Source organism: Natrix helvetica (genome assembly GCF_964273705.1).
Source record: "Natrix helvetica genome assembly, chromosome: 3".
NCBI lineage: Eukaryota > Metazoa > Chordata > Lepidosauria > Squamata > Natricidae > Natrix > Natrix helvetica.
In genome coordinates, this window is record NC_138549.1 from 928,478 (window position 1) to 1,071,288 (window position 142,811).

At 44.7% G+C, this 142,811-nt stretch overlaps 3 protein-coding genes and 1 long non-coding RNA gene across 13 annotated transcripts; 2 read left to right on the top strand and 2 right to left on the bottom strand.

The window, feature by feature from the left end:
- Positions 1–6,175: 6,175 nt before the first annotated feature.
- FGFR3 (fibroblast growth factor receptor 3) lies at positions 6,176–75,009 on the top strand. 9 transcript variants are annotated; one of them, XM_081946747.1, is made up of 17 exons: positions 6,176–6,474; positions 33,678–33,941; positions 46,527–46,637; positions 51,344–51,513; positions 54,462–54,585; positions 56,030–56,220; positions 57,775–57,925; positions 60,191–60,384; positions 63,145–63,290; positions 63,388–63,509; positions 64,387–64,497; positions 65,767–65,957; positions 68,502–68,624; positions 70,693–70,763; positions 71,134–71,271; positions 72,477–72,582; positions 73,637–75,009. In XM_081946747.1, the coding sequence occupies exons 1-17, from the start codon at positions 6,303–6,305 to the stop codon at positions 73,796–73,798; spliced, it is 2,547 nt and encodes an 848-aa protein (XP_081802873.1). In that variant the 5' UTR covers positions 6,176–6,302; the 3' UTR covers positions 73,799–75,009. The 9 variants fall into 9 exon arrangements, with proteins under 9 accessions (XP_081802873.1, XP_081802874.1, XP_081802875.1 ...); XM_081946748.1 differs by having other exon boundaries at positions 60,191–60,378; positions 63,142–63,290; XM_081946749.1 differs by having other exon boundaries at positions 60,191–60,378.
- A 2,487-nt stretch (positions 75,010–77,496) lies between these two features.
- LOC309388948 lies at positions 77,497–79,084 on the bottom strand. The gene is made up of 3 exons (XR_014174870.1): positions 78,964–79,084; positions 77,876–77,944; positions 77,497–77,754 (listed from the first exon to the last, which is right to left on the bottom strand). It is a non-coding gene; the product is annotated as an uncharacterized lncRNA (long non-coding RNA).
- Positions 79,085–88,078: 8,994 nt separating this feature from the next.
- On the bottom strand, positions 88,079–107,353 carry TACC3 (transforming acidic coiled-coil containing protein 3). 2 transcript variants are annotated; one of them, XM_081947617.1, is made up of 16 exons: positions 107,111–107,353; positions 105,121–105,283; positions 104,247–104,377; positions 102,230–102,973; positions 101,382–101,466; positions 100,833–101,004; positions 100,271–100,317; positions 100,019–100,152; positions 98,676–98,760; positions 97,853–98,020; positions 92,190–92,266; positions 91,230–91,273; positions 90,109–90,269; positions 89,201–89,307; positions 88,983–89,103; positions 88,079–88,535 (listed from the first exon to the last, which is right to left on the bottom strand). In XM_081947617.1, the coding sequence occupies exons 1-16, from the start codon at positions 107,344–107,346 to the stop codon at positions 88,473–88,475; spliced, it is 2,538 nt and encodes an 845-aa protein (XP_081803743.1). In that variant the 5' UTR covers positions 107,347–107,353; the 3' UTR covers positions 88,079–88,472. The 2 variants fall into 2 exon arrangements, with proteins under 2 accessions (XP_081803743.1, XP_081803742.1); XM_081947616.1 differs by having other exon boundaries at positions 102,230–102,976.
- Positions 107,354–111,866: 4,513 nt separating this feature from the next.
- SLBP (stem-loop histone mRNA binding protein) lies at positions 111,867–119,639 on the top strand. The gene is made up of 8 exons (XM_081947604.1): positions 111,867–112,116; positions 114,006–114,131; positions 114,465–114,569; positions 114,946–115,005; positions 115,274–115,405; positions 116,056–116,205; positions 117,329–117,392; positions 118,603–119,639. Exons 1-8 carry the CDS (start codon positions 112,070–112,072, stop codon positions 118,639–118,641), a joined length of 723 nt encoding a protein of 240 aa, XP_081803730.1. The 5' UTR covers positions 111,867–112,069; the 3' UTR covers positions 118,642–119,639.
- Positions 119,640–142,811: the final 23,172 nt, after the last annotated feature.

Consider the following 142,811-nt stretch of genomic DNA (forward strand, 5'->3'; position numbering starts at 1 on the left):
AGGAGCTTCTTCAGTTCTGACTGGATGGTGGAGGATGGAAGGATTGATACTCCATGCAGACAGCTGGTCCTTTGCATCCTTTGAGAGGGTCGTTGAGGCCACTTGGAGGTTTCTCCGGGTCCTCGGGGTCACTTGAGTGGTGGATGTGAGGAGCCTTCTTGGGCCGTGTTGTGGAGCTGGGCTTTCCCCTTCCCTCTTGAAGAGACCGGCAGGAGGCTGGGGGGTGGGGGCTGAGCCTGTGTCGTCTGCATCTCAGACTGAAGCGCAAGTGGTTCCTGGGGTCTGCAATGTTTTCTGGGAATCCGTTCACACTCACAGACCATCCGAAGGGTTAAGCTAAATGTCTACGGAGATTCTCCATCATCCAACCCATGCTTGTCCCAAATTTCCCCACAATCATTTTGCTCCACCCCCCCCCCCAAATCTCTGGTAGGTGATAGCATTAGTAGGTCCCACTATGAGTAGAGACTGGGGGGGGGGAACGTGGTGCAGAGACACCTCGGCCACTGGGCCGCTCCATTTTAGTTGGGAGGGGAGGTTGAGTTGGCACTATTCCCATTCTCTTTCTCATGCTGCCATGGTGCAATGAAGACAAGGAGAGGCAGGAAGTTTGGATGGTCAACTGGACAGCCACCAATTGATTTTTTTCACATCCATGACCAGAAGACAGAGACTGTGCCCCACCACCCTAAAAAGTCTGGGCCACTGTGTGCTTTAGGTGGCTTCCTCTGGATGTAGGCAAGGTATCTCCAAACGAGGGCTCCTTGGTGCTCTCTGAGCCTACTTGAATCCTTACAGATGTTTCATGACCCAAGTAGGCAACATAGTCACTGATGAGGTTACCTAGCTGGGTCATGAAACCTGCATGAAAACCACCAAGCTCAGAGAGCACCAAGGACCCCACAGTCCTCCTCCTCCTCCTCCTCCTCCTCGCAAACCCCACTCCTTTGCAGCACTGATGATGCTACCTAGTTTGCAAGAAAACAACCAAGCTCAGAAAATACCATGGACCCCCCAGTCCTCCTCCACCACCACCACCACCTCCTCTCCCCCCTCCCCCTCTGCACAAACCCCACTCTCTAGCACTGAAGATGTTTCCCTAGTTGGGTCAAAAAACATCTGCAAGAAAACAACCAAGCTCAGAGAGCACCAAGGGGCCCTCATTTCTGACGATGCTACCTGGTTGGATCATGAGATGTCTGCTAGAAAACCACCAAGCTCAAAGAGGCCCCGTCGTGTCTACCTCTATGTCCCGTAAACCCATGCTGGGCTTCCTGCTTGGGCAGGCGGCTACTGCGGTGGCTTAGAATTTTAGTTAATTACAGTTCTGCAGCCCAAGGAGCAAAGGAAGGGGACAAAGAGACAGGCGTTGGCTGTTTGGGGTGCTTGAAACCACCTGCCCCCCCCCAAAGGAGCAAAGGAAATCCTCATTTGCAGGATGAGCCCCGACTGGCTCTGCCCAGCGGGGTCCCCCCAAGCGCCATTGAGGGCAGCGACGGATGCTTATCCCAGCTGGAGCTTTTTCCTTCTGCTGTTTCAGCTGGGACTTCAGACACCCCAAGGGGGGACTTTATCGGGCCTCCCCCTCCCCACCCTTTGAATGAAGGTGTGATATGGCTCCTCCATCCCAGCCTCCTGCTCTTTAACCCACCCAGAATTACACAAGGGCACCCACCGGCCGGCTGCCCCCGCTCTCCTTTCTGGGCTGGGTCTTAGCAGGGGGACACCAAGACCCCAGAATCGTTTTTTTCCTGGGTGGGGGTGGGGGAATGGCTTCTTGGCGGAGGCCATAATCGACTTTTGGAAGTTATGTTTTCGTACAAGAAGATTAACCTTTGGATGTGTTTGTTCCGCTCGGCCGGCGACGTTTTCTCCCACTTAATCCCGCCGGCTGATACCTGAGCTGGAAAACTGCAACCCCCGGTAAGGATGCTCAGCTAGTAGCTGGGACTTGCATAAAAAGTCTGCACAGAGAGAACCCTTCGATCAGCCATCTGTCTGTGGGCGCTGGGGACGGGCTGGGCCCCTTCTTCCCACTCTTGAGGGAGAAGCCCTTTTCCCTGCCCCAACCCTGGAAGGTCTCTGTTGGGCTGAGGGTGAGGGTGAGGGTCAGGCTGGCATCAGAGCGGTGCAACTCCCCAACTCCAAAGCAGAAGTGGGTTGATCCCGTTTTGTGACCTTCTGGAAAGCCATTCACTTAACAACCGTGTTATTGACTTAACAACTGCAGTGATTCACTTAACAACTGTGGCGAGGAAGGTTGTAAAAAGGTTAACAACAGGTGTTTTGGCCTCCATTATGGTCGTAAGTCAAGGATTACCTGTCCGTGTAAATCAACAGTCAAAGGAAGCGTCTGAGCCTCAAAAGGGAAATTTTAAGGCCGCTTAATGAGAGAGAGGTGCTGCATTAAGACAAAGATGGAGGGCAGGCTACAAACATCACCAGAAAACATTTCTCCTTAATCTTATTTTGTGCCAACATTGGCTACAATCTCCTGATTCGTTCTCCATTCAAGCCACTTCAGAAGAATGTTAGGCAGCTGCATTAAAAAAGATCAAAGTATGCATTGCGCACAATACTCGTGAAACTTAAATCGTTAAGTAGTACTTTAGCTAATCACTTAATACATTATTGAATTATTTCACCCAGGAGATGGAGGCTGCCTGATCAGAGAATATCTCCTCCTCCGTTCCATTCCTTCTAGCACTGATGATGTTACCTAGATGGGTAATGAAATGTCTGCAAGAAAACAAATCATGTTTAGAGAGCACCAAGGATGGCTTCCTCCTCCCAACCCCCTTCCCCTTCTGAAACTGATGATGCCACCTAGTTTAGTGGTGAAAAGTCTGCTCGGAAGGAACCAAACTCAGAGAGCACCAAGCAACCGTTGTGATTCTGAACCATGGCTGAACAGGCGGCCGTAAGTTGAGGATTGCCTATATAGCAAAAGCTTCTCTTGCGTCATATCTCTGCATTCATCTACTGTTTCCATCAGAAAAGAAGGACCGCAACAAGTGTCAGGGAGGTGTTGATTTTTTTGAAATGTGAGCGATAAATAAAAATAAAATTTTGAAAGATTCCAGAACTCTGGAACTCTCCATTGTAAACCTCAGGTAGGCAAACAGAAAACAAAACTCAGAACAACAGGTTTGTATTCCCAAGAAAACGCATTATTTACCCATTTCAGCCCAAATGACGCTGGGGCAGGAAGGACGCAGCCTCTGGCTAAGAGCGTCACGGGGCAGCCCACAGACGGCCGCTTGTTCCAAAGGTCCTTGTTTACTTCTGCCCATTAGAGAAAGTTTTTGATTCCCAATATAACTTCCTATTAAATGTTCTCTTTCATTAGGAAACACAACATCTACTATAGGCTTCCAAAGGACATTTTCTCTCTTTTTTTTATCCCCCCCAAAAAGGATTCATTTATTCGATCTTCAACTTTTGCCCCGTGCTTTGCAATCATCCTTGGGACTGTTGGATTATTCATGAAAAACAAATTAGCCCTTGGTTGTGTTTGCTCTGCCTGTAAAACATTCGTTTACTTTCCTGCACAGCGACATCCACACACAGACAAAAAAATTAAAAACCACCAAGGAACAGCAAGGGTTACTATGCAGGAGAGTTTTAAAAGGCCATATGGAATCAGATCGTATCATAAAGCTCCATGAAGCGGTATATAAGTCTGCCCTTCCTTCCTTCCTTCCTTCCTTCCTTCCTTCCTTCCTTCCTCCATATCTATTTATCTATCATCTATCTATCATCTATCTATCATCTATCTATCTATCTATCTATCTATCTATCTATCTATCTATCTATCTATCTATCATCTATCTATCTATCTATCATCTATCATCTATCATCTATCATCTATCATCTATCTATATCTATCTATCTATCTATCTATCTATCATCTATCTATCTATCTATCATCTATCAATCTATCTATCTATCTATCTATCTATCTATCATCATCTATCATCTATCTATCAACTATCTATCTATCATCTATCTATCTATCATCTATCTATCATCTATATCTATCTATCTATCATCTATCTATCTATCTATCTATCTATCTATCATCTATCTATCTATCATCTATCTATCTATCTATCTATCTATCTATCTATCTATCTATCTATCATCTATCTATCTATCTATCATCTATCTATCTATCATCTATCTATCTACCTACCTCCATGCATTCAAGAATCCACATTCCACACATCCATCTATGCTCCTTCCTTCCTTCCTTCCTTCCTTCCTTCCTTCCTTCCCTCCCTCCCTCCCTCCCTCCCTCCCTCCCTCCCTCCCTTCCATTGCAGGCAAATTCAGTCCTTTGACAGCAGTTCGTTTCTGACAGGCTCAAGGTGGACTCAACTTTCCATCCTTCTGAGGTCGGTAACATTGTTTTTTATAGAGAAACAAATCCCTTTAGCAGGGATTCTGCTACCTGTGGGCATTTTTCTCAATCCCTGGTTTGCCCCTTGCCATCCCCCCCCCTCAATAAAGGAGAAACATTTGTCTCTTCCCTCTGACGGTCATTCCAGTCAGGAAGGTCAGAGGCTTCTGTTTTAAGATTAAATTCTGATAATCACTTCAGAAATCCACATTCCAGGAATATCTCCAGCAAGGCAGCTTCCCAAGGCCTCCCCTGGAATTCCTGATCCGAGGTCTTTTCCTACATGAATTCGCTCTAAGAAGAGGACCTTATTTCAGCCTCCTTGCAACTGCAGGGAAAGAGGGGAGAAGGGAGGCATTAAAAGCTGCTGAACCTTTCCATTCGGACCCCCTTCCCAGCCCCCCACCCAAGAGAAGCCCCAAAGCCCTGGGGAAACAAGATCACCTTTTTTTAAAAATAAAAAAGGATCTGCCCCAAAGGCAAATTCCTCGTGTGTCCAAGAAAGAATTCTAGTCCAAAAAAATAAAACTCCCAGCTTTCCCTCCTTGTTTAAACTCCTGGACTGGGAGCCTTTTATCCCCCCAGGGCTCCTCTTTCTCCGGAGTTTGCAAAGTTTTCTCTGGCAAGACAGGCCTCCCCCACCTCCCAAAAGGGGTTTCTCTGGGCTGCTTTTGAGACAGAGGAGAGACCCAATTTTGGGGCACAAAGGACCCCACCCTGCTCAGCCTCTTCTCCCGTCACAGCTGGGGCTCCGAAAGAGGGAGCCCATCCCAAAGAGGGACTCCCTGGTTAGAAGAATGGGACAGGTTTTCATTGGGGGGGGGCTGTTTCTCCCCAAATGGCCTGGCAGCCTCAGTCACTTTAGCTACTTATCAAGAAGGAAGGCATGGAGGCAGCTTTGGGGCCCTAAAGAAGCCAGGAGGAAGTCACCAAGGGTTGAGCTTGAGGACAGGGACACAGTCACCTGCCAACCGACTCCTTTTACCTGCATGGTGCCTCCCCCCACAGGTCTTTGGCCATGGGGTGGGCTTCTCTTGGACCCCATCCAAAAATGTGGGCGGAAATGTTGGATTGTTCTGATGGAGACTGCCTGCAGAGGGATGGGACATGCAGGACAACAGAGTTGGAAGGGACCTTGGAGGTCATCCAGTCCAACCTCCTGCTCAAGCAGGAGACTCTCTACCATTCCGGGCACATGTCCAGCCATGGTGGGAGGGAGGTTTCGGGGGGAGGGGATGGCTTGGGATGGATCCCACCAAGAGATGCCCCAAGGATTGGGGGGCTTTTACTGGCTTTGACAGGCGGAGGGGCAGCCAACCTCTTGCCCCCCTAGTGTCCCCCCCTCCGAGACCGCGCTCTGCCTGTGAAGGTGCGTCTAGCCCGGACCAGCCCAGCCGAACTCTGCCGCCCTTTTCCTAGCGGAGGGAGGCTGAAACCAGCCAGCAGCCCTCGGGTAGAACCGGCTGTCCAGCCCCCCCCCCATCTTCCTCCTCCTCCTCCTCCTCCCGCGGATGCTCCGCCCCGCAACTGCCCGCCGGCGCCCCGGCCGAGAGGCTGGCCTGCTCTCCGCTGCTGGGGGCCGCCCGCTGCCCCCTCCGGGCAAGACAGAGCGACGGACGGACCGCAGCAGCCCCGCCGGCGCTCTCCTCGCCCAGCCGCTTGGCCGGGAGGCGCGGGAGGCGGGGCCCGGGGGCGGGGCGGGGGGCGGGGGGCGGGGGGCGGGGCGGGGGCGTCCCGCCTACCTCGCGGGATCGCTGTGCGGGCAGGAGCGGAGCGGAGCCCAGGCGAGAAGGGCGAGCGGAGCGGCGCTTCGGTCGGGGCGCTGGGACGGGACGGCGGCGCGCGGGAGGCTGTGAGCGCCGGCCGGGGCGCGGGCGGAGGGCCAGCATGCACCTGGAGGATGGCTGAGGCCGGCCGGCCGAGCGCTTCCCCCGCGGGCCGGAGCGGAGGCGGCATGCGGGCACTTCGGGCCGCCCTGCGCTGCCTGCTCTTGCTGGCCGCCGTGCGCGGACGCCCGGCCCCCGCCTTGCCCGGGGACGGCCTGGCCGCCAGGGGAGCCCGGCAGCCCGCAGGTAAGCAGCCCCCGGGGGACGGTTGCCCCGCTGCCCTTCCCGAGGGAGCCCGCAAGGAGCCACCGCCTGGTGGCCGGGAAGGAGCCCGAGCGCCTCCCGGAGAAAGTTGGCGCTGGGCGAAGGGCCCGGGGGGGGGGGGGAGAGGCTCTCCCACTCGGGGCTCCTCCCGGACCCCGCGAAGGTCGGCCTGGCTGGTCGGGGACCCGCGCCCGGGCTCTGCTCCGGCTCCCTCCGGCCGAGGCGTTTGGCTGCGCGCTCTTGCCGGACACCTTCGCTGGAGAGACGGCGGGGAGCTCCGCGCTAAAAACCACCTGTATGGTCCGATCCTCCGCTGCAGAAAGAGCGACCCCCCCTTTGATAAATGGTCCCCCTGGGGCAGCGTTTGGGCTCCTTGCGAAGTGCTGCTGGGGGCACCGCAGTCGCCGGTTCTCCTTTGGGAGTCCGCCGGGTGACCGATTGGCAGAGGAGGAGTCGTATTTCCTCCGGGTATTGCGGGATTCAAACCCTGAGCAAATATTAGCCTGCCCAGCTCAGTCGCCTCTGCGCCGGAGTAGCAACCCAATGTGTGTCTCCTGCTCTGAAACTGGGAGCCGTGGCAGCCACCGGTTGGGTCTGAAAAGGGCTTTTTGTACTTGTGCAAAGTGAAAGGGTTTCACGGGGAAGCCGGCTGTCCTTCTCTTGTGGCGTCTTCCCCTTCAGAGGAGGCAGAAAAGAAGAGCTAAAGTTCGGTTTTAATTCTTGGGCTATTCAAAGCCTAGGAAAGGGGAACATTTGGGTGCTTTAAATTCCCCCACTGCCTTTGCTTGCCATAAAAGCAAGTGATAAATTAAAGCAATGGGAAACTCCAGATGGAAACCCATCAAAAGTTTCTTATGTTGAAAGAGACTTAAGGCCTTAGCCCTGGGTGAGCATCCTAGCAGTTGCATTTAATGTTCAGGGGAGAGTTATTGTCCTAAGGACTAGCGCTGGAATACCTCATTTTTGCCATGTAAAAATAAAAGAGTCCAGCTGAGTTTGCCTGCTTCTCCTGACAGTCATATTCAGCTTTTCAATTCGGTCTTTGAGAGAGAGAGAGAAAGATTCCAAGAGTTGCTCCTTGCATTACTTTAGATCTTTTAACTGTACATGTCTGAAACTAACTAAAGACGCTACCCAAGGAACACCAATATTTGGTTTCGCTGCTGTGTTGTGTGTAAACAAGCACAACTTATTTAGAAGAAAATGCGGTCAAAGCAGATACACAAAAGACCAATTTGTTGGGTGTGAGTAGGTACGGTCCCACCAAAATAAACAACAACAATTAGACTTAATTCCCCAAGACAAAACACTCTTAATTTGAGTGAATGTTGACGGCAGTTATCCCCAGCACCGGTGGATTTCATTAATCAGGCTGGCCAAACGTTTTAGGGTAGTGAAACTGGGCATCCAAGAGGCCATAAATGCTATAAATATACGAGGCATGATGTAAATCTTAGCTTTGTGAAAACCTTCTGCGGAACAGCTTGGACAAAGGAGACAGTTCAGCCCCAGACAGAGCACAAATGTTTACTTTTTCATCAGGACATTGGAGAGAAAGAGAGAAAGGCAAACAGGGCCTTTTCCAGGATGAAACAGGGGCCGGTCATTGGTCCATTCCGAAGGCGGGTTGGTTCAGCAGCTTTGCATTTCGCTGTCCAAGGCCTTATTTTGCAAAAAAAAAAAAAAGAAGAAGTTGGGAAGGTTACAACAGCTCCTGCCCTGTGCAGCCACTCAGCCGCACTGAAAGGAGCAATTCTGCAGGAATTTGCTCATAGGAGTACTAGCCATTAGTAAAGGTGGTGCAGATTCTAGCATCTTCCAGGGAGGGATTCCGCCGTGAGCGAGAAGGAGAGGCAGATGGCCGGGCCGTCCTTGAATATGGTCCAAACCGAAGCCTTTGGGGGCCTCCTCCGTGCGGAGCGTCTCCCCTCCTGCTCCTTTTCTCCCGGCTGCAGCAAAGACCATGTCAGTTTTATTTTTGTGAATGAAAGTAGAGAGGCAGGACAGAATTGGCCGTGTAGGTCATTCATGAGAGTGGCAGCGATGATTAGGGAGGTCACTGAACTCCTTTGCAGGCGGGAACATGTGGCCACTCTATTCAGCCGCCACAGAATAGACACGGAGATAAAAAAGCATTCAAATTTGCATTCGCATTCAGATAAAGATATAACTCGCTACGGTTGGTGCATGACAAGTAGCAGGCTAACTGCCTCACTGCAGACAGAGCCAGGGGGACTGGGAAGAGACCCACAAGGGGCTGAGTTCCAGTGGTGGCCCACTACGCTTGTTTTTAAAAAACCCCTAAGAAAAATTACTCTGCTTAGCATGGAATGGATCTCCCCCCCCCTCCATATTTACAGCTCTAAAACCGAAGGGCTGCTCGAGACAACTTGTTGCTAATGTGCAGTTGTAAACAAAAGATACCAGGGCACCAAAGAGAACGGATGATACTCGCCTGCACAGAGAGAAATTGTTTGCATCTTGTATTTATTTTAGCTGGGGATAATTGTGCCTACTTCCCAGGCTCTCTCTGGCTGGATTATACGACTTTGAAAAGCAATTAAAAATAGTATTTGCTCTTTTAAAATGTACAGCGCAATAATACAAAGTAACATTTCACAAGGGTTACAGCCAAAGAGAAAGAAATGGGGAAGAAGAATGAGAAATGGCTTAAACCAGAGAGGTTTGAGCAGAATTTGGATAGTAGCTTTTCATTTGTGGCTAACTGCAGTTCTTAAATCTAAAGCTCTAGTGATGAACTAATTAGGACTTGTTTGAAATAATGTCCGCCTGTTTAAATCACGGGCAAATCCACACGAGGTACATGGGAGGCACGGAGCATCTCCGAATCCAGCCGAGCTTCCTTAAGAGGCCTTTGCTTCTAATGAGTTTAGTTCATTTGTAAGGTTAGTCGACGTCTGGCAAATCTGAATAACAAAGTTAGAGGGGACCTTGGAGGTCTTCTAGTCCAACCCCTTGCTCAGGCAGGAAAGCCTGTGCCATTTTAGACAAATGGCTGTCCAGTCTCTTCTTAAAAGCCTTCAGTGATGGAGCACCCACAACTTCTGGAGGCAAGTTGTCAACGTGGTTAACTTCTGGTTAATTGTTCTGTCAAGAGATTTCTCCTTAGTTCCAGGTTGCTTCTCTCCTTGATTGGTTTCCATCCGTTGCTTCTTGTCCTGCCTTCTGGTGCTTTGGAGAATAGGCAGAGCCCCCTCCTCTTTCTGGCAGCCCCTGGTTCAAAATCACAAGTTTTGAATACGGATCCAGCAGGATAAATACTATGGCGGAGTGTGGCTCAAACCTTGATCAGTAGAATTGCTTTTGGTTTTGTGGGGGAACCGTCTTGGTGTGGGAGGTTACCTTTTGTAGGTAACTTCCATGCAGGATTTTTATAATGCTGTCATTCTGATCTGACATTGTCCCGGGGGGGGGGAGGGGGGTTGTGTGTGTTCTCTTCGCTCCCGATGCGTTCACGTGTCCTTTTAGTTTTTCTGCTTAGGAATCAGTGCGGAATGTTCCCTGACCTCCTCATGTGCGTTTTGTTAATGAGAACAATTGATCTGTAGTATAAACAAGAAAATTGTGATGACTGCTAAGGTTTTATTTATCTTGCTTGGCATCGCTTTCTTGTTTTAAACAGGATTATCCTGGCATTGTGATCAGGATCGTACCAGTTTTGAATCATGCTGCTGCGAAACGTGTGGCCCACAAGATTTCTTACCTTGCCAATTCTAATTGGGTTTTTTTGGGTGGGTGAGAAAAGTCTTCTTTCTTTTTCAAAACAACAACAATAACAACAACATTCAAGCCATTTCTATTTCTATTTCTGGTTCTCAGTGTTTCCCAGTCTGTAGTAGAAATAATCTTGTCATTCACGGGGAATGGAAAGAAAATATTTGGAACACATTTGGTATCATTTCATTAGTTGCAGTTCAGTTTCCTTCGCAGGAGTCCTTGTTCAATGAAACATTCTTTTGTTCGAAATAGTGGCACTTTTGTGCGACACAAATGTGAAATGGTGCGTTTTCAAACCCTTCAGCAGTTAGAATGTGGGAATCCAAGTATGAATCAGTGCCTGGTGTGGTTAAGAAAAAGTGTGGACTCCTTAGTGCTGTTTGAGTTTGACGGTTTTCTTGCAGACGTTTCATTACCCAACTAGGTAACGTCATCAGGGATCAACTCTTGAGTGTAAATGGCTTGTGTGAAGGTTCATGAAAGCCTCCGGTGATGAGACCTTGGTTCTTATGGGGAAAAAGGCTGAGAACTAGTAGGCTCTTCATTTCAGTCTCTGCCCCAGCTGTTGGGAGGATGTGGGACACTCCAGTGATTTAGAGCAGGAGTCTCCAACCTGGGCAACTTTTAAGACTTCTGGACTTCAACTCCCAGAATTCCTCAGCCAGCTTCGGGATGAAAAAGGGGGAAGCTTGCAGCATGACTGCCCAGGACGGATTTCGTAAGGTGGGTGAAGGACTGGATTCCGAAAGTATCTCTGCAAAGCAGATTAGAAGGCCCCAGGGCCAAGGTGGTGAACCAAAGTGGCACATGGAGCTGTTTCGCCTGGCATGCGCAGTGTCGGCCGTTCTTCTTGCGCAGGTGCCGGTGCCAGCCAGCCGTCCTTTGTGCTTGCGTCAGGGCTGGAAACCGGAAGAGCTGGACTTCCATTCTCCGGGGTGAGCATGTGCGCCGGCCAGCTGATTGGTGCATGCACATGCGTGGCAGCAACTGGAAGTTAATTTTTTTGGGGGGGGGCATGCCCCCTGGGCAACTCCTCTTCCTGATGGCGGCCCAGGCGAGCGCACACAAAGTGTTCCCTTTTCGACACTCAGTGCCCAAAAGGTTCCCCAGAGCTTGAAAGTTGTAAAAGGCTCAGAAACAGCAGAGCTGGAAAAAAGGAAAAGTTTAAAACAATTGATCGGGGGGGAAAAAAACAAGACTCTGTGTGTATTACGAAAATGTTTTTGAAAAAAGCTTCCCCTCACACACGCACACCCCAGGTTCATTGAAGATGCTGCTGCTGCTTTCCTGAGCTGCCCTTGGGAATTGTACATCAGGGTCAAGAGAACCCCCCAAAGGGAGAGAGAAGAGCAAAGAGAGGAAGGAAGGCTGAGCTCTTAGCTTAAAAGGCCTCTTGTGTTAGGACGGCAGTTGGGCATTTATTAGCTTTGGCCTCGTTTTATGACTGTAGGGGAGACTGCCCATCATTTTGTGTTATGATAGTCTTTACGACAGGTCACCCGTGTGAGTGATGCGGCTTTAAAACCTTTCTTTGCGCCAGTCATTAAGTAAACATTGCAGTTGTGAACGTGGAGGTCATTAAGCAAGTACGGCGATCGTTAACCAAATGCAATGGTTTGCTAGGGGTGGAAAATGGAAAGTAAATGTCCGTTTTCAGCAAAAGTGTCAGAAAATGCAGTCATGTGATTTCAGGATGCTGCAACCAGCTGTAAATGTTGCCAAAGGTTCAACACGTGGTCATGTGACTGTAATCATGTGACCACATGTTGGGCACTTAGCATCGGAAATGGGTCGTAAGTACCTGCAGGGAGATCCGTCACTAAGCAAGCAGTTGTAAGCCAAGGACTGGCTGTATATTAGGTTTCTCCATGTGTTCCAGTAGAAATCATATTAGAAAACAACTCTTATGAATTGTCTTATTGCACATTTGGTTTTTTGGCATCTTTGTAGAAAACTTTTAAAGTTGGTCACAGTTTGTTGCTCTTCAGCATGAAAAACTGGACTTCCCAGTTTGCTTCCTCAGTTTCTTCCCCTTCTTTTTGCACTTCTTTTAGACTATAAAATCGTGCACCGTACTTTTTATTGACTTCATGTAATGTTAGCAAATGTAACCGCAAATAGTGCCTTTGAGTTATATCTGATAAATGATATTTAATCTCTTCACACAGAGTAGGTTAAAAATTCACCTTCATCATCTATCGCTTGGTCCAAATTTTCAGTGTTGAGTTGGCTTAACCAGCACCTCAAAAAAGGCCATAAAATTGTGTCAGTCATGTGGTTAGGTTTTATTACACTCATACTATAAAGCGAGGACTACTTGTAGCTGAAGATTTTACTACTGGTAGGATAGTCATGGCACATGGTTCCACCTCTGTAATGAATAGTATTGGATGAGGAGGCACCTTCTCAAACAACATCTGATCTCAGTTTGATTTCTAGCTTAGCTACTTATGGTGAAGAATAGAGTAGAGTAGAGTAGAACAGAACAGAACATTTTATTAGCCAAGTGTGATTGGACACACAAGGAATTTGTGTCTCTGGTGCATAGCTCCAGGCATCTGTCTGGGTAACTGGAGTCCCTGTTGGTCAGCCCTTCTTCTCAATCCTTCTTCTCTGACTTCTCAACCTCTGTAATTTTAAGATGTGTGGACTGACTTCAAGCGCCCTGCTAGGCACTCTGGGCAACTTTATTCAAATTTCCTGCCCCTTGGATGCCATTGGATCCTAAAAGAAGCCATATCTGAGGTCTGATCTGGTCTAATTTTATGGAGTTGCTTTCAGTTGTGGCTTAAGAATGTGAGCAAGATGCATGGAAGGATTTGCCCAACCATTTAATTTAACCCGACCCTAGTATTTAATCCTGAAAAGTGCCCTATTATTTCTTCTTAATGAAAGGCAATATATAAAACCAGGGAACAAAATCATACGATGCAGCTAGGAGTCCCAACAGCTTTGAGGATGGAATAGTGGAAAATATGTCCTCTTATTCTTAACTCGACATCCAACTCTTTCCATGAGGGAATTTGTCCTGGTTTTCGCCCCAAATCCTGGACGTTTGGTCGGCTGCAGGAATGACTTCAGGATCCGTTGTATGTTAGATCAGGCACCAAGATTCAATTCCATCTGAACCGATAACGGTTTTAATCAGAGGCCTTGGTAAGGACACGTCAAAAGGCCTGCAGTTTTCCCCTCGCCTGTCAGAATAGGAAGAAAGGGGAAATAGTCCATAGTAACCTTGCAATGCTTTGCGTGGTTATTTCAGGAGTTTCCTTCACGGCTTTTAGGTAATATTTCCCATTTTATAGCAAGGGAAGACATTGTCACCTTCTTTGATTACCTGCCAAGGAGCCAATAAATCACTTGTAATGAACTAATGCAAAAAAAAAAAAAGAGAGATGCTTTTCCAGTCAAAAAGAATTCCAAGGCTGGGAAAGGAACTTATCAGCTTTTGGTTTCTGAGCTGGCAAACTTGTGGGTGTAACACACACACCTTGTGTGGCACAACACAAAGAAAAAAAAACCCGAGAAGAGATTGTGTAGCTGGTGTTGTTGTTTCTCTGTGTATAAAACACAAGGATAGTAAGAGTACCAATACAGGCGGACTTCAACTTAACAACAGCTCATTTAGTGACCGTTCAAAGTGACAACGGTGCAGAAGAAAGTGACTTACGACCATTTTGCACACTTATGACCGTTGTGGAAGCCCTGTGGTGACATGATCAAAATCTGGAGGCTTTGCCACAGACTCGTATTTTTGAGAGTTTTTTTTTAAAAGGGTACGGCAGGAGTCAGCCAGGGGGATCACCGAGGTGCCTTTGGTGTCCGTGAAAGGAATTTTTTCGGGCGGTATTACCTTATTCGTGGGAGGCAATCAGGGGAGGCTCCTTTCTTGTCCCTTCCGCCATTTATCTGCTCATGGGAATTGAGCCCCCAACCTCAGTGGTGTGCAGCCCAGCCCTAACCATGGGAGCCACCGCGGCCCCTCGACAGTTGCAGGGCCCGGGGTCACATGATTACTTTTGGCGCCCTTCTGACAAGCAAAGTCAACGAAGACCCCAGATTCACTTCACAGCCGTGTTACTAATTTAACAACCACAGGGATTCGCTTAACAACTGTTGCACAAAATGAGGCAACAGATATTTCACTTAGCCACAAATATTTTGGGCTCAATTGTGCTCGTAGGTTGAGGAATACCGTTATCAATTTAAGGATAAGCGTCTTATCTGGGTCTCACGTGTACAGAGGCAAATATCGGACAGAGCCAGACGGAGACGAAGAGTGGAAGGGAAACAGAAAATGACGGGGAAAGTGGCTTGTGAGTAATTCCATAGGAGACAAAGGCGGTTTGCTGACGTGTTGAGAGAGATCCTGCCTGCTCCGCTGGGGCTGTGTTGAAAGCAAACTTGGCAACAGAGGTCCTCTCCTTCTCCACGGCTTGGATTCGGTGGAGCTGAATGTCAGCCACCAACTGAGAAACTCCCCCCCCCCATTTAAATGTATTCCTCTCTGACGGGGGATATACTCTTCTATGGTGCCAAGAAAGGAACGTTCTTCAAACCCACTTTGTATTTTGGTCTTCGTGATTGACACTCGGCGAAGGCTGTTGTTGAAAAGCCTTCGCTGTTGGGTGCTTCTCAAACGTTCTCAACTTTAGCAACTTAAGAGCTTTAACTCTGCAAGACGAAACGGGAAGAAGATCATTCAAGAGAGAAGCAACCTTGCGCCAAGGAGGAATTTCCTGATAGTCGGAACAATCGATCAGTGGAACTAGCTGCCTCCTGAAGTTGTGGGCGCTCCATGACTGGAGGTTTTTAAGAAGAGCCTGGACAGCTACTTGTCCTGAATGGCATAGGGGGCCTCCTGCCTGCGCATGGGGTTGGACTAGAAGGCCTCCGAGGTCCCTGCCAACCCCATGTTCTAAGATGTATGGACATCAGCTTAGGCCGGCTGGAGAATTTTGAGAGCTAAAGTCTCTCTTAAAAGTTGACACGGCTGAGAATCAGAATTATAAACCATAATGTACCTCCAGGGTAGTATCTCCAACGTAGCTGTCCCCGTAATGGCAATGCATTTTATGTACTCCCTTGGCTACAAATCATTTACGCAAATAGAAAGGCAAGCTCTTAAGTGCAACATAAAGAGCTCTGGCGTTTGATTTCAGACTCTCTACTCCACTGAATAGAGGCAGCATATTACAATACCTGCTGCAGAATTGTTTGGGTTTACTCTGGAGAAATAACCTAGATAAATACCAGGGCAGATCATCTCACACAATATTGCCCAGAAATAAATACCTTGGTCAATAGCAACCTTGGAAACCTGCTCTCTGGGTTGTTGTGCTGTTTTGTGTTTTGCATTCAGGCAAATGCTGAGAAGGAAATGGAGAGGAAGAAATTAATTAATTCTGCCTGAATTAAGTTCTGGTAGAAGAATGAGAGATGGAAAGAGTGCAACCTTCTCCCGTGGCTCTCTAAGAGGCCGTGGTTATTGATACATCGGCTACCACTTATGCCCATGTCCTTTCTTTCCCCCAGCTTTGTTCAGGGAAAGCTCAAGGCTCCACTTCAGGTTTCCCTAGATATTGCCATCCCCTCTTAGTTGGAGGAGCGAGTTGATTCAGTCTCTTTCAGTCTGAATCAACCTTTTGAAGTGTTGCACAGATACAAATCTTTGTTCTGAGCATTGTGTTCGAGCCGCAGTGGATTTAATCATCTGATTTTGATTGTCACTCAGTAAACTGTTGGTATCTCTAGTAGGTTTGGCCATTGGAGGTGATGAAACATAGTATGAGATTTTCTTGATAACTTACCTGTGTTGAGTATATGCCTACTTGATGATCTGGCTGCAGCCTATTGACCTTCCTTGGTTCCCTACCTATTTTATGTTTCTTCAGACTAATGTTTGTCTCCCTCCCCTTTCTACAGTAGATAACGGGGGCAACTTTGTTCAAAGGTTCAGGTTGAAAGTTCAGGGGGCATTTGCTCTGCTTTGGTAAATTTCACTGTAATTTAGCAGTGGGAATCCAAGCTGCCTCCCGTGCTTGTTCAAATCGTTTCCCCAAACTGCAACTCCCGCTTGCAAGGAGGGTGAGAACATTTCTAGCCACGGTTGACGTGGGCAAGGGCAGGTCCTTAGGAGAAACTGGCAAAGCTTCCAGAAGCCGATGGAGACTCTGTTCTGAAGCCTTTCACTGCAGTGTGTTTGCAAAGAAGAAGTAGTTCCTTCAAGAGAGCAGGTCAAGGACTCTCGGCTCTGCCAATTTGGCCCCATGGCAACCAGGAAGGAGAGGAAGCTTCCCCAGAAAAGGTGTGGGCTTGGAGTGGGGGGGGGGATTCAGGAGAGCTCTGAGGAATAATAGTCAGCATAGGACTTAAAGGAAGTGAAAGGGAGGAGTAGAGGTCACAAAACGTAGTTCAGGTACGAGAGACCTCACTTTATTTGGTTGCCTTAATTCCCTCTTTCTTTTCACCCATTTCCCCCCACCTCCCTCCTCCTGCTTGGGGAGTGGGCCTTTGGGAGAGTGCCTCCAGAAGCTACGCTTGTAAGAAGGATGTATTTAGTTGTTTTAGGAATACAGAGATTTAGGTGATGCTAATCCATTCTTAACACTTAAAAAACACCTACAAGATGAAGGGGACTTTAAGCTCTTGTGAAACATGATGCAGAGTCTGGAAATAAGAAATTGGGCTTAGAAAAATATTTTTTTGGGGGGGGGGGGGGGATGGTCAATCCTTTCACAGTACTGAAAACAGAAATATAGCTCCAGTGTCCTGTAATCCACTCAGATGGATCGAAGTGTACAGATAGTTTTCAATGTATAACTGGCTGTTTAAGGATATTTGGTTGCTTAGAGACGATTCAAAGTTATGACGGACTTCCCCATAACTTGAGGAAGTCCGTCATATGACCCAGATGGGGAATTTTGATGACCGTTTAATGATCAGTATAACTTATGACTAATTCTGGGCTCACGGTTGTACGTTGAGGGCTACCAAGAACCTGGGCCCCCAACCAATTTTCCTCTTGGCCTCTGTAGAGTGAATGTGACCCCTCTTCAAATGACATTGGTTCAATCTGGGTCAGATTTTGTCTCAAAGCTAAGCGTAACGATCGGATATGACTGATTATGGGTTTGTTGTTATAATCCAGGCATAAAGGTAGAGGAAGAATACATAAATATAATGCCAAGCCATGTTCCTGGGCTTTTATGAACCTCACCTTACACAGATGCAAAATTCTCATTCCCAGAGATCCCCAGTCTTTTTCCCCATGTCACTTTACTGATCATCGCCCACCGCTGGATACCATGCAAAAGATGCCTAAAATCCTCGATCAGAATTTAGGCAGGGCCCCGGCAGTTCTGTTTATGGTTTTGTTCTTCCAGAGAAAACGTTGGAGACTCAGAATTTGAGAAAACCGGGCCGTTTTAATGCCCCTGTTGTGGTGCATCTCACCTCCTTTTGAACCTCTTGCTTTCTCTCTGCAGAGTTGCTTGCACTGTGTTTTGTGACTGCCTCGGTGTGGAGCTGTGGCCGCAGGGAGCGAGTTTGATATTCAATGTAATTGACTGTTGCAAGGTTGCCTTTGGTCACCAGGACAGCAAAGAGGAATGTGGGAGAAGGGAAGAGCTAAACCTTGGGCAAACTTAGTTGTTTAAGGAGGAAAGTCACCTGATTGAACCTGCCTGCTTTCTCTCCCTCCCTCTGGAGGGAAGGGAAGGAAGGGGGTTTTCTTTCCTGCAGGTTTAACCCAGGCACGTCCTCCCTTTACGACCAGTTGCTTAGCAATCATACGACAGATCTACTTGGGGTTCTGATGGTTGGGCCCAAACCCAGCCCGACCCCTGCAGACGCAGGGCGTCCCTTGGTCACTCAGCAACATTTGAACAAAAGTTACTGCCATTTGCAGCACCCACATCAAAACCCGGCATTTATTTCCATTTTTTATTTTATTTTATAAAACGGCCCCACGGAGAGCCACAGCCTCGCTTAACAACTGCAGCGTTTGCTTAACAACCACTGCAAAAAAAGAGAAAAGGTTGTAAAATCGGGTCAGTCCCGTGGGTGCCTTGATTTACGACTGTCATGAGTTATGGGCAGGCTCCATAAGGGTCGTAATTCAAGGACACTGGCTGTGGAGGCCCAAACCAGTTCTTCAAAAGTCAAGAGACGACGTCCACTTAACTTGGCTTTCTGGCCTTGTGAAATTGTGCTTTGTATGGAAAAAGTGGGGGACCCTTAAGAGAACCGGTGACGGCCTTCACAGCTATTGGATCCCATTGCCCTTTTTCTCTATGATTCAGGGGTTTTTCTACCTCCTGCTTTTTCAGGAGAGAAGAAATGAGGTGAGGGTAGAAGAAGAACAGGACTCCTTCCTCTTGTACAGCACAGGCAGTCCTCAAGTTACAACCACAATTGAGCCCAAAGGGGGTAGATTTCTGCCACCATCACTACTGGCTCGGTGCCCGAAAACCTTTGCTCTGTGTATGTTTGCACTAAACCCAGCCTGTGCATGCGCTCAACATTAAAAAAGGGGGAGAAAAGATAACATTTTTTCAATGAAGATTGTTCTGGGCATGTGCAGAAGAGGAAATGAAGAACCTGGGGCTGCCAAGGATAGAACCGGTACGGTCACGTATCTGCCAGAGTTACTACCTATTGGGCCGAACCGTACCGTACTGGTAGGAACTCACCTCTGGCGGCTATGTGGAATATTTGTTAACTGAGTTTTGCCCCATTTTACCATTTTTCTTGCCATGGTTGTTAAGTGAACCATTGCATTTGTTAAGATAGCAACACCGTTGTTAAGTGGACCTGGCTTTCCCATTGACTTTGCTTGCAAAAGGGACACGGCAACCGTCATAAGTAGGAATCAGTTGCCAATCTGATGAATTTTGATCATGAGAACATGGGGAAGCCTGCAGTGGTCGTAAGTGTGGATCCTGCAGCGGTCATGAGCCCCTATTTTCCATGCCGTTGTAACTTCGAACAGTGGTTGAACAAGCTGTTGTAAGTCAAGGACTACTTGTGAAAGGCTGCCTGGGTCTAGCCTTAGGGAGGCGCTCTGCTCCTTTGGGATTTGGGAGGGGGGAGCGGAGATTCCCTTTTTATCAGCTCTTTCTGTACAGGAAAAACTCTGCAAACTTGTCAGGCGTATAATCCACGTTTCATTTTAAAGGCCCTTTTCATCTCCTGCCCCCATGACGGCGCTGGGCAGGTAGCTGCAGGGATTTTGAACCATCCAGTCTCTGAATGCAGCAGCGCAAGCGGGATGGCCAACGCATTAGACCAGGGGTCTCCAAACTTGGGAACTTTAAGACTTGTGGACTTCAACTCCCAAAATTCTCCGGCCATCATAACTTTCTCTCTCTCTCTCACACGGGGGTGTGTGTGTGACGTAGCTACTACGCTCTGCTTTCTTCCCTGCTGCTCGGCCTGAAGTCTTGGGCAGGGAGGGAGGGAGGGAGACGCTTTGGCTTGGCCACAGAATGCCACCAGATGGCACCAACTGACCTCTGCAATTCTAATAAAAAGATTGTAAAACTCCTAAAACTGGAATGATGGACATTCCCCACAAGTGCATTCAGTTTTGGTCTCTACGGTCTAAAACAGATGTGGAGACTCTGGAAAGAGTGCAGAGAAGAGCAACAAAGAGGATGAGGGGAATATGAAGAACGGTCGCAGGAACTGGGTATGTTTAGCTTAAGAGAAAGAAGGACTAGGGGAGACATGATAGCAGTCTTCCAATATCTCAGGGGTTGCCACAAAGAAGAGGGAGTCAAACTATTCTCCAAGGCACCTGAGGGTAGAACAAGAAGCAAAGGGTGGAAACTAATCAAGGAGAGAAGCAACTCAGAACTAAGGAGAAATTTCCTGACCGTTAGAACAATGAATCAGTGGAACAGAAGTTGCCTCCAGAAGTTGTGAATGCTCCAACACTGGAAGTCTTTAAGAAGATGTTGGATAGCCATTTGTCTGAAACGGTATAAGGTCTCCTGTCTAGGCAGGGGGTTGGACTAGAAGACCTCCAAGGTCCCTTCCAACTCCGTTATTCTCTTCTAAGTTCTCTTGCATTTTTAAAAACCAGTCAAGGATTCCTTGGTGCTCTCTGAGCTTTTCTTATAGATGTTTCAAGCTCAGAGAACACCCAGGACCTCTCATGGCAACCCTGCGCTACAAATATTCTCCTTGTTTTGGTCAGCAGTTTTTCCAGAGGGATGTTCACAATGTGATGTGAAGTCACACGATGATGCTGAAGGCTTGAAAAAGCTCCTGATATCTCTGGGAAGATGCATGTCCACCAAGCATTAGTTACTGCTGTCTCCTTCTGTCCTTCCCAACCTCCAGGTCTTCTCATGGAGTCCTCTCTTCTGATCAGGCAGCCAAAGTATTTCAGCTTCACCTTCTGTCCTACAGAAATTGTTGATTCAGGATCGACTGACAGGATCTCCTCGCCTCATGAGCAGGGGTCCCCAAACTTGGCAACTTTAAGACTTGTGGATTTCAACTCCCAATTCTGGGAGTTGAATTCCACAAGTCTCTTAAAGTTGCCAAGTTTGAAGACCTCTGCTCAAAAGTCTTCTCCAGAACCCCAATTCGAAAGCCTCGTGCTTTGCCTCTCCGCCTTCCTCATGGTCCACCTCTCACAGCCATACATGACTACGGAGAAATCCATAGCTTTCACTATTAGTCAAAATGATAAGATGAGAACAGCAGAAACGAGAAAGATTTACTCCGGTTTGGATTGAAACGAATATTCCCAAAAGTCGGATAGAAGTACTTCTCATTGCAATCACAGAAAATGAATAGGAGGCCTCTTGGCTCTTATGCCGGGGTTGCAAATGGATTGGAGGGTTGACTGGCTTGGCTTGGAGAAGATTCCTATTCCCCACCCTCCCACCCCTCTGCTAAAAAATAAAATACAGGAAACCTTCCCCCCCCCCCCCCGCCTTTTAAAATCAAATGCCTCCTTGTCTCACACGCTATTTCGGCTTCCTTATGCCATATAGGTGGTCTTGGCTTAACATCAAGGATAACATAGTGGTCAGCTGCTCCAAAGGATCTGCTAGGAAAGAGGTCCTTGAGGTGGTAGTAATGTGTCCGAGGTCTGTTCTGACCCTCGCATTCAAATGCAGGAAATACGGGGGTTCTTTCTAAAAAGCAGCAAGATTTCTACGAAGAAGGCCATGTCGTCCGTTGGCTCTCCAATAAAGAGGACTCTCTTTAACCAGTGTTTCAATATCTCAGGGGTTACCACCAAGAAGAGGGAGTCAAGCTATTCTCCAAAGCACCTCAAAGCAGGACAAGAACCAACGGATGGAAATTAATCAAGGAGAGAAGCAACCTAGGAATAAGGAGAAATTTCCTGACAGATAGAACAATTAATCAGTGGGACAACTTGCCTCCGAAAGTTATGAATGCTCCAACACTGGAGATTTTTAAGAAGATGTTGGATAACCATTTGTATGAAATGCTATAAGGTTTCCTGCCTAAACAGGGGGTTGGACTAGAAGATCTCCAAGGTCCCTTCCCACTCTGTTATTCTATTCTATTCTAACCAGCATTTTCATACCAAGAAGCACGGGGAAGATTAAACCCTCCCAAATACAATTGTTTGTCTCCTTTTCCAAAGCTTTGCCCCCTTGGTGGCTTCTGGTCCTGCTGACCGCGGAGCCCAATTTCCAATGTGACATTAGAAAGTTGGGTTTGATGTGACGGTCCTTCCTCACTTTTGGAAAGTTAGTTAGTCTTCAAGAAAATCCACAACTTTCAATATTCAGAGCAGCTCAGATAAACATTTGCGCTAACTTCAAAATGTCTCTCTCCTATTTTAATATTTGCCTGTAGGGGAGATTTATAGCTTGACCGTTGGGTTCATTTCCTTCCCCCCCCCCCCCGGACTTTAGATACTTATCCACTACTAGATTTCTGCATGTGGGTTGTGGGAATGGAGCCTGGCTTACAGCCGTTGGGTTTCTGGGCTTGAGGAAGAAGGAATCCAGGGAGTCTTACCACAGTTCATTTACTGACTGAACTTACAGCAGCACTGAAAAAAGTGACTTACGACTATTTTTCACGCTTATGACCGTTGCAGCATCTCCGTGATCACATGCTCAAAATTCAGACGCTTGGTAGCTGGTTCACATTTATGACGGTCGCAGAGTCCCGGGGTGACGTGATCCCCTTTTGTGACCTTCTGGCAAAGTCAAAAGGGAAGCCAGATTCACTTAACGACCGTGTTACTAACTTAACAATTGCAGGGCTTCACTGCGGCAAGAAAGGTCATCAAAATGGCCTTTGCTCCTCCTTTAACAAACTCCTTAAACAAGCGTTTCACTTAGCAATGGAAGTTTGGGGCTCAGTTGTGGTCGTACATTGAGGACTACCTGTACAGAGATTGGTTTCCCATGTTATAGCCCAGGGGTCTCCAAACTTGGCCACTTTCAAACTCCCAGCATGGCTGAGGAATTCTGGGCGTTGAAGTCCACAAGTCTTAACAGTTGCTAAGCTTGGAGACCCCTTGAACGGCAGCACGAAATGAGTTTGACAAAGGCCCTTGAAACTCCATGCTGCAGCTACAGGGCAGGAAATGGAATTCTCAGCAGTTTCCACACTTGGAGGCAAGAAGGAAGGACTCAAAACACCGTTTTAATTAGCCCCGAAATAGGAGGCCCTTGTATTCCGGTGAATGGAATGTGTTGCGTCCCGCATCTTTACCTACCCCACAAAGGACAAGGCTGGGACGTTGTGTACTTTCAGCAGAGGCTCCCCAAAACAGGCAGCCATGGGGGGGGGCGGGAGGAGGAGGAGAGGAGTTGGGCTGTGGTGGGAATTGGGAATTTCTTCTCAGAGGTTGAGTTTGCTTTAAGAACACCCAAAAGAACGGCCCTGCCGGAGGTTTTATTGGTCTCCCTCCTGAGTCTTGAGAAACAGGGATTTCTTTTTTTTGAAAAAAATAATATTTCCAGCAAATAATGACCACTGTATTACAGTTAGCAAATCCGTAAACCTTGCAAAGGACTAAAAGGAAAAGGATCCGTGTGAGAAGATGTGTGACATTTGATGTATGACGAAACTGAATAGTTAGAGAATGGAATGGGATTCGTTCTCTTGGTGCAAAAGAGGCTGGACTAGAACTGGGATGGGGAACCTATGGCACACCTGCCACAGGTGGCATGCACAGCCCTCTCTCTGGGGACGTGAGCCTCAGCTCCCCCGTGCATGCGCTTCCCTCCAGCCAGCTGGTTTTCGGGTCTCTGCCGTACATGTGGGAGATGCAAGGGGTCGTCTGTGCATGCACAGAGGGTGGGGGGCATTGCGTTATGGGTGTGGGCAAACGTCGCGAGGACAAAAGGTTTAACTGTCATTAGACTAGAAGACCCTCAACGCCCCTCCCAACTCCGTTACCCTGTTATCTCTGTGATGAATGAAAAGCTTTTAACTATGTGGCTGAAGCTGTTTGTTACGAGAAACTCTTTTCTCCCCCATTTTGTGTTCATGACGAAGACGGTGACTAACAGAGAGACGTTGGTGAAGCAGCAACAAAGATCAGAAGGATTAAAGTGACTTTCACCGGGGAGCCTGAGAAAGAACACGTCTGTGGAAATCCATCCCATATATTTGTGTGAAGTGCTCATGGATGAGTTCTGGGCCTCTTCGCGTTTTCCCTCTGGGTTCCTACTTGAATAGCTAGAAAACACCGTGCCTGGTAGGGAGGCATCAGGCAGGTTTCATCTGAGCATTTCTACAAGGGTGAAGTCCGGCCCATGAAATAGATGCTTTTCTCCAATCTAGACATGGACTGAAAGTCTAAGGGCAATTTAATTTTGGAGGAGGAGGAGGTGGTGTAGAAGGAAATCATCCTTGGTGTTCTCTGAACTTGATTTGTCTTCTGGCAGATGTTTCATTACCCAGCTAGGTAACATCATCAGTGTCAGAAGAGAATGGAGAGGAGGAAGAGGAGGAGGAGGAAGTCATCCTTGGTGCTCTCTAAGTTTGGTTGTTTTCTTGCAGGCGATTCACGTGACATCATCAGTGCTAGTTAGTGCTAGTACTAGTTGGATTTCTTTTTTTTCCATTCAAGGTTTTTTATTTTTTAATACAAATTATCCATATTGTAGGAACTATAGGAGTCGTCCAGGTCTTTTCTTTTCCATCTTCTCAATTACATGGCCCTTTTTACATCATAATTTTGTTTTCACTTTCAGCCAAATTATTCTCTTCCATTATTTTTCATCTTTATAGTTATTTTTTCTTAATACATAAACAATATCTTCAATTCCCCATACAAAGCTACACCAAATTTTCATTTCTTATTTTCTCCATTGGTATATTTTGCTATAAACAGCATACACCCTCTAATTCAATTTAAGCCTAAAGAACATTTCTAGTACTAGTTGGATTTCTTAGTGTTATTTCCTTGGAAACATAAATTGCAAGTACCTCAGGCTCTCATCTTAAACCAGAAATACTTTTATTATTGAAAATTATCTTCAATCAAAGAATTAAGTCAACCAGCAATAGCTAAGCTGAATGTACATAAAAATGTAGCATTTTTAATTGAGTGCTGAAAAGTGCATCTAATGGTAGAATCCCCCTTTTGTGCAATTAGAAGGGCATTGAGGTAGCACATGGGCACAGAAAGCCGTTATGTGGACATTGGCACGTTGTAACCGCTTGAGTGGAAAGCCGAAATCTCATGGAAAAAAGGATTTTTGGAAGCGTGAGAGCTACGGGCACACTTAACCGGTCTCTGTTTCTCAACGGCTGGGTTTTAATCACAGTTCTTGAGTTTATGGCCCAATGTCTTATTCAACCAGCTTATAATTCTTTGGGTTGTGCAAAGCAACTGAATTACTTCATTAACTTTACTTCGGTTAACCACGAATTATTGTGTTGGGTGAACAAAGCCATTGAAATTGAAATGCCATTGCTGGTAAACAGATGCTGAATCATCACAAGATGGGGAGTAACCAAGATTTTCGTTACTCAAATTTTAGGTAGCTTTCTTTTCTTTCTTTTTCTCTCTCTTCCTTCCTTCCTTTCTCTCTTTCTTTTTCTTCTTTCTCTTTTTCCCTCTCTTTTTCCCTCTTGTCTCTCTCCTTCCTTCCTTCCTTCCTTCCTTCCTTCCTTCCTTCCTCAAACCTTGGAATGTATGAATTTTAACTCACCTTGAAATGATTTATCTCTCTGACTTTTGATAGCACCAAGCTTTGGACTTTGTAGTTGTTTGCCCAGAGATTATCATTGAGAGTTCAAGGCAAAATGTAAACAAGACATTTCTTAAAAGACAGGAAATTGGGAAATTGGGGTTGTTGAAATTGGGATGGAGCAGAAAAGTAATAGAAAGAAAGGATCAGAAGAGATGGTGGTCTAAGAAATAATTGAAGGTGTTGCTTACCATTGAGGTAAACTCCACAAAAAGGCATACTTGCAAACAAAACATGGATATACCTATACCAGCTAGGATTCAAGGATAATTATAGAGTCCGGAATAATGAATACAAAGGACTCAGCTCTATAGCTGTACATGAGATGACCTGCACTAAGGAATGAAAGCAGAGGTCTGTGGAATTCAGATTCAGAATGGGAAAGGTGCTACAGATCCAATGTTGGTCTATTCCCAAAAGTCTCATCTTTTCTTTGTCAAGTTGTCCACTTCTGAAGAAAGAAGGAAGACACCCAAAGTCAGTTCCCAACATCCCCTTCCTGGATCAAGATGTGGTCATTAGGAGTCCTCACTCCTGAACAAACCGGATTCTCCAGATGTCTTATTCTCTTGGACTTTTGAGACATTTCTCTTGAGACAAACGGATATATAAATTTGATAAATAAATACATACATATACAATTCGCTATGTCTATGGAGATTCTCAATCATTCAGGTCATGGTTGTCCCAAAGGTGCTTTTCCCCCAAAAGACAACTGGACTTTCTTGGGGTTTTTTTTTCCTTCAAAAATATTTCGCTTCTCTTCCAAAAAGAACTGTGGAAGCTTCTTGGATGAGAAGTGAAACATTTTCAAAGAAAAAACCCCAAGAAAATCCAATTGCCTTTTGGAATAAAAGCACCTTTGAAAGCCTCAGGGCTTCGGTTCATTGTGGTCTTCTGAATTGGAAGTGTAATTTCTGCACTATTGAGATTGTCCTCCCACCTGGATGACAGATTCTAGAAGGGAATAAAAGGAGAACATTTTGATAGTCAAGATTTATGGGCCCCTCTGAAGCTTTTCAGCATATGTACTAGGGTGAATGGGTGCAATTCTCCAGAGATTTCACTCAAGGTGTCAACACCAACCAGCTTATCAGTGCACTGATGTTCTTTCTTATGAACTGATGCTCATCTTCTTCAGAAGGAGATTTGCATGGAAATCAAAGGACTTATTATCATAAAGAAGTTATGCTGCGTTCAGAGAAACCTCTTAGTCCTTGGCATCGAAACCTGTTCATATTTTAAATCTTCCCCCTTTGCTTCCATCTCATTTTTATTATGTTCTGCTGTTGATTTTGGGTTCGTTCATTCTTGTGCCTAGGCAAGTATAAAAACACCGTTATGTACTCAAGCGACAATGAGATTACATGTTTTTGGAATGAATGGGAGTGATGGAAAGCTGGAAAAAAGAAAACCAGGCCAAGTTTATGGAGGGCTTTTATGCTTCTTAAAAGTTCTTTTTCACTTGCTGTGGAAAAAAAAACACTGCAGGCTATCTGGGCCCTGCAACCAATGCTGATTTTCAGTCGTTGTGCACTGGAGAGTAAACTTCACACTGAAACTAGGACGGTTGTAGTTGGAATGACAATTAATGTGCACTGAGCATAATCCCAGTTGGAAGCTGGGTTTTGAATGGCGTTAAGCCCCCTGGCTCTTTCTCTCTCCTGGCCCCCTTTTCCTGGTTTGGCCCTAGATGTTGTCTCTGGACGGTGGTGGCTTCCGTTTTAATTAGCTTGCCAAGCAAAAGTTTGGTCATTGTGTCCTTTGTTGAATGATCCAAAGGTTGTTCTTGTTTTTTTCCCCCCAATGAAGCTTTTTGGGGGGGCTGTAGCATCCTGCGTTTTCATCTTGAGATGTTGGAGGCCAGCTGTCCGTTTTAAGGGAAGATTTAATCTGCGGGGGCCACAAAAGGGCAGGGAGACCCATAAGAACGGAGAACATTTATCTGCAGAGTTGCTAGTTGAAGGGGGGAAGAAGAAAAAAACCCTTTTGCAAAGTGGCAGAGCGAGCAAGCATGTTAATCACATTTTGAGGAGTGAAAAATTGAGGAGGGATGGTAGGCGCTAAATCTTGTCTCCAACCATTGTGCGAGGCTTCCAGTGCTGGCTTTGGAAACTGAGTTTAAGAACAACAGTGCCTTTCACTGCCCACTATCACCTCTGCTTTTTATTCTGACGCTAGAAAGCCTTCTGATACGAATTAGAAAAAAACAGGAAATAAGAGGAACCAAAACTAAAAAGGAAGAATACAAAATACAGGCCTTTGCAGATGACCTAGTATTTATCATAGAAGATCCATTAGAAACAGGGAACAGGTTAATGCAAGAACTAGAAAAATATGGAGATGTGGCAGGACTAAAAATTAATAGAGAAAAGACTAAAATAATAACCAAAAATTTGAAGGAAAAACAGAACAAAGAATTAGAAAAAACAATAGGACTCCAGGTAGTAAAGAAAGTCAAATATTTAGGAATATGGCTAACTGCAAAGTGCTCAACCATAAAAGAAAATAATTACACTAAATTAGTGCAACAAATAAAAAAAGACCTAGAATTATGGGGGAAACTACAACTATCGCTATTAGGGAAAATAGCAACTATAAAAATGAACATACTACCAAGAGTCCTATATCTATTTCAAACGATTCCCATAAAACTAGAGAAAACTTTTTTTACTGAATTGAATAAAATAATACTAAAATTCATCTGGCAAGGGAAAAAAGCTAGGATAAAACTGAAAGCATTACAGGACGATAGAAGCAGAGGTGGTATGGGACTACCTGACTGGGAACTCTACTACAATGCAGCAGCACTAATTTGGATTAAAGATTGGATAAATCTAAAAAACAAAAGAATATTAGCAATAGAAGGCCACGACCTACAAACAGGATGGCACTTTTTCTTATGGGAAGAGAGTAAAAAGAAGCAAAAATATTTCCATAGACATTACATTAGAGAAGCATTAATTCAAGTCTGGAATAAAATTAAAGCAAAACACTATATGAAAATACCGGCATGGCTTTCCACCATGGAAGCCATGATACACCCCAATATGCTAGATTTATCAAAAATGGTTAGATATAGTGAAATATTAGATAACCAGGGGAATTTGAAAACGAACCAAGAACTAAAAGAGAATAATATCAATATAGATTGGTGGCCATACCTCCAAATACAATCAAGATATAAAAAAGATATAAAAGAATATGGAATATATACGGAATTGCAACAAATAGACAAAATCTTAACTGGCCCAGAAAACAAATTTATAACGAAAATGTATAAATATTTGTTAGAAATAAACTTAGAAGAAGATGTAAAGGATGTATGATAGCATGGGCCAAAAATTTTGGTTATAACATAGATCTAGCGGATTGGGAAAAAATTTGGAATATAAATTATAAATTAACGAGATCAGCGACACTGAAAGATAATATATATAAAATGTTTTATCGTTGGCACCTACCACCAACAAGATTAGCAAAAATGTACCCAACACTGAAATCGATATGCTGGAAATGTAAAAAAGAAGAAGGGACCTACTACCACATGTGGTGGACATGCCCGGAATCGCAAAAATACTGGAAAAGAATCTGGAAGTGGGCACAAGAAATTACGGGGGAACAAGTAAAGTATAAACCCGAAACCCTTTTATTAGGAATAATTAAAGGGAACTATACAAAAAAAATTAAATATTTACTAACACATATATTAACTATAGCTAGAATTGCCTTCGCCCAATGCTGGAAGCAAAACAATACACCACCAGACGAATTAGTGATAAAAAAAACTTTGGAGTGCGCAGAGATGGACAAACTAACTCAAAAATTACAGGACAAAAGACTTCCGGTTCCAGCGGCTACGGCGACAGGCAAGCCTTTGCCTGCTCCCGCTCTCCCGGTGGGCTTCCCCCGTTTCTGGGGGGGCACAGGACGCCCCGGAGAGGTGTCCTGCCGAGGGAACGGCTCGCGGAGGGCCCTGGCGTCGGCGGCGGCTGGCGGGGGCTTCTCCGCTTCGTTCTAGGCACCGGGGAGCAGTCTCGGAGGGCGCCCGTGTGCGCGCGCCTCGCCCCATGCCGATCGGAGAACGCGCTCTTGAATGAAGCAGCGGCAATGTGGTGAGAGGCTTCCCTTCTCCATTCCCTCTATCTTGAATTTATGGACCTTTCAGCATTTTTTTAAAAAAAAGTTAAACTTTCGGATTTCTGCTAGAGGTGCGGCTAGAGGGAGGGGGATTTCCCCCCCTCCCTTGGACAAGCGGCTTGAGAAGATTTTGCTTTCGCCCTCAGGGGAAGGAGGAGGGGGGAGAGCCAACTAATGATGCCCCACCCTCATAAAAGTGACTTTCATTGGACTTAGCTCCAGAACTTATGGGTGAACTGAGAACTTTCTGAACTTTTAAAATTTTATTATGCCTCTGAGCCCAAAGCTGGCAGGGCAAGATGGCACACTTCCGTTGTCTTCATGAACTGTGAAACCTGACTCCACCTTTAAAATTCAGGCTTCCGGTCTTTGTCTCCGAGTCACCCAGAGGAATCTCTTGTGGATTGTTCTTTTCTGAACTCTTTGGGGAAAAAACTTTCATCTATTGCTAGACTGACTAAAGAAATCCCCATCTGTTTGGATCCTCTGCCTTCTGGATTCGCCTGCCTGCTCTACTTCTCCAGCTGCCCAGTCTCTACTTTGACTGATTTCCTTGCTTTAAAAACCATGTCTCCAAAAAGACCACCTCCTGGAAAGCCTGGATTTGCTACTTCTGCCCCAACGTCTGCAACGTCTAGCCCAGCTACACAGTCAAAGATAACAGAACTGATGCAACCCAAGACTACAGAGATAGACTTTCAACAAATGCTTCAACAAATTCTACAGGGCCAGGAGGAAATTAAGAAACAGTTAAGGGAAATGAAAGATGAAATTAAACAGAACCAAGCCCAAATCTTTAAGAACTCACAGAGACTGGACCTTGTGGAGGGTGGGGTGGCGGAGGCGAGGGGGGGGGGTAGAGGCTTTACAGAAGGGGAACAAAGAACTTGACATCCAACAAATGAAAATAGAGTTTGAGAGAATGTCCTTTTATCATAGATTTCAAAATGTAATAGAAGCAGATGGGGAAAACATAAGGGACATTATGACTAATATTTTAGCTGAATACATACACAAAGATAAACAGCAGATGGAATGGGAGATAGACCTAGCCTATAGAGTGAATTCAGCATATGCCAGAACACATAATGTACCCAGGGAGGTTCACATTAAATTCCTTAGGAAAACCACAAGAGATGAAATTCTGGGTGTACAAAGGGGGCAAACATTGACATACTGTGACAGGGAGATAACCATTCTAAAGCAGATTCCCAAAAAAATTAGGGAAAAAAGGAAAAGCTATTCGCAATTGGCGAATAAATTATACCAGAAGGGGGTGTGGTTTAGATGGTTGATGCCTGAAGGTATGCTGATATTCTGGGAGGAGACAAGAATTAGAATTAATACACCCATAGAGGCACAGGCCTTTATGGAAAAAAATAAAGCCAACCTAGAAAAAACAGAAGACACTACAACGGTCATACAGGACACGGGAGGGGCCGGAGCTCTGCCAGCGGGGGGTGAAGGGTCAACACCAAGAAAGCTCAGATCACAAAAATAAATAAGAAAATCACAATGTTATAAACAGACCGAAAGTAAAAATGAATTTATAACTAGACTATATATTATAATTATATAAATTGATTGAAAATTATTCTTTCTAGAATTAATATGCTGATTTTTTATGATCATGTATTAAGATTTGATATTTTGATGTAACCTAGGAGTTTGGAGGGAGGGGGCGTCTGCCACACTTGCAACTGCCAAAATTTGTAATTCCACCTACCCTTTTCCACATAAATGTTTTTAAAAAAACCAATAAAACTTTTTTTGAAAAAAAAAAAAAAATTACAGGACAAAGAAGAATCGGAATACTACGAAATTTGGAATAAGTGGTATGAATGGTTGGATAATAAGAAAAACATTTAAGCCGAAAACAATATACATAAATAAACATAAAACTGTATATAAAAATAGGTAAATATGTTAAATATCATAAAAATGTATAGATAAAATGACATAAGGATTGTAATATATGGTAAAGAGAGGAAAACATACATAGATACGACGATGTAACATTGTACAAACTGTTGATATAAAGAGTGTAATATGTGATAAAAAGACAAAAACAATAAAAAATTATTCAAAAAAAAAAAAAAGAACAACAGTGCCTTTCTAAGCTCAGACCGTGGCCGGCCACACAAATGTGCCCCTTTAGCACTTTTGGGAACTGTCATGTCATGCCACTAACAGGCCCAATGTGAGAGAAAAACTTCCAACGGATGTTTTAAAAGTAATATCTGTTCTGGCCCGTTGCTTTCTGTGCCAGGTTTTAATGGCATCCGCAAACATTTGGATTCTTCCATGCATTTTGCCCACGGGCCTCAGGTGTGGGGAAGAATGGCAGCAGACTTCACTCTTGGCCGTACTTTTCCATGAGTGTCTGCAATTGGTCCACTCACCTGGACGCACCTAGAAGGTAGGTCTCCCAACACCCCCTTCCCCTCCCTCCTCACAGGCCGTGGATTGCTTGGAAGAGGGGCTCTTGAGGAGAACTTGAGAGAAGGCGCCGCGTGGTATAAAACCTCTCAGGTCTCTTGACAAAGCACCCACGAAATTGTAAGGGTTCACATCTGTCGTCTGGCCAACCTCCTGATATAAAGTCCCAGAGATGCTTTTTCAAGAGGCACCTGCACTTTCTGCTCCCCATGGACATCTACTAATAGGAGGTGTGCAGAGGACATGCGAAATGCTCCAGGAGCCAAAACTGGAACGGTGATTGTGTTGCTCTGGCTTAAGTCTGATCCAATCTAATTTGTTGTTTGTTGAGTTAGTATGGAAGATTAGCCCAGGAAAATACGCAGCTTTCTTCTTATTATTATTTTTCCAGAGAAATGCGGTAGGTTTGCAGGCAACCTGTAATCTCCTGGGAGGAGAATTTTATTATCCTCAGTGCAGAGATGTTCAAATGGGTTGAGTATTGTTCTTCCACTGTTTCACTTTCACTGAAACTGGGGTAAGGACTACCTATCTTGAAAAACCTAATGTAGAAAGCAGGATCCAAGTGTGTCCAGAGGTAGAATTTCAGGAAGTGATGAATGAAAAACAAAAAAACGAGATGTCACACTTGTAATTAAACAGTGATACTATTAGCATATTGCCATTGGGATGTTAGGCAGGGATCTTTCTCAACCTTACATTACCCTACAACATATTAGCCTGGTAACTGTGAAATTCTTGATCAGTTTGGTAGATTTCTGGAATGCATGCAAGAGAGGCCCTGATGGGGAGAGAAGACGTTCCTGTGTACCTGAGAATCACGTTCCTTATGCTGCAAATGTTCCACAGATCAATCCTGGGATGGAAAGGCCATGTATAGAATAGAGGAGAGGAAATAGCAAGCAGAGGAATGAGGAAGGGGACGATGGAGCCGATTTTAGGAACAGGTTGGGAAGATGGAGGGAAGGTGCACTGTGTACAGGTTTGGCTAATAAGAGCTTTAAAAATCCAGATAAGGCTTGAAGTGAGAAGCAAAATGAGCAGATGCAAGGGTAACAGAGTAGCAGAATTGGAAGGGACCTTGGAGGTCTTCTAGTCCAGCCCCCTGCTCAGGCAGGCGAACCATATACCATTTCTGACAAATGACTGTCCAGTCTCTTCTTAAAAGCCTCCAGTGATGGAGCACCCATAACTTCTGGAGGCAACTTCTGTTCCACTGGTTGATTGTTCTAAAAAAGCAATCAAAGATTTCTTGGACACCAGTAGCTAGCGATAAAGAAAATTGTGAAAAGTCATTTGGAGAGAACCTCGCCTACACACTGATCTTTATCCCGTGACATGATTAGAACATCCTGGAGACTACCCTGGAGAATACCTATTCAATTTCTTTTTAACTTTCGGGATGTGTGCTTTTTAATGTTGTACGCCGCCCTGAGTCCTTTGGGAGAAGGGCGGCATATAAATCCAATAAATTAAAATTAAATTAAATTAAATTAAACCTACCTGTGCGGTTCCTAAGAATCAACATGGACATGATGGTACATAATCGGTCAATGTTCTTATGGTGGTACACAATCAATGCTACTGTATAATCTGATTTAATGTATCTCAACGGCTCAAGAACCTGATTATCTTTTTCTTAAAATATCTTTCTTGCAGATGATTTAAGAAGTGAAACAGGTTTCCTCGAAGAGTTGGTGGTTGGAAGTGGCGATACAGTTGAACTTCAGTGCAATACTCCGGACTCACCTGTATCTCTCCTCTGGTATAAAGAGGGCGTTGGGATTTCGCTTACCAACCGGACTCACATTGGTCAAAAACTATTGAGGATTATAAATGTGTCCTACAATGATTCAGGCCGATACAGCTGCAAGAAGAGGCATTCGGTGGAAATGCTCAGGAACTTCACGGTCCGAGTTACAGGTGAGTCAGTAGCAATGAAGGAGAATATTTGCAACTCAAGGTTGAAATGAGGGCCCCTTGGTGCTCTCTGAGCTTGGTGGTTTTCTTGCAGATGTTTTATGACCCAGCTAGGGAACATTGTCAATGTTAGAAGAGGGGGAAGGAAGGGAGGAGGAGAAAGAAGACTGTTGCGTCCTTGGTGCTCTCTGAGCTTGCTTGTTTTCCTGAAGATGTTTCATTACCCAACTAGGTAACATCATCAGTACTAGAAGGGAAGTGGGATTACAGGGAGGAGGAGGAGGAGGAGGAGGAGGAGGAGGAGGAGGAGGAGGAGGAGGAGGACAACTGTGAGGTCCTTGGTGCTCTCTGAGCTTGGTGGTTTTCTTGCAGATGTTTCATGACCCAAACTAGGTAACATCATCACTAGCTAGCAACATCAGCATTGATGAAGTTACCTAGTTTGGGTCATGAAACATCTGCAAGAAAACCGCCCTCAGGTGAGTCACTCATGTCAGTCTTATGTCCCCTTAGTTGTGCCATTGGAGGGCCACCAATGTTTGAATTCCACCTCAGGTCCTAGTCAACGTTTGCCTTCCATAAGGGATCCCTGGTGACTCTTAGAATGGCTCTCCATATCCGGAGCCAGAGGAGGAACATTCAATCGGATCTTTGATGGCCTTTCAATGGAACATTTGGATTCCCTCCTCTTCCAACTTGCTATTGAAGCAACCTGTCTTTCCCTGCCAGGGTGGTCTATATGAAAGACCGCTCAGTCTTTCTAGCTAATTAACATTTCACATGTCCCGTGCCGGAGTGCCTGCCTTCACCCTGGCAAGATTCAGGACTCTGCCATCTACGTTTAGGAGAGGAGAGACAATAACATCTGAATACAGGATCCGTTGTGGCTGTGCCAGCTGGAGATATGGAGCCCGTTGTGCCTGTTCTGTTGTGATGCCCTTTTTCTGTAGCTTCACACACAGATTTAATAGCCTCCTCAATGCTAAATTATCCTGGCAGGTTTGATGGAGGGAAAGTTTGCCTCTTATTGGCGGAAGATTATTCTCTGGAGAGAAATGCACAATTGGTATTGCTTTACAGGGAGAAGCGTTGAAGGCTTCCAAGTCGTTAAATATTTACACTTGTTCAATCCGGCTGCATCACAGTTCAGATTAACCAGTTCCCTTCCCTCTTTGTGAATTTTAATCCTTTCATTGTTTCACTTTGTGTATGGCGCTTCTTGCTGCTAAGCCTGGGTTCCTTTTGACAGCCAGGTTTTGACAGTAAATAGAGGTTATTGCCATTCCTTATGTTTGTGTTCGCACAAGTTGATCCTACTTAAAGGCTTGTTTTGGAAGAGTTTTACCCCAGCGATGTGAGTTGGTACTTTGGTCAAACTCTGCTTTGATCGAAAGGATTAATATACAGATTTCTTGCACGCTCTCGGATAAAGTCGGTTCTTTCTTTGGGTGACGGTAGAGTGTACGTTTTTTTAATCGATTGAATGCTTTTTAGTAAGTAAAGGAGCAAAGACAAACGGGCAGGATTGGAACTGAATTACATCAATTTCATTTTAGTTTGTATTTATTGATTAGATTTTTAACCCATGCCTCCTCCAAAAATTCACAAGAGTAGCCTTGCTTCCTCCTCATTTCTCTTTGTGAGACGGGTTGGGTCTGAGGAAGAATGGCCTCTGGTGGGCTTCAAGGCTGTGGGCATAATTTGGGTGGGGTCTCCCGTCTGTTAGTGCAACAAATGCACCCTGTACCACATGGGTTAATGTAATTCTCCTTTGCATCTGCATTAATATTTCAGCATATTAAAAAGCAGCATTCAAGAGCCACTTTTGGAAATGGGAGCACACTCTGCACTTGGAGTTTCACATTATGCACCCTTGAATTCTAAGCTGAAATGAGTTAAATTTAAACTTATGTTCATGCAGGTTGTGGAATGCACTCCGTACCATGTAGGGAGGGCAAAAGGGAATCAGGGTGGTTGTCTGAACATGTCATTCGAATCCTCTTTTTTTATTCCCATTGCAACCCAGCAGGGATCATAAAAATATCCCACATGAGAACATGCAAACCATTACCAAACATTCTCCGAGACCCCCTAAATTTGTACATACAAACCGGTTATTTTGTTACCTAATTTTAAGACTGTAGAATTCATAATATTTCAAACATTCTTTCATTTGTTTACCAGGGCAGGGCATTTTAATAGTTGTTCTGGAGGTCATGTAAATAATTACAGGGTGGTTTATTAATTTTATTAACTTGTCCATAACCTGATGCAAATAATTTAAATAAGAAAAGTTTGAGTCTAATTGCCAAGAAACAGTGTGAATCAAACTCTTTTTTTAAATTCTGCACATTTTTAAAAAGCTTCTTCAAAATCTACATGATGCAAAGTAAGATAAGAAAGTCATGTTACCCTCCCCAAAATATTTACCTGCTATTTTAAGTAGATGACCCCATAATGAAAGCTCTTCATGGTAAGAGGGTCAACATTATATATTTCTATTAGTGTTTCTGCTTATAACTTATATTTGCATAATTGGGCAAGTATTGAGGCTGATCACCAACCCAGCAAATTCTCCAGTACATCTTAGGAATTCAGCCTGATTAGATTAAAACTTGAGTTTTCTTTATTCCATACACTCATTTTTCTCTAAACTGATTGAAAATACTCCTGTGAAATGAAAGGAGGGTATTTCACACTGTCAATTCCCCCAGAAGCTAAATTCAGTCTCATCACATTTTTTTTCTTTCCCCAAACACTTAGAAGGTACCTGGATCATCGGAATACTTCTTCGTTCAATTGCATTAAAATGGAATAAAGTCACGCTACAGGGTTTCCTACCTAAGCAGGGGGTTGGACTAGAAGACCTCCAAGGTCCCTTCCAACTCTGTTATTCTATTCTATTCAAATTTAACAGCCAGGAATGAGTTCTAAGAATTTGCATTCCAAGTGAAAACAAAAGACTGAAAAAAGAAACAAAACTTTTAATATACATAACTAAGAAAATCATTGCTACCATCCAGTGACATGAATCCGAATGGACTCCAAATGAAAAAATATCAGGATAGTACATGGACTTTAAAGGGAGAATAACTAAGCCTTGTAGTTCAAAAAAACCCTTCGTGCATTCTTTCATAGATGTGGGGTTGTTTAATTTCCCATTCTCTTATCTTCTTATCCTTTAGAAAACGGCATAGCATCTTGTAAAAAGAGACTCCCTTGAATGTAAGATTTATGAATTGAGGTAGGCCAAAGTTAAGCCCAAGTGAAGCCACGTCCACTGCTCTTTCTCTGCCTTAAACCGCATTCGGCAGGCGACATGAGGCTATTGAATGGAACAGTGCTCCTCTGTTTATGAATGAAGACATGAGGCAGAAAGGATGAACAGGCACAGATACACTTCAGTTCCTTATTTAGACAAACGATTGGGCCCCGCATTGCATGTTCAGGCCAAGAGGGATTGGATCCGGAGCAACCAGTAGCTTAATATATTTGGTAAATGGGGCGAGACAAACCAGGAGCCAAAACCCATTGTTGCCGCTGAATGGAGAAGATTTATACAATCTGAAGAGAAAGCAGAAATATGTGTCTCTATTTGCAACCCCACCATTTCTTCAGAGCCCAAAGTCCCTTAAGCTGGCTGCAGTTTCTCAAAGGGCCGGCTGCTTAAAGAAGGAGAGGCAGCATCAGGAGGGTGGAAGTCTTAGCAGGTGAGGTCAGGACTGTAGCCTCAACCTTGACTAGTGTCAAAGCCCAACTTGGTTGTTGTAGGCAGCCAAACCGCCGTTGTGGACACATCTAGGATCCCCCTTAGCCATCTCACACCTAGGCTCCAAAATGCCCCTCCCTTGCTTATTCAGGAAACAGATTATCTGCTGGGTCTGGCTGGATGTAAGCCCCTGTAGTAGCAGAGGTGAGGTTTTATGGTGGATCACCCAAGTTTACGTTCATCTAGCCAACGTTGCAGCTGGGCTGGAATTGGTGCTTCATAATCACAGAGCTGGAAGGGGCCTCGGAGGTCTTCTAGTCCAACCCCTGCTCAAGCAGGAAGCCCTATACCACCTCAGAGAAATGTTTCCTTTCTAAACATTTAAAACATCTTGTAGAAAGTCGGAAGGAAACGAAGGAGGACATTTGCAAGCAGGCTGCTTCCCCTTGGCCTGAGTATTGCCCTCAGAGCTGGACTGAGGAAGGTTGGCTGCCCTGGAGAATCCCTCAATTTGCCACTGGTACCAATAGCTTTACATTTGCATAATCTTCTTTTAATGAATCTCCTTGGCTTCGTTAAATAGGTTGGTATAAATGATTTTGGATCCTTGAAAAGTCATAGCTGAACAAGCAGCTTTGGGACTGTAAATAAAAGCTCCCGCACATTTCATTGAAGAGGCTGCTTCAAAGCAGGGTTGGGCATGGAAACATACAATCATATCCCCCCACCCCCCAAAATCATGTTTTACTGATGCACCCTGTATCTCACGTAATGTTTGAAGGATCAAATCAATATTTAACACATAGTAGTTGTTTAACGTGGAGTTAAGGACCCCCTTGGTTTAATTTTCAACTTTTAAAACTCCTCCATCTGAGTCCCTGGGGGCATTTAAAAAGGAGGGGTGAGCCCTGTCTCAGAACACCCGTTGTCCATCCATCCCTAATCTCCAGGAAAGAAAGAGAGATGGAGAGCAGGTTAATAATGGGGTCATTTTAGGAGTCACAACTGCCCAACTGATGTCCCACAATTATTTTACAGCCCTGCGCAACATACACCTGAACCCCCCCCCCCCCGCATCGCCTACATTTTGATGCCCTACATGTGTTTCCCAGCTGGGATGACTTCTACTCGTGCAGACTTTACTTCCCAGAATTCCACACTCGGGGTGGCCAGTGCTGAGAACTCTGGGAGTTGAAGTCCAGCCAGCTGGAACTTCCACGGGTTGGGAACCCTTGGCGTATACCAAGGCAACCTGGTTCATAAATTAATCCTGCCCACCCAGGATGAGGAGGTTTCCCATGGGGACTTATGGCCCTATGGGTTGAAGGCTTCGGCTTCTTTGGTCCTAACTCATGGGTTCACACATCCGTCAACAGAAACCTCAGGGGAGTCTGCCTTCCCTCTTCTTTGCACATTGCTCCATGCCAAAACTACATTGAGTCGCTCATGATCTGCCTAACTCCAGCAAAAGTAAACAGGAATCGGAAGATAAGCATCAGGGACAGAACAAAGACACTGAATCCGAGTGGGACAATCCCAGGATCTTAGAGGTGGGAGATAGCAGGAATGCCTCCCATAATATGTACTCAAATCTTGATTTAATTACTTTATCAGCTCCGTGGGGGAAGGGCTCTTTGTTTTCACAGATTTCTCCATCTTCTTGAGAAATTCTCTCAGTTGAGAGAATGAGTGACGTCCCAAAATCTACTGAATTTTGTTTTTCCAAATCTTTAGGGCAGCCGTATTCAGAATAACAGAATAAGAGCTTGAAGGGACCTTGGAGGTCTTCTAGTCCAACCCCCTGTTCAAGCAGGAGATCCATTTCAGACAAATGGTTGTCCGATTTCTCCTTAAAAGCCTCCAGTGAAGGAGGACTCAACAGTTCTGGAGGCCAACCATTTCACTGATTAATTATTCTAACTGTTGAGAAATTTCTCTTTTGCTCTAGCTTGGGTCTCTCTTTAATGATCTTACACCCGTTAGTCGCTTAATTAAAATTATTTTGTCTTACACAACTGCCACTGTAATTCTTCCAAAGCATTTCGCAGCAAAATTGTACCGTAATTCAAAAGGAACCACAGGAAGGACTGATGAGAAGGTTTGCAGATCTGGATTCTGGAACCACCGTAGACTCCTCTCTTTCCTCTTGAAACATGATCTCTACGGAGAGGAAACCTCTCTGGTGCAGGCAAATCAAACATTACACTACACGGGGGGGGGGGGGGGAGGGAACTTATAGTTCCAGGGAAAAGAACAGAATATTGAAAGTTGCCCTATCTAGGTTACCAAATCTCCTTTTTTGGTAGCATCAGGGTCCAAAGCTGGGAGTTCCCCAGGACTTTAAGTACACCTTAATGAAGCTTCAGTTGCTTCAGCGTCTAAATTACTCCTTTCAAACTGAGAAAAATAATGCTTAATTAAAAAATGCTCCGTGGAAGCCTTTTTACTGTGTATGACTTAATGCAACCGTGACCGTGGAGAGAGAGAGAGAGAGAGAGAGAGAGAGAGAGAGAGAGAGGGAGGGAGGGAGGGAGGGAGGGAGGGAGGGAGGGAGAGAGAGAGAGAGAGAGAGAGAGAGAGAAAAGAAAGACTATATAATATATTGCTGGCACACCCTTCCTAGGAACGCTGAGGTTTCTTAAGAAAGATTTCCAAAGCCTCTGTAAGCAAACAGACTCGCATGTTCTCCATAGGCAGCTGTAGAAAAAGAGTTTCAGGGGACAATACAGATTGAAATCCGTCCAGAGGGTTGGATGGAGCATCCTGGCCTTCCACTTGCAGGGAATTCTAATGGTTTTCTTCATGAAAAGAATGTTTGTGCTGAACACGGACAAAAAAAACCTCCACCCTATTTCAAACGACTTTAGCTTATTCCACATTTGGAAAGCCAAATGACTACAATATGCTAACCAAAGGGAAAGTCTCTCACTGGACAACTTGGGCCTTAGAATGCTTATAATTTTGACTTAATTTTTACTGTGCCTCCTTTGATTCTATTCTTTTGTAGGTTGGTCTCCTAAGCTGGGAGAGGCAGGTGGGGGTCTCCCATTGTGCAGCCAGTCTTCTGAGAAGAAGGTGAAAAGAGGATATTTAGGGGAATTAAAAAATAAAAATGAAATTGGTGTAGAAAGAACGTGGTGGGCTGATTTGAACCCCGAATGGAAGCATTTCAGTCTAATCTTGCTTCAAAAGCAAAGGTGCCCTCTAAGACACAGGCCAGGGAAGGCCAGAACATAACATAGAGGGTTGGAAGGGACCTTGGAGGTCTTCTAGTCCAGTGGTTCTTAACCTGGGTGATATGATATCGTCCCCCCCAGGGGGAGATTTCATTTTTCAGGGGGGCAGTGAAACGAAAAGGGGTGATGCGGGGGCAAAGGAACAGAAGGGGTGCGATATGGGGGTGATGGAGCGAGAAGTTTTGGGGACACTTTTGAGACTTTTTTCATACAGTGAACCACTGCATATCTGTCATACAAAAACATCAGATCGCTCGCTATTAGTGGATTGAACTGTGTTTTAAAATGTTTCTCCAGCTAACTTCAGTACAGAACGCCGTACATATGTGAATATGCATTGCTCATCTTCATGCACGTTCGCAGCAGCCTCTATCACTCTACCCATACAGTGGCGCACCATTGGCCAGAATGAGCAGTGATGGAGTAGCGAGCGCTTCTTTCGAAACATCGCAGTCTGAGTGGCTGTCCCCCGTGATGTCAGCTGTAATGTCAACATAAATGTTGATACTAGGTTTATCGACGTCCTCGTGTGTTTTATAGTGTTCCAGTGCAGTTGAAAATTTAATTTGCAGTTAGCGCCTTTCATTTCGAAGACCTCTCAACATGGCCGAGAAGAGGAAGTGTCGCCAATATTCAACGGAATACTTAAAATTGGGTTTCATTCCGTCTCCTTCCAACGTACAGCTTCCGTTTTGTCTTCTTTGTGAGAAAACATTTTCAAATGAAGCGATGAAGCCTTCCCGACTGAAAGACCATTTGGTAAGAATTCATTCGGATAAAGCCGACAAACCGCTATCGTTTTTCCAATCCTTAAAGGCCAAGTTTGAGGGTCGCAGCACTGTTGAGAGGTTATTTCGAAAATCGTCACTCAACGCCGACAAGGGGCTCACTTGTTCCTATGAAGTATCTTCGTTGAGAGCAAAATGTGGCAAACCTCACACTATCGGAGAAACGCTGATTTTACCAGCAGTGAAACAGATTGTTGCCACCATGTTGGGGCCCAGCGCAAGCCCTTTCACGCAATCGATTCCTTTGAGCAATGACACCGTATCAAAAAGAATTGATGAAACGGCTGCTGATGTGGAAGAAAAGCTTATTGACACCTTGAAAAGTACAGAATTCGTGATGCAGATTGATGAGCCAACGATTCGTGAAAATGAAGCCTTGTTATTGGCTTATGTCCGTTTCATCAACGGGAATGAAGAGATCGGGGAAGAACTGTTATTTGCTTGAAATTTAGCCACCGACACAAAAGGTTCTTCGATATTTAAAAGGGTTGAAGAGTTTTTTAATGGGAAAACATCCCTTTGACAAATGTCGTGGCCTGTGCAACCGACGGAGCTGCATCCAGGGTTGGACGATATCGCGGATTTCAAGCTCATCTAAAATCGGTTGTACCTGGAGTTATGACTGTCCATTGCGTCGTTCATAGGCAGCACCTTGTCTCAAAAAATTTGAGTGGCCGTTTGCACGAGTCTATTCGTTACGTCATTAACGCTGTGAATAAAATTAAGTCAAATGCTTTGAACAACCAACTTTTTCACAAGCTTTGTGAAGAAAATGATGAGGAGTTTGAACATCTCCTTTTGCACACCGAAGTAAGGTGGCTTTCAAAAGGAAAGTGTTTGCGGTGATTCCATGAACTTTTTGACACAGTTGTCGAATTTCTTGAATCCATTGATCCAAGTCTAAACAGTTCTCTTAAACTTTGACGTCTGGATGTAGCTTAACTCGCCGATGTTTTTGACAAGCTGAATGAAGTGAACGTAAAGCTGCAAGGAGATAAAATCAATTTTCTTAAGGCCAAAGGAGTCATCTGCTCATTTATTTCCAAACTGGACCTCCTTGCAAGCAATATGAGTCGCCAGGAGCTGCATCAGTTCCCAAGCCTTGGTAATGAACGTCAACTCCAAGCAGAAGATGTGGACGTTTTTTGCTGCCTTTTGAAGCAACTAAAAGAAGATATGGAAACCAGATTCTATGATCTGATAAATCTGGAAGTGCCCACTTGGGTGCTAAATCCTTTCACAGCAAACTTTGCACAACTTCATCCCAAACTGCAAGAGCCACTGACGGATCTGAAATATGACTGTGAAGCCCAATCACATTTTCAGAGTTAGGCTGCGAAGCTTTTTGGGTGAAAATGAGGAACACTTACCCAATATTGTGGGAGGAAGTTAAGTTGCTTCTTTTAGCCTTTCCTTCCACTTACTTAGTGGAGAGGGGCTTCAGCGCCATCCAACGGATCCTTTCTAAGTCAAGGAACATGTTGAAGATTACTGAGTGCGGTGATTTAAGAATGAGATTAACAAAAATGGTTCCAGACATCAAGAAATTGGCATCAGTTCACCAAGCACAAGGCAGCCTGTGATGTTCTTTTTTTTTTTTTTTTTTTTTTTTTCAAGAAGTTTTATTGGTTTTTTTAAAAACATTTATGCGGAAAAGGGTAAGTGGAATAGTTACAAATTTTGGCAGTTGCAAGTATGGCAGACGCCCCCTCCCTCCAGACTCCTAGGTTACATCAAAATATCAAACCTTATTACATAGTCATAAAAAAAATCAGCATATTAATTCTAGAAAAAATACTTTTCAATCAGTTTATATAATTATAATATATAGTCTAGTTGTAAATTCATTAATACTTTCGGTCTGTTTATAACATTGTGGTTTTCTTATTTATTTTTGTGATCTGAGCTTTCTTGGTGTTGCCCCTTCACCCCCCGCTGGCAGAGCTCCGGCCCCTCCCGTGTCCTGTATAACCGTTGTAGTGTCATCTGTTTTTTCTAGGTTCGCTTTGTTTTTTTCCATAAAGGCCTGTGCCTCTATGGGTGTGTTGATTCTGATTCTTGTCTCCTCCCAGAATATCAGCATACCTTCAGGCATCAACCATCTAAACCACACCCCCTTCTGGTATAATTTATTCGCCAATTGCGAATAACTTTTCCTTTTTTCCCTAATTTTTTTGGGAATCTGCTTTAGAATGGTTATCTCCCTATCGTGGTATGTCAGTGTTTGCCCCCTTTGTACACCCAGAATTTCATCTCTTGTGGTTTTCCTAAGAAATTTAATATGAACCTCCCTGGGTACATTATGTGTTCTGGCATATGCTGAATTCACTCTATAAGCTAGATCTATCTCCCATTCCATCTGCTGTTTGTCTTTGTGTATGTATTCAGCTAGAATGTTAGTCATAATGTCCCTTATATTTTCCCCATCTGCTTCTATTACATTTTGAAATCTAAGATAAAAGGACATTCTTTCAAACTCTGCTTTCATTTGTTGGATGTCAAGTTCTTTGTTCCCCTTCTGTAAGGCCTCTACCCCCCCCCTCGCCTCCGCCACCCCACCCTCCACAAGGTCCAGTCTCTGTGAGTTCTTAAAGATTTGGGCTTGATTCTGTTTAATTTCATCTTTCATTTCCCTTAACTGTTTCTTAATTTCCTCCTGGCCTTGTAAAATTTGTTGAAGCATTTGTTGGAAGTCTATCTCTGTAGTCTTGGGTTGCATCAATTCTGATATCTTTGACTGTGTAGCTGGACTAGACGTTGCAGACGTTGGAGCAGAAGTAGCAAAGCCAGGCTTTCCAGGAGGTGGTCTTTTTGGAGACATGGTTTATGAAGCAAGGAGATCAGTCAAAGTGGAGACTGGGCAGCTGGAGAGGTAGAGCAGGCAGGCGAATTCAGAAGGCAGAGGATCCAAACAGATGGGGATTTCTTTAGTCACTCTAGCAGTAGATGAAAGTTTTTTTTTCTCCAAAGAGTTCAGAAAGTAGCAATCCACAAGAAATTCCTCTGGGTGACTCGGAGACAAAGACCGGAAGCCTGAATTTTAAAGGTGGAGTCAGGTTTCACAGTTCATGAAGACAACGGAAGTGTGCCATCTTGCCCTGCCAGCTTTGGGCTCAGAGGCATAGTAAAATTTTTAAAAGTTCAAAAAGTTCTCAGTTCATCCATTAGTTCTGGAGCTAGGTCGAATGAAAATCACTTTTATAGGGGTGAGGCATCATTAGTTGGCTCTCCCCCCTCCTCCTCTCTGGGGATGGAAGGAAAGTCTTTTCAAGCCGCTTGTCCGAGGGAGGGGGGGAAATCCCCCTCCCTCTAGCCGCACCTCTAGCAAGGATCCGAAAGTTTAACTTTTTAAAAGTGCTGAAAAGTTCATCAATTCAAAAGCGAAGGAATGCAGAAAGGAAGCCTCTCACCATACTGCCGCTGCTTCGTTCGGAAGTGTGTTCTCCGATCGGCATGGGGCGAGACGCGTGCGCACGCACGTCCTCCAAAACTGCTCCCCGATGCCTAGAACGAAGCGGAGGAGCCCCCGCCAGCCGCCGCCGACGCCAGGACCCTCCGCGAGCCGTTCCTTCGGCAAGACGCCCCTCCAAGGCGTCTTGTGCCCCCCCAGAAGCGGGGGAAGCCCACCGGGAGAGCTGGAGCAGGCAGCGATCTGCCTGTCGCCGTAGCCGCCGGAACCGGAAGTCTGATGTTCTTTTTTTTTTTTTTTTTTTTTTTTTTTTTTTTTTTGCTTTTTGTATACATACATTTTTTTTCATTAATAATTGTCTCAGCTCTTATCGTTGTATTTGCTTGCGTTGGATTTCACGTTCCAGTTTGAGTTTTCGGCTTCGTTTTCAAATTCTTGTTGTGCTCTGCAAAACATTTTGTGTGTCTCTTTGTATTGTACTTTTTTAGCGTGCACTCCAGTTCGATATTATATTTTCTCGGTTTTATGGTTTCAATTTTTCTTGTTATGCTCTTCGTGTAAACTTTTTGTGTAGATATATATTTTTTTTTCTTCAGCTTAAGGCATTACATTTGTCACTCTGAGTTTTGTTGCTTTGCTTCTGTAGAAGTTTTCTTTGTGTCTTTTTAACCCTTTTTACAGTGTGCATGAATATATATTTTCCTTGAATCTTTATTTAGTTTCAGTGTTTTCATCTTGAAATTCTTAGTTCCTGCATTGCGGTTTGTTCTTATGCCCTTTTTATATTTGTTTTTGCGTCTTAAAATTCACTTGTAGTTAAATCATTAAATGTTCCTGTTTTTTTCGGGCATTTCATTTTCTTGCAATTGAATTTTTTTCCCCTAGTGGTCATTGCATTTAAGTGTCTTGAATAAATAAGATAATAATGAAATACATGTATCACGAAGTTTGGGAGTAAAGTGATGGGTGGCATCAGAATTTTTCACACAGTTGAAATATGGGGAAAAGACTTGAAATAAATTATTTGCATCGATATGTCCTGATGACAGTTTTAAAGAAAACAAAAGATGTGTTTGCATAAATTGAAGAATGATTTCCCTGTGTTGTGATTGAGAGGTTATGTTGGGGGAGGGGGCAATGATAACTTCCTCAATGGCTCAAGGGGGCGATTCATTCAAAAAGGTTAAGAACCTCTGATCTAGTCTAACCCCTGTTTACGGACCCTTCCGTGCTTTAAATCCATTTTTGGTGACATTTTGTATCTTGGCCATGTCTGGAGACGTGTGATGAGGCCATGAAGAAAATAAAGCTTCATGGAGAAGATCTTTTTTAATTGAGAAAATATTTGCTGAGGTCCCACAAATTCTATGTTCTGATGTTTGCACAAGTATATTCAGAAACTTATTTTCAGAAACAATTCTCACCTGTTTTTCTTTCCATTTCAAGAATCCCCGTCATCGGGTGATGACGAAGATGATGATGAAGATGAAGGTGACGACTCTGAAGACAGAGGTAAACATCATGAAGAGAACCTTGATAGACCCAGCAGTGATAAAGGTTCGTCCTGAATCGGATCCCTCCAAGGGAGCATTTTCTGTTTTCCTCAGTTGGGGGTTCCTGTGTGCTAAGACCAAGTCTGTGGGGCTGATTTTCAACCCCCTGGGAGAAAATAGTTGCTCAGAAGGAACATCCAAGGAGAGATTAGAGCCACCTTCTTCTCTCCTTCAAGTTCCTTCTTCCTTTGAGAAAAGGATGGATGGATGGATGGAAGGAAGGAAAGGAGGGAGGGAGGAGGAGATGGCAGGTGGATGGATGGAAATGAAGGGGAAGGAAGAAGGAAGGCAGGTGGGTGGGTGGGTGGGTGGGTGGGTGGAAAGGAGGGAGGGAGGCAGGGAGGAAGAAGGAAGGAAGATAGATGGCAGGTGAATGGATGGATGGATGGAAAGGAGGGGGAAGGAAGGAAGGAAGATAGATGGCAGGTGGGTGGATGGAGGGATTGATGGATGGATGGAAAGGAGAGAAGGAGGGAGGGAGGAAGAAAGGAAGGGCACAAAAGAGAAGATGAATAGTAAGCAACCACTTATGAGTTGGTAAGGCCACAACCCCTCTGGGTCTCTCAAGTTGTGTTGCCTTCCATTTTGCAAGACCTGAGTGTCGATAAAGTTGTGAGTTTTTCTTTTTAAAAGACCAAATTTTAAAACGACCCCACAGTTTGTAGACAGAGTTTGAATGACTTTTTTTGAAAAACTTTGCCAAAGATAAAATAATCCGCTTCCAATGTGTAGAAAGGTTTCCCTTCTTTCCACCCTTCTGCATTGCCTTCTCTCTCTGTCAGAATGCTTGATGGATTGAGGGGGGGGGGAGAACCTGCTCTCCCCCACCCGTTGCAGGCCTGTGGGTAGCTAATCGGCTGGAGTTTCAGCTTTGAGAAACAGGCGAGCCCTTTGGCTGCACCTGGCAAGCGGCCTGCCCCTCCCTTGGAAGGGGGCTGTTGGAGAAGCCAATATGGCCTGTGATCTGCAGGAGGAAATCAACAGGGGGAGGGGAGTCCGGGGGGGGGAGCTTCGGAGCTGGGAAAAGAGTTCCTGAGCCGGGAAGCCGAATAGCCCAGTTAGCCTCTCCTTCCCTTCTCCTGCTTTTCTGCTTCTTATTTATTCCCATGGTCACCAGGGGAAAGGAAGCCATTCATTACCCCAGAGGTTCTCAACCGTGGCAACTTCAAGGGATGTAGATTTCAACTCCCAGAATTCCCCAGCCAGCTGGGTGGGGTATTCTGGGAGTTGAAGTCCACAAGACTTAAACTGACCAAGGTTGAGAAAAACTTCATTAGGTATAGAGCTCTTTTTTAAAAAAAGTTTCATTTTTAAAATATTAGCAATATGTTGGGCAGCCTTAGTTAGTCCGGAGAAAGGTTTATCGCTTAATGATAACTGTTTGCAAAACTGGAAAGAAGAGGCACTGCCTGTTATTGTGGTCTCTCTTGCACCCAGTACAAACACCCCTTTAAAGAGTGCAAGCATACAATCTCAAGAGTAAAAGACCTTCTAGGGGATGAGTTAAAACAAGGGAGATGGGCTGCTTTGCAAAATTCAGGCTGCTGTGTGGATTAGCAAAAACTGTGTGCGTAAATCCAGTGATGGCAGTGCTGACCAACTATTTGTGGTAATAAAGGAAGTCATTCTTGCTACATTGGCGCTTGTTACAAGTTGGCCAACTGGTCATCCGTAAATTTCTTCAGGAGCACTCTTAGAATAAATGCTTTTCATTTTCTTGGTTTATTTGTCCTCAGTTTCCATAGGTTTTTTGAGGTCTGTATGTGGACAAGCTTGGAAGTTTGGAAACTGTTTGGGGAAATATAGTAAAGAAAAAATGGGAAGAGGAGGCTCTTGGGACAAACACTTCATTCTCCCCCTGAAACCTTGTCATTTGATAAAGCAGGTTTGACAGTCTGATGTTGAGGTTGCTGAAGGCCATATCCAAACTCTGAATTGTTTTAGAACAAGATTTTGGAAGGAGATTGCTTTCCTATCTTCCTTGAACATTTTCTAGATCATCTAAGAAGTCTTCTCACCGAGTGTTTTCCTTATCTTAGTTATCTTCTCTCTGTGTGGTCTTCTTCACTCTTTGCTGAACATCTACAGATGTTCTAGGTGTTTTGTCTTGTCTTTCCTGTAGGCTTCAGGGCTAATGGAAGGCTCCTTTCAGAAAGCATAGGTTGCGTGGTCCTACATTCTCAGCCGCAGATGGCATTTCGTGTTATTTTTGCAATTGGGCCGGAGACAGACTGCCCAGATGTGTCTGTGTGGTCAGCATTTTGCCCAGCCGGCAAAACTAATCTTCATGGCTTTGTGCTCATTGTGGGGATGATGTCTGGCATTGGCTGATTGTTCTCTGAAGCCACCATCCCATGAAATCGCTTTGGGTCTGTGCTCTGAATTGGCTCTTAATTGGCAAATCCCACAGCGAAGATCCCTTGCCAGTAATTATAGCTGCCCCAAACATTTTCTTTGTTGGGACTGTTGGAGCCAAGTCAGCAGATTCGCTGCCCTCTTCAGCCGATGGCTCCACCCCAGGACCTTTTGACCGCAGGAAGCCCACGCCTCCTCTCCATCATTTGAGATTCAGCTTTGATCCCCCAGGGATGAGGAAGGGAATGCTTCGGTCTGCTTATTTCCTTCTGTTGACTCCTGGAGTCCCCTCAGGAACATGATCACAGTTTGATTCTAGTATAAGCTTTTCACTTGAAACCCCAGCCTGAAATTTTATTCCATGATAGCCAGGATGAATGTCCATGGAGATTCTCATTCATCCAGGTGACGGTGGTCCCAAAGGGGATTTTTCAAGAGGCAACTGGGCTTCCTTGGTTTTCTTGGAAGACATTTTGCTTTGAAGAAGCTTCTTCTGGGAGGAGAAGCGAAACGTCTTCCAAGAAAAACAAGGAAGCCCAGTTGCCTCTTGAAAAAGCACCTTTGGGATAGCTTTGATAGCCAAAAAAAAAAAAAGCTATCATCCTTGTAGGGTGCATTGCCATACTTGGGGGAGAAATTTGCTTCATTCATAGACAAACACTCAAAGAGTCTCGGAACTAAAAACCTATTTTTGCAAAGAACCTTCCCTTCTAAGTTCTTGACTGCAAGAGGACAATTTATTATCATCTGGAGTTCAGGTCAGCAGATATGGCCCAAAGCTGATGTTTTGCTTGTTTTTGTAAATCTACAGATCTACCTTTTGATGGAGACAGCTTCTTAAATACATATATTGACTATGCTTTAGGCAGAAAATAAAAGTTGAGAGATGCAGCGGAAATGTGGCATTTCTCCCTTCAGCTACAATCGTTTATACTTCTGTCATTTCTCATGGAGAAATGCCTTTAGAATTCAATGCCTTTGTTCCTTTCAGAAGGAGGGTGGATTGATAGATGTTGCCCATTAATCAGTAATGATGTTGAAGAAGCTTTCAGCACAAATGCCTAATCAGAAGGCTTCATGCTAGGACAAGACACGGTCAGCTTCCTGGTGGTTAGGGACCATATATTTAATAGACTAACAGAATAACAGGGTTGGAAGGGACCCTGAAGGTCTTCTATTCCAACTGCCTGCTCAAGAAGGAAACCCTACACCATTCTGGACAAGTGGCTGTCCGGTCTGTTCTTGAAAGCTTCCAATGATGGAGCCTTCCCAACCTCTGGAGGCAGCCCATTCCTCTGGTTAATTGTTCTCTAAGAAAACTGTCAATAAATGTAATAATTTGTTGGCAATAACAAAGTCAATAGCTCTTTATTTATTTCTCCTTTGTGGGCAGTTTTGGAGTTTGTATTGAGCAAAGTTAAGTGACTTTAGTGTCCGTCTTCCCTCAAAAGGAGAGAAAACTGACGCTTGATTTTTAATGATAGTGGATAGAGGGATTATTGAAGTATAAAACCAGGATTTGTGAGCCAACGTAGCTGTTCACCAAACTCCACCCTTCCTGGTGTGGGCAAGGCAATTGTACAACCTGCCCCATCCCCTTTCATTTCCTTGTTGTCAGCGGCTCAGCACCAGAAATGCAACGGTGTCTTCTCTGGATGTGCTGATTTGTCTTTCTTCCTCTGGCCAATTCTCTACTTGAGGGAACTTTCTCTTCACCCATTTGTTCGTACCAACAGCGGAAAGAAAAAAGACAACTTGTTTCCTGTGATTTTGGCTTTGCAATCCTCTCAAAGGTGCTTCTCCAAAAGGCAACTGGACTTTATTGGTTTTGTCTTTGAAAATCTTTCACTTCAGTCAGAACTGAAGGGAGAGAAGGTCCCCCAAGATGGACTCCAGCACGAGGCCAAAAGTCCAAGGGGACAAAACCTCTGGTCTTGGTGACCGACCCAGATTGAATCCTGCAGAACTGAAGAAGCCAAATCCAAGAAAGCCCAGTTGCCTTTTGGAAAAGCACCTCTGAGACAACCATGACCTGGATGGTTGAGACTCTCCATAGACATTTGGCTTTTCAAGTGGCTAGGAGTGCATCCACTCAACCTACCTTTCGCATCTTCATCCTATGCTTAATTGCACACATGGAGAGGTCATTTCACCCCAACGATGGGCGGTAACATGTAGTCCTCCAAACCTCCATCAACCTTCAGTCTTGATTAGGCTGCCTAGGACTGCTGAAGGCTGCTCTTCAGTGAAGTTTAGGTGGCCATCCCAGACAGGAAACTGGTGGGGATACGTAAGGCCCCCCCACCTCACTAGTCCTTCTCAGCCGACGCCTCTCGTTCTGCTTTGTATTTGCAGTTGCGCCTTATTGGACCCATCATGACAGAATGGAAAAGAAGCTTTTGGCGGTACCAGCTGCCAATACTGTTCGTTTCCGGTGCCCGGCAGCTGGCAATCCGCTTCCTTCCATATACTGGCTGAAAAATGGCAAAGAATTCAAAGGGGAGCACCGTATTGGAGGCATAAAAGTAGGTCCTCATTCGTGGGTGGGATTTGATGGCCACCCATCTTGCTTACTTAGCCCCTAAAGAGTGCCCTTTTTTTCTCTCTGGTGGAAAAGCCTTTTAGGATAAATAAGTGTACCCCACCCCCCGATTTGCTTATTGAAACTCATTAAGCTGCTTTGAGGTTATTCTTGAAATGAACCAGATGCTTTAGAAGCTTGTAAATTAGACCCAGAGGTTACACCAGCAATACGTGTTGATATAGAAAGAATCTATTTAAGGAGCATGTATAGATAATAGACAGATAGACAGATGATAGATAGATAAATAGATAGACAGATAGATGATAGATAGATAAATAGATAGACAGATAGATGATAGATAGATAAATAGATAGATAGACAGATGATAGATAGATAGATAAATAGATAGACAGACAGATAGATGATAGATAGATAAATAGATAGATAGACAGATGATAGATAGATAAATAGACAGACAGACAGATAGATGATAGATAGATAAATAGATAGATAGACAGATGATAGATAGATAAATAGATAGACAGACAGATAGATGATAGATAGATAAATAGATAGATAGACAGATGATAGATAGATAAATAGATAGACAGACAGATAGATGATAGATAGATAAATAGATAGATAGACAGATGATAGATAGATAAATAGATAGATAGACAGATGATAGATAGATAAATAGACAGACAGATAGATGATAGATAGATAGATAGATAGATAGATAGATAGATAGACAGATGATAGATAGATAAATAGTTAGACAGACAGATAGATGATAGATAGATAAATAGATAGATATACAGATGATAGATAGATAAATAGATAGACAGATAGACAGATGATAGATAGATAGATAGACAGATAGACAGATGATAGATAGATAGATAGATAGATAGATAGATAGATAGAAAGATGATAGATAGATAAATAGATAGACAGACAGATAGATGATAGATAGATAAATAGATAGATAGACAGATGATAGATAGATAAATAGATAGACAGATAGATGATAGATAGATAAATAGATAGACAGATAGATGATAGATAGATAAATAGATAGATAGACAGATGATAGATAGATAGATAAATAGATAGACAGACAGATAGATGATAGATAGATAAATAGATAGATAGACAGATGATAGATAGATAAATAGACAGACAGACAGATAGATGATAGATAGATAAATAGATAGATAGACAGATGATAGATAGATAAATAGATAGACAGACAGATAGATGATAGATAGATAAATAGATAGATAGACAGATGATAGATAGATAAATAGATAGACAGACAGATAGATGATAGATAGATAAATAGATAGATAGACAGATGATAGATAGATAAATAGATAGATAGACAGATGATAGATAAATAGATAGACAGACAGATAGATGATAGATAGATAAATAGATAGATAGACAGATGATAGATAGATAAATAGATAGATAGACAGATGATAGATAGATAAATAGATAGACAGACAGATAGATGATAGATAGATAAATAGATAGATAGACAGATGATAGATAGATAAATAGATAGACAGATAGATGATAGATAGATAAATAGATAGATAGACAGATGATAGATAGATAAATAGATAGACAGATAGATGATAGATAGATAAATAGATAGACAGATAGATGATAGATAGATAAATAGATAGATAGACAGATGATAGATAGATAAATAGACAGACAGACAGATAGATGATAGATAGATAAATAGATAGATAGACAGATGATAGATAGATAAATAGATAGACAGACAGATAGATGATAGATAGATAAATAGATAGATAGACAGATGATAGATAGATAAATAGATAGACAGACAGATAGATGATAGATAGATAAATAGATAGATAGACAGATGATAGATAGATAAATAGATAGATAGACAGATGATAGATAAATAGATAGACAGACAGATAGATGATAGATAGATAAATAGATAGATAGACAGATGATAGATAGATAAATAGATAGATAGACAGATGATAGATAGATAAATAGATAGACAGACAGATAGATGATAGATAGATAGATAGATAGACAGATGATAGATAGATAAATAGTTAGACAGACAGATAGATGATAGATAGATAAATAGATAGATAGACAGATGATAGATAGATAAATAGATAGACAGATAGACAGATGATAGATAGATAGATAGATAGATAGATAGATAGATAGATAGATAGATAGATAGATAGATAGATAGATATTGATTTGTTATATGGTATATGTTAATGTGTCCTTCCTTAAATGTAAGTATTAGGTTTTCCAACACAACCCCAACTTCTAACTTAAATCCAGGTATGGCAGTTGGCTTCATCATTTTCATCCAGTTGGGTTGTATTATTCAAGAAAACACACAGTGTTATTATGGATATTATGGAAAGTTGTTGTGAATGTGTCAAGATGCTGCTGGTATCCATTAGCATATCTGCACAGTTAGTACCTTTATGCTACAAATGGGGGAACATCGTCTCGATGAGGGTTTCCCAGCATGGGTGGCTTTAGAACATAGAATCAAAAGTCTGGAAGGGACAGGAGCCCTTTTACCATCCTGATCAATTGGTTGTCCAGTCTACTTTTGAACAACTCCGGGAGGCAAGCTATTCCACGGATCAATTGTTCCCACTGTCAGGAAATTTCTCCTTCCTTCTTACTTGGGATCTCCCTTTGATGACCTCCCACTCATTAGTGTGGACTTCAACTTCCAGCATTGTCTTGTTGGGTTCTTATTCCGAAACTGGGGAAGGAGACCTAATCCTAGTCCTGTTTCTGGAGCACATGGAAGAGAGATCCCACTTTTATGAACCTCACCTTTCAATTCTAGGAGAAAGGATGTGCTTGCTATGCCGTTTTCTGAAGGACCAAGGGAAGCTTCTCCTGATCTTTTCCTTTTTTCAGCTGCGGCACCAGCAGTGGAGTCTTGTCATGGAGAGCGTTGTTCCATCAGACCGAGGCAACTACACCTGTGTGGTCCGGAACAAATACGGTGTCATCTGGCATACTTACCTACTAGATGTTCTTGGTAAGTGTTGCTTTAAACTTTGCATCCAAGATCCATGCGGTGCCACTTGGCATCCACGGAATGGAAGCTGTTCCCCATCAGTCCCAAACGGCATCCCTCTTGGAGAAAGAAGGAATTCCTCTGGGCTGCTACTCCACTTCTAAAGTTGGAAAAGCAGATGGAAAGTAGATTTGCCGAATCGAAGGAGTCTGGGAACCAGTGGGCTAGCTTCCCTTCAGCCTAGGGTTTCAGAATTTAGAGGAAGCAGGGTGTTCCTGGCGGCAAGTAATAGAAAAAGTACCACACTGTATCTCTACCCTCAAAAGAATTAATGCACACACAATTTTAAAACCTACACATAGAGGTAGTCGCCAGTAAGCAAACCCTCTTGTTCTGTAAGCCTTTTGTTTAAATTATTACTTCTGTAGAAAGAAGTGGCTTTTAAAAAAATTGCCTGGATAAAGGAAACCGGATGGGAAATATCTATCCCATGAAAACTTTCTCAATATCTTATTGATTTTATTTAAATATCAATGAGGAATTAATGCAGGGCTTACTCTCACTATCTGCATCAGACCAGATGCCACATTCACTTTAGCTATTGTTATTAGTCCATATAAGTTGTTTATATCAATATAAACTTTATATTGTTTAGAGTGTTAAAGACACAAACAATACCGGGACATATTCCAAGCATTTAAGAGGATTCATATTTTTTTAAAATGTTGATTTCTTATAAATTTCCTCAGATTACATCTGGAAGTGTATTAAAGATACACTACAATTTATTGAATTGATAATTCGTTGAGGAAAAATATAGGCAAAGTCTGCATATAATAGCTTTAGAGCTTCAACTGCAGCCACAGATTTATATCCTAAATTTCCTTTGACTGTGAACTAAAACAGGCCAATACTTCTACGGCCCAATTCAACACTAGAAGAATATCCTGGGTGGATTATATGAGATATCAAAATAGATGAAGACAGGAATCTGATCAGAGTCCCTTCCAACCAATGAATTCAGATTCTGCATTTTAATCCTACTGATAAAACGAGAAAATTGGTATCTCACCAAACGTATTTCAAACATGTTTACATCCACGCTTCTTCAGAGGAGTTTGCTACATCCGGTTGATTCTACTCCTAGTTAGTATCTTGATGGTAGCTGATGATAGTAAACCTTGCTGCCCATTTATGAAGCCAGACTGAGCAAGGCACCGTGCGCTTTGTGGTTTTTCATTCCGGTTTCATTCCATCTTTTCGTGGCCACAGGAACGCCGGGAACTGAGCAACAGCTTATACGTGGAAATATTATATCGCACCTCAGTATTGTGGTTACGTTGGCCTCTTGCAGCAGCTAGCAGCAGTGTCATGGTGTGCTAACAGGGAGCTTTTATTGGACGAATGTTGCGTAGAGGGGTTTACTCATTTCCCGTCATAAGTAAGGGTCCTCTTCTTCCTGCAGAACGGTCTCCACACCGCCCCATTCTCCAGGCAGGGCTGCCTGCCAATCAAACAGTGGTAGTTGGGAGCAACGTGGAATTCCACTGCAAAGTGTACAGTGATGCTCAGCCTCACATCCAGTGGTTGAAACATGTGGAAGTCAACGGAAGCAAATACGGGCCGGATGGGACTCCTTACGTCTCTGTCCTAAAGGTTGGTACACATTGCTACACACGAGTCTTTTGAAGCTGGAACCTACTAGGAGATACTTACAGGGTGTCACTCATAACAGCCGCTGTCAGATGAACCTGCTGGGTTCGCTGAGAATCTTGTTGGAAGAGCCAGGGTTTCATCCTGCAGAGGAGCTCTCCACGTGACCATGTCTGAGAAATAGGACCCCAAATTGGGAAAGGTTTGACGTCCACGGAGATTGTCCATCGCCAGGACCGTCAGGTTGTCCCAGAGGTGCTTTTCCAAAAGTCAACTGGACTTCCTTGGGGTTTTTTTCTTGAAAATGGAAAGAACTGAATGGATTCTTGGATGAGAAGTGAAAGGTTTTCAAGGGAAAAAAAACAAGGAAGTCCAGCTGACTTTTAGAAAAGCTCCCCTGGCAAAGGCTTGATGTAAACCTGAGCTCTTATTGTGAACCTGCTTGGGGTGATGAAGACACGGCTGCTTTGTCAGGCTCTGTTACAGGGAAGATAATCGTCCCTCAGAATTAATATGAGGATTATTTGCATAGGTGGGAGGGGGGGCAGCTGTTTCCCAATCCTTTAGCCTTCCCATCTTCATCTTTCACGACCAGATTCCACGCAAGTGGCCAGACGAGATTGCTTTTGAAGAAACACTGGATGTAGTTCCTTAGCAAAGCCATACGCTGCCTTACTGGTTTCTGCCATTGGTCCATGGATGAATTGATCTCTGAATAGAGAAATTGCAGACATTGGAGAATACAGAATGTCCTTTAAATCTTCAAAAAAGGAAAAAGGACAATTCGATCATTTCATGTAGATTGCCTGGAATCAATGCTTAAGAAGCTCCTGAACAGGCCATTGATTCTGTGAGCACCTTGAATTCCATCCCTCTTACTTATCAAGAATAAATTTTGTAAGAATAAAGTGCTGCTCATTCTTTAGGCCAGTAACTACTTTAATAGATGATGCAGTAAATGCCTCTGGATGGCAGCCTAAGAATTGATCAATGACGGGGGGAGAAAGAGAGTGGAGGGTAAGAGAAGGGTCGACATGCACGGCTGATGAAGGGGATTGAAGACTTGGGTTGGCCTGCTAAGCCTTGGAAAGAGAAGATTGGGGGGGGGGGTTAGGATATCCCCCTTCAGATGTCTAATAAGACCCCTCAAAGAAGAGCATCAAAACCAGTTCTCCCTTGTGGTAGAGCGCAGGATTTGAAAAAAAGAAATTAGATCCAAGAGATCAAAAGGGAGGTTCCGGTTGGGGGACTTTTCTTAGGGTTAAAATCCCTGGGGCAGTGAGACCCCCTGGCATGGAGAGAAGGTGGGCCTTTCCTCCTGGATGGGTCCAAGCAGGGGACCCAGCCACCGTCTCTCTCTCTCTCTCTCTCTCTCTCTCTCTCGGGCTTCAAGGTGGACTCCTGCCCCAAAAGAGGGAGTCATCCTCTTCCAACACGGAAGTTCTTCCAAAAAGTGAGGCCAGGCGGAGGGAGAAGCTAGCCAGCCCTTGCCTGCCTGACGGGTGACGGAGAGAGACTGTTGGGTTACTGAAGTTCAAGTTTTTGTCTGTCCTGCAGTCTTACGTCAGTAAAAACGCTGAAGCCGATGTTAACCTAAATCTATTCAATGTGACCCAACAAGACGAAGGCGAATATCTTTGTAGAGCCAACAATTTCATAGGCAGAGCCGAAAAACCATTTTGGCTCCACATTCACAAACCAGAAGCAGGTAATTCCTCCACTCTGTCCCAGAGGCTCCGCAGCTGCACGAACCAGCCGGGGAAAAAAAGGCTTCCAACTGCCAGTCCTTTTCCGTCCCTGCTCCTCTTGGGGTGCTCTTCTCCCCCTCCCCTTCCTCTACGCCTTTGAGACGACGGCTTTGACTTTTCTTTCTCTCTAACCTTTGGAATAACCGAAACGCTTTATGAATCATTCGCTAAGAAAAATCCCCACATTCATGACTGTCTTTGAAACTCCTCCTCCTCCTCCTGGCTGTGTGATTAACCGGCTCTTGGTCTGGTCAAGTTCTCCGCCTCCTCTTCTCACGCTCCGTCAAGCCCACCTCGGGAGAGCGATGGCCAGGCACTCCCGTTGGATCCTTTGCGACCAAGGCCAGGCCACCCGAAGGCCTTCCTCGTTTTCACAGGCTTCCCCCCTCCCCACCCCTCCCCAAAAAACCCGGGCTAGGGAGTGTACTGAAAACTTCCTAACTGATCTAAGAGGAGCCAGGGTTTTCTGGGTGGAGGTTGGGTGGGGGGGACGGACATTCTCGGGGTGAATTCTGCAAATGAAAAAACGAAAAGCTTTTCTCCCGTGAGAAGCCACGTTTGCCCACAGGCCTTGGGTCCTCCCTGCTTGCCTCGGCTGCTTCTCTTCCCCTTCTCGGCCCCTCCGTCTCCCTCCCTGCCTTCCCCCTCCACCCGGAGACAGTCATATATTGTGAAGGGAATTTTTCGTTTGGAGGCTTTGGTCTGCATGCATCCTTAGTGGGGCAGAGTCAAGAGGCTGGTGAAGGGAGCTGACCGCTTTGGAAACCAACCCTGGTTGTGGAAGGGGACCAGGAGAGGCCACGGAGGGCCTTCCAATCGCCCTCTGCTTTGGAAATTTGTCTGGGTGATCTTTTCTGGGAATTTTGCTTATCCTGTTCTCCTTCTTCCTTCCCTCCTTCCTATCTCTGTTTTTTGTTTTGTTCTTTCCTCCGTAGACAGCAGGTGTTAACAAAACGGATAAAGAGCTAGAAATTCTCTCCTTGCACAATGTTACTTTTGAAGACGCTGGGGAATATACTTGCCTGGCGGGGAATTCTATTGGTTATTCACATCATTCTGCTTGGCTGACGGTATTACCAGGTATTTCTGCTTGGTCTCCTTTCCCCCTTTTGCCTCTAAAGGGCAGAGAGCCCTTTTGTGCCAAGGTGCAGTTCTTGAGTGGGAGCTGCATCTTGCGTTTCAGAACAAAATGATCATCTTCAGTGACCAAAAACACATTTCATTTCATGCAACACCCTATAAAATAGCACATTTCTATGCTGGAGTAAGCATGAATTATTAGCCTTTCTCCAGCTGGGGAGCCCTGGTGGTGCCCCTTTTGGAACTGTTGTGGATGCAGCACTGATGTTTAGGCAGCCACGAGTGTGTGAGAAGAGGGAGGCTGCCTGGATTCAGCTGAACCGTTGCAAAGGCCATTGTGACTTTTGGGTCCCTCCTGGGGGCCTCCGAGAAGTCCAAAAGTCTTTGTTTCCCACTACTTACAAGCTGGGGCGTTTCTGAAGGCGTTTCCATGCTCAATCTGTGGAGTGGTTTCCTGTGACTGGATTCCAACTTTCACTGGCTGAATTGCGCCCTCGTTTAATTTGGAAAACACAAAAGCCGCCTTCTGGGAAGCTTCCGTGGTCGACCTGACGAAGGGCCTGCTTGATCACCCACCCACCCACACACACACCCCCTTCTGCCTTGGGGTGTCTCTTGGCGGGGAGGAACTTTCACAATTTGCACCAATGAATCACACAATCCCAAATGAAACAATGCCACTCTTGGCCCCAACTCCACAAAGCCTGTTGGCTGGCAGCTCATCTCAGAAACGCTGGACTTTTCCTCGCTTAGTGCTGCAACACGAACTGAAATTTTGCACTCCAGCATCACTCTTTTAATACACATTTGTTTGGCATTGCTGTGCGTGTTAATTACACTTGGATGTCAAAATGTGTGTTGTTTCAGTATTTAAATGGCTGCTCCTAAATAAAGGATCTGGCGGAGAAAGCTATCAGATTTTCGGAAAAGAGACCTTCGTGTCTCATTTGTTGAAAACCCTTTTGCACCAGGGTTGTTCCCCAAATTTAACGGAATCTGGAGATGGCAGCCATTTTCATGCTGTGCCAGGAGTGGGTTTTTTGCAGTTGAGTGTTTTGGATTGGGGATGATCTGTGTTGAAACGTATCAGAATATGGTTAGGCTGCCATTTTTCTGCTTCCTGATGTGTGCTTCTCCTCCTGCAGCAGAAAAACGGGTTGCAAGAAAGGATTCCAGCTCATTTTACGCAGGCATCCTCAGCTACGGGATCGCCTTCGCACTTTCCATCCTGGTGGCCGTGATGGTGATGATTTATAAAATTAAAAGGCCAGCCAAAAAAGCCATGAACGCCTCCGCAGTCCAGAAAGTCTCCAAGTTCCCCCTCAAGAGACAGGTAACAGAAAGTAGATACAAGATCTCTGTTCCCCTCTATTCCTTATGCCCTCCCTGCGTCCTCCTGGTTGTTTAGACGTTAGAGAAGGATTTAAGCGGGTTACTCAGTGGCAGGATTCAAACATTTTTACTACCGGTTCTGTGGGCGTGCCTTGGTGGGGTATGGCATGGCTTGGTGGGCGTGGCAGGGGAAGGTTACTGCAAAATCCCCATTCCCTCCCGATCAGCTGGGACTTGGGAGGCAGAGAATAGATGGGGGTGGGGCCAGTCAGGCGGTATTTACCAGTTCTCCAAAACTACTGAAAATTTCCGCTACCGATTCTCCAGAACCTGCTAAACACCACCTCTGGGTTTACCATAAAACTTCGTTTTATGGAGATTTATTCTAGCTTTGCCGTTTCTGGGGTCCTAACGTTTGTTGTCTGCTGGCTCAGGAATTCTGGGAATTGAAGTCCACATAAAGGTTCCCCAGCACCACAAAGGTTTAAAGCATGGGCCCCCAAACTTGGCAACTTTAAGACTTGTGGACTTCAACTCCCAGAATTCTTCAGCCAGCTATGCTCCAGTTAGTTATGCTAGCCAGCTATGCTGGCTGGAGAATTCTGGGAGTTGAAGTCCACAAGTCTTAAAGTTGCCAAGTTTGGGGACCTCTGGTTTAAAGGATGACCTTAAAGTTGTACAACATTCTGGTTTCCAGATCTTAGTTGTTTGTTGAATCCTCCATGATGTTACTTTAACATGGCATGTAAAATGGACTTAGGCCACAGTCATGCTTCCTAAAATGCTTCTCTTTATAGTAAGAAAAGGCACCAAAGGACCTGTTTTTACTGATGCAGCTCATAATTCACACGGAGGCTTTCTCTTGGATGAGCGTGCTAGGAAGGGAGCCCTTCACTGATCTTTGTTAACACACTTAGTGCTTCCTGGGTTCAGTGGAGGAAATGGGAAGCACTGAGATTATAAGGAGAGGCCCTCTGGATCAAGCCAAGTTTTGTTTTCCTCACAGGAGTCAGCCAGATAATTAATCCTGGGACTCTGAATAACAGATAAGAGTCTTCAGAATCGGCAGCCAAGTGATGTGCCTGCCCATAGATTTCATGGACCTTAGTGGCCATCATCATATCTTGTGATCAATTCCATGACTTAATTAAGTATTACATGACCCAATTAATTAAGTGGACCTTAATTAAGTATTACCTGAGGTTTAGCCTTCCAAGCTTTCAGACTCGTGCTGGAGTCCATCCTTAGAGATCCTCTGTCTAGCCTTCCAAGCTTTCAGACTCGTGCTGGAGTCCATCCTTAGAGATCCTCTGTCTAGCCTTCCAAGCTTTCAGACTCGTGCTGGAGTCCATCCTTAGAGATCCTCTGTCTAGCCTTCCAAGCTTTCAGACTCGTGCTGGAGTCCATCCTTAGAGATCCTCTGTCTAGCCTTCCAAGCTTTCAGACTCGTGCTGGAGTCCATCCTTAGAGATCCTCTGTCTAGCCTTCCAAGCTTTCAGACTCGTGCTGGAGTCCATCCTTAGAGATCCTCTGTCTAGCCTTCCAAGCTTTCAGACTCGTGCTGGAGTCCATCCTTAGAGATCCTCTGTCTCTGTTCTTTGAGAACTTCGCCCTGAGAATGGGCTCCAGCACGAGTCCCAAAGCTCAGGAGACTGAATGTCAGGTCTCGTGACCGAGTCAGATTGGATCCTGCAATCATTATCCTGGGACACATATATTTGCTTTCATTCGTAAATAAATATTGTCTGAAGAAGTGCTTTCTTTGACCTCCTATAATTTTGGTTTTGGTTAGTTTTCATTGAATGATCCTAATGGAGACAGAGCGACAGAGAGAGAAAGAGGGAGAGAAAGAAAGAAGGAAGAAAGAGAAAGAGAGATACAGACAGAGAGAGAGAGGGAGAAAGGAAGGAAGGAAGGGAGAGAGACAGACACACACACAGAGAGAGACAGAAACACAGAGAGAGACAGAGAGAGAGAAACAGAAAGAAGGAGGCAAGAAAGAGAGAGAGAGCAAGCAAGAGAAAGAGAGAGAGACAGACAGAGAGAGAGAGAGAGAGAGAGAGAGAGAAGGAAGAAAGAGAGAGATAGCAAGCAAGAATGAGAGAGAGAGACAGACAGAGACAGAGAGAGAGAGAGAAGGAAGAAAGAGAGAGAGAGAGCAAGCAAGGAAGACACACACAGAGAGAGACAGAGAAAGAAAGAAAGAAAGAAAGAAAGAAAGAAAGAAAGAAAGAAAGAAAGAAAGAAAGAAAGAAAGAAAGAAGAAAAAGAAAGTGAGAGGGATCAAGCAAGAAAGAGAGAGACAGACAGACACACACACACACACACACACACATACAGACAGACAGACAGACACACACAGATAGAAAGAAAGCTGCTGTTTCTCCATGCCAAATATAAACCAACATGGTTCAAGGCTGCCTGAAGATCACAGGGAGGGTTATAGTACCACTGCTCTATACTGCAACCAAGTTATATTCCAGAGACAATTACAATAGATAGATATGTAGATATAGATATATATGTGCTACCCTCATCGGAACAAATTCCCTGGAATGAGACTATTTCAACCCAAAAGTATCTTTTGAAAAGCAAGGGTCTTGGAGGAGGCCCCGAGTGGCTTCCCATCAAGGTTTCTAACCTACATTCGGAATCACACTGGGGCTCACGGAGGCTCCCCCCCCGCCCCCCCTGGCCACTTGGGCTGCCCCCCACCCCCCTGGGAGAGGCTGTTGCCAGTAACCGCTCCTTTGCTCTACCCAAGCAGGTCTCCCTGGAGTCCAATTCATCCATGAACTCCAACACGCCTCTGGTGAGGATCACCCGCCTCTCCTCCAGCGAGGGCGCCGTGCTGGCCAACGTCTCCGAATTGGAGCTGCCGGCAGATCCAAAGTGGGAATTGGCGAGATCTCGGTGAGGAAACCGGATTGGGGCATGGCTTTGAGGCTTTCTCATTCTCCAGCTATCTCGGTCTGTTCCACGCTCACATCCTGGCTGGTTTGCTTTTCAGCTTGACTCTTGGGAAGCCGCTGGGCGAAGGCTGCTTCGGTCAAGTGGTGATGGCTGAAGCCATGGGGATCGACAAGGAGAAGCCGAGCAAGCCTGTTACCGTAGCCGTCAAGATGCTGAAAGGTAATGAAGGCGTGAGATGCGAGGACACGGGTGTTTTCATGAGCCTCTTTGCACCTCTGATTTCTGATCCTGGTTTGGTTCTCCTCCCAAGCTTCACCCGCATGGAGTGACCTCTGATGTCCTTTATGCAGGCAGCCCTCAACTTACAGCCACCCATTTAGTGACCGTTCAAAGTTACAGCAGTACTGAAAAAAGTGACTTGTGACCCTTTGTCATACTTACAATTGTTGCAGCGTCCCTGTGATCACATGATCCAAATTTGGATGCTCGGCAACTGTTTCATAGTTATGACCATTCTGCTGTCCCAGGGTCATGTGATCACGTTTGTGTCCTTCCCAACTGGTTTCCAATAAGCAAAGTCACATGATTCAACTAATGACCACATAACTGCAATGTCAGTAAAAGTCATAAAATGGGGCACAAATGAGATAACTACTGTCTTGCTTAGCAACAGAAATGGTGGGCTCAATTGTGGTCGTGAGTCAGGGACAGTTCCACCTCTCACTTCTTCAACGGCCTCTCTTCCCATTCTAAGGGGGGAAGGTTGGCTTAGAAATGCCAATCCAGGAAAGTTGGACCTCCTGTCCCACTCCATCTCTGAAGCAGAAAGGGCCTCACTTCTGGAGAACGTCTGGATGGTTCCCTTGGCCTGGTCTGGACGGGAACCAGAAACCAGCAAAATATCAGACGTCTGTTTTTGAAAACATCCTGTGTTGTCCAGAATTGGAGGGAAGGTGGAGGGAAGAATCCCTGATCCCTAAAACCAGGAATAGGGCAGAATGACGACCAAGCGTGGGGATTGGGTTGACAGGGCGCCATTAGATGCCACGGCAGAAGTGCTTTCCCCTCATGGCTGCCTTTCTCCTCTCTTCTGCAGATGACGCCACAGACAAAGATCTGTCTGACTTGGTCTCAGAAATGGAAATGATGAAGATGATCGGGAAGCACAAAAATATTATTAATCTCTTGGGGGCCTGCACGCAGGACGGTACGTTCCTAAAACAGGCGGCTGTGGGGCTTTGGGTAAAGTGAAGTGAAGGGTTCATACCACTTTATAAGGCCTTGGGAAGGCCACCCTTGGAATACGGCATTCAGTTTTGGTCGCCACGATGTAAGAAAGATGTGGAGACTCTAGAAAGAGTGCAGAGAAGAGCAAGAAAGAGGGTTTACAGGGCTGAAGGCTAAAACAGATAAAGAACGGTTGCAGGAACTGAGTACGTCTAGTTTAATAGAAAGAAGGATAGGGGAGACATGATAGCAGTCTTCCAATATCTCAGGGGTTGCCACAAAGAAGAGGGAGTCAAACTATTTTCCAAGGCACCTGAGGTTAGAATAAGAAGCAATGGGTGGAAACTAATCAAGCAGAGAAGCAACTTAGAACTGAGGAGAAATTTCCTGACAGTTAGAACAATCAATCAGTGGAACAGAATTTGCCTCCAGAAGTTGTGAATGCCCCAACACTGGAAGTCTTTAAGAAGATGTTGGATAGCCACTTGTCTGGAACGGTATAGGGTTTCCTGTCTAGGCAGGGGGTTGGACTAGAAGACCTCCAAGGTCCCTTCCAACTCTGCTATTCTATTCTATTCTATTCTAAAGTTAGTCAGGTGTCTCCCCAGTCTGGGCCTCTTTGCGCCTCTTGATGTCCCCCGGTGTCCTTGCTTTTTGCTTTCTCCCATTGAGGTCCTCCAACGAGGTGAATTCTGCCTCTTCAAAGTCACTCTCATCTGGAGAAACACCTGCATGGGGAAACCTCACAGGTAGAGCTCTACGGGTGGGAGTTCCCACATGAGCTCAGACTTTCCACTCTCTGAATTGGAAGCTGAGTGGGCGTTCAGGAAGGCATCTCTGCTGACTACGCAGGTGGCCCTTCAAGCAAGACCCCCTCAGGGCAACTGTGAAGAGTAGGCCTTGGATTAGTCAGTGAATCTCCATTGGCTTAGACGTTCCTGCCGTGGTGTGGGCATCGGGCTTCCTTTCTGATGAGTGGCTGGAAGATGAGGGAGTCTTCCAGCTTGATCTTTGATGTCTGCAATTTGAACCTTTTCCATCTTCACCCACCCCGTGTCACCTTGCCAAAGTGTTAGGGTGCAGCTCCTCTTCCTCCCAAGGTTAATGCGTCTGTGGTGAAACCGAAGTCCCTTTCTTCTAGAATCTGAACGAAAGGACAAAACAGTCCTAAAACAAGTAGCAGGCTGTCAGGAAAGCTAAGAGGGAAATGAGAGGACAATGTCAAACAAGAATGGGTTGCTTTCTTCAGGTCCTCTCTACGTTCTTGTGGAATATGCATCCAAGGGGAATTTAAGGGAGTACCTGAGAGCTCGTCGGCTACCCGGCATGGATTATTCCTTTGATACCTGCAAGCTACCTGAGGAACAGCTGGCCTTTAAGGACTTGGTCTCGTGCGCCTACCAGGTGGCCCGTGGGATGGAGTATCTGGCCTCTCAAAAGGTGAGTAGCGAAGCATTTGCGGAAAGCAGAGGCTCATGCAAGAGGCTAGAAAAGGTGGCTTAGGTGGGGAACGTGAAGCAAAGACGCCAGGCTGTATTAAGGAAGAGAAGAACAACATTGGGCGAGACGGAAGAGACTCTAGAAGAAGTAGGAGAAGCTGAAATGATGTTTATTTGGAAGGGAATTAGCGTGCCAAGCGCTAATTCCCTTCCAAATAAAGGAACAGCTAAAAGTTGATTTGAAGATGATATATTTTATTCCTTTGGTTAACTGAGAGAAAGGATGCACAAAGTATGGGATGTCTACTGTGCCTTGAAGAGAGCCTGAAAAATTAACCGGAGATAATGAATTTCACGGTCAGATGCCTCAAACAAAATTGAGCAGCTGACTGAGGTTGAAGTGCAGGCCTAGACGGGTATTCCGGGCGTCCCAGCAGCCTTGGGTGACACAATTGCCACCTGGACGCTTGGCAACGAGTTTGCACACACAACCGGTGGCAGCACCTCTCAACCGCATGGTCACCGTTGCCTGCCAGCTTCCCCAGAAGGACACCAAGACACCCTCACGCAGCCCCTCCGCCCTAGTGCCACTCGCACACCTGTTTCCCCCTCCCTGACCCACACCACACCTGTCCTGGGCCACCTTCCATTCTTATGCACCCACACCAACCTGCGCCATGCCTCATGCACCCTCCCTCACCTGGGGTGCACCCCTTTGTGCATCCCACCAACCCACAGCTTACACCCACCCTCACACTGTCCCTCGGCCACACCTCTCCCACCCTTCCTGATCTGCGCCCATGTTCTGCCTCACCACCCATGCCCGACCTGCTTCAAACCCCTCGTCCTCTCTGGTCCACTCCTCATGCACCCCTTTCCACCCTTCCCTGCACCCTCTCCCTCCCTCTCCTGTCTGGCAGCACCCAATACCTGCCTGGGATTTGTAACTTCCTGCCGGCTTCCCCACAGATTTGGATTGTGGAAAGCCTGCAGGAAGTCGCCTCGCCTTGTGACGGTGGGATTTGAGTAACAATGGCAGCCAAGACTGCAGAATTGCTATTGCTAAATGATGCAGTTGTGCTTAAAAACTGCTTCTCTTAGTAACGGGAATTCTAGTCCCAAGGCCGTCATAACTCGAGGACTACCTGTATGGAAGTAGTGAATAAGTTCTGGAGAAAGGTAAGTTTAACGAGAGTGGAAGGACTGTTAATGGGTTCACTGGCATTAGAGGCTTTTCCTTAATGGGATCTCTGGGTTAACTGGTTCAGGAGCTGCCTTGGGCCTCTTGATCTGATTCATAAGCAAAGTGGGATCATCTGCTCCTGTCATAATGGGGGGGGGGAAGGGGGGATTCAAGCAAGAGTTCTTCATGTTGGCAACTGAATTTTTAAAAATCCACAACGATGAAAAAGCAGAAAACTACTAATTATAAGAAAAATATAAACAGAAAAGGACCAAAGAAGCTCAAAAGAAACGACTAAGGATTTAAATATATTGCTTATATATCATCAAGCTATACAGAAAAAATAGACCCTTTAGTGTTAAATAGAACAATGATGAAATTGCTGTATTGTAAAATATCGTGAAATCTGGGTCAACGGGAAACATATTGCTTCATTTTCCATTTATTGGGGAAAATTGCCTTAAAAAACAACAACAACCCAGATCCATTATCCGTCTCCTATTTTCTCAAAATAATTCTTTTGGCAATGCCCCAGTCTGAGCATAACCATAAGGCCTCCAAGACAGTCAAATCCCAGAGTTTTGGAACATCATTCAACATAACAGTAACGTCTTTAACATTGAGGGGCTTCCCTGTAAATCTTCTTGCCTGATAAGATGTTATTCCTGCCTGCAAAATCCAGTAATTCAGAGATCAAATCAGATGGAACAAGGAAGCTTCAGAGGTTTTTTTTATGCATCTCCAACAAAAGAAATGCTTAGTCCTCGTCTTACAACCACAATGGAGCCCAAAGTTTACGCTGCTAAGGGGGACGGTTGCTATCTGAATTGCGCCTCGTTTTTTCCCAACGTTTCTTGCCACGCTTGTTAAGTGACTCTTTGCAGTTGTTAAGTTAGTAACCCCGTTGTTAAGCGAATCTGGCTTCCCCATTGACTTTGCTTGTCAGAAGGTCGCAAAAGTGGATCACGTGACCCCGGGACACTGCGACCGTCATGAATACGAGTCAGTTGCCAAACATCCTGAATTTTGATCACATGACCCTGGGGATGCTGCAATGGTCTCATGTGAAAGACGGTCGTAAGTCACTTTTTCCAGTGCTGCTGTAACTTTGAACCGTTACTAAATGAACTGTTGTAAGCAGAGGACTTCGTATAGTTACAAACAAGATACAAAGAGCTGCTACTAAATTGAAAGTCTCAGTGTTGCTGAACCAATTTATGCTCCAAAGTGCAAGGAATTTTAAAAGATTTCTTTTTCGGATTTGTAATGAAGAGTATAGCTGTTTATTGATCCAAGTATCTGTTATAACATTTTTAAACAACATTTTAATCCGTGCATTATTTGTAAACTATTTCTTTGCAGTGCATTCACCGGGATCTGGCTGCCAGAAATGTTCTGGTCACGGAAGACAATGTCATGAAGATAGCGGACTTTGGTCTAGCCAGAGACGTCCACAACATCGACTATTACAAAAAAACAACTAATGTAAGTGGGCAATTTCCTTTAAAAAAAAAAAAGCGGGGGGAGGGGGGGGGAGAATTCTGGTCATTGGCCATCCAGATGTGCTGGGATGGCGACTCCCAGAATCCCCAGCCAAAATGGAGAGCCCCTTTCAAGGGAGGGTAAATCGGATAGCTCCAAAATAGTTTTATTTACTTAGATTATTCAATAAACAAATTATTCAGTAAACAAATTATTCATTGATCAAACATCTCTGAAGTAATACTAACTAGGGCTTATGAGGGAAAGTCTTTCTAATCATTATGGAATATTCAGCTTGTTTCCTTTTATTGTAGATTTGTTAAAAGTTTGGGTGAGATTAGGTAGATTACCAGATTGTTGGTGAAATCTACTTGGGTTTTCAGCCTAGGCAGGAGATCTCATGATGTGTCAGCATTTCCATCTGGATCCAGGAGGCCAGAGAATATTTCTGCTCTGCCCAGTAAATCTATCTTCTTACGAGAAGAAGTGTATATACATACATAGTATTACATACATACATACATACATACATACATACATACATACATACATACATGTCAATGCTTGCAATACTCTGTCTGATTGCAGTCAATTGATTTTTGTCTCCAGATCTTACCTTATTTGTCAAATAAAGCCAGGACGGTGCACATGTTAGGGACAAGTAAAATATTTGGAGTTTGGTAAGAGGACAGGCCAGAAGAAAGACAGATAGGGAGAAGATGAGTCAATTGATCTTGCAACCAATCTTGGGTTTATTTTACAAGGGAGAAGGTTGTGAGGAGTGTTTTCTTGTAGACCTTTCATTGTCCAAACTACAGTATTTTTGGGAGTATAAGATGCACCTTCCCCCCCTAAAAGAGGGTGAAAATTGGGGTGCCTCTTATACACTGAATGTAGCCCCACCCACCCAACAGCCCCCACCCTTTGGCCTCTGCCTCCCAGCAATTTACCTCTTTGCAGTGAAGGGGGAGGGAACGGCTTGCGGAGGCTTCAATAAGCTCTGCAGCCTGAAACAGCTGATGATCGGAGGAAATTGAAAATGAAATTTGCTGTTTGCTCGGCAAATTGCTGGGAGGCAGATTTTTTTTTGTGCTAATCAGTCTGTTTGCTGTTTGCTGCAAGGAGGTAAGTCACAACTATAAATGCCTATAGAATGTTCAAATTATTAGACTTATTTTTAAGGACTGCTTTATTATTATTCTAGACAACTTAACAAAATGAAGAATCTTCTTAAAATAAATGCTTGATCTGAAGAGGCCCCCTGCTATTGTTTTAAAAAGTGCTATTCTTTTAAATAGCAGAGAATAACTATACTTCCAGAAAGCACATCAATTTTAACAGCATCTGCACAAGTATAGTCTGAAATGTAACACTACAAACAGCGTATATTGTCTGGACTGTTTGTTGCAAGGTGGCAAATTGCTGAGAGGCAGATATTTTTCTCTTGTTTTCCTCCCCAAAATCTAGGTGCGTCTTATACTTCGGAGCGTCTTATACTTCAAAAGTTACGGTAGATAATTGTCTGTGGAGATTCTCAGTCATCCAGGTCATGGTTGTCCCAAAGATGCTTTTTCAAAAGGCAACTGGATTTTGTTTTTCCTTGAAGACATTTTGCTTCTCATTCAAGAAGCTTCCTCAGTTGAATGAGAAGCAAAACACCTTTGGGACAAACTAGATAATGAAACGCCTGCAGGAAAACAGCCTGGCTCAGAAACCATCAATGTGAGCCTTCATCTCAACCCTGGGCTACAAATATCCTCCTTTATGGGAAGAAAGTGGCACCAAATAGATTAACTGTGGATGGTGGGTCAAGTAGATTGGTCAGCGTAGCAATCGTCTTCACAACGATTAGATGAATTGGGATTAGGTTTGATTAAACCAGGGGTATCCAAACTTGGGAACTTTAAGACTTGTGGACTTCAACTTCCAGAATTCCCCACCAAGTTTATACATCCCATGGACTAAACATTATGTGGACTCGCTTGTAGCAGAGGGGGCCAGAAGGTGTGATAGTAGTGAGACATGGGAATTATTGATGGATCATATTCTGTTTTCATGTTCCTGATGACAGGGCCGGCTGCCGGTGAAATGGATGGCTCCCGAAGCCTTGTTCGACCGTGTCTACACTCATCAGAGTGATGTGTAAGCAATACCCACAGTTTTCAAATAAATAAAGAACAAAACATCCATTCAGGGCAAGCGTTGTGATGCCATGCAGGGAAGAGATCCCGAAGTCCATGAATGAAGGGGCTTGTTCCATTCCTTGGCCTTCATGGAGGCTTCCCCAGAGATCAAAGAGAGGAGCTGCATCTCTAGAGCCGCTTCTCTCATTCCGGCTCCTGGTCAGCCGCATCAATGGGTTGGATTCAGGAAGTTCAGTCATCAAACTATTGGTGACCTGTTACTTTGCATGGCTTCGCTCGGGGGGGGGAGGGGGGAGAATACTTCTTAATTTCTTCTCTTCCCCCCCCCAAAAAAAATTCACTGGATTTTTCACCGTTGGTGCTTTCAGGTGGTCCTTTGGGGTGCTGCTGTGGGAGATCTTCACTTTGGGAGGGTCTCCCTATCCAGGAATCCCGGTGGAGGAACTCTTCAAGCTGTTAAAGGAAGGCCACCGGATGGACAAGCCAGCCAACTGCACCTCAGATTTGTAAGTTTTCTACCTGAGAATATCCTTCTTCAGGCATTTTCTTTCCATCTGTCAGGATGGATTCCTGTTAATTCAGTCCCTTCACCTCCGTATTTTTTGTTCTTTCTGTTCTTTCTTTCTTTCCTTCCTTCCTTCCTTCCTTCCTTCCTTCCTTCCTTCCTTCCTTCCTTCCTTTCATCCTACCTTCTCTCCTCCCTCGACCCTCTCCTTCCCCTCCCTCCCTCCCTTCTCTATAGCCACCCAAAACTCAATTCAGAGTCTTCTCATCGTCAGAAGGGTCTTTGGATGCTTGAAGCCCTTTGCCCCAGGTCAGGACTGGTCTCCATGACAGCCTGACCCAAGCTCAGTTTTATCCCAAATGGGCTCCTTCTATTCCGCCTCTACAGCTAGATGAGGACAGAGCCCATGAAAGCTGCCCACAGGCTCCAGTCAAGTTTCCCTGTAGGCCCACCAGAGATTCTGTGGAGAAGCATGGCGCCTCTTGGGCGGCCCTTCCATGGGCTTCCCTCAGGTGGCCAAGGTCCTCCTTCAGGCCAGCCTGGCCGTAGCTTCACTCCAGGGGCTTCAACAGTTGCGGAGTTGGGGCCTTTTCACCTTTACCCACTTTTTCTCCCTCTCTTTCTCTCCCTCTCTCCTTTTCCCTCTCCTTTTCCCCCTCTCTCTCCTCTTTTTCCCTCTCTCCTTCCCTCTCCCTCTTTCCTTCTCTCTCCCTTTCCCTCTCTCCCTCTCTCCTCTCCCCCTCCCTTTCCTCTCTCTTTTTCCCTCTCTCTTTCTCCCTTCCCCTCTCTCCCTCCCTCCCTCTCCTTCTCTCTCCTTTTCCCTCCCTCCCTCTTTCCTTCTCTTTTTCTTCTCTCTCTCTCTCCTTCTCCCTCCTTCTCTCTCCCTCCTTTTCCCTCTCCCTCCCTCCTTCTCTCCCTCTCTCTCAGTCCAGCCCACCTCACAGGGTGATTGTTGTGAGGAAAAACAAAGAGAGGGACCAACATGGACGCTCCCGTGAGCTTTCCTGCCATCCACAAGGGTTATAAATCTAAAATCTATTCTTGTGTGGGTCTCACCTTCCACTTATTAGAGGGTCAGGACCCTTTTGGTTTGTTTTTGACGTGCGTAGAAAACCTGGGCAGCCGACCAAAGCCTTGCCGTGCTGAGGGAAAGCTTGGGGGCTCTTCCTCAGCGGTGCTGATCAGCCCCTTCCTCCTCTTCCCCAGGTACATGATCATGCGGGAGTGCTGGCATGCGGTGCCTTCTCAGCGGCCAACCTTTAAGCAGCTGGTAGAAGACCTGGACCGAGTGCTGATTGTGACCTCCACGGACGTGAGTGTCTCCTGCTTCCTCAGCCAGGAGAGCTCTTGTGCTGGGCCCAGCCCCCCTCCCCCCTCCCCCCTCCCCCCTCCAGCATTTCTGAGCTTTGCAATCGTTCTAAGGGCAGAGGCTGCGCTCGTTGGCGCATGTGGGGGCATTTTCATTGTTGCAGCGGAACGCTTCACTCCAATGCAACTATTCATGTCATTTAGTTTCTTTGTTTGGAGCCGATCAATGCACCTCTCGGTTCCTCAGGCAGAATTTTAAAAAGAGTGCATTTTTAATTTTTAAAAATACAACCAGTAGAAAAGAATTACGGGGACAAAAAAGTCTGCCTAACAGTAGCAAAAGTACCCAAATCCCAGAAAGAATTGAGCATCGTTTGCAAAATCTTTCAGACGTCCCAAAGCAAATCTACTAGAGAAGGTGCCCCACAGCCCAACTGCCACAACCGGACAAGCTGTGTCTCCACTCCAAGGGGGAGGGGAGCTTTTTCCAAATGGGTGCCCACGAAGGGGGGGGGGGGTTCAGTAGTTGGAGAGGGTGATCCAGGAGGAACCGTGGCTGCTAATGGAATAATTGCCTCAGCTTGGCATCGACCACAGATGGACCTCCATGATGCCTTTGGACCAGGGGTAAAATTTAGCAGGTTCTGGAGAAGCGGTAGTGGACATTTTGAGTAGTTCGGAGAACAGGCAACTGCCGCCTCTGGCTGGCCCCTCCGAGTGGGGAGGGAATGGAGATTTTGCAGTATCCTTCCCCTGCCAGGCCCACCAAGCCACGTCACTCCCACCAAGCCATGCGCAGAGAATTTGAAAAAATTGAATTTCACCACTGCTTTGGACTGCTAGTTTGAATCCTAATTGGAGTCCTACCTAGCTGACATTAAACCACAGCTGGATTCTTGGGAGCAGCACTGGCCGTTAGTGGGTGGAGAGCAGGAGGTTTCACTCACTGGAGGTGGAATTTCAGTTCTTGCCCAGGAGGATGAAAGGAGTCCTTGGGATGAGGAACGTGTAGTGTACGCTCCTTGCTGATATCCACACCGTTGTTCTCCTCCCCGCAGGAATACATCGATCTGTCCGTGGCCTTCGAGCAGTACTCCCCCAAAGGCCACGACACCCACAGTGCCTGCTCTTCGGGAGACGACTCCGTATTTGCACATGAGCTGCTGGCTGAGGAGCCCTGCCTTCCAAAACCGCCGGCCAACGGCATCATCAGGACATGAGGACAGAGGCTGAGCCTCAGAAACGAGATTTGTGAATGTATGTCTGAGGGGAACTCTGGAACGAGATCCCCGGGAGGAAGGCGCGTCCTTCTGCTCCATGGCACGGAGGGGGGAGGGCGTGGCTGTGAAGCCGTGGCACACTGAACGGGCTTCCTTCCGACTTCTCTTGCCAAACACCCGGAAGCCTTAAAAGGCAAAGGAGAGCATGGGGGGCCTCCAGCCTTCGAGCCCGTTTTCTGTGCCTGCAAATTCTAGGAGTGGGTGGGAAAATGACAAAAAACAAACAAAAAACCCCGTGCAAAGAATGTAGGAAACGTTGCCCTCGTGCAAGCCCTACACGCCTCTCCTTTGGCAGGGCTCCGTAGCCACGTTGCCTGCAGGGAATCTTAAGTAAGTACTGGTTTTATATTTAATAAATATGAAATGCCACCATCTACTTAAGGACGCATTCAAAGCCATTCTGAGGAGTTAATCACTCTCGAAAGCGTTAAACCTCTTTCAAAGTTGCCTTCACTTTTCTCGCGGTGGGAAGTACGCCGCCTCTTGCACTAACGGCTGGGTGAGTGTGTGCAGGCAAGATGAGGCGTGAAGGCCTGGAGGTGTTGCAAGCTCTATAAAATTGTGTGTGTGTGTCATTTGTTAATGAGCGTGTAGCAGTGACTTTGGCTAACTTTTCCAGGGGGTTTCTATGAACTGTAATGTGCATCAAACCGAAATTGTGCTATTTGCTACATTTATTTAGCTATTTTCTGGGTGAGTTTTTTTTGTAGATAAAGTTTAAATATATTTGTAACGGAGGTCCATACATTTTTCCCAGAAATCTATTATCAAACACTTGGAGAGAGAGACAAAAAAGATATTACGGGTACCCCATAGTCGACAGCCTTTCAACGAATCACAAAGTTTTGTTTCCTACAATTGTGCATATATCTATAAATAGCTCTTGTGTGTATATAATATCTTTGATATTAACATGGCTGACAAGACTGAAGAAGAATTTATTCCAGTTAAGAATTCTTCCAGAGTAGGACATACTGATTTAGGCAAAGGTTTTCTTTTATCTTGTCAGCTCGTTTTGTTTTAAAAAATTATATTTTAACATGTATATTTGTAAAATTATTTATAGATATTAACATATGTTCATTAATGTATACATTTAATTTTTTCATCAGATTTAAGGATTTTAACTTATTAAAAATAGAGGAAGATTATTCAAGATTGTTTTTCTGAATTGCTCAGAAATCTTAGAAAAATGTATAGCTGTATAGTCCTTCAACACATTACTTTAATAATAATTTTTCTTTATAAAACAAAAACAAAAAATATTGCTTTTCCTGACTTGCAACAATTATCAGGACATGCCTTCTGTAATATGTTCATATTAAATCCAAACATTTGACAGCCGAAATAATCCTTTTTCCATCTCTGTGAGAGCTAAGAAAGCTTTCATCCCTTTTGCCTTTGTGCAGTAAGATGGAGAGGGTTTTTTTCCCCTTCTTTGAATGGTTGAAAAAATATCAAATATGTGGCAGAGCTGAATGTTGACTGCAAATGATTAATCCCCTACATGTGTGGGTTCCCATTTGCATTTTTATGGTAGAGAAAAGGATCCAAACAAAATAATAACTCAAAATATATGTAGAGAAACTTCTGACGATTGGAGATAGACTTCGAACCTCACATGTTGCTTGGGAAAATGTTAGGTTTGGGGGAATCAGTCGGTCAAAACTCTCTAGAGACTTTGCTAGCATTTTAAAGAGTTGTTGCAAGATTTTTTTAGATTCCAGTGCCTCACGTAACAATTTGAAACGGAAGGCTGGTTTTCATTCCTGCTGGTCCCAAAACATGAAAACGCAGGGATCCCTTTTGTCTTTTCCTCTGGTTGACCCTTAGAAGAATGCAAAGGACATAATCCAACCAGTTCTCAGCCCCCTGATCTATCACTGATCAAAAAGTCCTCCTCCCTGTTGCACATTAAAAGGGGAGCATCTACGGCTCTCCTCCATATTTTTTCACTCCATCTGTTGATATGCGTTGGGTATCTTGCTAAATTCCAGTCGGAGAGGTTGCTCTGGAGGGGGAAGCTCATTGTTAAACACTAAAAAATCAACAAAAGCACGGAAGTCCATGGTAAGCTTCCCAGCTTCCTCTCAGCATTCCTTTTTTGCACTGAACCCCCCCCCCCCCCGACTTGTGAAAATGAAATGGAAGCAAGTCAGCAACTTTGTAAAGAATTGTTTTGCCCAGTAGCTCAGGGGAAACAGGAAAACAGACTCCTGGATCAAGAGGTTGAGCCTTTAATTTGGGTGGGTGGGTGGGTGGGCATAGAGTGGCCGGCTTAAGTCTCAAAGCAAGGAGGCCGATGTTCCCCTGTGCAAGGAAATGGACCACCACAAGTGAACGGAAGATGGCGATTCTGCTACGCATCGATTTTGAAGGGGACTTCGTGGAACCCACCAGGCCCAGAGCTGATCCCAAAGTGATGGATCCACTGGGCCAAGAGACGTACCCGTTGAATAAGGAAGTAAAAACAGGGATACATAAACCAGAGTAAGACCAGGGTTCTAGTTCTGGAACTAGGATTAAGGAGGAAGTTGGACACAAGAACCTGCCTTGTAGCCATTCTACGTATCCGCAATTTCACTAAGGACGAAGAGCCCCATTTGCAATGGAATGGACTGGTGTCCTTGGGGACGCTTGTATATCCCATGATCTTTCAAAAGGCACCTTGGACTCGGTTTTTCCTTGAAGGTGTTTGGCTTGTCCTCTAAGGAGCTTCTTGAGTTCAATCTTCAAGGAAAAGCAAACTTTGAAAAAAAGCAACTTTTGAGACAACCGTTGACCAGGATGACTGAGAATCTCCACAGGGAGTTTGTGTAGTTTTAAACTTTTCAATTAGCATAGTTTAAATATTTTAATTTCTATTTATTTATTTTTTATAATCTGTTAGTCACCCAGAGTCACCTTAGGGGGAGGTTGGGCAGCCCAAAAATTTAATTAATAAATAAGTAATAAATAAGAGCTGCTTGCCTAGAAATTCCGCCCAAACGGTTAGAGAAATAAACTTCGGAAGGGCTCACTTTAACTGATCAGCAGTTAAAACTGCAGGTGAGAAATTTGTGCCTTCAGACTTGCAAGGTGCTGTTAAGATAATTTTGCAGTAAAATAGAATTAGATCCTTTAGCTGAATTTTCAGGCTGGTTGACCGGAAAGGACTGGCATCAATTGGGTTCATTCACACACATTAGATAACACCGTTTCAGATCAATATTCAGCATATTTTTGCAATACCACAAGATGGTTTCAAAATAGTTGCTTTATAGAAATGAAGCTTTGAAAAGGTGTTTTAAAGATAGATTTCTATAGACACGTACTTTTGGGGGGTGGAATTTAAAAAATGCGCTCTTTTCTTACAATGCCTGTTAGTTTTGTACATTCCAAGCATTTGAAAATCGCTCTCCCAGCCTGTGTCCATTAATTACCTGAAATATATTATATATTCATATATAATATATTTATGAACATTTTACAAAGGTAAATTTCTTACATATTTTTAAAGCCAGGGTTTGAGACTTGAATGTTTCTTTCAATCTTTATCCTTGCCTACGTTGGAGTTTTGAACATTTTAGAAGATGTGAAACAAAACAAAAAACTTATTCTGTTTTTGCTTAACTGGCCCCAAAATAATAAAAAAAGAGTTAAACATAATTTATTGCCTTTAATTTATGAGTGAACCTTTTAAGGTTTTATATGTAGAGGCAGTCCTTGCGTTGCAGCCGTTTGTTTAGTGACTTCGAAGTTACAATGGCACTGAAAAATGGGATTGATAATTATTTTTTCACACGGCTGTTGTAGCATCCCAGTGGTCATGTGATCAAGTCAAGAGGCTTGGCAACTGGCATGTCCTTACGACGGTTGCAGGGTCCCAGCGCCACGCAACCCCCTTTCGCCACCTTCTGAAAAGCAACGTCAACAAGGGAACAAGATTCACTTAACAACTGTGTTACTAACTTAACAACTGCAGTGATTCACTTAACAACCGAGGCAAGAACAGTCATAAAATGGGGCACAACTTACTTAACTGTCTTGCTTAGTGACAGAAATTTTGGACTCCGTTGTGGTCGTAAGGAACACCTGTGTACAAAGCTGGAAAAGAATGCAGGTAGTTGTCGATTTACAAGCATTTGTCTAGCGACCATTCAAAGACACAAAAGGCCCCCGAATTTCATGGCTGGGGAATTCTGGGAGTTGGGTTGCTCCCAGTTCCGCCAAACCAGTAGTGGCAGCGGCAGCAGGCTCCGCCCACCCACCCGGACTCTTCTGCGCATGCAGTAAAGCTTTTGCACATGCGCAGAAGTGTTGCGAGGGCATGCATGCACGCAGGAGCCAACCAGTAGTAAAACTGGTAGAAACCCACAACCGAATCCCATCCGTTTTAAAGTTGCTAAGCTTGAGAAATGCCGGTATAAATAGATGCAAAGCTTCAAATGTGACTCTAGAGATGAGCAGAGAAGAGCAACAAAGAGGATTTACAGGGCTGGAGGCTGAAACACATGAAGAACGGTTGCAGGAACTGGGTAGGTCTAATGTTTAATGAAAAGAAGGACTAGGGGAGACATGATAGCATTGTCCCAACATCCCTGGTGGAAACTAATCAAGGAGAGAAGCAACTTAGAACTGAGGAGAAATTTCCTGACAGTGAAAACAATCAGTGGAACAGAAGTTGCCTCCAGAAGTTGTGAATGCCCCAACACTGGAAGTCTTTAAGATGATGTTGGATAACCATTTGTTGGAATAGAATGGTAGAGGGTCTCCTGCCCGAGCAAAGGGTTGGACTAGAAGACCTCCAAGGTCCCTTCCAACTCTGTTATTCTGACTTCCCTCCTTTTTAAGCCATTTCCAATCCTTTGCCCTTTTTCAAATCAACTCTTTTGAGAGCAGAGGAGGGCTTTTTAAAAAAAACAAGTCAGAAATACTTTCTGTGGAGGCCTCCCAAGGTAGCCATCCTCCTCTCTGCATCACCAGGAAAAACCCTCCCCAATTTTAGCACAAAGTAAGAACTTCGGGAGGTCAGAAAGCTTCGGTTTCTTGAATCGCAGGTAGGAAAACTCAGACTTTCTCTCCGGCTGCAAGTCAAGGGGAAAGGAATGAAGCCCTGGGGTTACCTCTTGGCTTCCTGCTGTGTCTCTGGAGGATAAATGGTGCCAACTCCGACCTCATCAGAGGTTGTATCTGCTGCTATCTGGAACGCGTTGATGCTTCTGTATTTTGCGCTGGAATCTCTACATCTGATACACTTTAATACTCTTGTCAAGCTTTTTCTTCCCCACAAGTGTTATCTTGTAATAATTGCACTTTGCCTCCAGCCACCCTTGCTTTGCATAGTAAACAAATGGTTTAATCAACGATAATGTTTAATCGGGACTTCTGGAACTGCCAAACACTGATAGCTCTGAGATACGGAACTTTTAACAAGTTTCTTTCAAGTCAAGGTTGGCTCCTACTGACTTGGAATACAAGCTTGGCTTTTCATCCTGTCCGTTGCGCCATCCCAGATGCATTTTCACATTCCCGGTCTTGCCCAACTCCGTAGAATTTTCTGGAGATCTCCCGTCTGAACAGTAACCCAACTGTGAGCTTCCCAGGTCACTGAGGTCCTACCGTTTGCTAAGGCAAGCAGCCTTGGTTGAGTTGGAAAGGCTCCCTTCTGCTCTGGGACCATCTCTTATTGGCCAGGGTAGTGGACAGCATCCTCCTTCTGTTGACCTTCAGCTGGAGCAGAAGAACCTCAGCCTGTCCTCCAGGAGAGTCTGTTGGGAGGAAAGATTAGCATCGCCTTCAACAGTTGGGTTCCACCAAGGGCTTCCATGTCTCCATCTGTTTTTAGATAGCAACATACAACAAGCTCTTGCTTCTTTGGGATATTCATGCATGTTTACATACGTGTGCAGGACCCACAGAAACATGTTAGGGCTTTTGTCAGGCTGTCTGGTTTCAGCTCCTGTGCTCCAGGAATACAACTACACATACCTAATCTAGCAACACATACCTCACCATTCGTGATGGGGTCTGGGGGTACAAGAGTTGGAAGCCAAGTCCTTCAGTTATCTACAAGAAGCACAATTTCAGGTCTGTTTTGCCTCCCCACCAAAAAAATGTTGTCCCTAAACACTTGTCATCAAATGGTGATTATTCCAACTTGTATACCTTTCCGATTGCAGTGATTCTGAGTAGCTAACAAGCCCCCCCCCAATAAGAAAACAGTTTAAAAATCGCTGAAAGACAATGAAGACATCCAGCCCAACTCAATGCTCTTGTTTTCAGAGGGTAGAGGGATCCTCAAAAGCCATGTTCCTGTTGGCTGGGGAATTCTGGGAGTTGAAGTCCACAAGTCTTAAAGTTGCCAAGGTTGGACACCCATGGATTAACCCAATTTACAACAAGGTGATAGAAATCTAACTCCACCTGAGCTCAGAAACTGATGAAATATAGATCTAAATATATTTGCGTTCACATTTCACTCCAGGGGCCTCTGTAGTCCATGTCAACATATTGCCACACACACGTTAAAAAGGGGCAAAGTGTAGTCACCATCTTGACATCTCCACATGCCAAGACACACTCGGTTCACCTCATTGAGTTCCCCTCATTGAGTTCAGACAACAGGCTCACACATCACATTTGGTTGAGCAGATTTTGTGACCTTTGTCAAATGGCAAAAGCCAGCCTTAAACTACTGTGACCCCAAGGGCACCGGCATCTTCCTTAGAGAAACAGGCATTAAGGCAATAATACCCTGCCTCAGCCTTTTCAGCAACCCTTTGTGACACAGCGCTAGAGAAGACGGCAACCACGCCGTTTTGAAACACACAACGAGAAAGCTGAGGAAACAACACAACTTGGAAATATGTATTTCAGGCTGGCAGGATGTTCTCCTCAAACTTGATATGAAAGCAAGGAGTTAATCCTTACTACACACATAACAATTTGGTTCTTTGCCCAGACAGATAAATCATTTATTTTTTAATTAAATGATGATCAAATTGGTATAACTTGTTTTTGAAGCAAAATCTTAAAAACAATTTCACTTGCTTTAATATTAAGTTGCTGCTGGCAAAACAGGAAAACCAAGTTGATTAATGGACTCCTTGCTAGCAAATCCTTTCAGCACGAACAATATTTGATACGAAACGTACAAGCACACAAATACATTTATTCGAACATATTCAAATGACGCAACTCCTAAGCCAATGATATTGACTCTTGGTTCACTTGTCCATCATTCCTCAAGTGGCAATCTTCAAGGAGGCTGTTTTAAAACCATTGCTATCAATCATTCCTTGAAATCTGGAGAAATAAGAGCCACTGAAGAACAAGTTACTCCCAAAAACCTGGCACTACTCTCTACATCCACCTCTTTGTCCATACTATGTGAAAACAGTAGTGGTAGAGATGAAAAATTGGGTGAAAGTGATAAGACCAGGCAAAGAAAATGAATTGAGATGCGTTGTACAGACGACCACGGTGAAAACAAGATTCCTGGAGCATAATTTGTCAAGCATATCTCCCAAAGGGACTTTTTTCAAAAGGCAACTTTGTTTTTCCCCTTGAAGACATTTCACTTTTCATCCAAGAAGCTGCTTCAGTTCTAGTTGAAGAGTTCTAGTTGTAGCTCAGTTCTAGAACCAAAGAAGCTTCTTGGATGAGAAGTGAAATGTCTTCAAGGAAAAACGAAGTCCAGCTGCCTTTTGAAAAAAAGCACCTTTGGGACAACCAGGCCCTGGATGACGGAGAATCTCCATGGATTCCATATCCCCAATTGTGCAAAATTTATCCACTTCTAACATTGGTGCATTGCAGGCAGTCCTTGATTTACAAATGTAAGTCGGGGTGGCCATAAATCAGGTCACCCATGCAACCAATCCAATTTTCTGATTTTTTTTTATGGCAACCGTTAAGTGACTGCTATGGTCATTAAGCGAACCTATGGTTCACTGTGGGCTGGTTTTGCAGAAAACTTGAAGTAAATGCCACTTTTGGCAAAATGTCATAAAACACGGTCACATGACCACAAGATGTTTAAAATTGGAGGTGGGCACCAGAATTTTGGAGCTGGGTCATAAGTACCCTTAAGGAAGTCCTTCTTAATGTCAAATGGTTGCTAAATAAGTTAAGGACTGACTATATTTTAATGCTGAATACTTTGAAAGGTATAGAAATTCTCAGGTTTTTACTCATCAGTTTTATTTTATTTTATTGATAACAACGCCTAAACACCACAGTTCGTCTCCAATGGAAACCTTGCTCTTTTTATTGTTATTGTGTTTCCTTTAAGACATGTATGAACATTATGCTACCGGTCCCCCACCCCCTCTTCCCCACTTAATTAACCACCCATATATATGCAGGGCGTGTATACATGTCAGCATCTCTCTGAAGCATCTCCCTGGCAAAAGGTAACGTCAACATTACACTGGAACAGGCAAGCTCTTTCTTGCAAGGTAGAAACTAGCTACACACCCAGTTATTTTGAGGGATCAAAAAAATAATAATAATTTTGGGATGTTGGAACAAGCCCACATTAAAAGTCCTTTGAACATTTGCTCAGTTAAAAAGTCAAATTTCCCATAGGGGTTTTTGTGTGTGTGTGTGTGTGTGTGTGTGTGTGTGTGTGTGTGTGTGAAAAGTATAAAATGAATACACACGGCATACACCTTTCCTAAATATAACCCCAGGAGTGAAAAATGTTTAAAAGAAGAAAACGCCTACAGTGTTTTCACTTTCCACAGAGCAAAGCACAGCAACAAAGCCAAAGGCAACCTGTAGGACCAGCTCCAAGCCTTCCTAAGCCAACGTTCTGTTAATATAAGCCGCTGTAATAGCAAAGCCTGGAAAATGGATCAGCACAATATAAATGCAATTTACCCTCGTACTCTCCTCCAAAGCAATTCTGATCTGTTATCAACACATCTTAGAGGCAATAGCAGGTTCAACCTCCATGAATCTCTCTGACCTCTTTCTAAAGTCACCTGCTTTGTTTCAAACCAGCATGCATAGATCAACGTTGAGCCAAGCGTGGCTTTCGCACAACACCCCACTGATACAAGCAGCTTCCAAATGGAAAACAACTTTCTCACACAAGTGGTTAGATTTAGGAGTTGGAAGTAGGAATCCTATAAGTATTCACCTCTTGATTCTTTCACAGATTCCAGTTAATTTTGCAGGTCAGAACAAAGCCGGTCATTTGAAGGAAAGAAAAAATGATATGATAGAAAAGAATATTTATAGTTCAGGGTTGAACTGCGGGGCCCTTGGTGCTCTCTGAGCTGGTGGCTTTCTTGCAGACGTTTCATTGCCCAAATAGGTAACCTCATCAATGCTAGAAGGGAGTGGGGTTTGCAAGGAGGAGACCAGGGAGGAGGAAGAGGGAAGGGAAGGGAAAGAAAGGAAAGTTCCTTGATGCTCTCTGAGCATGGTTGTTTTCTTGCAGATGTTTCATTATCCAAACTAGACAACATCAGAAGTGCTAGGCGGCTTTGCTAGAGCAAATCTCACTCCCTTCCAGACCAATGACGTTACCTAGTCGGGTAATGAAATGCTTCGACCGAGTTCAGAGGGTTTATTTAACATTCCTCCTGTCACAGGTTTAATTTGTGTATCAGAGAAAGAAAAGAGAATTTGGGAGAAAAAAACAAGGCCCCAACTCAGATTAGCCTTTGGATTGTGGTCTGATCCAGGAGTAGAGAATTAGTAACAGGCAATGGGGAATCAAGCTGAATCAACTTGAGGACCAATGATCTTTGATTTGAGCAGAGTAATTCTTTCAAACTAATCACTGGAGAAAAAACCTTGGAAAATTCTGGCTGGATGCGCGATGAATATTTTTAGATTGTTCTTAGAGATGTTCACCAAACAGCATCGCAGGGAGCTGCGTGATCTGCTAGGAAGGAGGTAAGCATGTCCCATAGGATGTAGACACATACATGGATGGAACTCCTTGCCTCCAGAAGTTGTGGGTGCTGCACCAGTGGAGGTTTTCAAGAAGAGACTGGGACAGGACAGCCATTTGTCCGGAATGGTGTTGGGTCTCCTGCTTGAACAGGGGGTTGGATAGAAGACCTCCAAAGTCCCCTCCAACCCTGTTTTTCTGTTCTATGATATAAAAATGTGCTTTCATACAAAGTATCCCACTCCATTTTCTTCTCCAGCATTCTCCCATTATGAAGTCTAAACAAAACCATTAGTGCCACCAGTCCTTTTGATTAGTAATCTTGAAACGGGGTGGGGGTGGGGTGGGGAAATAAAGTGAGTCCTTTCCCATGCTGTTATTCCCCATCTTTAAAATAAATTGTCGTTTTGTGGAATTTGTGTTTGTTAACCAGAGGTAGAGGTGAATTTGGGTAAGTGTTTTGCTTTATGCGATCGTCTTGGGAAGAAATTAACCAAGACGTAGAACAAAGTCAAATAGAGTCTTGGACTTTAAGAGAGCTAATTTCAATAAACTTAGAGAGAGCTTGGGAAGAATTCCATGGATGAGAATCCTCAAGGGGAAAACAACTCAAAAAGCTTGTGAAATTTTGAAAAATGAGATTACAAAAGCCCAGTCTAGCACAATGCCAATGAAGAAAAATAACAGCTTCCAAAAGAAACCAACTTGGCTGCATAAATAACTCTCTGACAAATTGAAAGACAAAAAGAGTATAAAAAGTGGAAAGAGGGGACCATAACTAAGGCAGAATATCAGCAAATAGCCCGAGCCTGTAAAGCTGAAGTGAGGAAAGCTAAGGCTCACAATGAAGAAAGGCTTGCCACAAAAGTAAAAAATAACAAAAAAGCTTCTTCCAACATGTTAAAAACAAGAAAAAAGTTAAGGAAACAATTGCTGGAAGAAGGTGACAAGCAACAGGGAGAAAGCAGAACTAACTCATTTTTTTGCATCTGTCTTTACACAAATGGATAAAACAGTCCAACCTATCAAAAACAGATTAAGAACACAAATTGAATAGGGAAGAAAATGGTAAGTGAGCACCTATCTACCCTAGACGAGTTCAAATCACCAGGACCGGATGGATTACACCCCAGGGTTCTGAAGGAACTGGCAGACGAGATCTCAGAACCACTGAACTATATCTTTCAGGGATCCTGGAACACCAGGGAACTACCAGAGGACTGGAAAAGAGCTGACGTGGTTCCCATCTTCAAAAAAGGAAAAAAAAAAAAATCCAGGAAACTACAGACCTATCAGCCTGACCTCAATACCAGGAAACATTCTGGAAAAAATAATCAAGCAACTAATTAGCGAACACCTAGAAGTAAGTAAACAAAGTAATAGCCAAAAGGCAACATGGGTTTGTCAAAAAGAGATCATGCCAGACTAATCTTATTGCATTCTTTGATAATGTGACAAAATTAGTGGACCAGAAGAATGCCGTCGATATAGTTTACTTGGACTTCAGTAAGGCTTTTGATAAGGTAGACCATAACCTACTACTAGATAAAGTAGAAGAATGTGGGTTGGACAGCATCACCACCAGATGGATTCGTAACTGGCTGACCAACCGCACTCAACGTGTAGTCCTCAATGGAACTGCATCTCCATGGAGGGAAGTATGCAGTGGAGTACCCCAAGGCTCTGTTTTAGGCCCAGTACTCTTCAACATCTTCATCAATGATTTGGATGAGGGAATAAATGGGGAACTCATCAAATTTGCAGATGACACCAAGCTGGCAGGAATAGCCAACACTCCAGAAGATAAGCTTAACATACAGAAGGATCTTGACAAACTTGAACATTGGGCACTATCTAACAAAATGAAATTCAATGGTGAAAAGAGTAAGGTTCTACATTTAGGCAAGAAAAACGAAATGCACAGGTACAGTATAGGTGGTACCTTGCTCAATAGTAGTAACTGTGAGAGGGATCTTGGAGTCCTACTGGACAACCATTTAATTATGAGCCAGCCGTGTGCAGCAGCTGCCAAAAAAGCCAACACAGTTCTAGGCTGCATCAACAAAGGGATGGAATCAAGATCACATGAAGGGTTAATACCACTTTATAAGGCCTTAGTAAGGCCACACTTGGAATACAGCATTCAGTTTTGGTTGCCACGGTGTAGAAAAGATGTGGAGACTTTAGAAAGAGTGCAGAGAAGAGCAAGAAAGATGATTAGGGGACTGAAGGCTAAAATAGATGAAGAATGGTTGCAGGAACTGGGTATGTCTAGTTTAATGAAAAGAAGGACCAGGGGAAACATGATAGCAGTCTTCCAATATCTCAGGGGTTGCCCCAAAGAAGAGGGAGTCAAGCTATTCTCCAAGGCACCTGAGAGTAGAACAAGAAGCAATGGGTGGAAACTAATCAAGGAGAGAAGCCACTTAGAACTGAGGAGAAATCTCCCGACAGTGAGAACAATTAATCAGTGGAACAGCTTGCCTCCAGAAGTTGTGAATGCCCCAACACTGGAAGTCTTTAAGAAGATGTTGGATAGCTATTTGTCTGAAACGGTATAGGGTTTCCTGCCTAGGCAGGGGGTTGGACTAGAAGACCTCCAAGGTCCCTTCCAACTCTACTATTGTATTATTGTATTATTGTATTAAATAGGATCCATTTTATAATCTTAGAAATCAGTGGGGGTTTTGCTTACTTAGTAGAATAGAGATGATCCCTTGGTATCTTGAGGAATCAAAAGATCATCAGTGTGGCAACAGCGACATCTACTGGTTGGGAACGGAATAGTAATTTAACTGTAAAATAGCGTAATTATGCCTTTAGGAAATTTGTATCTTTTCTTTCTTTTCAATCTTGTTCAACAGAAATGTATCTCAGATAAGGAGTGGAAAGAAGAGAGAGGAAGGGGAAGTAGAGAAGAGAGGGATGATAGAGGGAGAAAGGAGGTAGGGAGGAGGAGAGAGGACAGCTGTGAAATAGGGTATAATATGGTGTACCGAAAGCAGAAGAGCAAAGGACAGCTATTCTGGGTTGAGGGAATGATATAATGGACACCACCACAAGAAATCTGTTCAGAGGTAATGGTATATTTGTGGTTATATGAATGAAATTAAAATAGAAAACTTTTTTTTAAAAAAAAACTATCTCAGATGAAGACACCCGCAGGGCAATATTCTTATATTAAATATTCGATATTCTAATAGTTTGATAAATACACGTTTCCCTGCTTTTCCATTCCATACTGTGAATGTTAAAATTTTAAAACAACAACATAGTTCAGGAGTGTCCAATCTAGGCAACCTTTGAGATCCGTGGACTTCAACTCACAGAATTCCAATGGTGATGCTGGAGAGCCGTTTTATGCTCCGGCCCGGGTGCCCAGAGCGATGAGGTCAGACTGCCTTTTCGTGGTGCTTGGGAGTTGTAAGGACCTGGGGATTCCAGCTGGACTCTGCCTGGCCAGATGGAGGGGCGTTGAGGGGGAAGCTCCGTTCTGGACAGGGTCACATTACGCCATTCAGATCCAGTTTGCACCTTAGGGCTTCACCTGGACTCCCATCTCCTCCTCAGAAGAGCAAACAGTGGCGTAACTAGGAGTTTTTGCATAGCTCGTTTTGCACCAGCGGTGACCTTTTCTGGATCACGGTTCCCCTGTGCTCCGTTACTCAAAGCTCCGTCATCTCTCGCCTGGACTACTGTAATGCCCTCTACGTGGGGCTACCCTTGAAATCCATCCAGAGGTTCCACTGGTGCTAAGTACGGCAGCCAAGAGCAATCTTCGAGGTCCTTAAGATGGCCCATAATAATACTCCTCTGCTACCCAAAGGTTGCTGGCTGCCCACCTGCTTCCAGGTGTTCAGTGTATTGGCTATGACCTTCAGAGCCCTTCATGGCACCTGTTGAGCCCCCGCCTCCCGCAAGGACTGGGCTCTATTGTTTTCCTTTTGCTATGACTCCCATTCTTTCCATTCCTTTTGATTGTTCTAAGCTGCCTAAAGAAGCCCCGTGTCGAGAGAGGAGGCAAATAAAGTTCACAAATCATGTTATTAGTTTTATAGTATAGTCTTTGCTAGGAAAAAATTGCTGAGACAAATTTCAACATCCCTAACGAATATTGACACAGTCTTAAAAAATTAGGAGTTATAAGTTAAATTTTCTACTTGCATTAAATATATAATCTTACAACTCAGTATGAAACATTTCTATTTTAAAGACCAGAGAAAGAGAGAGAGAGAGAGAAATGGCTCAACAACCAGACCAAATATTTTGCAATTTCAGCATACTGATTTGTATGAATACAACAAATTGTTAACGAACAATTTTTATTAGTCTGTGCAGTATAATATCAGAAGAATTCATTATTTTAAATGAAAGATAAATTTTCTTTATTTCTTTCATACAAAACGAAACTAATTTTCCTTTTGTCAGAAACATATAAGGAAGCAATAAAGTTCAGTTCAAGAATGCAGAAAATATCCTATCAAACATTGGGTAGTTTAAAGACTGCAGGCTAAAAACAGAAATACCCCAAACCTTGCTTTTCACAGAAGAGGAGGCCTCTTCAGCTACTTTTCAAAAACAGAAACGGGGGATAAAAAGAAACTATTTTATAGCAAATAATATTAGTCAAACTAGTGACACTAAAGTGTAGAAATACATTTAATAAATAATCTATCCCAAAATTGGAAAACAGAACAAAACGGGAGGAAAGCAGAGATCTTAGCACTATTTTTCCATCTTAGAAATCAATTCGTCACAGATTTTTGTGAGTTCCTTATTTTCTTTTTCCTGTTGAAGAAACAAGAAGAAAGTATCGTATGGTAGATGTTGCATAAATACAATTTAGAAAGTAACATTTATATTAATGGAGTTCTCCTTTATAGGAACAGCTCTTGCTCTCTCGGTACATGTATGTGTGTGTTACTTGTAAGAAACAACATGTAGTTGCCCATGTCAATTGTACAAGGAGCTGTAGAGTTAAACTTGAATTTTAATAGCCCACACCTTCCCAATGTCAGCTTGGAGGGCAGTTTTTTTCCTATGCGCCACAGATGAATTGGACTGACTTGCAATGAAGAGTTAGCTAGAATTGTTATGTAATGTGACAGATGGGCCATAAATTTGCCATTACTTGTTTTCTTCCTTAAAAAGAAAAACCCTTCACCCAGCGTGGAAGAGAGTCCCCTGTGCCTGGGCTCCTTGCTGGAGAGAGCGGGGACCCCCGGTTAGACTGACCTTTTGCTCAAGGGTGCTCTCCAGCGACTGGACCCTCATCTGTTCTTTGCGCAAGTTGGCATCGAGGGCAGCCACCTCCGATTTGGCTTTGCTCCTCACCTGGGCAATCTCTTCGTTTGCTCTGCGTGGGAAGGAACAAAACACAGCCGCACACGTGAGCTCGTTGAAGGTGTTCCCCCCCCCTCCCCAACTCGGAAGGTCCCAGACGCCCGACTCACTGATCCAACTTCTCTTCTGCGTGAGCCTTCAGGGCCTGGTACCTCTGCTCTTCCTTCTTAATCCTTTCGAGGTAATCCATCACACATTTCTTCAGCGTCTCTTCATTCTAGAGGATGAGATGGAGCCCTTGGATTTCCCCAGCCAGGACAGGGCAAGTCCCCCCCCCCTCCCCCATTGTCTTCTAGAACACAAAGCCACTGCTTGGCCATCACACAAAGCATTCTCTTTCTCTGAATGGGAATATTGTACATTTCCTCCTCTGGACAAAAATGTACCAAAGACCCACCTGAGGCCTTCAATTCTGGCTCTGCTAACAAGCACTTAGATTTCAAAACAGAAAACGCCGGTCCTAGTTCCCTTCAGCAGCATCGCTAAACTATTGGGAATTAAGATTCTTAAACATTCTTAGCTGGATATTTAAGGTAGCATTGTGCCTGTTTTTGAGGCAAAAACTGTTCTGATCAGAGATAGAAACTGGAACTTGTTTAATATAAATGTCCATTAAGTGACACCCTTCTCTTCTGACCAATTAGTATAGTTAAGCAGGAGACAATACTGATTCCCTCTGTACAGAAAGCATTTTTTAAAAAAAGCAGAAATGGCACCTTCCTACCAAAAATAAAGAGCCATTAACAGCATTAGAAAGGAAGACAGCAAAGTGTTTTAGGATCTATTTACACGCCTTCAAAAATACAATTATCTCCAAATGTTTGAAGATGGGTATTTGGCACAACTGTAGTTATTTATGTTGCATTGGCAACGTGGGCAGCCGCGTGGCTGATTGCAACAATCCCCATTCATGAAAAGGACACCCAAAAGCTTCAATCCTTGAAAGCCAAAGTCCTTCGGGCAGCCAAAAGCAGCTCAGAATGGAGCAGCTGGGGAAAAAACCAAAACAAACGCTCACCTTCTGAAATCCTTCTATGGCCTCCTTCTGTTTTGTGAAGCGGTTGAAGAATTCGGAGAAGGACTTTTCCAAGGCATTCAGGTCAGAGACCGCCTGCTGTTTGGCCTCCAAGGCTTTCTGTAGTTTGTTTTCCGCAAGCTCCTTCTGGCTCTTACAATCCGCTGTGGAAAACAAGTCCATTAAACTGGCACAAGGTTCTAGGGCAGGAGGCCCCCAACCTCTGTTGGAAACCGGCCGCGCAAGCAGTGGGCGAGCGAGCGAAGCTTTATCCGCACACGTGTGGGATCTAAGGTTCCTCATGACACACACACACACCCCACAAAAAAAAACCCTGGTCCATGGAAAATATAGTCTTCCACAAAACTGGCCCTTGGTGCCAGAAAGGTTGGGGGAGACAGAAAAAAGCCAGGAAGGAGATTCCCCTAAACTATTTGATTATTGATCTTAAAATCTAAATGTCTCTGGAGCTTCTCAGTCATCCAGGTCCTGGTTGTCCCAAAGGTGCTTTTTTCAAGAGACAACTGGACTTTCTGGTTTTTTCTTTGAAGAGGTTTCACTTGTCATCCAAGAAGCTTCCTTCAGCTCTGGCTGGATGGTCGGGAAGGATTTCTACTCATTGCAGACAGCTGGTCATTTGCATCCTTTTTAGAGAGGACACAGATGAACCTTCAGGCGGCCTCAGCAACCCCCTCAAAGGATGCAAATGATCAGCTGTCTGCAAGGAATATAAATCCTTCCATTCCTCATCATCCAGTCAGAGCTGAAGAAGCTTCTTGGATGAGGAGCGAAACGTCTTCAAAGGAAAAGCCAGACAGTCCAGTTGCCTCTTGAAAAAAAAGCACCTTTGTGGCATCTCAATATCTAGAAATGTTGGGCAGGGAGATCTGATCCCTCCAAGTATCACTGAATTATGTCCCCTTCCTTCCTTAGCCCTGAACATAATGATGTGGCACTGCAAGGGAAGCATCGAAGTAGCCCTCTCTTCTGTTTCCTAGCCCACTGCAGAGGAGGCAGTCTCATGTGTCCAAGTCTCAGGCGCAAAAGGCCAAGTCCAGAGGCGACTGTGGGACGTTGCTCCTTCCTCAGAAAGGAGACATTTACAGCACACAATCTGAACCTACCCATCACTAGTCCAACGATGTCCTCAAACTCAGCCACAACTTTTCTGAAAGACAAAAGAAGAAAATTATTTTAACATGCCAGCGGGATATTTACCCTGCTTAATAGGTCCCTCTTTCTTTCCGCAAGGGCCTTCGAGACCTCGTCATCAGAGAGGGGCAGGACAAATGATTTGCAAACTGAAAGCAGGAGAGGCCTCTCCCATCTCATCTGTTAGAGAGGTTATCCACCGCACACTGGTGAGAGAAGGAAGAGCAAAGCCAGGGCTTAAAGGCACCTGCTACAAACCAGGTGGGGACAGGGAGTTCTAGTCCTGCCTTAGCCATCAAAGCCAGCTGGGTGACTTTGGGCCAATCACCAGGAGATTGGGATTTCTAGTCCCGCTTTAAGGCACAAAAGATGGCTGCGTAACTTTGGGCCACTCAATCTCTCTCAGCACCACCCACCTCACAGGGCTGTTGTGGTGAGGAAAACAGGAGGAGGAAGGAGGGATTAGGTATGTTTACCACCTTATTTATAAAAACAGTTAAGTGGAGGGATATAAATCCATCCATCTCTGGAAAAACAGAAAGCAAGGAGAAAGCATACAACCAAAGGCAGCCCTTCTTTCTCCCAGCCACCGTTAGCCAAGGCTGAATCTTTTGCTGGCCTTTGTGGAAAGGGAGGCCAATTTATAATTGCAGCCCAAAACTAGACCAGAGCTCTTCACGACACAAGGCTAAAGCAAATGCTCTTTTATTGCTGCATGCTATACCTATGCAGCCCTGCTCAAGTTTCCTCCCCTCGTATACAGGCAGTTACAAAAGTTCATTTAGTGACCGTTCAAAGTTGCCATGGCAGTGAAACAAGGGGCTTTTGACCGTGGTTCACATCTGCAGGTATTCCGAGCTTCCTTCTCCTGCCCAGCCTCCCTTGCACTCCCCCCCCTCCTCACGAAGCCAAGGGAGCCCACTTATACCTACTCCATTTCTTTCTTCTCAGCGTAAATGTTGTCGTGCTGCTGCTTCCACTTCAGAGCCTCCTTTTCCTTTTCCTGGACCTGAAAGAGCAACAATCCCCCAAGCCCTGAGAGCAGGAAGAGGGGCCTTTTCGGGTTCAGGGAGGGAAGGAAAGAAACGTAGCTGAGCGATGTTTTCCATCTGGCCTCCCCAACTTTTGTCCCACAGAAGCAGAGTCCTAGGACTCTTCGGTCGGGGAAATTCCACTGGGGAAACTTGATCAAACTGCTACGATATAAAATAATCGAGGGAGGGAACAAGAACCTCCAGGATACAAAGGAGGGGACCAAATGGCAGCCGTGGAAGTGGGGGCCTTCGCAAAACGAGCGAGTGGAGGGACGTTCTTGGACATTTTAGGCTTCTGGAAGAGCTCAGAATTTAGAGCAATAACACCTTACAGGCAAAGGCCGAATGGCTTGCAGAGAACTGGAACGGAGCAGGAGGGGACAAATAATTGTCCCAAAGGCCCCACTTGGGAAACCGAGGCTGTGGTGGAGGGGGGAAGGGGACAACTCGCTGTGGCAAATACACTGTGACTCACTCGCCATGGCTAACTCATTGTGGGACAATTGAACCATTCTATTTAATGATTTAAAATAAATAAAAAATATTTTAGCTTTTGCCATTCACATTTTGTCGTCACTCATTTCGCATCCTTTCTGCAATAAATTCTTTGATATGAGTGTAAGTCTTGAAGGAGGAGGAGCTTCCGGAGGGAATGAAGGACTGCCTCTGAGCTCCGCTTAATGCGGAGGGCTCTTTGACGGGCGGGATGCTGCCGACCCTCATTTCCAGCTCGAGGGTCGGGATTTCTGGCGCCGAACATACTGGCTCCTGCCCGGGTCCAGGCTGGCCCGTCAGGTCGGTCGGGGAGCCAGGCAGGAGGAGGATAGTGCGCCGGTTGGCGCGGCATGGCAGCTGGCGTTTTTTGAGCCGGAGCGGCGGAGCGGCGACGCGGTAAAGGCCTGAGTGGAGGGGGCGGAGGAGGCTGGAGGAGCCTGGAAGACGGCGGCGGTGGTCTGCTTGACTGAAAGTATTACAGAGGGATGGTGGCGACCCAGGAGAGCCGAGCGGCCCAAATTGCGATCCAGGGGACGCTGAGCTCCAAACTGGCCGGCGTTTGTGAATCTAGACCGGCGAGAGGGCCGCGGGAAGGAGAGCGAGGCCCGAGAGGCCCGAGGCGCCGGAGGGAAGAAGGGAAGGAGAGTGAGGCCTGAGGCGCCGGAGGAAGTGGAAAGTGGAAAGATCGGCAGAAGGGCTGCAGGGAGGCTGCAGGGAGGCCGAGGCCCCCCCGGGCCCAATAACAACGACTGTGGGTGGCCAAATGGACGGAGGACTATTTATAATAAAGGCAGGCCATGGAACGGAGGCGTTGGAACATCAGAGGCCCGTGTAGAAGGTTTGACCCTGTACTCTGCTGTGCTCACTACTACCCGCCCCCCCCACTCATTTACCACCTACTTATTATGGGCTACCCGCCCTACTGCCCATTACGAACTACCCTTAGCTGCAGCCTTTTATTCACCAGCTGGCTATTTCATTTCCATTAGCCCATCATTTACATCTAGATGTGGACCATCTCCATCAGCCTATCCCCTTGCCAGGACTATCCCCTTGCCAGGATTATCCCCTAGTGGGAATTGCGGCTGCTAACGCATATTAACATCGACAGCTCCCACTTGATGAACTTGGCCCTGTTCAATATGTTATATACGAGGCTAGACCAGCTACTGCTACGAGAGTCCCCCCTCTCGCAGTTATGGCCTCCTGCCCTTTCAAGGGCCCACCTTGAGGACGGGTTTATTAACCCAGAGAGGTGGAGGAAGCGCACACTGAGGGGTTTTTTAATTAATTGTCTTTTAAAAATTGTAAGGGGTTCCAGGGATGGGGGGGGGGGACCAGGTCAGGAGTGATGGTAGAGCCAGGCATCTAGGTGTGGTCGAAGGAGGAGGGAGCGGAGTGGGGGAGGAGAGGGAAGATAGCATTCCAGTGCAGGGCTCTTTGATACCAACGGTCGTGGGGAGGGGCAGGTGCGAGGACAGATCAAGAGCGCGTAGTCGGTTGGGAGACCGGGGTTTTTGGTCATACCCGGTCGTTTGTACCAACCCCTGCATACTAGGTGGTCAGGATCTACAGACCCAAGGCCTGAGACTGTTGTTATGCAATGCGAGGTCCGTTGTCAATAAGGCCCCCCTCATTCACGATCTAATTTTGGAGGGGGAGCCGGACCTCGCAGGAATAACTGAGACCTGGTTGGGCCACGAGGGAGGCTTACCTCTCGTGGAAATGTGTCCACCAGGTTATCGAGCATTTCACCAGCCTCGGGCCCAGGGAAGGGGCGGTGGGGTAGCAGTGATTATCCGGGAAGACTTGGAGCCGAGAGAGTTCATTGTGCCGCAGACATCCGGGTGTGAGTCCCTTGTCGTGAGATGGGGCCCAGGGAGGCAATTGGGCCTGCTGATAGTATACCTGGCTCCTCGCTATACATCAGCGGCCCTGCCTGAACTCCTCGAGCTAATCTCATCGGTGGCGGTTGAGACCCCCAAACGTTTAGTGATGGGGGATTTTAACCTGCCGTCGATGGGAGAAGCGTCTGAGGGGGTTCGGGAGTTCATGGCTTCCATGACAGCCATGGACCTGACCCAATTAATTCAGGGCCCTACTCACGAGGGGGGCCACACGCTGGACCTTGTCTTTGTCTCTGGCCAGTGGACGAGTGATCTGGGAATAGGGGATTCAACTATTATTCCCCTGTCATGGTCAGATCACTCACTTCTCCGACTTGACTTCCCTGGTGCTACCCCCCGCTGCGGGGAGGCGGAACCGGAAGGTATTAGATGGTTCCGCCCCAAGCGCCTGATGGAACCAGATAAGTTCCAGACGGAGCTTGGGCCACCTCCTGTAGACCTGACCCGCCCCCGGGTGGAGGACCTGGTAGACGCATGGAATAGTGCGACTGCCGGGGCCCTAGACCGAGTGGCGCCTTTGCGGCCTCTCCTGCGGCGACGAACCACCCTGGCCCCTTGGTTTACCGAGGAGCTAAGGGTGATGAAACGCCACAAGAGACGCCTAGAGAGTCGTTGGAGATCCTCCCGTTCCGAACTTGACCGAGCACAGGCACGAGCCTATTTGAGGACGTACCTTGTGGCATTAAGAGCGGCCAAACGTCAATATTGTGCCGCTCTTATTGTGTCCGCAGATAACCGCCCTGCTGCCCTGTTTCGGGTGACACGCTCCCTCTTGTCTGAGAGGCCGCGGGAAGCCCCTTTACAGGGCAGAGCAGAGGAGTTTGGGAAATATCTACAGGACAAAGTCGCTCAAATCCGGATGGGATGGGCCCCTTTCAGTGGTCCAGTGGAGGCGCCCGAGGCGAGTCTTGAGGGACCATTCTGGGAGGAGTTTGACTCGGTTGCCATCGAGGATTTGGACAGGTTGCGTGGACGCCTGCGACCTACCACATGTTTATTGGACCCGTGTCCCTCCTGGCTTGTACTGGCATCCTGGGAGGTTACACGCGACTGGCTCCTGGGCCTAGTGAACGCTTCGTTGGGTGAGGGGTTTCTGCCGGCCGCCTTGAAAGAGGCGGTTGTGAGGCCCCTGCTCAAGAAGCCTTCCCTGGACCCAACGGAGCTAGTTAATTATCGTCCAGTCTCCAACCTTCCCTTTTTAGCGAAGGTTGTAGAGAGTGTGGTGGCACAATAGTTTCCACGTCACCTGGAGGAGAATGATTATCTAGACCCGCGCCAGTCCGGCTTCCGACCCGGGCACAGCACGGAGACGGCCTTGGTCGCGTTGGTTGATGATCTCTGGAGGGCCAGAGATAGGGGTTGTTCCTCTATCCTGGTCCTATTAGATCTCTCGGCGGCGTTCGATACCATTGACCATGGTATCCTGTTGCACCGGCTAGAGGGGCTGGGAGTCAGGGGCACCGTGTTACGGTGGTTTGGCTCCTACCTCTCTGGCCGGACGCAACGTGTGTTGGCAGGGGAGCAGAGATCGACCCTGAGCCCCCTCACATGTGGGGTGCCACAGGGGTCGGTGCTCTCGCCTCTCCTGTTCAACACATACATGAAACCGCTGGGCGAGATCATCCGTGGCTTTGGGGTGGGATATCATCTGTATGCTGATGATACTCAGCTATACATTTCCACCCCGAACCACCCCGAGGCCGTTGAAATGATGTCCCGGTGTTTGGAGGCCGTACGGGTCTGGATGGATGGCAACCGACTAAAACTCAACCCCTCCAAGACGGAGTGGCTGTGGCTTCCGGCCCCCCGGTTCAACCAGTTACTTCCATCTCTGGTCATTGGGGGCGAGCAACTGGCCCCCGTGGAACGGGTGCGCAATTTGGGCGTCCTCCTGGATGCCCGGCTGTCCATGGATGACCATGTAACAGCCGTGGCAAGGGGGGCGTTCCATCAGGTTCGCCTGATGCGCCAATTGCGCCCCTTATTGGACCGGGATGCCCTACGCACAGTCACCCATGCGCTGGTGACGTCTCGCCTGGACTACTGCAATGCTCTCTACATGGGGCTTCCCTTGAGATGCACTCGGAGACTGCAGTTGGTCCAGAATGCGGCCGTGCGGGTCTTTATGGGGAGGACTAGATACTCCCCTGTAACACCTCTCCTGCACGAGCTGCACTGGCTTCCTGTAGTCTATCGAGTGCGTTTCAAGGTTTTGATTACGATCTTTAAAGCGCTTCATGGCACAGGACCTAGTTACATGCGGGATCGCATCCTGCCCCATACATCCCTACGACCAATCCGCTCACACAGAGAGGGACTTCTTCGGGTGCCGTCCACTAAAGTGTCGGGGGGCGACACCCAGGAGCAGAGCCTTCTCTGTGATGGGCCCAGCCCTGTGGAATGACCTCCCCCGTGACATCAGGATTACTTCCGATCTCCGCTCCTTCCGTGTACAGCTGAAGACCCACCTCTTTCAATTATCTGGCCTGGCTCAACCGTAATTTTTTCTTATTCCTCCTGACAGTCCTTTTGAATTTTAAATTGTGTTTTTATTAATGGGATATTTTAATGGCTGATTTTTAACATTCTTAATGTGATGTAATTTGTTACCTCCTCCGTGCATGTATGTCTTTGTATATGTGTGTATTTGGATGTTTATGTGTTTGCACATATGTCTTTATGTTTTTATATGTTTTATTGTACGCCGCCCCGAGTCCTGTGTGGAGAGGGAGCGGCTAATAAATTCAAATTTATTATTATTATTATTGTCCTGCAGTGAGATGGCCGTTGTGGAGGGCCCAATCAACAGGGACACTGTGGCTGAGGCCCCCACTATAGGCTGGACGGGGGCGGCCAAAGGATTGACATGGCATAGCCTGGGGTGGGGTGGGGTGTGGAATACCCAGGTCTGGTCTAAAGCAGGGCTCTCCAAACTTGGCAACTTCAAGATTTTGGACTTCAACTCCCAGAATTTCCCAGCCGGTGGCTGGGGAATTCTGGGAGTTGAAGTCCAGGAGTCTTAAAAGTTGTCAAATTGGGAGAGACCTGGTCTAAAGGACGGCGCTACCAAATGAATGGCATTTGCATAAGAAAACGAAACATTCATTTTTGGTGGAGGGAGCATGGAGGGAGCTTCAAAGCAAAGCAGGGATTTCTTACCTGGGCCGTAAGGTTTTGGACAGCTTCCCTCTCCAGCTTCAGCTGCTGCAAGGCTTCCTCCAGGTCCTTCTCCCTGGCCCTCAGCACACCTGCAGCGGCTCCCAGAGGCTGAGCGCACGAGCAGGGGGGCGGCTCTGGACCCGTGGGGGGGTCTGCAGGCGCCTTGGCCTGTGGGCAGAAGTGGGAGGGAGAATGCCCGCACTCTTACTCAAGGAAAGCTCATTGACCCAGGTGCCTACAGCTACTCCTCCACCTCCACTTCATTTAGTGACCATTCAAATTCACATCGGAACTGGCAAAAGTGACTTATAACCGTTTCCCGCACTTATGACCATGGCAGCATCCCCATGATGATGGGATCCAAATTCAGAGGCTTGGCAACTGGCATGTACTTAGGACGGTTGCAGTGTCCCGGGGTCGTGTGATCCGCCCTGGGGACCTTCTGACAAGGGAAGTCAATGGGGAAGCCAGATTAATCTAACAGTTGTGTTACTAACTTAATAAGTGCAGTGTGATTCACTGAACAACTGTGGCAATAAAGGTTGTATACTGGGGCAAAACTCAGTCAGCAAACGTCTCGCTTAGCAACAGAAATTTTGGGCTCAATTGTGGAGATAAGTCGAGGACTCCCTAAAGTAAACCTAATTCCTGATAGCTGAAGAAGCTCCTTGGAAGGAGAAAGGAGAGGGGCGTCTTGAAAAAAAGCCCCTCTGGGAGAACCAGGACCGGAGGACGGAGAGTCTTTTCATCCGATGACGCTTTGCCTTCCATTCTACAAACACTAAAGGGAACAAACCACCAAAAACATCTGGATGGCGCTTACCAGATCTGGGAAGATGAGAAAGTCGAGCTCCACCAGTTTCTCTTCCGGTGCTTTGGCTTCAGGGGAGGCAGGCTTGGTAGACGTTCTGCTTAGAAAGAAACAAGGGCAGAAACGTCCTAGATCAGGTGTCTTTCTCTTTACCTGTTCGATGTAAAGTAGTAATAGCACCTGCCTGTCTTCAACTTGGTTCAGAAGTTCAAAAAGAAACCAACCCGGGAGAAGCAAAGGTTTTCTTTATGCTGCCGGGACTTTATGGGCGTGTCAAGGGGGGTGGGGAGCTCGCCTTGAAGGAGACCCATCTTAAATCGACAACTGTGACTTCCATCAACTTCTCTCCTTAAACCTTCAGCTCTACGGGCTGAAAAGGTCATCGCAGAGCGTGCAAGAAAGGATGGTGCACTTTACAGGTAATTCTAGTGTAGCCTGGAGTTTATTTTGTAAGTCGTAACGGTTGTAAATTGGGGCACTCAGACAATTTCATGGTCTTTTTGGCAGGGGTCATTAAATGAGTCCATGGATAGCAGTGGGTGGGGGAGGTGAGTTGTTCATCACTTTCCTGTGTTCTCACTAGTGCTTCTTTCCTTCATAAAGCTGGCAATGCTGCAGGGCTCAGAAGAGGAAGCCAGCCAAGCCGGAAGGGTTTTAACGGGTCCGCTTATCCTCCTTGTTGGGGTCACTGAGTCTGGCCCCCAACTTCCTAAGAGGGCAGCTGCGGAGCCCTGCAGGGGCCCAGTAGGCCAACCCTCGGGCTGAGGGCGGCACCTGAAGCCCCCATTCAATTCCACTTAATTGCTGGAGGAGGTTGTTTCAGGTATGGATTTTGGCTGCTGTTCCCTAGATTTACAGGTAACCCTTGACTTACAATAGCTCATTTAGTGACCGTTCAAATTTACAACGGCACTGAAAAAGGTGACCTCCGACTGTTTTTCACACTTAGGGCAGTTGCAGCATCCCCACGGTCACCTGATCCAAATTCAGCCACATGGCAACGGACTCATATTTATGACGGTCACAGTATCTGGGAGGGTCACGTGATCCGCTTATGTGACCTTCTGATAAGTGAAGCCAACAAAAACAGATTCACTTAACCCTAACTTAACTGCGGCAAGAAAAGTCAGAAAATAGGACAAAGCCCACTTAACAAATGTCTCACTTAACAACATAAACGTGGGGCTCAATTATGGGTCCTAATCGAGGACTACCTGTGCCTTACAGCAGAGAGCCTGGCCTTCCAGATTTTAAGTCATAGAAAGGCAACTTTGAAGTATAAACACTGCATTTAAATAGATCTCTAAATCACTTTCTAAAATTCTCACTAGAAAGGAAAGCGAGGCAGCCCTTACCCATTCTGAAGCAATGCAGCTCCCGGAACAGCCGCTTGGGGATCTGGGTGGGGGTCTTTCCTCTTAGGGCTGTCTCTGAGCAGAGGGTCAAACTTCAGGTACAGCGACTGCTTCCTCAAGACAGATTCCTTCAGCTGGGAGAAACACATTTGGGAAGTCCACACAGGCTGCCACTTCACACCGTGTGTGTGTGTGTGTGTGTGTGTGTGGTTGTGCCTAGGGCAGTGTTCTTGAACAAGCCATCTTACTTACTGAGGCCATTCCAAATTGCTCCAGATAGTCTATTTGGGTTCCGAGAACTAAGAGGAGAAACAGAGATCAAACATTCATTACAGAATAAATGGCTGCTTTCAGAGACCAATAAAAGTAAAGCCGTCCTTCTTCCCACCGGCCATTTCATCGGTTTCACTAGCCGGCTGCTCATAGCCAAACAGAAGCTACTTTGCCAAAGCTTCCAATCAAAAATGATTCTGAAATCATGACTAACGTGGATGAACAGATGAACACGGCTGCTTCTCTAAATGAAGGAATGACCGAGGCTTTCTCTTCATTCAAGCTCCCCTTTCAGCCTGGGGAAACTGCCCAGGGATTCTGGTTGCAGCTCTTATTTTGCTTCTCTATTTCGAAACGGTGGGCAAAAGCTTTTGGCTTATGAGTCGCGTTGCTACTGTCTGCATGGTTTCGGTGCGCTCTGCATAAATAATGTTCCAAACTTTTTTGAAACCGGACAAGCAAAAACAAACAGGGACATGTGACTATTGACTTAGTTTTGCTCTTGGGAACCTTCCGATGGTGACTTAAGGCTCACACCTACCTTCCATGGGGGGTCTGAATTCTTCATCTTCTGTGAAGAGCTGGTTACTCTCGCTCCCCGGTTCTGTCCTTCCCCAAAGGGCCCTGGGCACTAGGTCGCCTGCAGGCAGCTGCCCATTCAGAGGCCCGTCTCCTTGGTCCCAGGCCTCAGATAAGATGCTCTCTGGCTTCTCCTAAGTACGCAATATTTGGGGGTGGGGGTGGGGAGAGGTGGGACAAGTTCAGCAGGCAGAGTGGTTAGTTCCAATCGCACACACGACTAAACATCTCCCTTTCGTTCTGAGGAGTGGTGCTATAACAGCACAATGGCTGGTGATTCCACTGCAGGCAGGTTTTCCCAGCAGAAGCCTCGTCCTGCTAATCTCATTTGGCCAATCCAGCCCCCGATTCTCGTGAAATCAGCAGCAGCAGCAGGAGCAGCTCAAAGCCCCACTTCACTGTGGAGAACCTGTCAAAAAACCTGACACACAGCCTCGGAATCAACGGAATCAACAGCTTCACTGGGAGGCCCGAGAGGCAGAAACACAACTAGGACTTCTGGGGTGATTACCTTGGTCTCTTCGGACGCTTGACTTCCGGCATCCTTTTCAGCCACAGCCTGGCTGTTTGCTAAAATCCAGTCTTTAATCTCTTTCCTGTGCAACACAGAAGGTTGATGTCAGAACGTCTGACAGTAACATTTGTTTGATATTTCATTTTATTCAATTTCTGTAGCTGCTTAACTCGAGGTGGCTGGCAAATCTTTTGTGCTTTTTAATCATTTGCAATTCAACACCTCCGTGATTCTCCTGCTTTCTCTGTATCGTACCGCTGTGTAAGGTTTGGGGGGAAATTTGCTTTTTTCAAATACTTGGTGGTGTCAATTACTAGCATGCCCCAAATGTTCTAGGCTCAGAACCATGGTTTCAAGTACTCTGAGCTGAGAACAAGCCACGAGGCTTCTTCTTTTCATTTCATTTCATTCAAATAAACCCTCTGACCATTTTTTTTCAAAAAAATTAGACAGCAGGCAACACTAGGAAGGTGCTATCAATTGATGGACTTTTGTGATGTTGAAAAACTAAATGCGGGAGCAGAGGCTTAATTATTTCCCACGGTAAAACACAGAAAACATTCTAATTTGTATCCGATCAGAATCCAACTAATCAAAATGTTCCAACAGATTAAAACTTTTCACATGGATATGTTTGCTTTCCAGCTCAAAAGAAACAATTTGCATTGTTTGCAATATTGATAAAGCATGTTTATGCTTAAAAACTGGAAAAAATCTAGCAAAATGCAGCTAAACAAACTTTGGACTGTCTAAAAGAACTGGACATTGAGCAAAATTTTAAAAAATCCAATAATGCAACCCAGAACAATTGAAGATTCGTCCAGCTGCAATCCCCAAACACTTACAGGCTGCTGGGGATTAATTCCGTTGTCTCAAATGTATCTGGTGCTTTCGGCTCCTGGGTTTGCAGAGTGTCTGCTTCATCTTTTGGGACATCTGATTTCTCTAAACCGGATGCAGGACATTCAGTGGCTGGAATGTTGGGCGCGCACCCAAAAGTGTCCAAGTCAGAATCAAAGATCATGTAGTCAGAGAGTTTGGGAGCCCAGCTCTCACTCGCTTCAGCGCCAGTGTCCTTTTCAATGTTCTTTATTTCGTCACTGTTTAGCTTTTCAAAGCTCCCGAATGTTTCAATGGGCTGCAAGGGAGGATTTTGTAAGTAGAATATTGGTAAGGACTCAGGGTTGCAAGTTCTGTTAGAAACAAGGTTTGGGGCACGATCGCAACTTAGAATTTGGTCGGAGACATCCTCATCATGCAGTAAGGAGTCCAGGAGGGAGAAAAGATTCCTGGTTGTGCAGCTTGCTTCCTCAGATGGAGTCTTTTCAGGAAGGCTTTGAGTAAAGGATAATGAACCGCCTGAAAGGGAAAATCCAACTTGATTTTCTTCTCCAGTAAAATCTTCCCAAAGGGAGAGTTTCTGGCCGTTAGAGAAATCCAGGAGGCTGCCTGAACTCTGAAATGGCTCAACATCATGGACAGCGGACAGGAAGGTTAGATCATCTGACAGATCAGGAACCAGGACTTTCCCTTCTGTTGGCACCTTCTCTTTTCCAGAAGTAATCTCGGTGGTCATTGTTGGTTGACTCCTGCCGAAAAGATACACAGTGTTCACTTTACTTCATTTTAGAGGATACCGACATTGAATGAAAGGAGGCTTCTGTTTGGCCCTCAGGAAGACCAAGGAGAAGAGGCTATCATTCATGGTTTATTGATCAGGACATACACTATCCACTTCTGAGAGTCTGTTGTGAAGCAGAGTATTTGTCTTTCCTTGGATGCTTTGATTTTACTCTTTACTCTATAGCTGATCTGAACTCCCATGGGAATAATTTGGAAATAAATATTGAATGAAACATCTGCAAGGCTCTCCACCCTTGGCCACTTTAAGATTTGTGGCCTTCAGCTTCCAGCTAGCTGCCTGGGGAATTCTGGGAGCTGAAGTCCACAAACCTTAAAAGTGGCTAAGGTTGGAGACTCTAGAGCAGAATGACCCTACAGATATACACCAAATATATAGGTGACACATTGAATCATTATGCTCCAATTTCTGAATCTGATGCATTGGTGCAGTTTTCAAGACAGGATCATAATATCCCCCCCCTCCCCCGCCACACACAGGAAAAGCAGACTTTAAATTTCTATATTAAAATTTTGAAAACATGATGGGTAGAATGTAAGATTAAGAACTGTTTCTCTGGAAGACTAAAATATTTTTTTTCTCGGGTCTTTATATTAGACATGACTCTGGCGACTACAGAGAGAAACCCATGGCCCCGACTGGTGCAAAGGCATACAGGTGGCTTCATACCTAAGACAGGCTGTAACTCACATTTCCCCATTATTATTCCAGAACTTTACTAATTTCTACGGAAAGAGTATTCGGTCTAGTAAAGTGAAAACGAACAGCTCAAAACAGAATATAAGCCACCTTTGCACAGCCTGTTCCTAGAGTCAACTCACTAAAGATTTTAAAGGAATCCTGACATATGTGGAAAAACAGAAGGGTCTTCATGCCAACTCAACAGGTTGTTGAGGGTCTTCATGTAGCCCATTAGAGAGAAGGCAAGAAGCATCAAAATGTTTGACCACAGAAGGTCCAAGTTAAGGCCACTATCCTTCCTTTCCAGATCTAAAGGCAAAGAATAGCCACCATATTTAAATACGTTTTTAAAACAACTAAGAACTTTTAGCACAAGTCCCTATTTCTCTGCGAAGACTTCCAAGGGAATTTCTACACTCTTCCTTGTTTCAAACGGTGAAATCTGCAAGGGAATGACATGCTTTTGGAAAAATAGACCGCTCTGCCATTTTTGGGGTCTAAAAATTCTCCAAGCGTATATTAGAGAAGTGGTTACTCACACAGCAGTGCATGTAGGCAAGAGAAGATTCTCTGTAGTTTGTGTGACAAGAGGAATTTCAGCCTTTTTCTTTCTATCCGGACTCAAGATCCTGCGAGTTTGAGGATCCCGCAGTGGGGTTTGGAAAGTTACCTGAAAAAGAAAAAAAAAAAAAAAAGGGGGGGGGGCAAATAACCCTATTCAGAACAGGGGAAAAACTTACAACTGCATTTTATTTTACATATTTAAAAGGATATTTTAATATTCAGCTATTCCATTGCTAACAGAGACACCCAAGCCAGCAAGCCAAAAACTAGTTCTGTTAAAGTTCCAGCAATAAAAAACAAACCAAACCAAACCAGAAAACTTTAAAATAAATCAGAGCTAAAGTAAAAATTAAGCAATAAATAAATATTTATTTGTATCCCTATGTCTTCTACAGTGTTAGTGGCAGAGATAACACAACAGTTAAGAGCCAGTTGGTCTCATGGCAAAGGCATTCGGCTTGAAAACGGGAATCCACAAGTTCAAGACCCACTTTAGGCATGAAAGCCTAAAGAGTCATTTTAGGCCAATCCCTCTCTCTCTCAGCCCAATTCACCTCACAGGGTTGTTGTTGTTGTTGTTGCGGAGAAAATAAGAAGAGGAAAGTATGTTGGATATATTCACCGCCTTAAGTTATTTGTAAAAAAACACAGGTGAGATACAAATAAATAAAACAATAAAAAACAGGCCAAGCCCACTTGGGCCCAAATGCATCTCTTTTGCACCCCCACCCCACCCCAGCTTCTAATAGCTTCTTCTCAGCTGAATCTTCTGGGATACGGTGTTCTTTCTCCCACCTACAAAACCGAAAATGCCCCTTTCCCCTACTGCTTCTAGTCAACAATGCGTACCTTCATAAGCTTCCCTATTTCCTTTGGGGGCAAATTTTCTTTCTGTGACAACCGAAGGATAGAAGTCTTGCCTGTGGTCTCTGCAGACGTCAAAAGCATCGCACAGTTTCCGGCCGCCATGTCCTCACCCGCATTTTCTCCATTTAAAGCATGTAGGCTCATCCTAAAAGGCAAAGCATGTAAAGCACATCATCTGAGAACTTTGCTTCAGGATAGCAGATGGATTCCAGATCCCCCAATTCATAATTCTGTCTGTCCAGGATAGCAGCACTGGAATGCAACCACTTCTGAACACAGGCTTCCCCACTGGCAGCAGTTCTGAAACTGGACTCAGGAGCAGGAATGAAAAACCTGCATCCCCTTCAGGTTTGCCACAAATGGCAGCATTAATAAGCTTTCCCCATCAGCGGTCAGGACAGCAGGGCCTTTCAGCAGAGGCTCTATACTTCTTTAAAACACAAAATTGAAAATAATTAATTCTAGCTTGAGCCAGATTCTCTCCTGAAGGGTATTTTTTCTGCAGGAGAATATATTATGTGGTCAGGAAGAAAATTATTGGCAACAATACTCCCTTAATTAATCTCTTAATTCAAGGTAACAATAATTTTCATAATTGTACCCCTGATGATGTTACCTAGTTTGGGTAATGAAATGCCTGCAAAAATATAACCAAGCTCAGAGAGCAGCAAGGACAGCTACTGTATACTACAAATTTATAAATATATAAATTATGAGTATTTTGATATTTATAAATACTTTGCATAACTTTGTCGGGCAGGAAGCGGGCAATTTTTTAAAGTGCAGGAAATGCATTGTTGCTATACAGGTAGCCTTCAACTTACAAGCACAATTGAGCCCAATATGAATGTTGCTAAGTGAGAATTTGGTTGCGAGCTTTGCCGCATTTTATGACTTTCCTTGCCACCATTAGGTGAATCATTGCAATTGTTAAATTAGTTAACACACAAGAGAATCTGGCTTCTTCGATGGACTTGTCAGGTTACAAAACAGATCCCGTGACCGTCATAAATGTGGAATGTAAATCTGCATATAAATCACATGATGGTGAGGAAGGCTGCAACGTTAAGTGTGAAAAATGGTCATAAGCTCCTTGTAACTTTGAACGGTCGCTAAACAAACTGTTGTAAGTCAAGGACTACCTGTACTTAGAAACAATTTGCACCATTTTGTCGGGCAGGAGGGGGCCCTTCTTTCAAGAGCTCAGCCTCCATTCTTGCTGAATTAGAACCCAGAGGCAGGGATAGAATAGAATTGGCCAAGTGTGATTGGACACACAAGGAATTTGTCTTTGGTGCAGATGCTCTCAGTGGACATCAAAAGACAAGATACATTTGTCAAGAATCACCAGGTAAGCACTGAACGACAGTCAGGGATGATAGGATGGAGTCCATTCAATGCTTAGCATGTGTGTGTGTGTGTGTGTGTGTGTGTGTGTTGTGGCCAGGCTCCCTCTCTCTCTGTGTGTGTAGGGTTACTATTCTCTTTTGTTCCCTTTTTATTATTTAATTTCTTTTATATGAAGTTTCTATATCCTTGTAAGCTGCCTTGAGCTGCCAGGTGTGAGTAGGCGGCAATATAAATTCTGTAATTATTATACTAATACATATATACATACATACATACATACATACATACATGCATACATACATACATATATATACACACACACACACTATAGATACACACACACACACATAGTGTGTGTGTATACTTTTATTTGATTATTAAAAGAATAGATGAGGCCCTCCGAGTCTGCTCCCCTCAGGAAGCAGCAGCAGGATCCCCACGGCTCTTCCCAAGGGGGAACAACGCTGGTTAGGCAGCCTCGGGGCCTGGGCGGCGGACACGGGCGGGGGAGGGGGGCAGAGAGCCTGGTTGGGGGGTGGGGAGAGTCCAGGGCCGCCTTCAGACGACCCCCTTGACCGGCGAGCGAGCCTCCTTCACCTGGGGCGCCGCGCCACCAACTCACCTGAGGAAGCGGGCTCGGAGCCCCTCCGCGCTCAGCCGGGGGCGGGGACGCGGACGAAGAAACCAACGTGGGAATGGCCCGGAGACGCGTGTCAGCCAGGTTCCCTCACCGCCGTCCGAGCGCTGCTGCCTCCCTCCCCCCTCAACCACCGCTCCCTTTTCAAATTTGAACGTCGCCGCTTCTCCGCCAATGGCGAGCCTGGAAGCGCCTGACGTCACGCATGAGGCGTGACACATGCGCCGTTCGACATCCGCGGATAAAACCCTCCCGGAGGAGGGAGGAGCTTGCCAGGGAGGCGTGGCTCGCACTTGGACGCGGAAGGCCGGAAGCGGCGTGTGGTTTGATGTTTATCCTTTGTGCGTTTTGCACGCATGCGCGTGGTTGTAGTTCAGAGGTTGAAACACAGGGGCTTCTTAATTTGTTTTTATTTATTATTTTATAACTCGCAAGTCGCCCATTTGGTAGGGGAATATGGGTGGCTGAAACATTTCAATGAATAAATAAATGGATGTAAGCAGGCAAATTAATGCGGAGCTCTTTTTAAGCTAGAACAAAAGTTCGAGGAGCAATAGCTCTCCAACATTAAATCAAGTTCTAGAACTGTAAATATTGAAATAAAAATTGCAAAAAAAAATCTTTTGAAAATGGAGGAATGGTGGCTGGGATATTCTGGGGTCAATAATCTTTCACGGTACAGAAGTTCACATCATTAAGCTCTGGTGGTTTATGTCACATCATGGCACCATAACACCCGAATGGTAGTGAGGGCTCCTGGGTGCTCTCTGAGCTTGCTTGTTTTCTTGCAGACCCAACTAGGTAACACTATCAGTGCTAGAGGGGAATGGGGATTGTGGAATGGAGAAGGAGGAGGAGGACTGTGGGGTCCTTGGTGTTCTCTGAGAGTCCTTGTTTCCTTGCAGACTTTCATTATGCAAACTAGGGCACATTATCATTACAAAATCAAACATCAAAACATTGACATTAGGCGGTTTGCTGTCAGTTTATATGCTGGTGGGTTGCCTCCTCGCCTGTCTGTGTGGGTGGAGGCAGTCTAGATTCTTTGGTTGGGCTCTTCATTGATGGCTTTGGCAGTCTCTTGATTGAGGTATTGCTTACTTGACTGTTGATCTGAAATTGACCTTGGAGTTAATCTATGCTGATCTGAGTGCTGATTGCTGGTGGAGAGGTGCTTTATTCTCTTTTGGGCTGGTTGAGTGTCTCTTTTGCATAGTCTGTGGATGTTGTTAACATCTAGGTGTCTATTGATGGCTGATTGGTTAGGATGCCAGGTTCTAGAAATCCCTTGGCATTTTTGGACTTGGCCTGGTCTACGATTGTGTCACATTCCCCCCCAGTTGAAGCTAGGGTTCAATCTGTCTATTTGCTGTGAAATCAAAGAATTTTCGTCATGCCTTCTGACTGCCAGTTGGTGTCCGTGGATGCCTCCTGCCAGTCCTCTGCCTGTTTGTCCTACACAGGGGTTGTTGCAGTCCTTACAGTGTGTGTTGCAGGTGAGTCCTGTTTTTTCCATCTGGGGTTTCTGGGTCTTTTGGTTTCAGAGACTTTTTGATAAAGTTGTGTGGGAATCCATTTCGTTGGAACGTGCTGTATAGATGCTCCATTTCCTTTTTCTGCTGTTCTGGGTTCCTGCAATGTGTTTGTGCTTGTCTGCTTGTCTTAGACAGCTTTTCTTGTGGGGTCGTTACTTTGGCAGTCTGATACCAGGAGGTAACCAGTACTGGCAGTCAGAAGGCATGATGAAAATTCTTTCATTTCACGACATATAGACAGATTGCACACTAGTTTCAATTGGGGAAAATCTGACCATCCAAAAATGCCAGGGAATTTCTAGAAGCCTGGCACTCTGACAAATCAGCCATCAATAGACACATAGACATCAACAACCTCTGTAGACTATACAGAAGAGATAATCAACCAGCACAAAAGAGAAGACGCCAGCACCTCTCCGCCAGTAATCAGCAACCAGCATAGGTCAACTCCAAGGTCAACTTCAGACCAACAATCAAGTAAGCATGTCCCAAAGATGCTTTTTCAAGAGGCAACTGGACTTTCTGGATTTTCTTTGAAGACGTTTCCCCTTCTCATCCAAGAGCAAATGTCTTCAAAGGAAAGCCAGCAAGCCCAGTTGCCTCTTGAAAAAGCACCTTTGCGGCAAGACAATCTGGCCTGGATGACTCAGATTCTCTGTAGACAATCAAGTAAGCAATAGCGCAATCAAGAAACTGCCAAAGAACCATCAGTAAACAGCCCAACCAAGGAATCTCTAAGGCTGCCTCCACTGACACAGACAGGCAGGACGTCAGAATATAAACTGAGAACAGCCCACTCCTTACTATTACCAATGTTGTTACGTAGTTGGGTAATAAAATGTCTGCAAGAAAACAAGCTCTGAAAGCCCCAAGGAGCCCTCATTACAACCCCGAGCTACAAATATTCTCCTTTATTGGTAACACTAATGATCATGTGATAGTTAGACATAATAAAACAGTGTGTGATAATGTTTTATCATATTGCATAGGATTTACACTAGGGTAATAGATGAATCTCAGCCCGTATCTTTATGAAGATTCTGAATCATCCAGACCCTGGTTGCCTCCAAAAGTGCTTTTTCAAAAAGCAACTGGATTTTTCTTGGTTTTTCCTTGATGAGAAGTGTTGGAAGAAAAACCCAGGTCCAGTTCCAAGCCAGGAATAAAATGGAGGCTGTTTAAGAAAGGTCCATTTATCGATGGGCAGAACCAACACACACACAGTGTGCACTTCTGGGACTGCTGACAAAATGGTTTTGTATTGAGCTTCCTGTTGTAGGAAGTTATCACCTAGCCCTCTCCCAGAAAAATGAAATATCCTAGGAAATATTGATAAGGCAGAATATTATATTTTCCTGGATGTGAAAAAGGGAGAAACACATTTTAAAAACTAAGTAAATTCCTGCAGCTTCCTGCCATCCTCACTTTATCAACTAAGTAAATTCCTGCAGCTTCCTGCCATCCTCACTTTATCAATGGGCCATTAAGAAGGCCAAGCTAGTCCACTTTACATAATAAAGAGTTCTCCTCTTCAGCTCCAGGGGGATGGGAATGAAGGCATGATAATATAAGCCTTTACTCAACTGACCACATGGCATCTGAACTCAATCAAACCTGGATTCAAAACTCAGCCTAGAGGGTTGCCCTTGCATGGGCCCATGTGAGTCTGACAACCAATCAGAATACATTTCTTACACAGGAACAGGAAACAGAGAGGTGGGACTGAACAGGTTATAAAAAGCCTAGCAAGCCCCTCCATCTTCCCTTCTCTTCTTCTCCACCAACATTGAAGCATGTGATCACCTTTTCTGTTCAGGACTCAAGCCATGTGGTCTTGTCCACCATTAAAACCATCTTTCCGAACAGCCTCCATGTCTCCAGTGTCTTTTTCTCCACTTGGAGCCGAACCCAGGACATTTCTTTCATCACTGTTCCTGGCAAAAACATGTCCTATATGGGGTCATGGCTGGCTCTATAGGCAGAAGGAGAAATGCAAAGTCTAGATGTTTGTCTGAGCTAATCTTTTCAGCCTTGCTTGCTGAATTGTATTGCTTATCTAGAGTTTCTGTCTGACCCAGTCTTTCTGAATGGATGACCCAATCTGAATTTCTAAAAGCTGGCCTCCTCAGTTTCTGCTTGGGGCAGGGAGACTGGGGCTGGTTTCTGCCTCTCTTAAGATTTCCCCCCATTTCTCCTTTAGGGGAAATATTCTATCCTGCTTTTTTAATATTCCCCAAAATACTAAATTCTCCAGGAGGGTGAGTGGGCGTTGACTTTCTACAGAAGCAAACGTATTTAGCAAAAACAAAAAACAAAACCCAAACTCCAGTTGCCTTTTGAAGGTGGGGGAAAAAAAACCCTTGGGAGGATCTCAGCCTTTAATTTGGGGGAATGCCCTGCAGTGTAGCAGAAAGACACCACTTTTAAAGGAGATGCAGGGAAAGAGCTCTTAGTTTGGCAACGTGTCTAGGAACTTCTAGTGGAGGTGACTTTACACAATGCAGGTGCCAGATTTCTGTTCCTAACTAAAAATGGGAAGGGCTTTCAGAATTCCTGCCCATGCTGTTTTTAAAATGTTGTTGTTATTATTATTATTATTATTATTGTTAAAATTGTCCATTACCAAGAAGCCTGTTCTTATCCCTGCGGCTGCAGCATCCTATCCGCCTGATGACTACTGTAGCATCTTGGCATGCCACCACCCTTTCGGGGTCCAGTATGCAATTGTTCTGCCTGCCTTTAGACAGCCCTGGTTTCTTGCAAGCACGAAATATTAGCAAGGTGACAGAATTCCAAAGCCTGCAGGAACATTCCCTCCCCCAAAAGCCTTAGGAAACAAAAATAAACTGGCAAAATTGCTCAATAAGGAACGATCAATGGATCCCTCGTCGGGAAGCAGCTTCAGCCGAGAGAAGCGAGCGAGCGAGCGGGGCCGGGGGCGGGGGGGGGGATCCCGCAAAGCCGCAAAGAAAAGCTCCCAGCGCTGCAACATTGTGTTGCAGAGGCCCGTCCGGGCTTGCAAACCTTTCCCGCCAAAGCGCCGTTCGGATCTAAAGGGGGGCGGGAAGGAAGAGGGGGCGGAGCTCTGCGCGCCGGACCAAACCATCGCTACGCCGTTTCCAGGGGGGGAATCTGGTTCTGAAGAGAGGCGGAAAAAAGCCGGCCCGAGGCCTTTTCTACCTCGGGGCAAGAACTCGGAGGCGGAGAAAATTCCCGGAGGCGGCTGAGTATTCCGTCCCAGAGCTGTGAAAGGAAGAAGCGGGGAGAAAAGCCTCCCCTCTAGGATCTCCCTCCTATTTTCGAGGTGGTAGCGGCCGCTGGGGTTGGCGCGCGCGGCGCTACCTGACGCGCCTCAGTGCCGAGGTTGGCGGCTTCGCGGGAGGGTCGTTGGTATCGTCTCGTTCTCGTCATGTCGTTTCGCCAGCGAAGTCCCTTGGCCGGCCGGACTCGTGGCAGGTAAGGGCCCGGAGGGTCGCCGCGTGGAGCCGTCGACGTCCTGTGGCTGCCTCGGAGAGGCTCCATCGGCCTCCCTCCGTCCGCGGAGCCCCGGAAGCCTTTCCTCTCAGTCTCTTCCTTGTGACCCAAATAAGGCGCCTCAGCTCAGCCCGGAATTGGCCTGAGGGGAGCCCCGTGTCGGAAGTCCCCCCCTCAAGCCTCGATTCTCTGGTTAATGGGGCGGGGGGTCGCCCCTTCCTCACAGGGTTGTTGTTGTTGGGGGGAGGGTCTCGGATGCCAGGCCTTGGGTGCCAAAAGCCGGACAATCGCCTGCTTTAAATCCAGCTGAAAACTCTGGGCCGGTGTATGTGGGTGTACAAAGAAGGAAACACACAAAATCCTAAGTAGATGCAATGGAGACCCGTCAGGTGAGGTAAAAAAAAAAAAAGCCCCTCATCTCTCGCCCAAAAGACGGAGGCCGATGCTGGGGGTGGTGGGTGGTGGAGATAACGGCCAGAGTTTTCTTTGGGGAGGAAAAAGCTCATCTTAGCAATTAGAATCATAATACTAAGGGAAAAAAACACCCCACTTTTTCCAAACAGCGTTATAGAAATTGTAGAAGAAAGCCCCTCTTTTGGAATAACAATAATAATGATAATTGTAATAATAATAATGCTTCATCTTTAGGAATTACAGTGATATAAATGATAGAAAAAAAGTCTTTGGTATCAAAATAATAACAACAACCAGTAAAAACCATTCGCTGCGAATGGTTTTTACTGGTTGTTTTACTGGTATATATATACCAGTAAATGAGATAAAATAAATGAGATTTTATATATATATATATATTTTACTGGTTTTTACTGGTTGTTTTACTGGTGTATATATATATATCAGTAAAACAACCAGTAAAAACCAGTAAAATATATATATATATATATATATATAAAATCTCATTTATTTTAAGCTGCCTGGCTCGGGGTCCAAAAAAGCAAGAGTGTAAGGCTTTATCAAAGGAAGGAGGGAGAGGAGGAGTGGCTGATGGGAAATGCGGTTTTTCTCTTTTGGCCTCCCTCCCACTTCTGCTTTTTTCCCCTCCACAAAGTCCTCAGCATAAGGAGTCCTCGGCTTATAACCGCTCGCTTAGTGACCGTTTGAAAACAAAGCAGGGTCAATTGGGTAAAGCTGGATTCACGTAACAATCACCCGATTCACTTAGTGACTGCGATGGAATTGGATACGAGCACCGGACAACACGCTTGTCAACCATCTCACTCAGCAACCCAATTTCCAGTCCCAGTGGCAGTTGATAAGTCTAGGACCAGCTGTAGCAGAATGGAGTCCCCCCCCCCCCCCATGTGGTACAGACAGTCCTTGACTTAACAACAGCTCATTGAATGACCATTCAAAGTTAGAATGGATCTGAAAAAAGGGACTTACGACCATTTTTCACACTTACGATCCTTGCAGCATCTCCATGATCACGCAATCTAGGTATATTTAATACCTGACAACTGATTCATATTTATGACCATTACAGTGTCACAGGATCATGTAATCTCCTTTTGCGACCTTCTGACTAGTTGGAAAGCCAGATTCACTTAACAACCGGGTTACTAACTTAACAACTGCAGGGATTCACTTAACAAATGTGGCAAGGAAAGTCGTAAAATGGGGCAAAACTAATTGATTAAATGTCTCACTTAGCAACTTAAAGCTTGGGCTCAATTGTGGTCATTAAGTCAAGGGCTGCGCCTGCATTCAAGAGCTAGAAACAATTCAAAATGGCCGATCCCCAGGCCATCTTGACCTGTCTAGCTTCTGAAACTTCCCTTCTAATTAGGAGGACCAGTGATTTGTAACTCCTTTTCCCTGACTGTTTGTTCTTTTTCATTGTCTCTTCACAGATCAACTGCTTCATGGAGTCAAGGCAGGAAGCGCGACGCAGATGGGAAGCACAGGAACACGCACGAGCCCAGCGGCCCAACCCTTGACTACAATTCGTGTAGTCTGCCAGATGGCAGGTCAGAGAGGTGGGTGTACAGAAATATTCCCTCACTATTAAGCACAGCGAAGTTCTACTTAAGGCAGAAGTGGGCATAAAATGTTTAGTTCCTGGTAATATTTTAGCACTGTACTAAATATTTTTAAGTAGTATACTGGTGGTATCCCAAATAGATGATGATAAGCACTGTTCTGCATAGGGTAACTCAAAAGCACTTCATGATATATAAAGGGTTCAGTAAAACACTGGGGATAGCTTGGCTTAACCTGCAACACAGTTGAGATGGGGTACACTATGTTGTGTGTTTTAAATATTGTGACAAAGCTGCTACTTTGTTTTTCCTGCAACTTGGTGTTCACAGTTTCACAACCCCAGAGGGCCACAAGCCCCATTCGAGATGTTCAGACTGGGGGAGTGCAGTTGAAGAAGATGAAATGAGGACTAACGTCAACAGAGAAATGGCAAGGTACAGAGCTGCAATTTGTTTAAATTCAATTTGTCTTACTTAAGGTCAAAAACAAATCTTTATTCTTTGAGATGGGGAGATCTAGTAAGGTAGGGAAGGTATTACCCCTTTTCTATGCAGCATACACTTTTGCGTTCAAAATAGAAAACAATTTTATGATGTAAGACTTGATTGGAGAACATGCTATAAAAAAGCTAGTCCTGGTGGATAAATCCAGTAGGTCAGGAGAACGTGGCTAAGAGTGTTACCATCTAACAAACGAGAGATTGTTAAGTGTTACATTTATTAAATAAACACCAACAATGCTATAGCAGAACAGCACTGTAACAAAACATGCACTGAAAATAACTTTCTTTAAAAAACAAATGCTTTACAGATACAAAAGAAAGCTTCTGATAAATGAATTTGGAAGAGAAAGGAAGACCTCTACTGGAAGGTAAAAAAAAACATTTTCACAGCAAACCTACCAGGGATAATCTGTGAAATGGAGGCTGATGTGAATGAATAATTGAAGCATGGCTATATTAAAAGTGAGTGGGAATGAGAAGATAAGAGGGAAATTAAAAAAGGGGAGACATTTGCCATGATAAGGGCAGAATAGCACTAAAAGCATGGGTAGGCCCCCAAATAAATTTTTCGGCTTGGGTCTGAGAATGCAAAGCTATGAAACAGGAATAAATGAAAAATAAAACTGTATTTTCCAGTTCGGATTCCAAGGAATCTACAGCAGCCGTGGAACTGGAGACTGACGAGGCTGTTCTAATGAGGAGACAAAAACAAATAAATTATGGGAAGAATACATTGGCATATGACAGATATATTCAAGAAGTTCCTAGGTAAGCTCTCTTTACTCACAGAATGGAGATTCTTTTCAGTACAAGGATTAATTTAATTTGTAAGCATTGGGGCAAACTTAAGGTTTGGGTGTAATGAAAATGATCTTTTCTTCCTAAGAGGTACCTATATCTTTTATTTAGTCACATAAATCACCGGAATCTTGAATCAGGCATAAAATCTACTTCTAAGAAAGAAACACATCCTTGCTTTTGTTGGGGAAAGGGGAGCAAAAGGGAAAAACGATAAAATAAGAAAATTATCCTTGGAAAGTTGGCCATAATGTCATAACTGATTTCTGGCACACCCAGTTTGTAGAAAGTTGCTATTATAATTTCTCATTTCTATTATCGCGAATGGTTACGTTGAAGGCTGTAGCAGAATATTCTGAGAAGCTGGATGTCTCTGATGTCAAATTTGAACTAAATTATTCCTCTGTGTAAATATTGAAACAAATTTAAACTACAGTAGGGCATTGCTGAGAAGGAGGGTGGCGTAGGCTCATTGGAAGACGAGCAGTCCTATTTCTGAACAACCTTGCAATTAGAAGGCCTCTTATTTGCTCTGGAAAAATTTGTCCAGAAATTTGCTGCATTACTAAGTTGTTGAAGGTTGGTGTTGTGCTAAAAGTAGCTGAACTTTTCTTTCCAAGGTGTCTACGGGTTCCAGGGGTCCATCCAAGGACTCCAAATAAATTTAAAAAGTACAGTCGGAGATCTTGGGATCAACAGATCAGGCTTTGGAAAGTTGCGTTGCATTTTTGGGACCCTCCCCACGAAGAAGGCTCCGATGCACAAGGACTGTAAGTAGCAGCAGTGTCTCTAAGGGCGCATAAATAGTAGGCCTTTAAACGTTGAGGGCCATTTTAATTCAGGAATCATTCAGCAGTAGCAAGTTTCTGAAATTTTGTTTCTTTTTTCTTATCAAGTTTAGTTTAAGGGCAGCATAATTCTTTTTTGTGGAATTGAGTTCAATAGCCATAGTACAGGTAGGCCTCACTTGATGGCTGCCTTGTTTAGCAATTATTCAAAGTTAACAAGTGCTGAAAAAGTAACTTTATGATTGGTCCTTCCATTTTGTCCCCCAGTGTGTGGATATGTGATCGACAATTGGGCTCTTTGCAGCCAGCAGGCATTTGTGATGGTTGCAGCATCACAAAGTCACGTGATTGCCCTTCGTACACTTTTTTGGATAAACCGTCAGTGGAGAGACACTGGCAATGAAAGGGCGACCTCTGGTCATGTGATTTCTTGCTTAACAACAGGAGGTTATTTCTTTTAACAGCCGCCTTGGAGACAAGGCTTTAAGTCAATTGTGGTCCTGTGGTGCTTTCACTGGCCACATGGCTTAGCAAGATTGCTGCTAGTCTCAATTGTGGTTGTTAAGTGAGGACTACGTGTAGTTTTTTACAAAATGTAGGCAGCTATAGTGCTATGTATGTTGATATAAAGATTCCTTTTCTTTATAATGAATTAACTGTCTTCTTTTTACTTCTTAAAAAAAGTAAACATTTTAACATGATGTACTTAGCTGGTTATCAGAATTTTGTGCCACCTCCAGAACATAGTTGGTGGACTAGAGTACATGCAGTTATTTTAAAACAATTATTTTTCTGAAGGTTTTGTTTATATTGCTATCTACTTGTCTAAATACAAATGGATCTTTACATTAATAAAACAAGTTGCTGGAATACTTTTCTGAATTATTTAAATGTAATACTAGAAATCATTGGAAATTACGTGTGATTTATACTTTCAATTCCTATTTGCCTAACTTTTCCAGCAAATATTGAGGTCACTGGGTAAATCGGGAGGCAGGTTTTGTGTTCAAAGAGAGGCTAAATTATTTAAGGTAAATTCTCTCTTTTATCCCAACATTAGAAATACGATTTCTAATATTGCTAATTCCATGTTTTATTTTTGCAGTACCCCTGTTGATCTTGGTGACATGGAAACAGAATCTGTAGGAAGTAATTCCCAAGACAACAATGTAAGTAACTCGAAGCTTGGTTTCAGTTGTAATATTGTGTTAGCTTGCATAAATTCCTAGTTGTGTAGTGTCTGTAGGAGTAGTCTATCCCTGGCCATTCCAAAGTAGTTTCCCCTCTTATCTTTCCCTCTACTATTTGCCTCTTTTCTCACCCTCATTTAATTTCCTCTTTTTGCTTCATTTCTCAATCATCTTGCACGCTGTCTTTTCTCCTTCCCTTTCTTTATGTTTTCTGCCATTAGTACAGTCACTGCTTTAATTAAATGGGACTTAACCAAGCAGTTGTCTGTTGTGGAAGATGTATTGGATGTGCTACCGTGACACCCCTTCAGCCATTGGAATAATTTTGACTAATGTATGTCATTGCAACTGTCAGAGTAAAGTTTAAAAATTTTTCTCCAGAATAAAGCTGTAAGTTTTTGGTGGGAAGTGATCAGGGGAAAAAAAGAAAGCTTATACCTCCTGAGCGAAGGGAGGTCCAAATTAATAGGATATGAATGAGTCCGTGGTGTGTATAGAAAAATCAGGTGTAAGTATGCACATACAGTTTTATTGAGAATAATTGTGATTTCTTGAGGGCAGATTGTTCACTACAGGTAGTCCTTGAGGTATGACTACAATTGAGCCTGCAATTATGGTCATAGGTTGGGACGGTTATCAAACAGGTCACCATATGACCAGACCTCCTTTTGTGTGGTGGTAGTTAAAGCAAGAACCCTGGTTGTTAAGCAAACAGCATGGCTTTTTAACAGACACATTGTTTGCTATGGGATGGTATTTGCTGGAAAACGGGGGTAAATGTGGGTTCTGGCAAAACCACAAATCATGGTCATGTGGCCGTGGGGGGCTGCAAACAGCCATTTGAGCCAGTTATCAATAACCCAAAATGGGGCCACATGGCCACAAGGTGTGTGTGTGTGTGTAAATATAGCTTTGAATCCACGTGGTAAGTCCCATTTGGAGGCTCCGTTGTATATTTGAGGACTACGTGTACTTCTGAGTATTGAGAAGTATGTTGTCAAATTTTCATTTATCTGGGATGGTATAAGGGCTCCTACCATGGATTAGAAGACCTCCAAAGTCCCCTCCAGCCCTAGGATTCTAAGCTTATTGATGTAGCGCCCAATAATGGCAGCATATTTTTTAAGTGAAATTAACCAATATTATTAGGAAGTTCCTGGTATGTTAATTTGGTAACCTTTTGTTGCAGGTGAATTGTACAGACCCCAACCGAAGTGAGAAGTATTGAGCATCAGTTTGATGGCTACATCCAGCTAGAGGCACCTTCTGGTATGAAGCTTATGTGACCGGTAGAATCGTCTGTCCTGCAGGATCCGTTTTCAGGAAGGGGCAACTCCAGTAGATTCAAACAGAAATAAGAAATTTTACTGCGTTACCATCTAGAGCTGCAACAACTTTTAAGATGAAAATCAATGTTTCTCTGACCTTCTTTGAAAACATAAAAATGGAGTCATATATAATTGGCTAATTGATATACCTGCATATGAAACAGTTGGCTTTGAAAGCAATTGGATTATAGTTAAGAAAAACCTGAATGGGCAACATTGCCACAGTTGTAGCAGGTTCAAAACATGGACTTTTAGTAAGGAAATAGTTTTAGCACTTGGTTAATGTCTTTTAACCATGACACAGGTGTAGACAAGGAAGAGGTGGTTCTGCACCCTGTAAGTTTTACAATGAGGATGTATGTTTTTCAAATTATCTCTCAGAATTGCCAAACAATTGGCAATAACCTTTTCCCAGGAGGTGCAGGCCTCTTCCAGAAATAAACGGCCTCTTTCAGTGGCACACCTCACCGAGTTTTAAACCGACAACTTGTAAATAGTTTTCTGCAGGGCTGTGTGTACTTTTAAGGAAGCATGAATAAGGGAGTCTGGGAATGTTTTTATTCATTCTTAATTTTTTTTTTTTTACTATTGTTGCTGGTTTTGTATGGAATAAAATATAAATAAAGCAGGGCTGTCTTTGTAGAACATGAATAAAAGTCTGTTTTCAGGTATTCTGAAAGGAGATGCAGATAAAGATCCAAGTAACTCAAACCAGCTGTTAGCTTAGCTAATTGCGGTTGTAAGTGAAGGACTAACTAGCAGTGATTGGATATATCTTAATTCTTTAAAAAGTCATTTTGAAATTGCATCTGTATTCAGATAGTTTGGGTTATTCCACTGAATTTAATCAGATGGGCTCATTTCTGAGTGAAAGAATAAATGAAATTGGATTGTAAAATGAATGCCTTTGGTGTGCAAAACTTTTGGAGTATCTGACTCAAATCTGCAGGCCCCAAAAAAACTTTTAAGTCAATCCCCGCAAGACTGCACATGCTCCAACTCAGAAAAGGATTTTACTTTACAAGAACAAATGGAGTAGACGTGGCTGGTCTTGGGAGGTGCGACCGCCTAAAACCCCTCCCTTTTCCTGGTCATTGTTGGCCTGTTTTGCTACAGCTGAACAATTACTGATTGGATTTCTGCTTTCTGGAGCCAATAGTCCATTCACCCTTCAAGAAATGCCCTTTGATTATGTGGAGTGGAGCATTTGTGCTTAAGAGCATTATTGCTCTTAAATAAACAGGCACAAAAAAAGCAGCTTGGGAAATCCCAGTGTTTAATTGGGTCAAATTGCATGTGCTTTTTTGATATCACCTCAGGAGACGGCATCCTTTCATGCACCTTCCTGACAAATGCCAGCTAAAATTGTTTATGCACACATGCACACACAGTCATTTTGGTTGCACAAAACTAATTTATAAGAAGGGGGTGGGGAATCCTTCAGAGAACTCCTTTGTAAGATTTTTAGCTCAGAGCTAATTTGGATCGAAGGGTCCTGCTTGTCTGCCTTATAATTTTGTAAATGCTATGTAGTTGTTCAACTGGAAGCCTACATCTCCACTCTACCTTTTGACCTGAATTATATGAAAAGTTTGAGGGGACACCAGCAAAATATCCCTGAGAAAATTGATCCAAGGGCTGAAAGAACAACCTCAAACCACAATCAACTTTTGTTTAGCCAAAGTTTAGCTTACGTTATCGGACTCCCTGGGCTTAATTCATTCTTGGCTAATGGCCTTTGCATTCTCAGCTTTGGTTTGCTGCATGCATCTGCAGGGAAATTTGGGTGTGTTTGTGCCTTTTTCCTTGCCTTCTGATCGACTCCAATGTCGGCTAACTGAAATGAAATCCTTTTTCTCAAACACATTCAAACAGAGCAAGCAGTGATGGGTAATCCACTAGCAATTTGATTCCCAATATTGAAACAAGGTGTTTGATGAAAAAACTAAATTTCCCAATGCTGGTACTTAGTCCGCAACACAGCTGGCCTTTGTGGAGGTGGAGGTACAGGTAGTCCTCAACGTACAGCCACAATTGTGCTCCAAATTTCCATTGCTAAGCAAGACAGTTAAAATGGGTTTTGCCCCATTCTGTGCGCTGCTTGGAGAATCCAAGCATGGGTTCACTTTGTCCATTAGCCTAGAGACCGAGTTATGTAATTGTTGACCACGCCTCCTCTGACTGGGATAGTTCAGTTTTTTAACTCAGTCCAGCCTTAAAGTTACGCAAAAATTTTTTTCCTCTAGGACAATAGACAAAATTAACTCACTGGACTCGGATTCTTCATTGCTACCAAATTATCTTGGAACATTGTTTGATTGAGGATTGACAGAGCTCATTTGCGCTTGTATTTAAATAGTTAGCAGTTCCTCACGGCTCTAGCGGCCAGAGGAATATTCGCTAGGAGGATTGTCTATCGGACGTTTGAATGTACTTTAAAGCTGAAGAGAGTCAGTTCGCCACTCTCAATCTTGATCAGTGGCCGTGGTGAGAGATGGTTCACTGCTCTCGAGTTGGCGCGGGGGTGAACGACTCGCTTGTTATTGCCTCCTGTCCTTCCTGGTTGCTGCGGAGAGAGGTGGCATGCCACTGTGTCCAGCAGGCACGAGCGCGGTCAACCATGCATCGGACGACCGTCCCCTATCATTTTGGAGCTTCACCGCTGCCGCGCAGTCCCGGGTGAGTTTAACGATGTCATTTTGGCAGCCGGAGCCTTCTGGAAAGAGAAGAACAGCGGCCATTTTTGGAGCCGATTTGAATTTCGCGCCAAAATTATTTGCTAGTGCCAGCCATTTTGAGCCGTTAATAGCTTCGTGCCAAAAACCAACAGGAAGGGGCAGAGTTTTCCTTTCGCGCCCAAACTTGTGGAATACAGAGTCATTTGTGCTGCGGAGGTTGGGTCGCCACCATTCCTTTAGCACCGTATTGCCTCATCGCTCTGAGTCAGCTTGCCACTTTGATCAACGGTTTGCCATTTTCAGATGTGAGCTTGAGCCTTTCAACTCTCCTGTTTTCTTTCATTGTACCTTGCTATGGCCGATCATTCTATTGCCGGAGGCAGCGATGGGACTTCCAGCTCTTTCCTGTTGCACTCTGAGGCTGCTGGGCCCAGCATCAGGGTGGGTAGGTCCACCACTAGAGCCTCTAACCACAAGGCGCCCTCCCCCCATCGGCAGCCCCAGATAGAGCTGCCAAGCACAAAGATAGGGCCAAGTCTCCTGGGCCCACCAACAGGTCCCATCCTACCTTGGTGGCTAAACACCATTATCCTGCTCCCTCGCTTCCTCCAGCAGGGATTCAAGGTTGGTCCCCCGATCTTCCCACATCCCTGGGAATAGCTGCGGAGGAAGGGGGTTTAGGGCCCCGATCTACCCCAGAACTTCCTGCGGTTGGCCTGGCCACGATTCAGACATCCTCGCACTCAGAGCCCACGGCCACCTTCACGCCCATGGCTGCAGGCCTCAGGCCCGAGGATGGACTCGACTTCACAAGAACTTCACATTATGATTTCTGCTGCCATTTCCTGGGGGGTGGATGCGGAATTGCAGCACAGGACCCAGTGCCCTGCGTCTGCCAGCCTTGCTAGAGATCTCTCTATTTCCCAGGCTGATCCTCCTTCATCACTACCCGCAGCTTATAGCGAAGGTTCTATTCTGGGTGAAGAGGACAGTGTCGCTGCCCTGGAGTTGTCGGATGACGACGGTCTGGTGCAGGACACACCTGCCTTCTCCGGCCTGTTCCGGCCTGCTTTATTTAAATCGCTTTTATATAAAGCTAAGGCAACTACCAAGATGGGAGGCGCCACCACTCAAGCCAGTACTGCTGTGGGCCTTGATGCCACAGAACGGTTTTTCGCGGAACAGGTGCAGAAACAAGACGTCATACCCTTCTCAAAGCTGTTTCTGGACGTTGTTCAGAAACAGTGGTCCCAACCGACTGCTGTTTCCCCACCTAGTAATGGTGATGTCAAAGCTAAGGCGTTTCCATGACTACTATCAACTTGAGAAGGGGTGGGGGGGAATGCCACACATACTTTTGGCCAGAGTAAAAGTCTCATATTTCTGTACTGGGATGTGAATGCGCATGTCCAGAACCCTGCCATAATGTCCTGTTGGAGAATGTGATTGATGACCTCAGTCAGAGGGGAGGGGGCACAGGGGTAAAGGTCAGACACCATTAAGTGTGATTTAGTTTCAGCTACACAGAAGTCAGTCGAGATGTTAGTCCTAATAAATGAATGGGTTTTTTTTTGAACCTTGTCTCGGGGCTCGTAAATTAATTAGGGCAACTCTTGGAAACTTCACAGGTGACAGGAAGCTCTACGCTTCCACGCCTGAATTGGATGAGATCCTTCAGTTCCCTACTGTGGATTCTCCTGCAGTGGCTTTGGCCTCCGCGGCTTTGATTCCTTCCAAAATTTCAGAGGGTCTTAAAGCGAGGATTGCAAGGCTGAACTGGTCATCCACAAAACACATCAGGTGGCTGCCTGGGCATTGCGGGCTGCCACAGCATCATCTTTATTTAATAGGACTTCGTTAGTATGGTTACAGCAGTTGCAGGCCAGGCTTGCCTCCGATGACCTCTACTTACACCAGGATGTAAATAAACTGGTGGCAGCACTGGAATTTTCCTCAGATGCTACATTCAACGCAGCCAAGTTCGCTTCTCATGCAGTAGTTTCTAATGTAGCATCCTGCTGCCTTCTTTGGCTTCGCCATTGGCAGGCAGACCTATGCTCCAAATGGCACCTAGCTTCAAGGGCGGCCCTCTCTTTGGGCCTGCATTGGACCCTATTTTGATTGAAACTAGGGATAAACGTAAAGTTATCAGGCCGGGGACTCTGGATACAACGCTGCCCCATACGTTCCTCACTACACCAGGCCATTCACCCAGCAACAGGACAGGGCTCAGCAGAGTTCCGGTGCCAGAGACGGGTCGCCAATAGGGTCAGCAACAACCGGCGGCCATTTCGTGGCACCAATAACCGGTCCTTTCATAGGTACTGGTGACTCGCACGAGGTGGGGTCTATTGGCGGGCGCCTAATATCTTTCGCCTTCCAATGGGCAGAAACCACCTCAGACGCGTGGGCACTTCAGACCATGAGGCTGGGCCTCATTCTAGAATTTCTATCCCCCCAAGGCGCTTCATCAGGTGTCCCATGCCAAGATGCCAGGTGAAAAGATGTCTGATGGACTCCGAAATCGAACATCTGATTTCCATCAACGCTATAGAAAGGGTACCTCAGGGACAAGAAAGGCTTTTACTCTATCCTCTTCTTAGTCCCCAAAAGCTCGGGAGGATGGTGAGCCATCCTAGACTTGAAACGGCTCAATCTCTATCTGAAATACCAGAGGTTCAAAATGCAATCGCTCAAAAGCATCCTAGCCTGCATCCGACAGGGCGATCTACTGACCTCAGTAGATATCAAGGAAGCATACCTCCATGTGCCAATACACCCATCACATCGAAGGTTCTTGCGATTCCAGTTTGCGGGGCACCACTTTCAATACCACGCTCTGCCAGTCGGCCTTTCATCGGGCCCGCGAACCTTCCCAAAGTTGTTGGCGGTGATAGCGGCATCCCTTCAGTCGATTCCTGTAAGGGTCAACTGTTATTTAGACGACATTTTGATTCTGTTGTCTTCCCCAGATCAGACAAGACGGGACTTGCAGACCACGATCGATGCCTTGCAACATCATGGCTTTGTTTTGAACTTTCCAAAGAGTCACTTGCACCCAAGTATGTCCCTCCTCCATCTTGGGACCATCATCGACTCCGAATGGTGCGTGGTGTTACTGTCCCAGGAGAGACATCAAAGCCTACAGACCCTGGTGAGTCAGGTGCAAATGCAGCGATCTCTTCCCCTCGTGGTCCTCTCCCAACTCCTGGGGAAGATGATATCATGTATAGAAATTGTCCCTTGGTCGAGGTTTCACGCATGACCTCTCCAGTGGTTTCTGCTCCCCTTTCAGAGGGCTCACACCAGCCACTCACATACCAAGGTCCAGTTGCCTCCCAAGGTGTTACGGTCACTCCGCTGGTGGACATCCTCCAAGATTCTCAAAGGGTGGTCTCTTCAAGGAGCCGGACCATGTCGTAGTAACAAGGTCATGCAAGTCTGTTCGGATGGGGTGCCCATGCCTTGGACTGAGTGACGCAGGGTCGCTTGAGCGACCAGGAGTTGCAGAACAGCATCAACTGGCTAGAGCTTCGAGCCATCCGCCTAGTCCTTCATGACTTTCGGGACCTGGTGACAGCCAACCATGTGTTGGTACTCATGGACAATGTTGCTTCCAAGGTGCATCTCAACCGCCAGGGAGGCACCAGGTCCCAGAACTTGATGCTGGAAGCGGAACGTCTTCACCATTGGGCAGAGACTCACCTGTTATCACTTTGGGTAGAGCACATATCGGGCACAGCCAATGTACAGGTGGATTGGTTGAGCAGGACCACAGTAGACCAGACGGAGTGGCAACTCCATCCAACTCTATTTCAGGAACTGTCTTGCTGCTTCGGCTGTCCCCAAGTGGCTCTTTTTGTTCAACCACACAATACACACCTATCAAGATTCTTCACCAGATTCTACGTACCGGAAGCAGAAGGCACTGACGCCCTTTGCAGCCCCAGGCCGGAAGGTCTTTTATACGCCTTCCTGCTTTTCCCACTCGTACCGCTAGTCATTCAGAAGGTTTTGTCGGAACAGGCGGAAGTTCTCCTGGTCGCGCCAATGTGGCCCAGATGCCCTTGGTACGCCGATCTCGTCCATCTTTCAATCTCCCACCCGTGGAGAATTCCAGATGTCCAGATAACTCTTTCTCAAGGGGCTCCCATCCATCCGAACCCCCAACTACTGCAATTAGCTGTGTGGCACGTGAGCGGGCTATCCTGATTCATCAGCACTTCTCTGACAAGGTCATTGCCACAATCCAAGCGGCTTGGCGTCCGTCCACGACACGGATTTATGAGGCTACCTGGCAGGCCTTCTGCAGGTGGTATTGGTCAGTTTCTGTGGACCCGATTATGGCATCCATACCACAGGTACTAGACTTCTTACAATCAGGCATGGACAAAGGGCTAACGCCCAGCACTCTCCATCGGCAAATTGCAACCCTATCAACTGTGATTGGAGGCATCCAGGGCTGCTCCCTCGCTCAACATCCGAGGGTCCGGTCCTTCCTGAAGGGCGCATCTAACCTCAAACTGCCGGTGGTCCATCGTTACCCTATGTGGGGTTTACCCCTAGTGCTTAGAGCTCTCACAGCTGAGCCATTCAAATCCATTTGTACCATCAGTCTCAGATTGTTGACCCTCAAAACCATCTTTTTAGTAGCGATTACATCCGCTAGAAGGGTCTCAGAGCTGGCAGCACTATCAGTCCGTGAGGACTGATAGTGTATATTCCACCCAGAGTCATCCTACGATTGGATCCGGCATTCCTGCCAAAAATTAACTCTTGGTTTCACAGGGTGCAAGAACTTATTCTTCCAGACTTTTGTCCTCAACCGTCATACCCTCAGGAATGAAGGTGGCACTACCTCGACGTTCGCAGGGCGCTCTGTCGCTATGTGAAATGTATGGCGTCATTCAGAAGATCGGACGTGCTAGGGGCGGCACGGCGGGGGATCCCTGGATCGCCGGCGGCCGGCGGGGGGCCCTCCGCTTCGCTCCAGGCACCGGGGAGCACGAAGGGGAGACGCTCCGGCGTCTTCGCTGTGAGGCTGATCGGAGAAAAAGAGAACAGAAGGATGCGGCTGCGGTGCGGTGAGGCGTGAATTCCCTCCATTCCTTTTAACAACTTTAACAACTTTAACAAGGAAGTCAGCTGTTTAAACTTTACTTTTGGCTTGACTCGGAGAGGCGCGGCTGGAAGGAGGGGGATTCCTCCCCCTCCCTTGGACAGGCGGCTGGAAACGATTAAGCTCTTAGCCCCAGGGGAAGGAGGAGGGGGAGAGCCAACCAATGATGTCACGCCCCTACTAAGTGAATTTTCGGATTTAAACCTTAAAACAATGATGATCTGGAAACTTTGGGAACTCTGAACTTTGAAAACTTTATTTGTTGCCTCTAAACCCGAAGCTGGCAGGGTAAGATGGCACACTTCCGTTGTCTTTATGAAATGTGAAATCTGACTCCACCTTTAAAACTTCAGGCTTCCGGTCTTTGTCTCCGTGCTGCTCAGACAAGTCTTTTGTTGATTGCTGTCTTTTGAACTCCCTGGAGTGAAAAATTCTGCTCTACTGCCAGGGCTAGTGGAAAAAATTCTCTTCTGCCTGGACCTTCTGTCTCCTGGACTCTCCTGGCTGTCCTGCCTTTCTGACTGACCATTCTCTATACTGACTGAACTTTTTACTCTACAAATAATGGCACCTAAAAAACCACCTCCTGGAAAGCCTGGCTTTGCTGCCTCTGCCCCGACATCTGCAACCTCCAGTCCTAGTACACAATCAACGATAACAGCTTTGATGCAACCTAAATCTACGGAGATGGAGTTTCAACAAATGTTCCAACAAATTCTACAGGGGCAAGAGGAAGTAAAGAAACAATTAAAAGAGATGAAAGAAGAAATTAAAGAGAACCAAGTTCAAATTAATAAAAACTCACAGAGACTGGATCCAAGCAAGGGACATGCCAAAGCAATGAGTTTCAAGGGTGGGACGTAGGCTGGTCAGGGGCCGTGAATGATGATACAACTCTCTGTAAGACACGCTGCCCAAAGGAAGCCTCCGCCGAGGCATACATGTCAGCTTTATAATGTCGGATGAAGGGCGACGGCGATGATCAGGTTGCCGCCCTACATCTGTCCTCCACCGAGGCCTGCGTCGCCCAGGCTGCCGTGTGGCAGCACTCCTGGTAGAATGGGGAGTGATGCGCCTGGGTACAGGTCGGGATTGGCAGTCATATGCGAGGGCAATACACGCTTTCAGCCAGCATCCGATGGTGTTTGAGGAAACCTTCTGTCCCACACGGCAGCCTGGGCGACGCAGGCCTCGGTGGAGGACAGATGTAGGGCGGCGACCTGGGGTTTAACAGGGTTAAAAACGGACATGAGTCTCTTTCTTTAACTGAATGGCCCCTTTCTCCTAGCTCTGTTCTGCAGTCTGCATGTGTTTTGTGTAGTAGTTGATTTGGGGTCAGGTATCTGGAGGGCCCATTGCGAAAGGGATTACTATAAAAGCTCATGAAAGTGGCTTACGCTTTTGAGGCTAAGTGCACAGTATGAAATCTTCCCGGCTCCTTCCATTTTTAAAATAATGTGAATATATTTATCTAGACATGCAAAATGAGTTGGAACAAGATAGAACAGAGATGGATGAACGGACCCTCCCTTTGCCAACTTTATCATTCCTTCTTGTCAGTTATTGAAATGATTTTTAGAAATTGAAAGCTGAAAAAAATGTGAAATAAATAATGTTTAAAAAAGGTTAGAAGAAAGAGGAAAATTGGATTCTACATTTCCAATGTTATCTGACTTTTAGCCTTACCCCAAGTGATATGAAAAGGAAAGTCTAAAGGAATCCTTTTTTGCAGCCCTTTTCCTCCAGCACTCTCACAAGCTGAAAGAGCAGAGTCTCTTTCAGCATGTGAGAATGTTGACATGACTTGATACAGCAGATGAGAGAAAGAACACACATGGCCCAAACATACATCTTTACAGTATGCAAAAAAAAGGTGCTATCTTTGGAGTACAATGGATGCTATTATAATCCACCACTAGATGGCACCAATGTTCCAGAAATTCAGGTTGTGGTCTACCTTGTGCAGGAGTATAATCGCAGGTGAAATCAAAGTTTCCTTGCTTACCTTCCCCTTCTGGGTGAGAATTTTCCCCCTGAACAATGTACATGCCGAGATAGCGAAAAGTATGTCTAGTCTAGTGAAGAGAAGGATTAGGAGTGATAATCTTCCTGTAATTGAGGAGCTGTCACGGAGAAAAGAGGGTCAACTTATTTGCCAAAGCACCTGAGGGCAGGATCAAAAGTAAAGGATGGAAACCTATCAAGGAGAGATCCAACCTGGAATTGAGGAAAAAATTTCCTGACAGTGCCTATTTGAAACAACCACAGTATAAAGAGCACGTGGTTTTGAAAGCAATGAGTTGAGTGTTTCCTTTTATTGTGTAACAGAGAATTCTGGGGTGACTTTATAATAAATCCATGAATATTTTGGGGATACCTTAGCATTGGCTACTGTTGAAACTGATTTTCTGCATTTGCTCCAACTACATTGAGGCTGTAACACAACAAGCTTCCTTTGTTTTTAAAATCAATATTTAGAAAGAAATATATTCAAAGACTTCAACATTAGCCTGAATTATGCTCCTAAAATATGGAATTTCACACCATCTCATGAAGAGCTTTGGTTCTGTTCACCTGGGAAGTGGCACAGGATAATCCTACTTAAGTGGGAAGGAAGTTGACACTTGACTTTAAGAAATGGGTCTAGGCTGTGATTGTGTTCTTACACTTCTGGATTGAAACCACCAGATGGTATCAAAGATCATAGAAAAATATGTCCACCTCCTGGTCCATGCCAAGTTCTGAGCTAGTCTTTTGCTCTCTTTCTCCTACATCTCTTGCAGAATTGGAAGTCTCTGGAAACAAGCCCTTCAGATGAAATCTAACCAAATTTCATGGAAGCTGTTGCTGAAGGTTATTTACTAGAAAGAGTGCAGAGAAGAGCAACAAAGAGTATTAGGGGACTGGAGGCTAAAAAATGAAGAACGGTTGCAGGAATTGGGTATGTCAAGTCTAGTGAAAAGCAGGACTAGAGGTGACATGATAGCAGTCTTCCAATATTTGAGGGGCTCCTACAAAGAAGAGGAGGTCAACCTATTCTCCAAAGCACCCCAAGGCAGGACAAGAAACTGGATGGAAACTAACCAAGGAGAGGTGCAACCTTGAATTAAGGAGGAATTTCCTGACAGAACAATTAACCAGTGGAACAGAAGTTGCCTTCAGAAGTTGTGGGTGCTTCATCACTGGAGGTTTCCAAGAAGAGATTGGTCATTCATTTGTCTGAAATTGTACAAGGTCTCCTGCTTGAGCAGGGGGTTGAATTAGAAGACCTCCAAGGTCCCTTCCAACTCTGTTATTCTGAATAGGGCACTGGAGGCCTCAACACATTTTATACAGTAGCTATCAATTTAAGCACACTAATTAACTTTCACGCACAAGCAGGCAATCATCTTAAGTCAACATCCTGGGTTTGATTTTTTTAAACTCGGTATCAATATGTGATCTCTGAAAGGACAATACTAATAAAATGTAACACAGCCCTGACACAAATTGAATGTTTTAGACATATTCAAATCCTGGCAAATCTTTACATCTCCAAGAAGTCCTTCAACCCGATATCCTTTAAAAAAAATCGATCGTGTGGTTATTGGATAAATAAAATATGTGATTGTTCAGCACATAACACCCTTTGTTAAATGTGTCCGTCAATAGACAATCCGTATAAATGATACTAACTATCTTCAGAGGCATAATATCAACTTTATTGATAAAATAAATCTCCGAAAGAAAGATCAAATGGACGTCAACTAACCATGCATGACATTAACAGGAATTAGCCCGAAAGTAACCCACACGGGACAAAGAATTTTCAGTCAAAAGCCATCGTCCTTCCTATTTCTTCTCGGTACATACAACAAATGCCACCAAGGCCGTAAAACCTTTTATCATCTTACACTTATTTTGCCCATGTTCGTCGCAATCTATCTTGCCGTCTCTCTCTCTGGATCTTCCTAAGTCAGTTAATATCTTCTCAAGACATTTTCTTCTAAATGATTGAAAGAATGGAGCCGAGCACAGTTCCCACGCCCGGCACTCCAGAAACAGCCTTAAGTCCATCACAATGAACTAAATGAGAAATCGATGACCTTCGTTGTGTCACAAGTGATCTCAAAAAACGCAGCCCAAGGAAATTCTACGTCATATTGGGGGAACACAACCACCTTTTCCAGGGCAGCCGAACTTAATAAAGTGGGCAGACTTGCCACTTCTGCATCAATGACTTTAACAATGTCTTCAGAGCACCAAGTGAGATACGGTAAAGTCGGCTATTTTGGCCCAGCCATGGTTAGATGCCTCCAAACGATGCTCCCAGTCGCTCGCAGGAGACACGAGCTGCCAGGGGATTTGTTCTGCAACCAAGAACCAAGAGACGGGAGGATTTTAAAGTTTTTGCCGGCTTGGTTGAGACTGCGGGGAAAGGCAAAATGCATCCGGGCCCTTATGGCAGGGGAAGGGCAAGAGTCTTTCTTTGTGTTGTTTGTGTCCAGATATTTTCAAGGATAGGGTTGGGAACCCAACGACTTTTATCTTTCTGACTCTTCACAACCTTTTTCTATCCAGCAATTTCAGAATTAAGTTCTAGTAAATGCCCACTTCACTCCCCTCCCAATTCCTGGTCTTCTCATATTGCAGTTCCAACTTGTGCTTTGAGGTCAGGAGTCTCTTGCTCCAGCTTTGCTTCCTCAACCAAGTTATTCTTTCCCTGGCTGAAGCCTTTGGCTTCCCCACCTGCAGAAGGAGTAGTAATAATATTGTTCTTTCTTTCCAAACTGAATGGGAAATAACACGGCTACGAACAGCAAAGCCTCCAGAGGGCCTTTGTAGGGTGTTAGACAAACAGCTGTGTGTACCTCTGGAAGCTCCCAACATCTGTTAGACGAAGTAGGGATTGTTATCAGGTTTCTGGAGCAGCTTCTTCAATTCCATGCTTCTCCCTTGTACAATAAAGTATCACTTTTTCTGACCAAACCTTTATATTCAAACTTGATTTCAGGCCTGCAGCCATCTTTTCTTTTGGGTCTTTGGCCTGTCACCCTTCCTATTATTCTGCTATGCATTTTCTATTGTGGGAAAATGGGAGGGGGATTGTACGGAGTTAGAGGATATGTAGCCATAACAACATTCTTTCTAGAAAGTCAAGGTCATCCTTTGTCTCTGCACCTGACCAGAACTGGATGGGTGGAACTGCCAGCATGGCACTGGGAGATTGGACAGTGTGATGGACTTGTGGGTGTGTGGGGGGAGGTCTTGAACCTTCAACTGGGTGGGGAAAACGAGGAAGCCTTCAGATTCGGGTTTTCCCAGATGTGCCAACCTGGCTCTCTTAATCAATTGGAACTTGGAGCAATATTTTGCCTTGGACTCTGATCTACTTTTGGATGCCATTTGGAACCCTGACACCTGATGTGGTTCAGAAGGAATCTGAAATCTGCTGATGTCTTTAAAACTGCAAATAATCTGGCCTGGGTATTCCTAATGATGCTTCATCCTGTCCAAATTTTGAAAAACCTGCTGAAGGTTTTTGAAAGTCTTCTGCTTTCACTCTTGGATGTCACATATGCAACGGCACCCATTGCACCAATTTGTTTGTTTTATGCATTGTTATGACAAAGGGGTTTGTGAATTTTGATTCATTTTTGGGCAGAAATGTTTGCCCCTGTGTAGTAAGCCATAAAATCAGTGCCTAAGTTTATCTTTGAATCCAGTTAAAAAAAATTAGCCTAATTGTCCTGTTTGATCTTGTGGTTGCGAAATTTGGTTAAGTCCAGATTTCAGATTCCTTCTGAACCACATCGTGTAATAAGATATTACTTGTTATATATAAAGTTTTTGGATGATTTTTGCCATTTAAGAAGGTAAAGCTTGTTAGTTCAGGTATTGAGAGCGATCTTCATCATTTTAATCAGCGGATTGAATTTTCAATTCTTCCTGGCTCACCCAATCTGATTTCAAAGTATAAGGATATTTCGTAGGACTATAATCCTTGGAAGGGAAAAATAAATAAATTAAGAACTAGAAAATTCTCCAAAACCATTTTAGCATCTTGACCCAAACTCCCTCCTGCTTGTACACCAAAATCACAGTAGTAGAACCACAATATCAGGGAGAGAATGGTGATGTGGAGAGAGTGGAGGAGGTGTGTATTATATCCCTACAATCTAGAGATGTATGGATCTCCATCAGAAGATTCACACTTTCCAAGGCTTTTCTTGGAAAGATAAGAGTTGCCGAGTCTTGAACAGCTGATGAATTTGGCCATTTAAAGTATGATGCGCAAATCCTGGTCATCCCTTAGAACAGAGCATCTTTCTTTCTTTCTTTCTTTCTTTCTTTCTTTCTTTCTTTCTTTCTTTCTTTCTTTCTTTCTTTCTTTCTTTCTTTCTTTCTTTCTTTCTTTCTTTCTGTTCCCAGTGTGACGTTCTGAATTCTGATTACAGAATTTGCACACACGCATCCACATGAGAAGCCTTGTTTATGTGTTGGGGGCCCCCGTGTTCTCCTTCCCGCCCAACAGCTTTGAGCCAAACAATCAATGTGGCTCCTCTCAACTTTTTCTCCCCCTTTTCCAATTAATTAATTTAAATTGACCATTAAGTCAGCAGAGGTTTTGATTGATATTTTCATTAACAGCCCTCTCATGCAGACCTGTCCAACACCTAGGAAATGTATGATAATGCCCCATCTGCATGAAAAGGCCTGAGCCTCTCCCTTCACCTCTCAGTCCCAGTGAGTTATTACTTGAATTGTGCTAGCTGTTTCATTGAGTGTAATTTGAATACAGATTAGCTGCCCTGGTGTTCCAGAGCCTTAGCATTATCATTACTGGGGACAGTAATTTGAGTGATGAACACGTGGGTTATCGCAAGGTTATCACCTTCACAGTTCTGGAAAAGTCTCCCACCCCACATGTGGCAGGGAAGACACCAGCAGCCTCCCTGGCAAAATTAAGCTCTGTAAATTGGTTCCTCCAATAACCTATTGAATAAATTCCTTTCCTAATTAAAGAACCGATATCCCTCTTTACTCTCAGATATTCCACGGCTTTATTAGATTGATGAACTAATATCAATTTGACTTTCTTAAAAATGTGAATTAAGCACCTTCATCCAATTACCCACAAGTACTCCATACGTGTCAAGTGATTTAGAAAGCTAAACCGACAAAGGAAATATATTGGCTTGAGCTCATGAAAGCAATTATTATTTGGCCACTCCTTCTCAAAAGACATGCTTTTTCTTAATTAGGAAAGAATGAAAAAAAAGAGAGTCCATAATTTACAGGAAAAGGAATCCAAACTGGGATGGTATTGAAATTTCTTTCTTAAGTTATAGCATAGTTAGGCCACTCAACTATAATGATCTAATCCTGGGATGAATTAAAGTACTCAGGGCGTTAAATTTGGCTCCATTATAACAGAAAACCAGTGCTTTCTGCTAATCTTTCAACTCAAGGAATGTGAAGGATGCAAAAGAAATGAATTTATAATTTGAACCGAAAGGAAAGCATTAGTGTGAAAGTTGCAGTGGAGCTGAATTCATTGGGGCAAAAGGTTCAGAGGTTGTGATAAATGCACCTGTCAAAAAGCCAAATAAATCCAAAATTCATTGTGCATCAAAAACGTTGGAAGTTCCATTTACAGTAGCTGCGCGGATGACACGGAAAGCTAGTTTAAAATGAACAAACATCAAATGCTGACATGTTTGAAAAGCCAATTGATTCCATTCAGGACTCATTATCAGCAATGAAGATTTAATAGGATGAGGATTGAATTTCATACATTCAAAATTATCTGTCACATGATATTTTCATAAGAAAGTGTCCGGGTGTGTGAAAATCACCATAATATTCTTTGACCCAAAATTGTTAGCACTTCTTAGGGAAAAAAATATTGCCTAGACAGAGATTCCAGATTTTGTGCTTCTATGTTTTAATTGGAAGAAAATACCCAAAGCAATGATTTTTAAAAACAAAAACAAAACAAACATGCTTTGGCAATGAGGCCAGTGGATGTAAATCAATTAATCATGAAAACAATTTGGCACGTGGAAAATTGAACCTTCAGTTAGATGCTATCAGCTCAATATCCTTTATATTGTCCCTGGATGGAGATAATACTTCTGTTATCTTCCTGAGAATCTACCTCCTCTACTTTAACAGAAATGATCAAGTGATAGTTATAAAACCTGTGATGTTTGTCCTTGGATGGAAGAGGCCCACGGAGACATAAAAACATTCGTTACTAGAATTACAGTGCTGAATTTTTACAACCTGGCTAAAGTGAGCGATTCAACCATTCTGCGGCATCTCTGATTTAAAGGGGTCTTTAGGGTGGAAAATGCTCCAACCTCAGGTAGAAATGCCTTTAAATGGAGAAGACCCCGAAACCCACCTGCCTAAGTCTTTGGAAGTTTATTCCACATGAAAGAAGATCAGCAGAATAAGGTGGAGTCAGCTGGTTCGTTGGAGTCGCTGGGCATTTAGATTCATTGATTTCATTCAGCTCTGAGCTTAAAACTGAGATTCCAAGAAATAATGCCTTGGCTATGTGAAGCCAAACAAGGCCCAACGTTCAGCAGAAGAAGCTTCCTGCTTCCAGAAGAATGGATTGGCTTTTCGGATGTTGTCCTGAACTGGTGAAGCATTATCCAAGGGGCTTCCACAAAGAAGACAGGGTCAACCTAGTCTTCAAAGCACCTGAGGGCAGGACAAGAAGCAACAGGTGGAAACTCATCAAGGAGAGAAGCAGAACTGAGGAGAAATTTCCTGGCAGTGAGAACAATTCATCAGTGGAACAGCTTCCTTCTAGAAGTGGAACAGCTTCCTTCTAGAAGTTGTGGGTGCTCAAACTTGTGGAAGTTTGGACAACAATAGACTGAAATTTTATGGGGTCTCCTGATTGAGCAGGGGTTTGGATTAGAAGACCTCCAAGATCACTTCCAGTGATGTTATTCTGTTACTTTCATTTTTCACACAGTTGTGCCTTTTCAAGCAGGAGCTGTGAGTTTAGCAAGATCCCCAAGTTACACATCATCCCATCCAAGGTCAGAGATGAAATATCCCCTGATTTGAGCAGCCCAAACACTCAAAGCCAGTCAATCAGTCTTAGTAGGATTGAGTCAGGCTGACTCATCTGAACCTTCACAGCTTCTAGACGCTTCAGACAGAACTTTGACGGCTTCATGTGGCTGGAGTAAAAAGAGATGGCTTCCACCTGGAGCCTCCAGAGGTTGTGGGCGCTTCATCACTGGAGACATTTAAAAAGCGACTGGACAGCCATTTGTCTGAAATGATCTAGTGTCTCCTGCTTGAGCAGGGGATGGACTAGAAGACATCTGAAGCCCCTTCTAACTCTGTTATTCTGTTAAGAAGGGAATGTCACATGTGAATGGGGCACCTGGAGATGTTATTGCCATCCCAAGCACCTTATTTCAATAGATCTCCTCAGAACATAGGATTTTATGCTTACTGGATCTCGTCAAACAAGTGTCTCTGGAGATTCTCAGTCCTCCAGGCTGTCCTGGTTGTCCCAAAGGTGCTTTTTCAAGAGGCAACTGGACTTCCTTGCTTCTCTTTGAAGACATTTTGCTTCTCCTCCAAGAAGCTTCTTCAGCTTGGAAGGATTTATGCTCCTGGCAGACGGTTGGTCATTTGAATCCTTTCAGAGAGTCATTGGGGCCACTTGGAGGTTTAGCAGTGTCCTCGGGGTCACCTGAGTGGTGCAAATGGGTGTGGAGCCTTCACACCCATTTGCACTACTCAGGTGATCCTTTGATCACAGGTAAACCTCCAAATGACCTCAACGACTCTCTAGAAGGATTCAAATGACCAGCTGTCTGCAAGGAGCATAAATCCTTTCATTCCCCACCATCCCAAGTCAGAGCTGAAGAAGCTTCTTGGCTGAGAAGTGAAACGTTTTCAAAGAAAAAACAGAAAGTCCAGTTGCCTCCTGAAAAAAAGCCCCTTTGGGTCCTCAAATAAGGTTGGGAAAGAGTTGAATGTTCATTTTTTTTGAACTGGTCTTCCAAGAAAAAAATAAAGCTCTTTAACTCCTGCAGTCTGATTTATTTATTTTATTTTAAATTTATTTTAAGCACCATAAAATACGCCTCGTAAAATGCTCATTCACTCTATGACTGTTGTTTGTCTTTGGTGTGCAGCTTTCTGCATTTCCCTTGCAGTACTTTTCTGTATAATTCCTATTAGAAACGATGCAACAATTTTTATCCTTCCTTCCTTCCGTCCGTCCATCCATCCATCCATCCATCTCCCTCCATGCATCCACCCACGCTCCTTCCTTCCTTCCTTCCTTCCTTCCTTCCTTCCTTCCTTCCTTCCTTCCTTCCTTCCTTCCTCCCTCCCTCCCTCCCTCCCTCCCTCCCTCCCTCCCTATCATTAATCTGAATCCCAACAAGTGCAAAGGCCTCTCTTAGGGCTCCAGGGCTGTTTGACACATTCTCGTTCTCTCAGTTTAGATGTGTGATTATTTTATAGTTGCATTCTTTCTGCAGAGTTTCTTATGACAAGCCACACGTTCCTTTTAGCTAGTTGCATCCTTTGTCACAAAAAGAGATTTATTCTTCAACACATGACGTGGTTACCAAGATAGCTGCTGGAGAGGGTGGCTGTTGTCTGTATTTTATATGCTTTAATGCTTTTTTTATTAGCCTCGTGTTCTTGTACTGGGAGACCACCTAACCTGTAAAATTATTCTTTTAGGTATAAAGATGAGCAATTTAGAAATAATACACAAAGAAAACGGGCCTTTATAGACATTACTAGTTGACCAGAAATGGTATGATTTCATTTTAAATTGTGCTACTGACCACCGATGGTGGTGGTGGTGGTGGTGTGTGTGTGTGTGTGTGTATAAAAATTTGCCCTGTCTTAAATGAACTAAAGACATATCCCAAATCTTACATCTAGATGCTGTAGAAGTTACATCCCTATCCAGGCCTGGGTATATTTTGAAGGAAGGAATGGAAATGGTCAATCCTCAGTAAAACCTGCAACCGGTACTGATGAGTTATTCTGAAAAATTAAGCAAACTTATTAGGGAACTCTTTGCCTTTCTTAACCTTCAAAAGCTCTCTTCTTTCATAAAGTCAGTGTAAATATAGCAATAACAACATCAGATAAAAGCGAGATGCATCAAAAGATTTAGGGCACTTGTTGTGTATTTAAAAGAATTATATCTTGTTTATAGTACAGTATAAAATGCACAACTGATTTATATAGCAGCTAGTCCATGGCAGAGGAAATCTCATTTCAATCATAAATGGCAGGATTTGATTTAAGAATTCATTCTTTAATGGGTCTGCAATGTTCAAATTTAAACTCGCTCAATTCATCAGCAAAATATTCAATACGGGGCACTGGGAACTCATTTAGGCAAACAGTGACTTTTAATATAAATTTTCCAGGAGATTTCTTCATTGATTGAGCAGTTTAGTGCAAAATGATTTGTGCGATACATTCTCCAGGATCAATGAAGGTTGAGTCAATGGCTAATATAAAACCATCATCGCGCCAAGTACAGAGTGCAGAGCAATGAACTTTGACTTCACCCTGAAATGGTCCGAAGGAAGACAAGAGGGGCCTGAGCAGGTGGAGGAGAAATGGGGCCTGGTCTTTGTATATGGGGGTCAGGGTTGGGTTGCTCACTGCTCTCCTTGTTGATGGGCTAAAGGGTCTTCCACCAGAGTTCAGCTGATGGAAACCTTCACAGATTTGTGATGCCCCCAATCCCAACCTCTATCCTGCCTAAATAAGAGAACAACAGAGTTGGAAGGGTCCTCAGAGGATTAGAACAATTAGAACAATTAGAAATAATTAGAACAATTAATCAGCAGAACAGAAGTTGCCTCCAGAAGTTGTGAATGCCCCAACACTGGAAGTCTTTAAGAAGATGTTGGATAGCCATTTGTCTGGAACGGTATAGGGTTTCCTGCCTAGGCAGGGGGTTGGACTAGAAGACCTCCAAGGTCCCTTCCAACTCTGCTATTGTATTGTATTGTATTGTATTGTATTGTATTGTATTGTATTGTATTGTATTGTATTGTATTGTATTGTATTGTATTGTATTGTCTTCTAGTCCAACCCTCTGGCCAAGCAGGAGACCCTATACCATTCCGGACAAACAGCTGTCTAATCTCTTCTTGGAAACCTCCAGTTAACTTTGTCCGAACTCACCAGCAAACATCTGACTTCCCTCTATGATATTAATTCACAAAGTCTGACACATTTGAGAAATCTGGAGTCTGTCTTATGAGAAAGTCGGGGGGGGGGGAGCATCAGAATTGCATCCATGGAGATTTCATGTACTGTAGGTCATGGTTGTCCCAAAAGAACCAAAGACGCTTCTTGGAGGAGAAATGAAACATCTTCAAGGAAAAACAAAGTCCAGTCGCCTTTTGAAAAAAGCACCTTTGGGACATCTCTCTCTCTCTCTCTCTCTCTCTCTCTCTATCCATCCATCCATCCATCCATCCATCCATCCATCCATCCATATATACATACATACATACATACATTGTATTTGTGCTGATATATGTGTGTGTTGTATTTGTGCTGATAAATAAATAAAGGGAGACTAGTATGGATCCATTTCAAGCTATTTAGCTCTCATCAGCTAGCCATACCCTTACTGGGATTCGAACCAGGGCTGTATTGCATATTAGGCCGATCCCATATTTGGGCATACCAGGGGTTGTAACACAAATATATACATACATACATACATACATACATACATACATACATACATACATACGTGTGTGTGTGTGTGTGTGTGTGTGTGTGTATTTGTGTTACAACCCCTGGTATGCCCAAATATGGGAGGAAGGTCACTACTCCCTCTTTCTGTCCTTCGGCTCATCACAGAAGACCATGCAGGCAGAAAACCATATTTTTATTTTTAATGTTGCCTTTTTATATTTGTGTTGTATTTGTACTGATAAATAAATAAAGGGAGACTAGTATAGATCTATTTTGAGCTAATTAGCTCTCATCAGCTAGCCATACCCTTACTGGGATTTGAACCTGGGCTGTATTATATCTTAGGCAGGAGTCTTAGCCACTAAGCCACAGGCTCGCCTCCTTATCAGTCGAGCCAGGGAAATAGGTATGTATTTGTGTTACAACCCCTGGTATGCCTAAATATGGGAGGAAGGTCACTACTCCCTCTTTCTGTCCTTCGGCTCATCACAGAAGACCATGCAGGCAGAAAACCATATTTTTATTTTTAATGTTGCCTTTTTATATTTGTGTTGTATTTGTACTGATAAATAAATAAAGGGAGACTAGTATAGATCTATTTCGAGCTAATTAGCTCTCATCAGCTAGCCATACCCTTACTGGGATTTGAACCTGGGCTGTATTATATCTTAGGCAGGCTTAGTGGCTAAGACTCCTGCCTAAGATATAATACAGACCAGGTTCAAATCCCAGTAAGGTTATGGCTAGCTGATGAGAGCTAATTAGGTTGAAATGGATCCATATATATATTGCATATCTCTGTCTGAGAACTTAACGAAAGATGGACTGAAAAGTCACCTCTAGCTGACAAGGGTGGGAATTTATTTATCCCCTCTACAGGGTGGCTTTGGGTGGCTTTGAGTTTATAAAACAAATAGAAAAGTGATTACATATATTAAAATGTTAAAACTACGCAGATTAAAATGTTAAAAATTACTTATAAGTCTAATAAATAAATAAAGTTCAAGAAGGAATTCTCATTTTAAAAAGAAGACTTTCAGCTTATTCCAATGGAAGCAATCAAAATATTTCTAGTATCTGTGAAAGGTAGAAAATAAAATTTTAGACTTTATTTTGGTCTTAAGAAAGTTATTGCTTCCCTGCTAATATTTCAGAATGTCTTTTTTTTCAAATAAAGAATACAACTTGACATTATACAAAAATCTTCCTTCCTTCCTTCCTCCCTCCCTCCCTCGCTCTCTCCCTCTCCTTCCCTCCCTCTCTCCTTGTCCCTTTCTCCCCTCCCTCCCTCTATAATTTTTAATACTATCCAGAAAAAGGCTGCTATGCAGATCCGGTGCTAATGAAGGCCAGTCCTTTATTGATTTAATTTCCAGATTATTTACAGCTGAGCAAGTGATGTTGCTCAGTTCTGGCACTTCCTATCAACTTCTTGTGAGCTACGAGGCCAAAGATGATGAACGACCCAAGGAAATGGGTTATCCCTGCCCGTTGAACCATAAGGTCTCACAAAGATTGCCCCGCGCCTGGTATCATCTACCATATCAATCCAGATGTGGGCTTTGATCTCACATGGAAATCAATGGAGCACCATACCCTGAGTTAAAACAAACGTCTTACTTTGTACATAGATGAGCCGTGGTGGCGCAGTGGTTAGAGGGCAGTACTGCAGGCTCCTTCTGCTGACTGCTGGCTGCCTGCAATTTGGCAGTTCACATCTCACCAGGCTCAAGGTTGACTCAGCCTTCCCTCCTTCCGAGGTCTGTAAAACGAGGGAAGATGCTGACTCTGTAAACCGCTTAGAGAAGGCTGTAAAGCCCTGTAAAGCAGTATATAAGTCTAAGTGCTATTGCTACAGATATCAGAATAACAGAGTTGGAAGGGATCTTGGAGGTTTTCTAGCCCAACCCCCTGCTCAAGCAGGAGACCCTGACCCTGTTGTAGACACACGATGGTCCAACTTAAAAACCTCCAGTGATGGGGCACCCACAACCTCTGGAAGGAAGTTGTTCCACTGGCTAATTCTAAGGTCAAGAAATTTCTCCTTATTTCCAGTTGCTTCTCTCCTTGTTTAGTTTCCATCAGTTGCTTCTTCTCCTGCCTTCTGGTGCTTTGGAGAATAGGTTGCCTCCCTCCTCTTCGTGGCAGCCCCTCAAATATTGGAAGGCTGCTATCATATCTCCCCGGGTTCTTCTTTTCAGTAGACTAGAGATACCCAATTCCTGCCACCGCCCTTCATGTATTTTAGCCTTCATATTTTAGAATAATAATCTTCGGCAAATCTATCTGTAAATTGGGAATTACTTGGGAAACTACCTTATCATCTGCCCTAGCAAAACTGATCCCATACACCACACATAGCAAAGTAGGCTCTAACCCCAGGTAGCATAAGCAAAGGCTGAAAAAGTTTGCAAGCTCTAATTCAACATATTTGGTGAACACCTGAATGGAGAAAGCTGGCTTAATTAAACAAAACCCAGCCACTTTTTTGGGGACTTTGTACCTGTCTGTAAACTAAAATAATTTGTGATCTTGGTTTTCTAAAAACTAAGCTAAATTCTTCTGCTGGGCCAGTAAGGAGGTCGTGTGGTCACGGAACACCATATGAAAGATAGCTAGAGGCTGCTAAGTTCAATGGTCACATAGAGTTATTCTTTTCAGCACGGTCATAACTTCAAAAGGTTGCAGAATGAGGCAGTCTGTAAGTGAGGTCTCCTGGCAGTGGGGAAATTCAATTTTTTTTTACTACCGGTTCTGTGGGCGTGGCTTGGTGGGCGTGGCAGGGGAAGGATACTGCAAAATCCCCATTGCCTCCCCACTCTGGGGCCAGCCGGAGGTGGCACTGGCCGGTTCTCCAAACTACTCAAAATTTTCACTACTGGTTCTCCAGAACCTGCTGGATTTCACCCCTGTCTCCTGGGCTCCAGGGCCTCGCGGGATGAAGTTTGGGTCTTCTTCTCCATACAAAGGCAGTTAAAGAAACCCTTCTTCCATTCCTAGGACACTTCAAGGAGCCCTGAATCATCAGCTGCCTACGAGCTGCAAACTTTGCTTTTAGGTGGTGAGATCTTATCAAAGTCTAATTTATCTTTAGATCGATGTCATCTTCAGAAGACCTGAGGGACGAAATGATTTTAGCGGTTTCTCTTTCTTCAGTCGAAATTCCTGGTTTCCCGTGTGGCTGTCGAATGCCCTTTCCTCTTTCCCTGGAAAGAGGGAGATTTGCACAACTAGCCAAACAACTGTGTTGCGATGTCAACGAATGCAGTGATTCCCTTGACACACTGTGGCAAGAAAGGTCATGACTCACTTAACAACGGCTTCCTTTCGCAACAGAAATTTTGGGACAGAAATGTCTTCTGTCAAAGGCTGTTTCTCTCCCCCCCCCCATTGACCAGCAAGGGACACCAAGGCAGCCCCCATTATTTAGTCCCCTTCAAAGTGTTATAAATACCGAGATCCATTAAAAAAGAACTATGTAATGTTGGCTTTAAACAAACTCAATCCATCATCCTTCCTTACACACATATCATTTCCTTCAGGGTGATCAGCCAACCAG

What these genes read in the sequence shown, in the direction of transcription:
- FGFR3 (XM_081946747.1), top strand. Translation starts at nt 6,303, where the DNA reads ATGGCTGAGGCCGGCCGGCCGAGCGCTTCCCCCGCGGGCCGGAGCGGA. An exon ending in CCCTCAAGAGACAGGTAACA is followed by an intron (nt 60,385 to 63,144) that starts GAAAGTAGATAC and finishes CTACCCAAGCAG; the next exon opens with GTCTCCCTGGAGTCCAATTC. An exon ending in GCCAACTGCACCTCAGATTT is followed by an intron (nt 71,272 to 72,476) that starts GTAAGTTTTCTA and finishes CCTCTTCCCCAG; the next exon opens with GTACATGATCATGCGGGAGT.
- TACC3 (XM_081947616.1), bottom strand. Translation starts at nt 107,346, where the DNA reads ATGTGTCACGCCTCATGCGTGACGTCAGGCGCTTCCAGGCTCGCCATT. An exon ending in TTGCCTACATGCACTGCTGT is followed by an intron (nt 102,977 to 104,246) that starts GTGAGTAACCAC and finishes GTATCTTTTCGG; the next exon opens with CAGGAGTCAACCAACAATGA. An exon ending in ATTCAGACCCCCCATGGAAG is followed by an intron (nt 100,318 to 100,832) that starts GTAGGTGTGAGC and finishes TTCTCCTCTTAG; the next exon opens with TTCTCGGAACCCAAATAGAC.
- SLBP (XM_081947604.1), top strand. Translation starts at nt 112,070, where the DNA reads ATGTCGTTTCGCCAGCGAAGTCCCTTGGCCGGCCGGACTCGTGGCAG. An exon ending in AGGAAGACCTCTACTGGAAG is followed by an intron (nt 115,006 to 115,273) that starts GTAAAAAAAAAC and finishes TGTATTTTCCAG; the next exon opens with TTCGGATTCCAAGGAATCTA. An exon ending in GGCTCCGATGCACAAGGACT is followed by an intron (nt 116,206 to 117,328) that starts GTAAGTAGCAGC and finishes TTATTTTTGCAG; the next exon opens with TACCCCTGTTGATCTTGGTG.